Source organism: Panicum virgatum, chromosome 3N (assembly GCF_016808335.1).
Source record: "Panicum virgatum strain AP13 chromosome 3N, P.virgatum_v5, whole genome shotgun sequence".
NCBI lineage: Eukaryota > Viridiplantae > Streptophyta > Magnoliopsida > Poales > Poaceae > Panicum > Panicum virgatum.
The window spans coordinates 53586874-53729286 of NC_053147.1; the positions used below are offsets into that span (position 1 = coordinate 53586874).

Consider the following 142413-nt stretch of genomic DNA (forward strand, 5'->3'; position numbering starts at 1 on the left):
TATATTTTTCGTTTGTTTGTGGTAAATATTATCCTACCATAACCTAACTAGGCTTAAAAGATTCGTCTCGCAACGCATATCAAAACTATGCAATTAGTTTTTTTATTTATCTATATTTAATACTCAATTTATGAATTATTTGCTATATTTAATATTTCAATGTGATGAAAAATTTGGATGTTAGGGTTTTTGTGGGATCTAAACACATCGCAGCCAAGCACCGCACCCATCGCACGAGCACGGAGCGCCCTCTCTCTCTCTTGCTGCGTGGGCGACCCACTCAGCAGGAGAGAGAGAAGGGGGCGGAGGAGGAGAAGAGACACCGGAAACTGACGTCGCCTTCGGCGGCCTGCTAAATAAAATCCCACCCCGCCCTCGCCTCCTGCTCCCTCTCCTCTCTCCTTCCCTCCCTCCACCCGAATCGCACGGGGACTGCTCAGGGGGACGGCGGAATTCGGGCAGGCGGGGAGGTGTGGCCGGGGGAAGTGCATGTGAGATCCCGATGGCTGCAGCGGCTGCCGGCGGCGGCGGCGGAGGGGGAGGTGAGTGCGTGCGTGCCGCTGCTGGCGTGCGGGTGTCTTGGTCGGAGGGGGTCGGGCTGGTCCGTGACGACGTCCGCTTGTTGCGCGCGCAGGTCCGGAAGCAGCAGGCGGCGGCGGCGGCGGAGGGAAGGACGCGCTTTTCGTGGAGCTCTGGAAGGCCTGCGCGGGGCCGCTCTCCAGCGTCCCGCCGCTCGGGGAGAAGGTCTACTACTTCCCGCAGGGGCACATCGAGCAGGTGAGGGCCTGCCGAACTCTGAGGGTTCGGTCCATCTCTCGTTGGGGTGGTGCTGCTGCTGGCTGTCCGTCCCCTCGCGTTTCGCCGAGTGTTTCTGCTGCGCGCGCGCGGGCGCACGCGTCGGAGCCCTCGCCGAATTTCGCGGGGGGCTCTGGCGTGATCGCGGCGAATTGCGGGGTTTGGAGGGTTTTTGGGCGAGGGGGATTGCTTGATCTGCGAGTCGATGGGGGTCCCGGACCGGTGCCGCCCCTCGATTCGGGAAATTCCGGGCCTGTGTGCCCGCGCTGCGACGCCCCTGGATTTCGAATCCTCGTCGTCCGCAGGCTGGATTCCTGGTTCCGGGTCGCGGGAACCTCGCGCTTTTGCTCCGAATCGTCGATTCGTACGGGAATTCTCTGGCTTTTGGGGTTTTGCCTCCTGACGCGGACAGGTCGGGAATGCGGGATCCGTTTGCACTCCGATCGTGCAGGATTCTTGGGGGGATGAGGGGGTTTCTTCGGATTTGGGGATTTTTCTTTTTCTAGCTTTCGAGAGTCGTCGCTCAGTTTTACTGGTCACACTTCAGTGAGCTGCTCAGTTGAGTTCAGAGTTCTTTCGGCCCCGTTTAGTTCCCAAAACTTTTCGTACAGTCTCTGTCACATCGAATCTTTTGACACACGTATGAAGTATTAAATGTAGTTGGAAAAAATAACTAATTATACAGTCTAACTGATTAGCACGAGATGAATCTTTTAAATCTAATTAGTTTATAATTGAACATTATTTGTCAAGTAACAACGAAACGTGTCACCCGAACTAACTTTTTTCAAACTAAACGGGGCCTTCATTTCATTTGACCCTGGACGCTTGGTCTTTCTTTAGTGCCACCAATGGTATTAAGAATCAGTGCCTTTATGTTTTTAAATGTTCTTGTCCAAAGCTCCACAATTTTTTTACTGACCTGGGAGATATGCAATGATTCCTCTTTCCAAGCTCTGCTCCGTGTGATGTGGGGATGCTGATTCCGCGGATTCTGCTGTCGTCTCAGGTGGAGGCATCGACGAACCAGCTCGCCGAGCAGCAGGGCACGCCGCTCTACAACCTGCCATGGAAGATCCCCTGCAAGCTCATGAACATAGAGCTGAAGGTAGCAACAGCGCGGCTTCTTTGCTGTTCATTGTAGCATACTAGCATGTTGTGGATGCATATGCCTGATCCTCGTTTCCATTGCTAGGCTGAGCCGGATACTGATGAGGTGTATGCCCAGCTCACCCTGCTCCCTGATAAGGTGGGTAACTTCTGGTTGTGCTTCATGCATGCTCAGTCTTGAAATATTAACCAATACTACGGACTAACGTTTGTGTTGATTTACAGAAGCGAGATGAGAATACCACTACAACAGTGGAGAGTGATGACCCAGAGGAGGAGGAGGTGCCTAATGCGCCGCCAGCCACCAATGAGCAGCTTCGCATCCATTCCTTCTGCAAGACACTAACTGCCTCAGACACAAGCACACATGGTGGATTCTCGGTGTTGCGCCGGCATGCGGATGAGTGCCTCCCTCCCCTGGTTAGGACCTTGGAACCTTTGACTCATGTTTTTATTGTTGGTCTAATGATAGTGATCCCTTTGATGTTGCTCCTTGACCAGGATATGAGTCAGCATCCCCCAAATCAAGAGCTAGTAGCCAAGGACCTGCATGGGGTTGAGTGGCGCTTTCGTCACATCTTTCGAGGTGATGCCTCATCATATTACTCGTACCGGTGATTTATTCTTGTGTGATGTGTCATGTTCTGGCTTGTTCGTTCGCTCTGCATCGCTGGCTGGAGTGCATGCTTAATGGTACCTTTTAATTGTTTGCAAATGCAATCGAGGCCATTCGTGCTTTGGTAACCCAATTATTTCGAATTCAACTGTTGAGTCTGATATGAACAATTAATTCTATTCTCTGACTGGGACCATACTGTCAGCAGAAATTCGCGTGTATAATATTTTCTGGGGTGCCCTGCATTTGGTTGCGTGTCGATGATGGCAGTAGTTTTATCAATGATTCTTCTTTCACATGCTTAGTTTATTTGGATTAGGAATTCCTGCTCCATTATCAGTGGCCTAAATTGTAACCTGGATAGATTTAGTGTATTGAACACTTGTTAAAGTTTGCAGTTTGTGTTTGCTTTACATCAGGTCAGCCACGGAGGCACCTTCTTCAGAGTGGTTGGAGTGTTTTTGTTAGTGCCAAGCGTCTCGTTGCTGGGGATGCCTTCATATTTCTCAGGTCTGGTAGTATGCTATGCTGAACAGTTAATGTTGCTTGCTTTAACTCTCTTTATTAACGCTGTATCTTAACGATACCTGCTTCCTTATATTCTATGAGCTAGAGGTGAGAATGGGGAGCTACGTGTTGGAGTTAGGCGGGCATTGAGGCACCAAACCACTATCCCATCTTCAGTCATATCAAGCCACAGTATGCATCTTGGTGTTCTTGCAACAGCATGGCATGCAGTGAACACTGGGAGTATGTTCACTATCTACTACAAGCCAAGGTTTGTGGGAGTTATAAGCTTAGTCGCACTAGTCCCGCACTCCCGCATAAGTGCTGTTCCAATCTATTATTAAACTGCTGCATGAAGTTTCATGATTCGCTTACATGATCAAAGAAGATTTTAATATCAGCGATAACTATTTGCATGTTTGAGCTGAGTCATTTACACTCGTCCTGCAGGACTAGTCCAGCCGAATTCATGGTCTCGCGTGATAAGTACTATGAATCACTGAAACGAAATTATTCAATAGGGATGAGATTCAAGATGAGATTTGAAGGCGAAGAGGCAGCAGAGCAGAAGTAAGAGTGACTGTAATAATTATTTCGGTTCATGTACATACCACAGAATTTGTCTTGTGAGATAAATTTTCCACTCTCCTTTGTTAGATTCACTGGAACAATAGTTGGGATAGGTGCTTCTGATCCATCTGGCTGGGCTGACTCGAAATGGCGTTCCCTTAAGGTGTTGACTACGTGCTTGTTTCTTTGGATTATGAGTACAAGCTGATTAATATCAGTATTTACTAACATATTGTTCTGAAATTAGGTGAGATGGGATGAAGCTTCTTCCGTTCCTCGTCCGGAAAGAGTTTCTGCTTGGCAAATAGAACCTGCTGTTAGCCCATCTCCTGTGAACCCTCTTCCACCCAGATTCAAGAGGTCTCGTTCAAATGTTAATGCTTCGCCACCTATCATGCCAAATGTAACCAGAGAAGGTTTGCATTTGAACTTGTTACTTACCTGAAGCTTGTAGTTCTTTCTATCATTACTAATGCATGCATAATCTTTTCATCCAGTTGCTTCTAAAGTAATGCCGGACTCTCAACAAAATAGTCTCCCAAGGGCCATGCACAGTCAAGGAAGGACACAATTGACTAGTCAATACCGTGATAGCAGTGATCTGAAGTCTGCTCAGGATCTCACCATGTGGTCTAAAGGGATTGAGCAGGAGAGAAACAATATTAGTGCCCAGACAAAGCTAAGTCTGGAGGGTTGGACACAAACAAGAAGACCTGAAGGTTACAATCAGCCGTTATCAGCATTTCAACCACTGAAAGATGCGCAGAATCCACTTTGTTCTTTTCCTAGTCAATTATCTGGAAACCGCTCAAGGAACTGGGACACAATTGATTCTCATTATCCAGTCCAACAAGCCAACCACAACATGTCACCTGGAACCTTGTCTTTAATGCCTCATAACAATGGTTTTAGGATGGATCAACAAATGAATCTATCAATGCCAGGAGCTCCACATCCTCAAAGGGCTGAAATTGCAAAATTTAGTGGTAAATCGGCTTTCACCCCTCTTCAGGGCCATGGCATTGATCAGTGCTCCTCAGACTGGTTTGGGCATATCAAGCCCCAGCCTTTGGTTATTGAGAATGATGGACAGAAAACCAAAGGCACTTCATTCAAGCTATTTGGGTTTCCTCTTGGCAGCCTGGAAAAATCTGAACCTCTGGTATCTCCACCAAGTGTCGCATATGACGGGAAGCAAACATCTCCATCAGAAAGGAATCAGCTTGGCATAATTGAGGTGGATGATTGTTCTGATACTTCTAAGACTGTTAAGACAGTTTGATGGTGCTCATCAGATTCTGTTAGGGAGAATAATCAGTCTTGTCCATAATCTACCCAGAATATTCCGAGCATAGTGCAAAGTAGTTCCACCCAATGCTGCAAGACGATTCACCGCACCTTTTACCTTGCTTGCTAGCCATGCACCTTTTTCGTTGTTAAGTCATACCTGGATATGATACATAAAATGCATACTGGGCCCAAATCTTTTAGTGAATATTTTTCAAAGTATGCGCCAATGAAGTTATGTACTGCTGCTTGCTATGCTGGATGGAATTTCCTAATATGATTCCTTATACAACATGTTGCATGTATCTAGAAGCTAATTTCATTGCAGGTTCCACTGCTATAAAACCCTACTAGTTATGTATTCTAAGATGCTAATAAAAATTGTGAAGCTTTTTTTTGACGGCAAGTTTCATGTTTGGAGCTGTTGATATCATCCGACACACCTTTCTACATTACTAAGTGTAAAAAAACTGTGAAAAGCATGTGATGGAGGCTCTTTAGTCGTCAAGCATTATGTCTCTGAATAAGTAGATAATCAAAATGTTGATTATATACATCATGTAATATTTATGCCATAGCTTTTAAGGCTGCATGTAATATGTCATGACAAATAGAAACATTTGTCATAGTATGATAGCATGGGCCATGATAGTGTGAATGGTCTGCCTTATTGCTTTAATTTGGTTCCATCTCCTTTTGTTGTCTGGTTTTCAACGGATCTTTTATCGATTGTAGTTTTTGAATATGACAAGGTTTAACCATTTCAGGTGCATAAGCAAGGCAGTGCCCTCGGCAGGTCGATTGATCTGACAACGTTCACTTGCTACGATGAACTGATTGCTGAACTGGACCAGATGTTTGACTTTGATGGTGAGCTGAGCAGTCCTCAAAAGAACTGGTTGGTCGTCTACACTGACAATGAAGGTGACATGATGCTTGTTGGTGATGATCCCTGGAAGTGAGTCTTACCTCCATCTGGATGTTTTACTTGGCTTTCCTGTTGGTCCGTACATATTGTAATTACACATGACAAATCTTGACCTATGTCTGGACAGTGAGTTCTGCAACATGGTCCACAAGATCTCCATCTACACAAGGGAGGAGGTGGAAAAGATGAACCCGGGCGCCCTGAACTCAAGGCCTGAAGATAGTCTGTCCGACTCGCTGGGGAGAGGATTGGGTTCCAAGGAGGCTCCAGGTGGGCCATCCACTTCGTACCTCAACTCCGAGAACCACTAATCTGTCCGGTTAGCGAGGTAATACTCATCAGCAGCAGTAGGTGATCTTGTTTGTAGTAGCTGTGCAAACAATCGCTCACCGAATTAATCCCTTGCGGTTTGCTGTAGGTCTTGTGCGGTGGCAAGGGAGACATGACCAGAAGCTGGAGAAAGAGACGGCTTGTAGTGGTTTTGTAGGTGATTTGTGTGTATGGTTCCGGGTGAGTACCCAGTTTGTAGATGGTGCTTGCCCTGGTGTCGGTCTCTAGTACAAGTTTTCTGGTGTGCCCTGTGTTGGCACCAAGTAAGTTATTGTAGCAGAGCCGCAGAAAGCAGGCAAACAAACCAACCCCCAGCGCGCTTGCTAAGTGGAGCCTTGTAAATAGTCTTGCTCTGAAAAGCGTCGTCCTAGTGTGCTGTCGACTGCGTTAACTGACATGGCACCTGAAGAAGGCGAGTTGGCTCCTGGTTGTGTGTCTTTTGGCTGGGTGTGACTTGTCTTGCCGACCCCATGTGTGCGCTTTCATGTCGGTCCGTCCCATGCGCATTCGTGCGAGGTGCGATTGTTGGTTCGCAGGTGCGAGGATACGAAGAACCAACCCCATGGGGCTTGGATGGTCGAGGTAGCTATGTTGTTCGATTTGAATTCTGGATGATGCCTGTTGGTGGTTAGTCGGGGTTCTGAGAAATCTAATGTTGTGCTTCAACCTGAATCCTGGGTGCTTGCTTGGTAGCGTCCTGCGGACAACAGTTTTGACATGAACATTGAACATTTGCGGGAGAGAAAAATAGCAGATAGGCATGCCAGTAGCATTGAACTTCCAGCGGTGATGGCAGCACCAACTCCTGTTCCTGACCCATCCGGACCCGTCTTGAACGCTCACGCTCCCTCTCAGAGCAAGTATTACGGCCGGCGAAGAGGCCGGCGAAATCCAACGTGTATGAGAGAGAAAACATGAGAGAGAAGAGAACCGGCGTTTCGCGACACGCCGGCACTGTAGCGGTCGAAATGCACTGTAGCAGATGTTCTCCCAGTTGAAAACGTCCACGTTGCTGCTGGGCATTCAATATCGGTGGCGCGCTGGTCGAAGCCGGATGACATGGCGTCCTCCCCGCCCGCAGCAGGCGAAATCCATAAGACTCCTCTCAAGCCCTCACCCAGACCCAGATTTGGAGATGCAACCGTACAGGATCCTTATCGTACGTTCCGAGCGGGATTTATGGCCGTGCCCCCCCTGACCCCGACCGCTGTTCCTCCGCCTCCTGTCCGGGTCCGGGTCTGGTCAACTGATGAAATGGCCACCCGTGTTAGAAACGGATGAGAACCGGGGGAGAACTGCTCCCGCCACGGGTATAGTATATCGCTCGTGCTACAATCTACGTTTCCATCGCCTCGTGGGATTTGGGTATGGGCAAACAATTTAATCGGCCCAATGAGCGTTTGACAAGCAGGTCCACTTGGATACTGCATGTAATTCCCTCTGTCCCGTAAAAAGTGTAGTTTAAGAAAATTTCAGACACATTACTCGTCCAAATAAATCACTTTGGTGCCCCTAATTACTTCTACCAATTATAATTGAAAATCGAGCCAATTATTTGGATTTCTGGATCCTCAATGAATACATATATATTGAAACTAGAAAAGTATTATCTACTAAATATTTAATTGGCTCTATGCGTTTTTCTATACAATGCTTTCTTGGTATTTGGCATTACTTTAATTAAATGGATCTCTTTATAAGCTAAAATTAGACTCTTTGTGGGATAAAATTGGGTAATTTTGCTCTTGGACATCCTTCAATGTTGATTTTTGCCACAGGATATTACTCAATCTTGAATTTGCTGGTAGACACTTTTTATTTGTGTATCATTGCTATTGGACACTGCAGTCATTATAATATTTATTTTGAGAAGAATGGAAAGAGAAAAGTTTTAAAATGACCAAATTACCCCTGGTCATAACCCTAACCGGTTGAACCCAAGGAGCCCCACCGGCCCACCCCACCCGTACGCGTCCCCCACCCCCACTCGGGCTGCCGCCACAGCCTTTGACCCGAGCAGCGCCGCCCGACCCCAGCCCCATCGGCGCCACCTCCCAGGCACCGCCCCACCCGCCAGAACCCATCCCAGGCGCTGCCCCACCCGCCAGAACCCATCCCCGTCGCTCGATCCGCCCACCCGTATGCAGCCTCATCAGGACAGGGGGCGACGCACGCCGCCCCCTCCGCCACACGTCACGCCGCCTCGTCGGGGGCACAGGGGCCGCCGCCGCCGCCTGGGCCCCCGGCCGCCGCCGCCTCCAGCACGCAGAAGGTATTCCGCCCGCCCCTGCAGTCCGCCCGACCGTCCCCGATCTGCACCAACACGAATGAACTGAGCAAATCACCATGGATTTACCAAAAAATCCAATCTTTCATCGGTTCCTGCAGGGTACGTGTTCAATCGATCAGTCATTTGTATTCTATAATTTAGGTAATTTAGGTTTAGGGATGAATGCTTACTTATGGGTTACAATTTAATTGTTTGTTTATTTTGCATTCACATATGGGTAGGATGGATCGTAGCTCGGCTTTGTCGAGTTGTGATTCAGGTTCCTGCATATGTGGAGCAGCCTGGTGAAGAGTATCATGTCACTAGCAATAACAGAATTATTATAGACAAGGACATGACAAATTGGGTTGATTTCTTGGCTGAGCTAGATGCAATGGTCAAGCATGGTGAGCAGCAGGAGTTGCATGTATCATTCTTGGACAAAGCTTGCAATGAATATGTATCTAGATTGCATGATGGGGAGACATGGATGGTATGTCATTAGAATTCAATGTTGCACAAAGCCATTGGGTCACCCATAGGACTTGTCTTGTCTACAAATGCTGGGAAGGGGATAGACAAAGCAGTGACAAATGTGTTTGAAAATGGTGTTAAACATAGGGAGTGCATAAGGCATTTAGTTAAGAATTTTCAAAAGAGATATTTTGGAGAAGTGTTTCAAAGGCATTTGTGGCCTGCATCAAGGGTGTACAGAGCTGAGCTTTTTGAAGTAATGAAGGAAGCATGTCCAGAGTCAATGAAATGGATTGAGGAAAACCACAAGCACTTTTGGGCACGGAGTATGTTCTCTACCTATAGCAATGTCGATTATGTTACAAACAACATTGCCCCTGAAGTATCTAAAGATGCACTTGCTGCACCTACCAAGTCAAGGAAAAAAACTAAAAAAGTGCATGCTGCCCCAGAAACATCTAAAGCTGTCCCTGCTGCATCTAATGCTCCTGCTGCATCTATGTGAGTGTTGTTTTTAATGGATTATTGTTCTTTTGTTTCATAAAATTATTGGTACTGCTTTATGAAATTATAACATGTGGATTTTTTTTCAGAACACCCCAACACCAAATAGCTTCACTGGACCTCAATAGTAGCATCCTGAACAATAGCCCTGGAAGTCCTCTTACAAGGGCGAGGAAGGCACTTCTACTAGCCACAAACCATCAAGAAATGAGCTTGACAACTAGCCATGGATCTCCTCTAACTATGGCGAAGAAGGCACTGCAGTTGGGCATAAAAAATTGAAGTGCATGTGCTGTTTGATTTTGCTTTTTATTATGGCTGAACTTGTATGGCTTATCATGTATGGCTTTTGAATCTTATTATGGCTGCTACCACATATGGCTGAAGCTGAACTTGTATGGCTTCTTATATGGCTTTCGAACCTTGCAATGCCTCCTAAATATTGATCCCTGTAATGGTGATATTGACCCCTGTAATGGCTCTGAACATCTAAGGGTGGTTTGTTTTAGGCATGTTTAATCATTATTTAATGGGTACCCTTATTTAATTATATCTTGTAGCAAAGATGCATTCTGAGTGTTCAGTAACAAATAAAATATTGAGTAGTGTCCTGTGGCAAAAGCCACAATTGTGGAGTGTCTAGGAGCAAAATTAACACTCGCTTGTGAGCAGCCTACCATTGCAAGATTGCAAGGGTATTTTGGTCAGATTACTCACTTTCTCTATCCTCTCAACCAGAAAATGAATATTATAATGACTGAGGTGTCCAGTAGCAAAGATGCACACTTAAAGAGTGTCCAGCAGCAAAAACAACATTGAGTAGTGTCCTGTGTCAAAAGACAACATTGAGTAGTGTCCTGTGTCAAAAGACAACATTGAAGAATGTCTAGGAGCAAAATTACCCGACAAAATTTGAAGCCTGAAACTACACTCTTTGTGGGATGGAGGGAGCATGTAATTAGAAGTTGTGTCGTGCGGTGAGACTCACGTACATAATAGCCTTTTTAATTTTCTTTCATCACTTGACATCGGCTGTGACTAGATACTGGTGGGGGAGCTCTCTTGATAATCACAAACTCCATTGGCTTAGATGGGAGAAGCTCACCCGGCTAAAATGTGATGGAGGGCTGGGTTTTAGAGATTTTTCTCTTTTCAATAAGGCAATGTTGGGAAAGCAGGGCTGGAGGTTGATTTCGCGGCCGGACTCGTTGTGTGCTAAGGTCTTGAAAGGGAAATATTACCCAAACTGTGATTTCCTTTCTGCGACCAAGAAAAAACGGAGTTCGGCGACGTGGTGAGCCATCCTTCATGGCCGGGACGTGCTATCCAAAGGTCTGATTAGAAGGATTGGTCCTAGAGATGTGGCTGTGTGGGAAGACAATTGGATCCCGGGTTTGAGATCTCTCAAACCGCTAGTGCGAGCGCCGGGTTCGACTGTGGAACGAGTTAATGATTTGTTCATACCGGGCACTAGGGTGTGGGATGAGGAGGCTGTTAACAGATCCTTTATGGGAGTGGAGGCAGTAGAAGTCCTTAAGATCAAACCCAGCATGCGTCTAGAGGAAGATGTGCTGGCTTGGGCTTTTGAAAAACACGGCACCTATTCTGTTCGCTCGGCCTATAGGCTTCTGAAGCAGGAACAAACAGCCGCAGCTATGGCGTTGATGGGGGAATCGTCTAGATCGGAGAGTGCGCAGTGCTGGAGCACTCTCTGGAAGATGGAGGTCCCGCCCAAGATCAGAGTTTTCTGGTGGCGAGTGATTCATAATTCTTTGCCATCGAAAGCTGAACTGAAAAGAAGACATATAGAGAACGAAAGCTTCTGTGAGGTATGTGGTGATCCTGATGAGACGCTTTTTCATGTATTCTTCCCATGCCCAGTGGCGAAAAATTTCTGGAAGGCAGTGAAGGAGATGTTGGGGATTTCAATTCCAAACTTGCATCCATGTTCATGGGCAACAGATGTGTTCCGGCCTGATGTATGCACTTTTGATAAAGCGCAAGTGATGCTCTGCGGAGCGTGGGCGCTATGGACCGGCAGGAATGCTCGCCGGCATGGCCGGAAGGTGTGGGAGCCAAGTGCCATGGCCAGGTACATCTCAAAGCTGCTAGAGGATTTAGCGTCGCTGAAACTTCCAGTACAACCGAAAAGAATAATGGCCGAGGCAAAGTGGGGCAGTGGGCTCTTTGTTTTGATATTATAGAGCTAGGTAAAAGTTTTTCTGATTTCAGAATTGAGTGGGTTCGTAGAGGAGCGAATTCGGTAGCTCACGTTTGTGATCGCTCTTATTTCTGGATTGATTCTATCCCTGACTGGCTAGCTGAGCTGGCGGTCGCGGACTGTAACCATGATTTGAATGAATGAAAAGCTCTGTGATTGCTCAAAAAAAAAAAATCTTTCATCATGTTGTGTGCTAGCAAACTTTTAACTCTCTGCGCATGACTCCATGCATGTAGAACGGTCACACTTATGCTTCTCTTTATCTTATTTCTTCATTCGTTTCCTCTATTTCCTTTTTCTTTCTAAATGCACTTATAAATATTTTTTTAGTAATATATAATCTATTTTTCGTTATTTTCTTATTTATTCTTATTTCTTTGCATGTTTACTTTTCCAGCTGACTAAATGTGTGCGTGTTTTAAAAGTACTAATATTTGATTTATTTTCCCTTCCATTTTTTCCTTTTTTCTTATATGATGTTTTTCCTTTTTTAAATTATTTAATCCCGAGGTTTAATATTTTGTTTGTTATATAGAATCATTTGTTCTTGATAATAAATTATTTGTTCGATTTGTAAACTAAATTGTTCCATGATGTGCATTCATTTGTTCCTGATATTAAGTTTTTAAATGTTTGTGATGTGTAACCTTATTGTTCGTACAAAATAATTATTTGTTCCATTCGTAAATGTATTTGTTCATAATAGTAAAAAATAATTAGCTAATATTAAAACTATTTTTTTTTCTAAAAAATATATTTCAAATAGAGTAAATTGCACCCGTCATACAACAACTTGGAAGGTGGGTGCAAATTGGTCAAACAACTTGTAAAGTGCTCAATTCAGTACAATAACTTGATAGCTGGGTATAGATTGATCCAACAACTTAGAAAATACTTAATTTAGTACAATAACTTGGTAAATTGGTGCATTCACAGTCCAAACATTACACGACAATATATTTGCTAACGTCAAGTCACAATAAAGAGTATATTCACGTCGGAACGTATTATTTGACCGTAGATTTTTGTGTCACAATGGACACCAATAATTTTATTCTTAGAGTAAATTAATTATGATTTTATTAGAAATAATATATTATTTAACCACCATTACAACAGCAACATATTAAGCAAAGTAGATGAACGACAATAATTCTTAAAATTTATAAATGGAAATTATTGATGATGATCCGGTTGTTGCTTTTCAACTATGTACAATTTTTTATTAGTTCAAATGCAAACAAATTTTAGAATTACACCATTAGCATCACTCAAACACTGAAGTCGATAAGAGAGACCATGAAACCTTAGGTTTCTTCTGCTTTTAGCTGATGTATTCAACAATGCTCATGTTTGTTTCTGTTTATTTAGCTCATTTTTCCTTCTAATGAAAATATGAGGCTTTAAAAATATATGTACCAATCTCCTAAAAGGTATCAATAGTATGTATCAACATATTGGCTTTTTTAGTTTAACAGTGCATATAATCAAACATATCGGAAACACTGAGGGTGAATTTTTCAATATTGAATATCAAATTAAATAGTTTTAATTAAAATTAAATCACTATATAAAAATAATTAATGTAAAGACATAACATTAATTTCTAAACAGTGAGGGTTTTTATCCTAGCCAAATATATTGCCACGCAGGCGCAGCACAAAAATCCATGGTCAAATACTACTTAATAATTTGTCCTAACATGAATATACTCTTTATTGAGACTTTGTGTTAATTACATTGTCGTGTAATGTTTGGACTGTAAATGCACCTATTTGCCAAGTTATTGCATTAAGTTGGGCATTTTACAAGTTGTTGGACCGATCTGCACCCACTGTCAAGTTATAGCACTAAATTGAGCATTTTCCAAGTTGTTGGATCAATTTGAACCTTTTTGACAAGTTGTTGTATAATGGGTGCAATTTACTCTTTCAAATATAGTCAAGTGTGGTCTTGATTTGAAGATCTCGCCATAACAAATATTATATTGAAATCAAAATTTAATTTAAATACTCAATTTGGGATTTGACTTTTTTATATTGCATGTCTCTTGCACATGTAGTAACCAATTTATATCTTTTACTTTTATAACATGTTGTTTTCATTGAACTGGGCTGCATATACTGTCATGATTACGATACGGTGAATAGATTTCTTTTTACCATGGAGTGAGGTGCACACAAACAGTCATGCATGGACTGTTGGGCCGACGGCCCATTAAATATAGTTGGTGCGGGAGGAGTCGGCCCATTAAATATAGTTGGTGCGGGAGGAGTCTTCGTGACGTGGATCCTATATATCTTCCGATTTTTTTTTGAAATCCACCTTCCAGTGTTTGAGATTCGTGCAATCATCTACCACCGTTGGATCAACACACTGGAACCCTAATCCCCACACCCTCTCTCACCCCCGTGCGCCCCTCCCCTGGCACGCTCGCCGCGGCTGCCCCACCGCTGCGGCTGCCCCCGCGGCTCCGCCAACGCGGGCGCCGCCTCTGCTTCGCCGGCGTGTGCCGCCATGGCTCCCCATCGCGCCCGCACCCGCGGCCCTACGCGGCCGCCACTCCACCGCCGACCACCGCTCCGCGCTCCGCGCTCCGCGCTCCGCGCTCCGCGCTCCGCGCGTGTGACTGCCTTGGCCCGCCGGTGCCGCGCGGAGCCGCTCCACCGTGCTGCGGGGCGCTCCCCCGCCCCGGCGCCCTCCCGCTTCGCGCCGGCGCTCCCCCGCCCCGCCCTGCGATCCCCTGCGTCGTGCCGCCACCCCCGCGGCCTGCGCGTCGCCGCCTCTTCTGCAGCCAGCCGGCCGCCGGCGCCGGAGAAGATGGTCCAGGTTCAACATTTTCAAAACATTGTTCAACATTTTCATAGTACTGGTTCAACATTTGTAAATTATTGGTTCAACATTTTCGAAATGTTGGTTCAATATTTTTAAAATGTTAGTTCAACATTTTTTCTATAAACTGTTGAATTGACTATTAACTGAGTCTTAATGAACTTTATAGATGATTTGCTTAACCATCCTCCACAAGATGCATAGGGTCCTCCGTCTTCGTGATGGTTAATGGATTATCACCTCTAGCGACGTATAATAACCGCATCCAGCTGCTCCAACTTTGGAGTAGTCCAAGTTCGAATCCTGTCGGACGCGCATCCGCTAGAGTGGAGGGCAAAACGGCGGTACCATATCCTATTAGCATTAAAGGGTTGTTTGTGAGGGTTTCTATTAAAACGGATTTATGAGTACTCTACTTCTAGTTTGTTTTAGTCGGTCGGATGCACATCCGCTAGAGTGGAGTGGAGGGCAAAATGTTTTAACCGCGGTACCATGTCCTGCTAGCATTAAGAGCATCTCTAAGAGCTCTTGTATCTATGGATAGCTAAATTTCTGATATAGCTATTATGTAAAACAAAATAGCTGGCGAAAAAAGGATGAAATCCAACAGCTTCTCCAAAATCCAAAAGAGATGGCTATCGATCAGCGCTAGGCAAAGATGCCCAGCGGCACCCTCTGGATAGAAAACAAGGATAAAAGACGAGGTAGATAGAATTTCTGTTGGATAGGAGTTTTTTTTATCTCCCTTTTCTTTTTTTTATCTAACTCACCCAAGATACAAGAGTTCTTGGAGATGCTCTAAAGAGCCGTTTGTGAGGGTTTGTATTACAAAGGACTAGAACATTCGGCGCGCGATGCGCGCCCTACCGGAAACAATTGGCTTTATCTAAATCTAAAACAGGAAAATTAAGCCTTTGTGTATGCACGAGATGACATCATAAATAAACATCATATCCATCCTGTTCAGAATTGCACATATGCTAGCAGAGGTACTCTAACTCCATCGTTTCCCTTCACACCCATGCTTTTCAGGAATCAAAATCGAACATTCCACATCAAACATCAATATGAAATAATAGAGAGCTGAAAATCAAAATAATTTGTGAATTTCTTAAGAACCACCATGAGCATGGAATCACATTTGCTCAAAATATTTTAGTAATTGTTGGAACACTTCGTCCGACCTGATGTTACAAATAGTAGATGTACATGTAGCAACTTTGATTGGTTGGGGGCAAAGCATACAACTTCATCTAGCTAGCTGCATGCTAGGTTTTAGGGAAATGAGAAGAAGCCTGATCATCCGACAGCTCTTGCTCTTGATTTAGTAACCATATAAATCAGGAAATGAATAGAATATGTTGATGGCTATCATTCAAACAGACAGGAGGCTATATCTATTTCTTCCTCTTCTTTTAGTTTGTTCATTCATGCGGGACCAACATACTACATATATCTTTTAAAAGAGTATCCAGATTTTAAAAACAACTTTCAGTTAACCTGAAAGAGAACCATGTATCCATGTTAGCATGAGTGTGCATCATTCTCAAGTTGTTTTGCAATTACCTGAGGAGCTAAGGATACATGTCTGAACAAAATCTCATGTGCTCCTCAATGTCTGAAACAGTTCAGGTAACTAAAAGAAGCAGCAAAGACACCTGAAAGAGCAAGACATTTACAAAGAAAGTTGGTCATTTGTAACTGTGATTTTTTTTATTTCTGCACCAAACAATCCAATTTAATTTATCAACCAGAAGAGAACATGATACCAAAACAGTTAATTCATTTGGTTAGAATAAAATTGCAATGTCGCTCCAGTTTTTACATCTATTTTAACAAAAAATTTAGCATGCTTAAGAACAAAGGAGGCCAATAGAATCTCTGATGCTTGGTCCATCACGACCCACCAGAGTGGCTCCAGGAGACAATAATATCCTGCAAGGTGCAACACCTGAAATTTTCATCAATCCAACGAAGGGCACGTCGTCTGTTCGCAGGACCTAGAGTTCGAAATAGCAAGAATCAAAAAGACCTAGAGGGCCAACCAGTTGTACGAGCAAGACAGTGCCTTCAGTGAGGAGGGGGAGAGTGGGCACATACCTGCTCGTGTCCTGGTGGTGGTAGCGTTGTGTAGCCCATTCTTCCTAATGATGAACACTCATGAGGATGCGGCCACCGCTGGAACTTTCTCTTGACCGGTTATATCCATTTTATGATGGACACAATCAGGGTGTTAGTAAAAGAAGGTTTGAAGATATCTACAGTCAATCCCAAATTTATAGCATGCTACATGTCACAGGATACCAGCAATGATGACAGTGATAAATACCAGCACAAGAACCAAGAAAATTATGTAGTCAAGCCTCACACAAGTAAAATGTTGTAAACTCTACCTTACATATGTATTCACATTGTTCAAATATAATCTAAGATCCTAGAAATTTATTGTAACTGACACAAAAATATTTCTTATAGGACTATCAAGATATACTTTTGCTACCAAACTTTTGCCTACATTAGGACTTCGCAGTTGGCCAAACTATACTAACAAGCAGTTAGAACAGCAGTGGATCATGCTCACTAAATATGGACTTAGCATATAGTAGATTGAGCAAGTGCATAGGATCAACTTATTGCATAATAACTATTTTGCGGTATGTGTATCTTCTACCTATCACAAACTGAATATGCTGTAACTCCTGACCAAACTATGAATCCGCAACATATGCATCAGAATTATCAAATGCTCTTTCATTTCTTCTAATGCAGTCACTAATAACTTGCTATGTGTTATGAACTTTCTTGATTGTGCAGCAGTAAGGTAAATATCATAATCTAGCATTGTTCATTCAATATAGCCATCCACCCCTTGTTTTCATTTTTTACCATAGGATTTTTAGAGTACATTCAGTCGTGAACAACCAACAGGCATGCCTCCTAGGAGCTAGACCACGTTTCCTTCAAGTGGCTGCTGCTTGGACCACGACATGGGAGAGACTGCACAGAGGGGTAAATTGTACGAAATTGTGGAACATTTCTTTCTCGATATTTCCTATCAAGTCAAATTCTAATTTTATCCATATTATTGACAGATATGTATGTATTCGGGTTCATGGTATTCACGCTGACCTAGCAAGGCACAAGCGTGGATAACTTTGCCAGGTACAGACAACTCTGTCAAATACCCATGGGTAAATCAAATTAACAAGTAAATCAGATCAAGAAATGCAGTCCATGGATTTGAACAAATAGAAATGAAATGATGGAGATCCATTGTATCTCAGATCTGCCAACATTAGTGCTAAGTTATCACATTCCAAGACAGCCACAACTTCTCAAGCAGACCAGCAATAACTCAGTAGCAGCACGACTCAACAAAGAAGGCGTACCTGACTCAGGCCTAAAATATGGGGGTGGCCGGCCGGATGGAGCTGCAATTTGAAGCGGAGGTGTAGATCGGGTGGAGCTCGCTGACCACCACAGCGCCCCCACTGTCTAGCACGCCGCAGCTGCCTTCCTTTGCCTCGGCGCACCACCGTCGTCTTACTACATGGATTCATCGCCGTCCCTTGCTGTCTCGCTCACTTCAAGGCTCGGATCTGAGCCAGAAAGATAGAATAGTGGACAAGAAAGATGAGAATGGGATGGGAGAGAAAGGGTAAGGAAACGTATGAAATCTAACTCACCTAGATTGACAAGCGTGAGTCCGCGCACTCTAATGGCCTGCCGTCGTCGAGTACATCCAGCGTGCTGCACCAGGCTGCGCGCGTTCGTGCACCACCACAGGACGCGCGGGCAGCTTAGCCTCCGCGTGCTCCCGATCCAGCGGGCCCGCGCGGCCGGTGCCGGTGCCGACACCTCCTTCTACGACTCGATGGCCATGGCCGACGAGGTCATGCAACATGCTCCTCACCATCTTCGCCGCCCTCGACTTCCTTGTGATCCCATACCGGCAAGGTGGGCTCCATGGCCGGCTGGCCGGAAGGGGGCGAGGGAAGGGAAGGAGAGGAGGAGAGGAGGGAGAGGGGTGGGGAGGGGAGAGGAGATGGAGGCAGGCGGAGAGGGAGCAGGGATGGGAGGAGGGAGGCGGTGGCGGGGAGCAGGGTAGGGAGGGAGAGGGCAGCGGGGAGGAGGAAGTGCGGGACCTAGGGTTGGGGCTGCGGGAGGGGTTTTTTGAAAATTGCGCGGGGTGGGTTTTGTAAAGAAGCAGCAGTATCAAATTTTTTCTTCTTCGTGTTCAAATAAAATTTAACACAAGGACCGTTATGAAAAATATAGGAACGTGGTTTCTGTTCATTTTGGATGTGTCATACTGAGTTGTGATTCTTAGAAAAATTGAGGATGTTTTTGCAAAATAGCCAGCAATCGCGCGGGTCAACACGCGTCCTACTTTTTCGCGGCGGATGCGGGGAGAGGAGCAAACGCGAGTAGGTTTTAATCAAGCTGATTAAATTCTCTTTAGTCTGAGTTTACAAAACGGTGTAATGCTACGGTGTTTCGATTTGCGCAAAGGGTGAACCCAAGTCTGAATAACTCATCCTAAATATACCTTAAATCATCTGTTTTCCACCCGTGCCGCCACTAGCCTGTATCTTTGTGAATTGGATGTCACGGTGCGTGGATTATTCCACCTTACCTCGCATCTCTGTGCAAACATACATTAGAAAGGAAGTTAACAATCATTCTTGTACATGTGTATCTTTGCAATGTAATATGGTGGATCCATAATAGAATATTTTTTTGAAGGAACAGCCGAACAGGAGGGGTAAGCTCCTTCTGCTTAAATATATTGATTAAAAGGAAGCGAAAAAGGTCTAGAAAGGGGAAAACAAAAAAGGTTGAGGGCTCTTACAGAGCACCAGCAGAGGCAAGAACGCAAAAAAAAAAACAAAGAATCAAGCCATAATTCCATGGCTGCCAAAAGGTTAGGCATAGCTCTGTGAAGAATTAGACTGAATCTAGCTATGAATTTTCTTGGTCATGATTGCACCGAGGGATCAATGCCGTTGAAGCTCCAATTATTTCTAGTCGTCCAAATGCTCCAGATCATGAGCACAATGATTTCCATGTAGAATGGTACCCAATAAATAGAGGCATGGGTGGCCAAACGGGCCGCCCAGGCACGGCACGGCCCGAGCACAGCGAGGCCCGGCACGGCGAGGCACGGCACGCCGGGGCACGGCGGCGCTGCCATGCCGTGCTGCGTAGTGCCGCCGTGCCGGCATCCCGGCCCAGGCACGGCCCTACGTGGGCGCCAGCGTGCCGGCATCCCGGCCCAGGCACGGCCCTACGTGGGCGCCAGCATGCCGTGCCGTGCCCTGGGCCACGCCAGCCTGGGGGCGGCGGCAGGCGGCGCGGGAGCGACGACGGTGGCCGCTGGCCGGGGAGGCGGGGACAGGGGCGACGGAGGCCGCCAGGGGCGACGGCAGCGGCTAGGGTTGACGGCGGAGGGCCAGCGGCGCGAGAGTGAGAGGCGCGGCGCGAGAGGGAGGCGCGGCGGCGGGCCGGCGTCGCGTGAGACGGAGAGAGAGAAGGGAGTGGAGAGAGAGGAGAGCGGTGTCGGGAGGGAGGGACGGAACGGAGGGGGTGACGACAGGACCGCAGGAAGGAGATCGAGGGGGCGGATGGCGGTGTGTGGGCTGTGGGGGAAGTGATGTTGGCTTTTATATTTAGGTTTTGCAAATTGGGATGCAAGATGGGCCATTAAAAGGCCATATCTATTGGTGTTATTGGGCCGGCATCGTGCCAGTCCATTAGTCGTGCCGAGCCCGTGCTAGTGCCGCGGGCCGGACCTGCGGGCCAGACACTATATAGACCGTGCCTCGTGCCGGCACTGGCACTATGGTGTCGTGCCCGTGCCGTGCTAGTGTCGTGTTTTTTTCGGATCGTGCCCGTGCTAGCCCATCGGGCCTGGTCCATTTGGCCAACTATAAATAGAGGATTATTGATGTCATAGTGTTGCATGCATGATCATTCGTATTGTTTTCTCTTATATTAACAACCCTTTTACATTGGATTTGAAAAGTCCATCCCCGCCCAAGCGGCAGCACCAAATATATATGTATTTTGAAATGGTCTGTTTGAGTTCAAAAATAGTATAATACATACATACATGTGATGTGCACACAGCAGTCACGCATAGCTTGAACAGCGGACACTACGGACTAAATTCAACATGCGGGATATGAACTCAAGACCTCTTATCGGGCGTGTAGCTCTCTTGCCATCGCATCTACACAGAACAATGGACACTCTACATGTGATGTCTTCTTTTTGAACTAACCCGTCCGGAAGAGCAGGGCGGCGGAGAAACGTTGGTCGACTCGCCCAGCAGGGCGTTCTCGCAGCTGCTTGTGGCGGCGTTCTTCTCGCCGCCTTTCCTGGTCCTGAGCTGGACGTCCCTGAGCACGACGTCGCGGCACGGGAAGGCCTCGCTGCAGTGGAGCCTGATGGCGTCCCTGGCGACGGCGGTGCCCCAGATGTTGCCGAACACGACGTTGCTGACCTCGACGGCGGAGCTCCGGCTCTCCTGGTGGTCGCACGCCGTGGTGTCGGAGGGGTGTGGCCTGGTGCAGTAGTTCTGGTCGATCAAGATGGGGTACCTCACCCTGTCCATGGCCATGTTCAGGAACCTGACGCCCCTGACGAACCCGCTGCCCCCCTGCCACGTCTTGATCCGCGCCCCGAACATGGTGCCCGACACGGTGGCGCCGTCCACCGTGACGTTGGACACCTCGGCCCTGCTGTTCCACCTCCCCAGGCTACCGATGCTGATCCCGTGCCCGGGGCCGCACTCGATCCCGGCGGCGTACAGGTTCGCCGTGCCCGTCGCCACCGACAGGCAGTCGTCGCCGGCCCCGATCCTGGCCCCGAGGATGCGCACGCCGTCGCTGCGCGCGACGTGGATGCCGTCGTTCTCGGGGCTGTCGCCGGGCGACGCGATGGTGAGGCGGGACAGCGTCACGTCGCGGCAGAGCTCCACCCACAGGTGGATCTGCGGCGCGTTCAGCAGGGTGATGCCGTCCACGACGAGGTGGTCGCACGACGCGAAGGTGAGCGCCGACGGCGCGACGGTGCACGGCATCGCGTGGTTCGTCCGGCACGAGTTCTTCCACGAGGACGCGCCCCGGCCGTCCATGGCGCCCTCGCCGGTGACGATGAGGCCGTCGACGCCCCGGAAGATGATCCAGCGAGGGAGGCTGCCTGGCTTGCCCCAGCCCGACTTGTCCTCCGGAGCCACCAGCGTCCCCTCGAGCCGGAACGTGACCCTGGACTTGCACGGCCCGGATAGGCTGGTTTCCTTGAGGAGGTAGCTCCGTCCGGCAGGGACGAGCACCACGGCGGGCTGCGCCGAGGAGCTATGAATCACCGATAATGGGTGCCGTACCCGTATCCGATACGGCGATACGACCCGATACGCGTATCGGGAAGTATCGAAAAATTATGATTTAAAAATAAAAGATTTAATTCCCGATACTCTGTCCGATACTTCTCGATACTCCGTCCGATATTTTTGGGCCAATAACACCTCATTTGAAAGGGCATCGGGAGCCCATCAACATAAGCCCATCTAGGTTGAACTAATCATTTAACTATTTTTGGTTGAATTTGAACATTTGCTACGTATGTTGGCTTTTGAAAATGTAATATTTATTATCTATTTCGTTCTTACGAATTATTTGGCAATTTATGTTTTTAAAAATATATATACTTACCGTATCGACGTATCCTTATTTTTTAAAAATCGCCGTATCACCGTATCGCCGTACCCGTACCCGTATCGGCATATCGCGTATCGGTGATACTTAGCCGAGGAGCAGGCCTCTGCCCATGCCTTCTGGAACGCGGCCGTGCCGTCCGTCTTCCCGTCGCCGGCGGCTCCGAAGCCGCCGACGTCAATCGTCGTCGCGTAGGCGTAGCCATCGACACTACTGCTCTCCGGCGCGTTCGCCGTCGTCGAGAGCCCGTGACCTGGAGCGACCTCGCGGTAGTGCGGCCACCGTGGCCGTCGACGTGCCTCGACGGGAGCGCCGCCGAGCGTCAGGAGCAGCAGGACGACAAGGCAGGCCGTGGCGAGGAGCGTGCGCGAGGCCATGGCCGTGTCTCGACTCGGTCGAGGGATGCTGCGCGTTGCTGGAACTCGATCCAACAAGATGTGCATGCAGCCCTGTTACTCCTTGTTGTTTTATAGCGCTTGGTGTCCGACTCGCCGCCGCTGTCGCCATGAATCTCCGTATCGGAACCAGCTCAGCTTTGCAGGCGGGACAAGTTGCAACTAGTCCTGAATTACTCGCTAAGCTCGCCGCTAAACTAATCCGGTGGGTTCGTGGCTGCCCACTAACCAAACCTGGCAGCTGAACTTGGCTCCATGGACTTCTAGGTGGCAGACCTGCAGCAGGCTGCTGAAAATGTACTCAGAACCTTTGTTGATCATGCGAGCCGCTAAGGGCTACTAGGAGATAAGGTGGAAGATTCTCTCCCCTCCCGTTGACTACAAAAAACCCACGAGGCCCGCATGTGCACCCAAGGTGGGTATTCAAAGTTTTTTTGAACAGCACAAATTGCTGCTAATTTTTTGTAAATTCATAATTAATCACAAATTGCAATGACAATTTTCACGAAATATGGACAAACTCATTGATGCTCATCTTGGTTCACTTCAATGCATTGAATTTTAATGTGCGGGCGCCCCTACCTAGGTTTAGACTGCTCTATGCGCGGCGTGGCGGCGGCACCCCTACGCGGCGTTGGTGCATGGCACTACCGAACTCGAGCTATTTGCCGAGTGCCTAATACACTCGGCAAAAGGGTGCTTGACTTATGACACTCGGCAACCCCCACTTTATTACTGCTGAGTGCTTGATTTATGTCACTCGACAACCCTTGCTTTGCCAAGTGCCAAGAAATACCACCGGCAAAGTCATCCTTTGCCGAGTGCCTTATTTGCTGCACACGGCAAAAGCTAACGGCCGTCACATGGTCAGCGCGCATGGTGGGCACGTGCGCTGCCTTTGCCGTGTGCAGGCCCTAGGGCACTTGGCAAAGATAGGATATGCCGTATGCCCCTTTTTTGCCAAGTATCGGCACTCGGCAAATAAGAGAAACGTCGTGTGCGTGGAGTTTGCCGAGTGCTTTTTGACTAGCACTCGACAAACGGCATCTTTGCCGAGTGCCTGATTTTAGGCACTCGGCAAAGCCGCTTGCACACGGCATAGAGCGGGTTTCCGATAGTGCGGGCGTGGTAGGCCATACTGCCATAGGCAGCCGGAGCCTTACCCCGGCAAACATGAACCATGGAGGAGAATTCCAAGGCTCAAAACAAACAAACAAACAGCAAAGCTTAAAATTACATTAATAACAACCATGTAAACCTCAACTGGAACAATCAGGTACTCTTTATGGTAAAAATTATAAAAATATGAAGAAGGTACTATAATTCCACAAGAGCGAAACAATTCCATGAATTCTATAATACAGCGAAACAAATCGAAGATGACATAAAGGAAAAGTCGAGTGAGGGAAATCCTCAAGTGAACAAAGGAAACATCTCCACAAGACGTGAGCTAAATTTGTACACCTCGTTCAATCCAAAAGGATAATTCAAGTTTGGCAGAAGTAAGAAGCCACATCACTCGCAGTTATATCTCCGACCCCGGGAGATGACTCAAACTTCTAAGGCATGTGAGATAGTCTAGCTTAGGATCTTAAAATTTCTGTAGTTGACGGGCACATTGCCTACAAAAGAAATAATAAATCCACTAATTGTTATAATAAATATAAATAAATGAAACCCATGCTGAGTGGAGTCCTCAAACCCAGGTTCTCCTGCAAGGAACCTAAACAACCGACCGTTCAATTCATAGCAAATGAAGCATTTACAGGTACTTATAGTTAAATTGATGGGGTGAGATTAACAAAAAAAATGTGGATGAAGGTTTTTTTTTCTAAGTCCAGTCTCTCAGTGCTAGTGTCATAAGAGTGTCATAGGTATTAAAAACTATGACACATCAGCACAATTGCTGATTTGGCTACATAGTTAAGAGGAGACAGAGATGACTCGGGTCATCATCATGACCCTCTCATGGCACGGTTGCCAAGTCACGACACGGGGATGACACTCCCCACTGAGACCGGTCTTCGTTGAGTCATGGTATATTCGATCACACAACCATTGCACTATTTAATGTTGTAAGTTGTCTATGAAACTGTGCCATGACATTGTGCACTGAGAGTGACTATATCATTTCAGTGTCAAACTGATGTAGCACTTTTGGCAACTGTGCGATGATATTTCAAGATCACATAGATTACTTGGAGACAAGAATCAAGAATCTCCAACGTTACTGCTCCTGGTAATAGTTGCTGTAGTCAGACCACATAGACATGAGTAGATTGTGCTTATCAAAATTATTTATTGCTGCAGTACTATATGTGAGTGCTAATGCTTTGCCCTTCACTGTTTTCTATACGTACAGGTGAGGTCACGATTAATGGAGTGCTGACGACTGTAATAAGGAGTACCGAGGAAGATACATCTGCTATAGCTATAGTTAATAAGATAAGATCCATCAAAATATGATCCATGTTATGTAGTATCTTCTGCTAACAAAAAATGATGCTTGACAAATAATGCTTCAACTTGATGATGCATGCCTGATGCCTCATTGCATGTCCGATCCTACTTCATTACCTTCATGTTTGGGAGCAAACGCGAGCAGTTGTGCTCCGCCCGGGCACAGCTTGTTGGTGATATGCCTAAGAGTCCATCATCACAATACGGTTTAAAGGCCCAAGAGGACATTGATCTAAGAGGGATTAGGGTTACTAATGTGCCTATGAGATAGAAGCCCATTAGTACGCCCTATATATATATGAGGGAGGGGCTAGGGGGCGACACAACCCTGTGAGCCGCACCACCTCCCTAGCCGCCGCCCCCCCTCTCGGCCGCCGCCCTTGCCGTGCGTGCGGTGCTAGCACACCGACGCCCGGCGTTTCATCCCCATACGTGTGGACTCCGTGGAGGCGCTGCTACGACTGCTGCGCTGATCGGCTATTGGGATCAAGTACGAGGAGCTCGGTTCGTGGGACGTGATCGACTGCTTCCTCTACATCGACGCGCGACTTCTTCCGCTGCGCTGCGCGTCTAGTGGTAATGATCTATGATCTTCTACTCGCAAACATCTTGGGTATATGCGGTAGTGATGCTAGCGTAGCCTACCCGTTTACCTACACAGCTGACAGGCTAGTTTGGAACTGGATGCGCCCGTATCAAGAGCCTTTTCTTTTCTATTGGGCAGGAGTACTCAAGACGGCAGGTATCGATACCAGGAGCCGAAATTTTGCAGAAGATGTGGGCACCCAAATTCTTTGGCTGGTTGGCCCAGCCGGCACGATCGCTGTCGGACAGCTGAGAGGAAATCTTCAGGATGACGGTAGCTGTGCGCTTTGCAGCCAAGAATCAGAAACAATCTTCCACCTCCTCGTCGTCAGCTGTTCCTTTGCCAGGAAGGAAGTCTGCTGGTATGGTGTGCTCCTAATTGGTCATTACCCACGTTCATTTTGGGTACATACCAACAGTTCAACCTAGCTTGCGGATACTCTGGATCGAGCGTAACTAGAGAATTTCTCAACAGCATAGCAGCTACTAGGTTGGTAAATCAGATCCTTCCCTTCATTGCAGACGAAGCTATTTGTTGGGTCCAGGAAAACAACTGGATGCTCTCGCCAATCACTCTTGGTCATCCACCAGCTGGCCGCGACTTCTTCATGGACTATTCCTGTAATTGGGGTAGTTATTTCTCCTTCCCTCTTAATAAAATACTACACTTAGGCACGTGTTGTCAGTTAACTGGAAAGGAACATCACGATATATATTTTGGGTGAGTAGAGAGAAGGGATGTAGTGGGGGTATTTTGGATGATACAAAATTACGGTGGCTGCTTTTACCGTGGGTCCAAGTGCATGAAAGATGTATCGTGCCGCACGTGGACTCTACTAGTAGTGTAAAATGAGAGAATCGCTTCTCCTGTCGCTGGGAGATGGCTAAGAAAATATGGTTTCTAGTGTTCTTTGGATTCTTACGGTGAGTGAACAAGAGGGTAAGGGCCTGTTTGGGAGCACTCCACTCCACCAAAATTAGCTCCACTCCAAAAAAAATGTCCAAACATGACAACCAGCTCCACTCCACTCCTTAAAAAGGGAGCTCCACTCCACAAAAAACAGGGAGCACCTCTTGAGGTGCTCCACCAAAACCTGGAGCAGGTGGAGTTAAGAAAAATTACCCACCATGCCATCCATTACACAAAAAAAAACAATTCGTTTCTTTCTATCCCCAGCCTTGACCGATCCTGACCGCCCCTTCCCTGCGCCCCGACTCCAGACTCGCCTCCCCCAGCGCTAACCCTAGCACCGCCGCCAGTCAGCCACCGCGCCGCCGGGAGGGTGGATCCGCGCCACCGCCGTTGCTTTCTCGCTATAGCGGCTTACTAAGCGCTACTTTGGTAGAACACGTCGTACGCCTAACTTGTTTTTGCAGGGTGTGATGTGAATGGTATGGCCTCAATGTCATGTGATGATGTATGTGATGATTTGTGTGGCCTGCGTGTCGTAAGTTAACACAACCGGGTTGAGGTTGCACCATTATTGTATAACGACCTGCGTGTGGACTTGTGATGTTTGAATCCTCATGTAATTATTTCACTAGCTATTAGATGTAGTAGCTTAGTATCTTTTCATGGAGGCTTCAATCATGATGGCGATGATGATCACCACAAGACAGGACGGATGGCAATGGAGGTCACCTTGGAGCCATGGCGATGGAGCCCATTGTGATGCAAGAGGCTATACTATTCACAATATAATATGATCATATGCCTGTGATGTTTATTTTTCTGTCATACTATTCTTTCATGCTTTTACATATGGTGGATGCTTTAATCATGATAGAATAGCTTCCCTCAGAAAAGGTTGAGTTTTTGATGCCTTTTATCAATAGCTGCACCTATAAATTTTGATCGTTGTGTGGTAGGTTTACCAAAGTTGAGTACCCTCAGCTATCACTTTTGTATAGGGTGGATGTCAGACATTCACAAGCATAGTATTGGTTTACTCAGCAAAGTTATCAAAACAGTTTTGGGCTTTAAGGCATAGGGTTGGGGCCGGGGCTTTGGATGCCACCCAACAAGCAAGAGTCACATAGAGATGTGATTACCAATTTGTTGCTTACCTGTATCACTACTTTTCTAGCCGTGATGCTAAAGCTCACTAGGATTTTAGTGATTATGGATGTTGAACCACTATATGTCATTAAAGGGAAGATGACTTTGATATAGTAGGTTGTCTTTTGTTAAATCAGTTAATGAAAGTCTTTACATAAACTTAGTGCTGAAATCTTGCTTTACTTTAATGTTGTAGATCATGTCTGCCAGTAACAATTCCGCTTTCAATTTGCGTTCTGTTCTTGAGAAAGAAAAGTTGAATGGAACAAACTTTATTGATTGGTACCGCAACCTGAGAATTGTTCTCAGGCAAGAGAAAAAGGAGTATGTTCTTGAGCAGCCATATCCTGATGATCTCCCTGACAATGCAACTGCTGATCGCAGAGCTTATGAGAAGCACTGCAATGACTCACTTGATGTCAGCTGTCTGATGCTCGCCACCATGTCCCCTGATCTGCAGAAGCAGTATGAGCATGCGGATGCTCACACCATGATCGTGGGGTTGCGTGGGATGTTTCAGAACCAAGCCAGGACTGAGAGGTTCAATATCTCAAAATCCTTGTTTGCGTGCAAGCTGCCAGAAGGTAGCCCAGTCAGTCCTCATGTGATCAAAATGATTGGTTACATTGAGACTTTGGACAGACTTGGTTCTGAACTTCACCAAGACTTGGCTACTGATGTTATTCTCCAGTCGCTCCTGGCGAGTTATGAGCCTTTTATCATAAACTTTCAGATGAATGGCTTGGATAAAACATTGAGTGAGTTGCATGGGATGCTAAAGACAGCAGAGGAGAGCATTAAGAAGAATTCCAATCATGTGATGATTCAGAAGGGGAACAAAAAGAGGAAGCGTTGGACGCCTCCTAATCCCAAAGGTAAAGGCAAGGAAAAGAGTTCCAGTGGTGAGTCCTCGGGCTCTAAGCTAAAGTCAGCACCTAAGACCAAATCTGGCCCTACTTCTGAGGATGAATGCTTCCACTGTCATGAAAAGGGACATTGGTCTAGGAACTGCAAGAAGTACTTGGAAGAAAAGAAGAAGAAGGGAAGTGAGACTTCCACTTCAGGTATAAATGTTATAGAAATTAATATTGTATTATCTTCCAGTGAATCATGGGTATTTGATACTGGATCGATGATTCACACTTGCAAATCATTGCAGGGTCTAAGTGAGACTAGAAGATTTGCAAGAGGTGAGTTGGATGTTCGTGTCGGCAATGGTGCAAAGGTTGCGGTGTTGGCGGTCGGCACCTACCACTTGTCTCTACCCTCCGGATTAGTTTTGGAATTAAATAATTATTATTGCATTCCTGCTTTGAGCAAGAACATTATTTCTTCTTCATGTTTGGAAGAAGTTAATGATTTTAAGATTGTAATAGAGAACAAACGTTGTTCTATTTTTTGCAATGGTATTTTTTATGCTCATTGTCCATTGGTGAATAGATTATATGTTCTTGATCTTGAGGATAAATCTGTCTGTAACATTAATACTAAGAGGCTTAGACCAAATGATTTGAATCCCACTTTTATTTGGCATTGTCGCTTAGGTCATATAAATGAGAAGCGCATTGAACAACTCCATAAAGATGGATTATTAAGCTCATTTGATTTTGAATCATTTGACACATGTGAGTCTTGTTTGCTTGGAAAGATGACCAAAGCGCCTTTCACTGGTCATAGTGAGAGGGCGAGTGACTTGTTGGGACTTGTACATACCGATGTATGTGGACCAATGAGCTCAATAGCCAGAGGTGGTTTTCAGTACTTCATTACTTTCACTGATGACTTTAGTAGATATGGCTATATCTACTTAATGAGGCACAAGTCTGAATCATTTGAAAAGTTTAAAGAATTTCAGAATGAAGTACAAAATCAATTAGGCAAGACAATTAAATTTCTATGATCTGATCATGGAGGAGAATATTTGAGCCTTGAATTTGGTGATTATTTGAAGCAATGTGGAATTATTCCGCAGCTAACTCCGCCCGGAACGCCTCAATGGAATGGGGTATCCGAACGGAGGAACCGAACCTTGTTGGACATGGTTAGGTCCATGATGAGCCAAGCTGATCTTCCATTGTCATTTTGGGGTTATGCTCTTGAAACAGCTGCGTTCACACTGAATAGGGTTCCAAGTAAGTCTGTTGAGAAGACACCATATGAGATATGGACTGGGAAACGTCCCGGATTATCTTTTCTCAAAGTTTGGGGATGTGAGGCTTATGTCAAACGTTTGATGTCAGATAAGCTCACTCCAAAGTCAGACAAATGCTTCTTTGTGGGGTATCCTAGGGAAACCAAAGGATATTATTTTTACAATAAGGCGGAAGGCAAAGTGTTTGTCGCTCGCAATTGTGTTTTCTTAAAAAAGGAGTTTCTCTCAAAAGGATTTAGTGGGAGCAAGGTGCAACTTGAAGAAATTCAGGAAACACCCGAAACTATTTCAGCATCCACTGAAGATCCACGGGATGTGCAAGATGTTGCACAACCCGTAGTTGAGGCACCAGCCCCACGAAGGTCTATAAGGGCACGTCGCGCTACTGACAAGCTCAACCTCCTTATTACGGAGGAGCGCCACGTATTATTGATGGAAAATGATGAGCCCTTGACCTACAAAGAAGCAATGATGGGACCCGACTCCGACAAATGGCTTGAAGCCATGTCATCCGAGTTAAAATCCATGCATGATAATCAAGTTTGGAACTTGGTCGATAAAATTGACAGTGTAAGACCTGTCGACTGTAAGTGGATTTTTAAGAAAAAAATTAGACATGGATGGAAATGTTCACATCTATAAGGCACGATTGGTGGCGAGAGGTTTCCGACAAATTCAAGGTGTTGACTATGAGGAAACCTTTTCGCCCGTCGCAATGCTAAAGTCTGTTCGGATTCTCCTAGCAATTGCCGCATATTATGACTATGAGATATGGCAAATGGATGTCAAAACCGCTTTCCTTAATGGACATCTAAGTGAGGATGTGTATATGACACAGCCTGAAGGTTTTGTCGATCCTAAAAATGCTGGGAAAATATGTAAGCTTCAGAGGTCCATCTATGGATTGAAGCAAGCATCTCGGAGTTGGAATATTCGTTTTGATAAAGTAGTCAAAGGGTTTGGCTTCATCAAGAATGAAGATGAGTCTTGTGTTTACAAAAATGCTAGTGGGAGCGCACTTGTGTTTCTGGTCCTATATGTGGATGACATATTACTGATCGGAAATGATATTCCAATGCTTGAAGCCGTTAAAACCTCATTGAAAAAGAGTTTTTCGATGAAGGATTTAGGAGAGGCGGCTTACATTCTGGGTATTAGGATCTATAGAGATAGATCAAAAAGGCTAATTGGATTAAGCCAAGACACGTACATTGACAAGATATTGAATCGATTCAATATGCAAGATTCCAAGAAAGGTTTCTTGCCAATGTCACATGGCATTACTCTAAGCAAGAGTCAGTGTGCTACGACACCTGATGAGCAAAAGAAGATGAGTACGATTCCTTATGCTTCAGCCATAGGGTCGATCATGTATGCTATGCTTTGCACGCGCCCAGATGTTTCCTTTGCTCTAAGTGTTACGTGCAGGTATCAGTCAGATTTCGGGGAAGCTCACTGGACAATTGTAAAGAGTATCCTTAAGTACTTTAGAAGAACTAAGGATATGTTCCTAATATTTGGAGGCGAAGATGACCTCCTTGTAAAGGGTTACACCGATGCTAGTTTTCAAACAGACAAAGATGACTCCAAATCGCAATCTGGTTTTGTTTTCTGCCTCAATGGTGGGGCAGTGAGCTGGAATAGTTCCAAGCAAGATACGGTGGCTGATTCGACGACAGAGGCCGAGTATATTGCAGCTTCCAAAACTGCAAAAGAAGCTGTTTGGATCAGAAAGTTTGTTTCTGACTTGGGTGTTGTTCCTAGTGCGTCCAGTCCAGTGGACCTCTATTGTGATAATAGTGGTGCTGTTGCACTAGCAAAGGAGCCTAGAACAACTAAGAAGTCCAGACATATACTGCGGAAGTATCACCTCATCCGTAACTTTGTTGAGAGAGGTGATGTGAAGGTTTGCAAGGTGCACACGGATTCAAACGTTGCTGATCCGTTGACGAAGCCTCTCCCACAACCAAAGAATGAGGCGCACATGAGATCTATGGGTATTAGATACTGACATCAGTAATTCTAGTGTGCGTGGGAGATTTTTTGTGTCATGAGTATGTTTATGTAATGATGAATAATTGTTATTTGTTCCATGGATGATTATTTTACATTGATTATCAAGTATGTGACTTGTTCGTGAAACTCTTTGTTGACAATGATATGATTCTAAATTATCCCTAGTTTATGTCGTTATGTAGGACAACAACGACGTTGAGACTAGCACATGCATTAATTGATGATCATGTTTCACGGATCATGGATATGGAGATATCGGATTAATGATGTGGACACATGTTGGTGAACATGTTGTTGGATTGACCCACTCCAAGACAATGTTGGGATTGTTATTCTGTATGTGCCATCAGTTGTTCTTGAGTGTTATACCTACTGTATCCTTAGACCTGAGATCGCCATTGTTTCTCACTGTGTGTAGTGGTGCATCTTGGGGCTGCTAAACGCTACTCCGTGACTGGGTAGTTACAAAAGTAGCTTACAGGTGTGTCATGAAACATGGAATGGGATGTGAGCGGATCAAGATGGAATTTGCCCCTCCTAGATAACGGGAGAGATATCTCTGGGCCCCTCGAGATAGTTGGATTTGAAAGTGCATGTCCATGCCAAAGTGATTAAAGGGTTAATCATGATGACTAAAGGTTAGTTATGAATAGAATCCACTATTAGATCGAGAGAATGGTCGAGCTATCACAAAGGTGGCACGCATCTCGCCTTGAGCTTGACTGATATCGTGTGGCAAAGGGATCGGTGTATGAGTATATCTAAGGTTCGGCCGATATGATCTTTATGTGTATTTGTGAGTCACTATGCCTTGCTAGGTGCCGCTATTGACTTGTGATTCGGAAATGATTTCCGATCACGACCACCTACACATGAACCTAACGGGTCACACACTTAAGGGGTTTGGAATGTTGAAAGCTTGCCTGTATGATTGTCTCTAGTGCAAGTGGGAGATTGTTGGTGATATGCCCAAGAGCCCATCATCACAATACGGTTTAAAAGCCCAAGAGGATATTGATCCAAGATGGATTAGGGTTACTAATGGGCATATGAGATAGAAGTCCATTAGTACGCTCTATATATATGAGAGAGGGGCTAGGGGGCGACACAACCCTGTGAGCCGCACCACCTCCTTGGCCGCCCCCCTCTCTCGGCCGCCGCCCTTGCCGTGCGTGCGGTGCTAGCACACCGACGCCCGGCGTTTCATCCCCGTACGTGTGGACTCCATGGAGGCGTTGCTGCGACTGCTGCGCTGATCGGCTGTTGGGATCAAGTACGAGGAGCTCGGTTCGTGGGACGTGATCGACTACTTCCTCTACATCGACGCGCGACTTCTTCCGCTGCGCTGCGCGTCTAGTGGTAACGATCTATGATCTTCTACTCGCAAGCATCTTGGGTATATGCGGTAGTGATGCTAGCATAGCCTACCCGTTTACCTACACAGCTGACAGGCTAGTTTGGAACTGGATGCGCCCGTATCAAGAGCCTTTTCTTTTCTATTGGGCAGGAGTACTCAAGACGGCAGGTATCGATACCAGGAGCCGAAATTTTGCAGAAGATGTGGGCACCCAAATTCTTTGGCTGGTTGGCCCAGCCGGCACGATCGCTGTCGGACATCTGAGAGGAAATCTTCAGGATGACGGTAGCTGTGCGCTTTGCAGCCAAGAATCAGAAACAATCTTCCACCTCCTCGTCGTCAGCTGTTCCTTTGCCAGGAAGGAAGTCTGCTGGTATGGTGTGCTCCTTCTAATTGGTCATTACCCACATTCATTTTGGGTACATACCAACAGTTCAACCTAGCTTGCGGGTACTCTGGATCGAGCGTAACTAGAGAATTTCTCAACAGCATAGCAGCTACTAGGTTGGTAAATCAGATCCTTCCCTTCATTGCAGACGAAGCTATTTGTTGGGTCCAGGAAAACAACTGGATGCTCTCGCCAATCACTCTTGGTCATCCACCAGCTGGCCGCGACTTCTTCATGGACTATTCCTGTAATTGGGGTAGTTATTTCTCCTTCCCTCTTAATAAAATACTACACTTAAGCACGTGTTGTCAGTTAACTGGAAAGGAACATCACGATATATATTTTGGGTGAGTAGAGAGAAGGGATGTAGTGGGGGTATTTTGGATGATACAAAATTACGGTGGCTGCTTTTACCGTGGGTCCAAGTGCATGAAAGATGTATCGTGCCGCACGTGGAATCTACTAGTAGTGTAAAATGAGAGAATCGCTTCTCCTGTCGCTGGGAGATGGCTAAGAAAATATGGTTTCTAGTGTTCTTTGGGGAATCTACTAGTAGTGTAAAATGAGAGAATCGCTTCTCCTGTCGCTGGGAGATGGCTAAGAAAATATGGTTTCTAGTGTTCTTTGGATTCTTACGGTGAGTGAACAAGAGGGTAAGGGCCTGTTTGGGAGCACTCCACTCCACCAAAATCAGCTCCACTCCAAAAAAAATGTCCAAACATGACTAGCTCCACTCCACTCCTTAAAAAGGGAGCTCCACTCCACAAAAAACAGGGAGCACCTGTTGAGGTGCTCCACCAAAACCTGTTGCAGGTGGAGCTAAGAAAAATTACCCACCATGCCATCCATTACACAAAAAAAAACAATTCGTTTCTTTCTATCCCCAGCCTTGACCGAGCCTGACCGCCCCTTCCCTGCGCCCCGACTCCAGACTCGCCTCCCCCAGCGCTAACCCTAGCGCCGCCGCCAGCAGCCACCGCGCCGCCGGGAGGGTGGATCCGCGCCACCGCCGGCAAAATGTCTGGCCGAGGAGGTCCTCCGCGTCAGGCACGCACGGATTTGGTTGCTGAAGCCCACGCCGCACAAATCGCTTTGTCCTAACGTGGTGCCGGCCGGGGAGGATCGGAGTTCAGGGGCGGCGACGGCGGGGAAGACCTGGAGGGCGTCGGTGTGAGGCGCGGCGGCGTTCAGGCAAGTGGCTCCATCGACCCTCTTGCTGGCCATGTGGAGAGCGGTGTCACCGAGGAGGGCCAGGCGCTCGGCGGCGTGGGGCGTGGTTGCCATGCCGCCAGTACCCAGAACCGGGGTGGCGCAGGCCAACCTTATCGCCAGCCACGAGCTGCATCCGCCCAGAAACCAAAGAAGAAAGGTGCAGAGGTAAGGAATGGCTCTAATTTTGTATGAATTTCCTGATGTATGAACCGGCAACCTTGATGTATGAATAAAAGTTTACACTTGTCTATTTTGCAATGGATTTGGTGGATGAGACAGGATTCCATGGATTGCACAGATGAGCAAGTTACATTTGTTTGTAAGTTGTTTGCCCAGCAAGTGATCAAAGGGAATAGACCCAATAACCATTTGAATGCCGTAGGCTATGATGAGGTGATAGAAATGTTTAGGCAAATGAAAGGATTTGAGTTGACTAGGCTGCAACTCAAGAATAAGTGGGATAAGTTGAAGCCTGATTTTTTAGCATGGCAAAAATTGACGAGGCGGCAAACGGGAACAGGATGGGATCAATCTAAAGGTGTGGTTGTCATGGATGATGAGTGGTGGAAAAAAGGCAAAGCAGGTGATCATTGTGTCATTTCAGTAGTAATGTGAAATTGTTTACAATTTTTTGCTTCTAACATGTCTTATGTTTACGATTGAATAGGACATCCCTGGATGCGGCAAGTTTAGGAAGAAACCTTTGCAGAATGTAGAGGACATTAAGACTATGTTTTTTGACATAATCAATGATGCATCCGATCATTGGAATCCTATGAGTGAGAACCCTATCATCCCTGAGGAGTACGAAGCTGGACCTGAAGTTGGAGATGATGTTCAAGAGGACGAAGATGTTCAAGACGTCCAAGATGCTGCTGCTAATGATGATGTCGTGGAGGTTCCTCCTTCCATTGGTTTAGGAAAAAGAAGAGCTCGGGTGGTTGTTGAGAAAGGGAAGAAACAAAGGACATGAACTGCACTTGTTATTCAAGAACAAGTTACTAAGATTGCCGAATCAACCTCCTCTTATTCCTCAAAGAAGTCAAGCGAAGTGACTGTGCAAGAAGTCATGGATCTAGTTTTGGATTGCGGGGCTGGTTATGGAACGGATGAGCATTATATTGCAACAGAGTTGTTTGTGAAAAAAAGATCAAAGGGACATGTTCATGACCCTTCCAACTAAAGAGATTAGGTTCAACTAGCTTAGGAGGAAGTATGATGCCAAGTATGAAAATTGATCCATGATGGCTGTTATGTTAGGCTTTTTCAAGAACAATTTGTCTTACTCTTATTTTCCTAGTTGAGCTATGCTCATGAAGTTGCTGTAATAATATTGGACCAAGTACTATTGTATTTGGACGTACTATGATTAATGTTATCCCTCTACTTGATGACTTATTGGTGGTCCTACTGTTCTTTACTATTATACCTTGCTGTTTATAATCTTTTACTTGCTGTTTTTAATTTTTTACATGGTTTATTGTAGGAGACTGATAGTGAAACTTAATCTGAAGACTCTACTGAGAGTGTGAGCGAGGAGTCCTTCATAATTACATCCGTGAGCATGGAGGTGAGGATCCTGACTTTGCTCGGTTCGATCGTGACCCTAATTTTGTTCCTACAATACCAGAACAGTATAACAAATATGCAGTTCCACCAACGGCCTCAGATAGTTCAACTTTTGAAAGAAATGCTGCAACTATGGATCACTTCTGTGATGGGCTAGCCACGACGTTGGCGGCATCTTTGTCGGTGTTTACCGCCAAGCCTGCTAAGAGATACCCTTAGCAGTAGGGTTTGTAGGTAGGGATCGACGGCTCTGGAACTCGATGGTGCAAGAAACACAAAGATTTAGATAGGTTCGGGCCACGAGTTGTGTAATACCCTACGTCCTGTGTGGTGGTTTGTATTGCCTTAGGTGTAGATGTGTTTCGAGGGGGTCCCTGCCCGCCCTTATATATCCGGGGCGACAGGGTTACATGGAAAGTCCTAGCCGAGTACAGTTGGAGTCCTTCTACAACACGATCGGGTAGTTTCCTTGTACTGCAGCTAGTACTACGCCTATTCGGGTAGTTACAAAAGAGATAAGGTACATCCATGAGCTATCCCTTACTCTAGAACATTCTATGCCTGTGAGTAGTCCCGCTGTCCCGGGTCTGACAAGCCCCCGAGCTCTTCGTAGCTGAGTCCTGCAGTCGTCGAGTACTTGGCTGGGCGTCTTTGAGTATTTCGAGTAGTCAGAACATCCTTCTGGTTGCTTCTGGTCCTTCCTTCAGATACATCGAGTAGTGTTTCAAGTACTTCCGTTTGCTCCGAGGCTGTGAGGTGCTCAAACCCCAAAATCTTGATCATATATGGTGCGCGAAGTACTCGCGCTCCATATGGAGTAGCCCCCGAGCCTTAGGTTGAATCGTAGAATCAGGCTGAGGGTCACTTCAGTCTTTTTCTTCTTCTTTATTTTTCAAAAAATTTGAAAAATAAATCTCTGATACATATATTCCGCAGCCCCCGAGTATTGAATTTAAATCCCTCCATTTAGATTTAAGAATCAATGTAAACTCGTGGCAAAAACTGAAAACTTCCCTGAGAAGAAAAGAATCCGTTGGCATCCCAAATATTCACAAAATTGCCCCCGAAGATTGTATAAAGCCTGTTGAAAACTTTCAAGAGTTTTACCCCTTGAACTCCTGGCCGCCGTCAGACTCAGATTCACATTCGCCTCTTCTCAGTCAAAATCCAAAAGCCCCTCCGTAGCCCCCGAGCTAAAACTCGTGGCTATGAGATGGTTCCCAAGAAGAACAAGTCCAAGATTGAATAGGAAATGATCGCCAATATGTCCACGGGTTGGCATAAAAGAAAGATGTCTGAATCACTGGTCCGGGAGTTGGAGAGTATGGGTCTCCTCCAAGAGCAGGGCGTAAGCCAGTGGCGCGCTGGTGAATGAGAAGATTACCCCATGGAAGGTACCCTTGAGACCATTATGTTTCGCGATTTTGTAGAATGTGGTCTCACTCTTCCCGTGTCAGAATTTTTCTATAGACTTCTTCAGTTTTGGGGAATTCAATTACACCATCTTACTCCCCAATCCATCTTGCATCTTTCAATTTTCACTCACTTCTGTGAGGCTTTCCTTGGAATTCTTCCCCATTTCCACCTTTTTCAACATTTCTTCTTCCTTGTTCCTGTCCCAAATGCTACCAATCCCACCATCATCGGGAGATGTGAATTGGTACTCCGTTCGGAAACCCGAAGCGAGTACTTGGCTTATGATCCGATGAATAATGGAGCCGAATGGAAGAAGTTCTGGTTCCATGTCGGGAACTTTGAATCTCCACTTCCAGAAAGGATTGCTGGTGCCCCGCAAGTCCAAGAAAGCTGGTCAAGTAAAGGACCTAGTGGCAAGCAAGTTGAAGCCGTTCTTCGTGCGATTGCCATTGTTAAGGAGAAAGGAGTCACTGGAAATCATGTGGTCTTCTTATTTATCGGTCGCCGGACACAGCCTCTCCAGCTGCGAAAGCATCCTGCCTTTAGATATAAATGCACGCAGGATCCCACTAGGATGTCCCCAGAGCCAATGGCTCAGTCTGAAGTAATAAAGTGATGCTGCAAAGTACTCGATAACTTCGACAAGTCTTTGACGCTTCCAACACTCTTCTCGGCACAAAATCCTCCCGAGAATGCCTGGGTACGTGTTTTGGATACCATGTCGAGTACTTGTAGTTAACCATTTTTTATCTTCTGACTAAGTATTGGCTTCTTTCTGCAGAAAAATTATAAATCCTGGTATTGTATGCCTCCGACTTCTGTAAATGCTAATTTTGACGACAGCAAGAAACGGAAGGTGGCTCCCAGATCAATGTTGCAGAGGAAAGTTCCTCGTATCGATGCCAGCCAGTAAGTATATAATATTTTGTTGATTGTATTCCGTTTGCCTCAGCTTTCTTATTCAGAATCTTGCTTGGCTAGGATCCAACATCTTTCGGCGTATGAGAAAGATCATGTCCAAGACTTCCGCAACTGAGTGTCGAGTGGTTCGGAAGGAACTAGTCGATCAGCCCCTGAATCTCCTATAATTGGGTTGATCGAGACCCCGGCTGCCAGTTTGCCAAGTGCAGACACAGTTGAGAATCCAAGCGAACCAGGCCCTGAAACATCTGATACTCCTGCGGCTGCTGAAGGAACCTCCAATGCTGGTGGATCTGGGAGTAGTGGAGCAGAAGGGTCATAAGGTCCTTCCGTTCGACTGGTACCATTCCAGTCTATGCCTCAGTCAGCCCAGGAAGAATTGGGAAAGGAACTATTTGATGATCCACTGTTGTCTCTAGACAACATGAAGAAACTTGCAGATTGTATGCAGTGGAGCTTTAAATTTACCAAGGTGAATCTTTTACCGCTACTTGTCTTCGTCGAGTAGTTGTTGATATCTGACCAGATTCGCCTTGTATGTCTCAGAATGTTGCCAATCGATCTTTCTTGAAGTATCATGCTTTATATAACACTGTAGACAATCAGAAGATCTTAGAGGAGCAAAAGGCCATGATTGCCAAACGACTCGATGAAGCCCTTGCTGCTCGTAATAAACTTTATGAAGCAAATCGTCAGCACCATCTGGAGGCTTGTGATATGAAGCGTCAGATCAAGAATCTTGAAGAAGAAAGATCAAAGCTTCAGGAAGAGAATTCCAGGCTTCAGGAGCAATTGCAGACTGCTCGAGCCTGTAAGTATCCAATCTTTTGCCTTGGTTTTGCTTTGTCAATAACAATTACTGAAAAGTCTTTTCCATTAGGTTCTCCAGAAGACCATACTCGACTAGTTGTAGCGGCTCAAGCTCTTGTGGATGTGGTTGATTCTGAAGAAGGATCGTCAAATAGCAAGTCCTTGGTGGATCGTTTGGAAGAAGCTCCCCAGAAGATTTTTGATGTTATGACGGCTACTTCCAAGAATTATCTTCCTCAATTTAATTTAGCTCCGATGGCTAAAGGAATAGCTTCTAGTTGCTCTGATGAGAAATTCCGAGAGTATTGTAAGGAATCAGAAGTGATTGCGGAGGAAATTCTGAAGAACATGGCAGAGTAGACTGCTTGTAACAACTCTTATAATCTTCATTGGATTCTTGTCGTTGTCCATAATTCGTATCCTGCTGGTGTGTCTTCAGAAGCATGATCTGATACCGTAGGATAAATATCGAGTAGAATACTTGAATGGAGTAATCCTTAAAGTTAATCATTTAGGGTGAGTCCCGTCAGACTACCCGATTTGAGAAACTTGTAAAGGTATCCATAAACTACTCGAGCAAGCGAATAGTGTTTATTTACCAAGGACCAGAGTAATCCATAAGATAAAAACTATTAGGTACGAACTCCGTCGGGTTGCCCAAGATGTAAATGTCATAGGGATATCCAAGGCTTACTCGAGCAAGGCGAGTAAGGTGTCCTTTGACCAAGGACTGGAGTATTCCTTAAGGCAAAACTGTTAGGTATGAACCTCGTTGGGTTATCCAAGATGTAAATGCCAGAAAGATATTCGAAACTTACTCAAGCGAGGTGAGTAAGGTGTCTAACTTGTAGACTGGAGTAACTACTAAGATTGACCTGTTAGGGCGAACCCCGTCGGGTTGCCTAAGATGGACAAAATATAGTAGTATCCATAACGTACTCGAGCAAGCAAGTAGTTTTGTCTTTACAACAAGGCTGGAGTTCCTCATAGTTGACCTGTTAGGATGAACTCCGTCGAGTTACCCAAGGTGGACAACTAGTAAAGGTATCCAAACACCTTCCAGAGCTAGGTGAGTAAGTTGCGCCCTTAAATTAAGGGCAAGGATGCGGCTTGTGTAGTTATCCTGATGGAGAACTGTATAAGCTATCCTGAACTGGTGATGCTGTCAGACGGAGAGATTGCCTTTAATGTAGTCGATATACCGTTAAGGACCCTTGCTTCATTAAAGAAATCAACTGACAACACTAGATTGCTTGGATCAAGGATAAAACTTGTGCAAGTACTCGATGTTCTAGGAATTCGGTACCTCATTGCCATCTGCATCAATGATTCTGTATGATCCTGTTCTTGTAACCTTGGTTACGATGAATGGACCCTCCCATCTGGAATTTAACTTATGCAGTCCTGTCTCATCCTGAATCCTGCGTAGTACTAGATCTCCCACATTGAAGGATCTTTGCTGGACATTACAATCATGATAGCGTCTGACTCCTTGAAGATATCTAGCTGATTGAGTTAAGGCATTGATTCTGACCTCTTCGACTGAGTCTAACTCAAGTTGTCGAGCTTCATCTGCTTCTCCTTCTTAATAGACTTCTACTCTTGGAGATTTCCACATAATATCAGCGGGTAGTATAGCTTCTGACCCGTAAGTGAGGAAGAAAGAAGATTGTCCAGTTGCTTTGCTAGGCTGGGTTCGCAGCCCCCAGACTACGTGAGGTAGTTCTTGAATCCACTTGCCACCTTTCTTGGTATTGGCGTCATAGAGTCTTTTCTTCAAGCCATCGAGTACTAAACTATTAATGCGCTCAACTTGACTGTTTGTCCGAGGATGAGCTACTGAGGCATATTTGACCTCCATGCATGAGTTGTCACAGAAATCCCAAAAAAATTGTGACGTGAAGTTGGAGCCGAGATCTGTAATAATGGTGTGAGGAAAGCCAAATCGGTGGATAATATCAGATATGAAATCCACTGCTCTATCGGATGAGACCTTGACAATGGGCTTGTACTCGATCCACTTGGTGAACTTGTCGATTGCTACCAGCACATGATTGAATTCTCCTGGAGCTACGGTTAAAGGTCCGATCATGTCCAAACTCCAACAGGCAAACGGCCATGATGGAGGGATTGTTATCAGATTGTGTGCTGGGACGTGGGTCTTCTTGCCGAAGAATTGGCAGCCAGGACATCGTCTGACAAGGTCTTCTGCGTCTGAAATAGCTGTTGGCCAGAAGAAACCTGACCTGTAAGTTTTGCCGACCAGTGTCCTTGATGCCGCATGGTTTCCACAAACTCCTTCGTGTATTTCTCGGAGAATGTCCTTGCCTTCTTCAAGGGTAACATACTTCATGAGGATGCCTGAAGCGGAGCGCTTGTATAGGTTGTTGCCAGCCAGGACGAAACCCTTGCTACGCCTAGTGATACGGGCAGCTTCAGCACTTTTAGGATCGATATGCGGTGGAAGCTTGAACTCCTTGATGAAGTCGATAAACTGAGTCCGCCAATCTTCTTTGATCATCAGTACTTCTCTGACTGTGACAGGGGCCTCCGTGTCAGTGACTTGTTGGCTTTGTACCTTGACTGATGGGTGATGAAGTTCATGGACAAAGACTCCTGGAGGAATAGCTGCTCGAGTAGAGCCAAGTTTGGAAAGGACATCAGCTCCCGCATTGTTGTCACGATCGACGTGGTGGATTTCCAACCCTGAGAACTTGTTTTCGAGCTTTCTGATTTCATCAACGTATGCGTCCATGGTATCCTTGTTGATGTCCCACTCCTTATTGACTTGTTGGACGACGAGTAGAGAATCGCCGTAAACGAGTAGTCACTTTATGCCGAGGGAGACTGCTAGTCGAAGACCGTGTAGCAGTGCCTCGTATTCAGCTTCGTTGTTGGAAACTTTGAACAAGATTTGGAACACATATTTTAATTGCTCTCCCTTGGGGGAGATGAATAGAACTCTCACGCCGCCTCCGTCGAGCTTGAGTGAGCCGTCAAAGTACACTACCCAATGCTCTGGAAAGTTATGAGGTGCTGGGATCTGATTTTCCCGCCATTCAGCTAAGAAGTCGACTAGTGCCTGTGACTTGATTGCTGTTCTTGGCTTGAAGTTGATTTCCAAGGCTCCCAGTTCAACTGCCCACTTTGAAATTCGTCCGTTGGCATCCCGATTGTGGAGTATATCCCCCAATGGGAAGTCAGTTATCACTGAGATCTTGTATTCATCGAAGTAATGCCGGAGCTTCCTGGAGGTGATTAAAATTCCATACAGAAGTTTCTAAATTGATGGATATCTAATCTTTGATTCAGAGAGTACTTCGCTGATGAAGTATACTGGTCTATGGATGCCATAGGCATGGCCTTCCTCCGGTCATTCGACTACTATCGCCGTACTGACTACATGAGTAGTTGTGGCAATGTAGAGGAGTAGTTCCTCGCCGGATAGTGGAGCTGTCAGAATTGGCAGTGACTGGAGGTGATGCTTGAGATTCTCGAGTGCTTCCGCGGCTTCTGTAGTCCACTCAAATTTATCTTGTTGTTTCAAGAGCTTGAAGAAGGAAAAGCCCCGTTCTCCAAGTCTAGACAAGAATCTGTTCAAGGCTGCCATGCAGCCTGTAAGCTTCTGGACGTCCTTGATGGTAGCTGGAGCATCCATGGCCATGATGGCGTTGATCTTCTTTGGATTGGCTTCAATTTGTCGGTTACTGATGATGAATCCGAGTAGTTTTCCAGAGGGTACGCCAAAGACACTTAGTTGGGTTGAGCTTCTAGCGGAATTTACGGAGGCTGTTGAAGGTCTCTTCCAGGTCAGTAATAAATTGATCCTGGGTCTTGGTTTTGACGATGACGTCGTCAACGTAGGCTTCAACATTGCGATGTAGCTGATCGGCGAAGCACAGCTGTATCGCGCGCTGGTAGGTAGCTCCAGCATTCTTCAACCCGAAGGACATGGTCTTGTAGGCGTAAGCCCCGTAAGGGGTGATAAAGGCCGTCTTGATTTGGTCTTCTTCTTTCAGGGCGATCTGATGGTACCCTGAGTAGCAGTCGAGGAAGGATAACAGAACACATCCTGCTGTTGAGTCGATTACTTGATCAATGCGTGGTAGCCCGAAAGGATCCTTTGGGCAGTGCTTGTTTAGATCGGTGTAGTCGATGCACATCCTCCACTCATTGTTGTTCTTCTTCTGGACGAGCACAGGGTTAGCCAACCATTCGGGATGGTAAACTTCCTTGATGAACCCAGCTGTGAGTAGTTTTGCCAGCTCTTTTTTGATGGCTTCTTGCTTGTCCAGTGAGAAATGTCGTAACCGTTGCTTCTTTGGTATGGCCTTAGAGTCGACTTTCAAGGCATGCTCGATCAACTCCTTGGGCACCCCTGGCATATCCGCTGGTTTCCACGCGAATACGTCTTGGTTGGCCCTAAGGAAGTTGACGAGCTCGAGTTCCTATTTGTCACCCAGTCCTGCTCCGATGATGGCTGTTTTGGAGTCGTCTCCCTCTTGCAACTGGATAGTCTTGGTGCCCACATCACCGGTTGGTTTAACCAATGAATGTCTTGGCTTCTTGGAAGGCATCGACTCCTTGAGTGAGAGTTCCTTGGCAGCAGCAAGTATTTCACTAACAGAGCTAGGAACCCAGATAGTGGAGGCATGATCTATTGCTTCCTTGTCGCACTCGAAAGACTTGAGGAGGTCTCCACGTAGTGAAAGGACTCCTGTGTTGCCTGGCATCTTGAGGAGCAGATAAACATAGTGCGGTACTGCCATGAACTTGGCTAGTGCAGGTCTTCCCAAGATAGCGTGGTAGGAAGATTCGAAGTCGGCTACTTTGAATTTGATATATTCTGTCCGGAAGTTCTGTTCTGTACCAAACGTGACTGGGAGAGTAACCGAGCCAATTGGTGTAGAGGAATTCCCTGGGACGATGCCGTAGAACGGAGCCTTGCTTGGAGTAAGCAGACTCATATAGGTGAGGCCCATCTTTACCAAAGTGCTTGCAAAGATCAGGTTGAGCCCACTTCCGCCGTCGATGAGTACTCGAGTAAGCTTGGAGCCCTGAACGACTGGATCGAGTACTAGCGGGAACTTTCCAGGTTCAGAGAAGTTGGTCCACTGATCCTGTATGGAGAAGGTAATGGGGACCTCGCTATATTTGAGTAGGAGCTTCTGAGATCTTTTGGAGAAGCTAGGGTCTCCTCCAAATATGACGTTGATGATGTTTTGTTGCTGTTGGAAACCATCATGGTCTTTCTTGTCGTCTTCGTCATCTTTATCTTGTTTTTTCTTAGGAGCATCTGCAGGTGCCAATTGGAAGGATTTGCGCAGGATTGTGCACTCTCACATCGAGTGGTTGCTCTTGGGGTGGATTGGGCATCTCTTGTTGTGGAGAATCTTGTTGAAGTCATCCTACAGCTTGTCGCCCTTCTTACCACGCGGGGTGCGATCCATAGTGCCGACTGTATCGTCAGGCTTGCGCTTGCGCGCAGGATCCCGCTGGTTGCTAGGGCCTCCACGGTCGTTGTAGTGCTTCCCATTGTTGTCGTTGTTGCGGTGGGGGAAGAGACTGTGTTCTTGCTTCTCTTTGTCAGCCCAGCGCTGCATTATGTCCCGTAAATCTAAAACTGTTTTGGGGCGATTACGCCCGAAGTCGCGGTACAGGGATTGGACGGTGATGCTGCTCTGGAAGTAGTCGATGATGTCGTCGTCGGTGACGTTGGGGATGGTGGCTCTTGTGTCGAAGAAGCGCTTGATGTAGGATCTGATTGACTCGCCTTGCTCCTGTTTGCACATGGACAGGGCGTGTCAAGTAGCTACTCAGTGTAGCGACCCTTGGAAGTTGTCGATGAAGGCCTTCTTGAGGTCATCCCATGAGTGTATGGACTCGCTCGCCAATCTTTCGAGCCACGTGAGGGGTGCGGGCTCCAGAGTCATCGGAAAGTAGAGGACCTTGGTGTTGGTGTCTCCCCCTGCAACACTAACAGCGGTCGAATATAAATGTAACCATTGAGCAGGGTCTTGCTTACCATTGTACTTCTGGATGTTTGTCGGCTTGAAATCCTTTGGGTACTCGATGTTGTCGAAGACTCTGCTGAGGGCAGGGAAGCGATCGGAGTTGTCCGCAAACTGTGCTCTGCGTCTTGCGTTGATGATATCCCGTGCATCCATGATGGAGTCGGCTACCTCTTCCCTGTTATGCCCACAGTTGTTGTTGTGGTTTGGCTGAGGCCCAGGAGCTTGGTTTGCTCGCGGTTGGCCACCCCTGGGGCGATGACTGCTCGCAGCTTCCTGATCCTCTTGATTTCTTTGGTTTTGTTGCTTCTGCTGTTGTTGACGCTGGTGGCCTCCGGAGGTACGGCTTGCCTGAGGTATGACTGTTGCGGTAGCCCTTGATCGTGTGCCATGGAGTGAGGATAGCGGGTTTTTTCTCTCGAGTTGTTCAACAACGTTCTTGGTGAGATTTATGACTCGGTCTATCTCTGGATTCTGGGGCATCATCATGAGTCATAGGGTTGCTTCTGTCATCGCAGCAATTGGTGTTCTGAAAACCGGATCTGCGACATTGTTGAACTCGTTAATGAGGTTGCGTGGTGGAATTCGAGCACGTTCAGCTGCATGAACCCTCCGTGCTTCTTTTCGTTGATTCCTTGCCCTGCGGGCTGTGCGAGTGGCTTCGTCTTCATCAACTGGAGCGTTTTGGGTCAGATTGTCTGCTGAGATCTGATCTAAGGCTTCGTTTGGATCATGGTGGCTTGGAGCACCCCCGGGCTAGATGATTACCGGAACCAAATGCTCGTGAGAGAAGCTTTCCAAGTCTGATTCGTAATCAGCTACGACAGTTCCACCGGAGCCAGTTTCCCTCTCAGTTTCGAGGGGAGTGCCGTGTTGAAACGGGAGATCATCAATGCTGGCGACTTCTCGCAGGTTGTCGAGTAGTTCTGCGAGGAGTTGTCGAGTAGTTCTGTGAGGATATGGCCTCGGCAAGATTTGAGTTGCATCTTGGCCAGCACATTGGTGATGAAATCCATGCTGTCTTGAGGTGACTCGACTGGATCTGGGTAAACATCAAAAACGGGTGCCTCCCGGCTAACGGTGGCTGATTGGTATTCGACGTGAAGTAGGCGATCCAAGCTATTTTTATAGGAGGATCTAATCATCTGTTTGTAAACAGACGATGAATTGCGCAAACCAAAGACGGGTTGCGCAATAAGAGTCTCAATCCGAGTAGAATTCGGTCTGAGATTGATCTGAGTCCGAGTAGAACCCGACTTGTCTTCGAGTTTCGCCTCGACCTCCTTGGCGAGGTCGGGAAGCAACGTGACGCCGCGATTACAGGATCTGGCGATCTTGTTGGAATCTTCCGACGTAGAGATTTTCGGTATGGGAGAGTTGGTTAGGTGGCTGTCGAAACCGCCTAAACCATTGGCGACGCAGACCAACGAGCCGAAGATGAAGGTGGCGCCTCTGGGAGGCGTCATGGTGCTGAAAGCGAATGTGGCCATCGAACTCGCCGATGAACTCGCCGAGTCCCCTACCTAGCACGCCAGCTGTCGGTGTTTACCGCCAAGTCTGCTCAGTGACACCCTTAGCAGTAAGGTTTGTAGGTAGGGATCGACGGCTCTGGAACTCGATGGTGCAAGGAACACAAAGATTTAGACAGCAGTGATAAACTGGCTAAAGAAAAGAATAAAAGCTAGTGGTCCAAAATCGAAAAGAATAAAGTTTTGAATTGACAATCTGTCTGTGTGTGGGAACACGAAAAGATTAGCGGGGAGCAGGTCCTTTATAAAACTACAACAAGAAAGAAAAAAGAATATTCGAGGCTGTTGCCTCAAGCTTACGCTTGGTTTTCCTTGTTTTGGTGGCACCACGGATGCCCCTTATATTTCTGGACCATCTCCTACCTTGTCCATCTCCCATTCCACATCCATCGACGATCGAGAGAGAGAGAGAGAGAGAGAGAGAGAGAGAGAGAGAGAGAGAGAGAGAGAGAGAGAGAGAGAGAGAGAGATGGCTGACCTGACCCACGGCGCCGTGGACTCGCTGCTGGGCGTCCTGTCCGCGGCGATCAAGGACGAGGCGCAGCTCCTCGGCGGCGTCAAGGGCGACATCCAGTTCATCAAGGACGAGATGGACAGCATGAACGGCTTCCTCCTCCACCTCACCAAGTCCGGCGACGACCACGACGACCAGCAGCGCGCGTGGATGAAGCAGGTCCGCGATATCGCCTACATCGCGCAGGACTGCATCGAGCTCTACATGCGCGACCTCGCCCCGCCCGACGCGGGCTTCTGGCCTCAGCTGCGCCACGCCGTCGTCCTCCTCAGGACCCTGCCGGCGCGCCGCCGGCTCGCCACCAGGATCCGCGACCTCAAGGTCCGGGTGCGCGACGTCGGCGAGAGGCGGCAGCGCTACGGCGTCACCGTCCCCGTGGTGACGAGGGGGAGGCCCGCCGCCGTCCTTGGTGGCAAGACCGCCGGCGAGCTCAGCACGCCGCTTGTTGACATGGATGCTGGAGAAGCATCTTTCGAGAATGCCATCGCGTTGCTTCCGGAGGAAATCAAGTCCGTGACAAAAGCAATACAAACTGCTCTAGCCGAGGGACAACATGAGATGGATCAAGATAGTTCTACTTCTACCATCTGCATGGAGATGCTCCTCCGCACTCTCCATGTATCTCCTCAAGGTCAAGGCCGCGTGAGCAAGGAAGAACTCGACAACCTCCGTGCCGCATCCGGATCCGACAGCGGCGCGGATCTCCCCAAGCAAGTGATGGTCCTCTGCTACAGAAAGCTGTCCAGGGATCACAAGAGCTGCCTGCAGTATCTGACTGCATTCCTGGAAGAGAAAAGCATCAGCAGGACAAGCTTGGTCAGGCGGTGGGCGGCCGAGCGACTGGTGGCCAAGGACGATGACAAGCAGTCGTACGAGCAGGCAGCCGAGATGTGCTTCGGCGACCTCCTCTTCCGAGGCTTCATCTCTCCGGCCGACCGCGGCGCCGCCGGCAAAGTCAAGAGCTGCGAGATGAGAGATCTGGTCAAGAAATTCGTCAGTGAAATCTCCAAGAGCGAGAACTTTGAGGGAAGCCAGTTGCCGGCTCACCTTGACAACCAGCTTCGCATCCGTCACATGGTCGCCAAGCAGCAGAAAATAAAGCACAAGGAACCAGATCAACAAGCCCTCCAGGATCATGGCATCTGCGGGCTTCTTCCCATCCCAGGAAAGGAGGACGACAGGTCCGTGTCAGCGGCGGACAGGAAGAAGCTAGAGAAATCCATCGACAAGCAGCTAAATCATTTGAGATCACTCCCCAGAACCTATCGACTGAATGTCATGGATCTTGGAGGTTGCAGGGGCCTGAAGAAGCGCCACCTGAAGACCATCAGCAAGTTGGTGACGCTCAAGTATCTGAGCCTCCGGAACGCAGATGTTTCCGGTCTGCCCAGTCAAATCCAAGCGCTCCAGCTGCTGGAGACCCTGGACATTCGGCAAACCAAGATCCATGGCCCCGACACAAAGCGCATCGGTCTGCGCAAGCTGAAGCATCTTCTTGCCGGTGACAAGAATCCTTCTAGTGATGGGGAGCCGATCTGCACCGTGAGGATGCCAGCCAACATCAGTAAGATGACCGACATGGAGGTACGCGTACGTACCCATGAAACTCTAGTCAGCTCATCTTCCATTCAGTTATCAGTTTATATAGTTTTTGCTATGTATTGGTAGTAGTTAGCTCCAGAAGAAGTAAAAGAAAAACAATTAAAACCTTGACCAATGAAACCCTAACAGGTACTGTCCCATGTGGAAATTTCTCACGGCAACGAGCTTAGCGAAGTCGGGGGTCTGAAAAAGCTAAGGAAGCTCGGCGTGCTCCTCCCCGGACGCGAGCAAGACATCAAGGACCTGCGCCGAGAGATTTCCAAGATGGCCGGACGCCTGCGCTCCCTGTCCATCTGGATCAAAAAGGGTACGCTCTCCGACGCCGCTTCTCTCGACAATGGCGAGAGCGACGGCACGTTCGTGACGCCGGTGAAGCTCGAGAGCCTAAGCATCAACGGCATGGGAACATCTGGATTGCCAAGCTGGGTCGCAGCAGACCTGACGAGCTGCCTCTCCAAGATCACACTGTGCGACACAAATCTGACGGCCCAGAAGCTGGAGAACGTCGTCAGCAGGCTCCCCGGCCTGCTCTGCCTCAGGCTCCGCCGCGGGTCGTACAAGGAAGACGCGCTCGCCTTCAGGGCGGTGGGATTCAGGGCGCTCAGGTTCCTCCTGCTCGAGGGCGCCGGCATCACCAAGCTCACCTTCGAGGAGAACTCGGGTCCTCGGATCGAGAAGATCGTCTGGTCCATGATGATGAACGCCGACGGCGCCGCCAGAGCTTCGGCCACCGGACTCGAGCACCTCCCAGGGCTGAAACAGCTGGTGCTACCTGAAGGTGCCATTGCAAAACACCCAAAGAGTCATGTCATTGTCATCAGACGTCCTTAGAACTATCATCATCACTACTACTACGTTGCTAGTAGCCAGTATATGTGTGGTACATGTGTGCAGGGTCGTGTGTATCTTTTATTTAATTAGCATGTGTGACCGCATAATCCTGTATAGGGTGCAAACAGGTGATCCTTATGTGCACCTCCAACATTCTTTAGTTTAAAATTTTGTACTAATTTTAGAGAATTAGTACAAAATTTTGAACTAAGTAGAGTTGGAGGGGCACCTAAAACTTTTACCTATTTGCAACCCTAATCCTGTACATAGCGTATTGATAAACCCTCTAGGGCTTACCTATAGTGCACTGTTATGTGCCACTATGATCAACCTACATAGCTAGTTAACTACACCTACACAAAACTAATCATGTTTAGCTTGTCTACGTGTGACTGTATGTGTGCTCAGTGTGGGAATAAAATGTACCAATTGTATCATCGTGTGCTTTGTCATAACAATCGTGAGCAGTAACTACCATCATACACACACAAGGTTGATGCTGAAAACATTTTTGTCCCCTTTGATTGGGTTCAAGGGCGAAAACATAGGGGTGGGGGTGGGGGCAAATAAGGGCGAGTCATGCCATGGATTTCTCCTTCTTATGGTAGATCTGTAAGGGGTATATGCGGCTACCGGCATGATTGGTTGGTTGGGTGTGACGGAACCGCCAAATTAAAACTCTAATTAAGCGTAATGGCTGTCATTTGAACACATCGGGCGCATTAGCTTAACGGCTTAATTTGGCGATCCTTTCTCAACCCACAATCCGATCGAAACATCACCGGTAGTCTCACACGAAGGTGAGCGCAGATGGTACGAGCACCACACAATACTTAAAATTACAAACACCAAATGCTATGAAACATTTAAATTACAACCCGAGTTTGAAATACAAAATAATATACAAGTGTGTCTGCCATTTATAAAAAGTTTGATAAACATGGAATCTATCACTACAATATATAAGAATGAAAATAAATTACACACTCAGCCCACGAGTGTGCAATTCCATACACTCCAAAGCTACGCGCCTGGGTCCTCAACGTTCCACCCATCCGCGTCTAGTCGAACGAACTTGGCGCAACACGGACAGAAGTCTACGTGTGCGGGTCCTGAAATCATTTTTCCAACAAAACCCTGAGTATACTAATACTCAGCAAGACTTACCCGTCTAATGGGTATACTTAGCCCACATATCTAGACATGCAAGTCTTTCTGGCTGGTAGTTGGTTTTGCAGAAAAAGCACCTAAAAGTAGATCCTTGATTTCAAGATTTTAGCTCCAAATTAAAACAATAGATTTGCTAAATATCTATGTTTTGCATGTATATGACAACCAAAGTGAAAACACAATTAATTAAGAAAATATCAACATTTATCATATCATTCTGTTTCACTTCCTTACTACGATGTGACTCGAAGATTAAGGTGCTCATGTCCGAGAGCGACTGACGGCAAATCGATCTGATTTAACCTTGCAAGGTGGACCTAACCAACACGGCACGTATTTGCCCCGTCGGACTATACATGCCAACCATTCCCCTTCCCACCTCGAACTACAGGAACCAGCCCAACGACATATGATCAGCCGAGCTCAACGTGAGACCACTAAAAGAAAACAATGCATCCCCATTTCTCCGCGACTACTTGACTACCCCAGGAGTTGGGTGCGGGTTCCTGTACTTTCGAAGTAAGGCAGTACTCGGCTTACCGATTTCGACTACCTCCTACTCCCGGTATGAGGTTAGTACAATTCAAACATGATCAGCAGGGCCTATAACGCTACGGTCCTTAATCGACACAGACGGGACTAAGACACCCAGGAACCCTGTCCTGCTGCCATACCTATATATCATCACCACTTCCCGTCCGGTCTCAAGCTTCCATGTCAAGTTCAACAACTTAGGTACTGTAGATAAGTGTATAACCTATATCTCGCGAGTAACCGGAAATTACTCGACTTCTAAACATCCTATGTCTCGTGAGTGCAAGAAGTCACTCGACTTCTATCGAGAACTATTAAGCATAGCATTTCTATTGTCCTATACATGCTAGTATAACTCAGGGAAACCTAGGGATCATGCAACTAGGGTTCCAATCAACTCCTTAAATGTAATGCACAAGTAATAAATACTTATATAGGTGTCATAATTTCAAATAATAGGATGTGCACCGGGGCTTGCCTTCGGGCTGCTGCTCGACACTGGGCTCAGCTGGGCCTTGGGCTGGGTGCTCACAATTCTCCTGCTGAACTTGCCCCCGCTGCTCCTGTGGCCCGGCGATCACCTCGTACACGGCTCCTTCGGTGGCGGCATCTACACGTATGCATATGACACGAGAATGCATGCAGCATGATTTGTAACTTTGAAACACGCCTAAACCATATACATACACCACTACCCGAGCCAACCCGACGCCCACACTTCTGCAAAACCCGGAATATCCGGACTGTAATCCGGAATATCCGAAATTTCCGGAGTATCCGGACTCCCAAGTCCGGAATTTACGGGCCTATACCTGGAGTTTTCCCCGGAGTGTTCCAAATCCGGAGTATCCGGGCTTATATACCCGGAGTATCCGGATTTCCTACCATTTTCGCCCCCAAGAACTGAAATCTTGATTTTTGGCAAAACCATCCCATAAAATTTGAAACCCTTTCAGGCCCTAATAGAATGGTTCATAAGGAGATGATTGACCCAAACAAAATCGTTTTAAACACCCTAGATCGATCAATCCCTTTTTGCCCTAGCTCTTAGTACCTTGAGCAAGCTCTCCTTGCAAGAAAAACTCAAAAACGAAGCCACCCCATGGAGGAATACCTAGAGAAGATGATCCCCCGCGCCGATTTGAGCTTCTTTGGCCTTGGGAATGGATTTGTAAGGAAGGATTTGGAGTTTAGGGCTAAGGAGAGAGGGAGAGCTCGTGGGGATTGAGGAAGAGAGAAAAGCTGATGTTTAACCGTTTGGAAACAGTAAAAAGACCCTAACACGTGGTATAGGATTTCAAGTCCGGACTATCCGGAAGAATATCCGGAGTATCCGGGTAAATCCGGAATTTCCGGATTCAAACCCGGAGTATCCAGATTCCTCTGGCTCCAGAATTTGAAATCGAGTTTTGAATCGATTTGTGACTCGACTTGTAACCGAGAGAGTTGGATCACTAGTTAGCTAGTTAAACCCAAGTCTAACACTCGGGTGTTACAGTGGGAAACCCATAGCCAAGCTCTCTTAAAGCATCTAGGCCGATAGATGCACATGGTCAGTGCATTGACGTCAGCCTGTCACTTTGTCAGATCTTCAACAGCTACTATTCATGCTTAGAGTGACCGGTTTAACCGATGCCTCCCATCGGTTTAACTGATGCTCCCCTGCTTTTCTGCAGTTTGTAGGTAACGGCTATGGGAGCCTCTCCACCCTATATAAGGCGACCCCCCGAGTCATTTATGATGCCTTTGACACATTGAATACCTGAGGCCACCCCAGAGCTAAGGAGAGATAGTTTGTGCTTGAGATTTAATCCAAACAAGAAGAATTCATCCAAATTGAGAGTAGCAAGTGTGCTTGAGATTAGAACCAGCTTAGTGAGGGTCAAGTGAAGGCTTAATTAAGAGCTTGTTACTCTTGGTGTTTGATGGCACCTAGATGGTCTTAGCTATCGGAGGCTCTTGGTGAGCTCTTGGAGTTTGTGGGAGCCCAAAGATGAAGAAATTGTACACGGTTTAAAGCTCGCCGTTCCACTGATGGAGAAGGAGCATTCTTAGTGGATACTTGCTCTTTGTGAGGCAAGGGAGCTCAATGTACTCCAACGTGGATTAGGGAGGAGTATCAACTCCTCGGTACCATGGAAAAAAATCCGGTTGTCTCGTGTCTCTTGTCTTTACATTCTAGCATTTAATTTCGTTTTGCTCTTGCTCTTGTTGTTGTTAGCTTGTTTGTTGACTGAACACGTGTATGCTTGTGTGCTCTCTTGACTAGGCCTTATTCTTGATAGTGTGATCCTAACTAGGAAAGATGAGCATGTTAGTGTGGCTACCAACCTAGGATTGTTTTGTTAGTGTGCTATAGTTGATAGGTTTCAAATTTTAGATTGGGCAACACTATAGTGCTAGGCTAAGTACCAAATAGAAATTTGAAAAAGTCTCAATTCAACCTCCTTCTTGGGCCACGATCCTTACATTCTCATAAGACACCCAACCTATGTTGTTCCTGATTATGCCCTTTAGCCAGGCTCTAGTAATGTACAGTGTCTCCTTAGCCTTCCCCGGATAAACGCGAGCAGCCCATGCACTAGCGGAGCCGGGCTTGCACAACTATGGGGCCTACAAGCAAGAGTGAACTGAACTGAAATCCTCTCACCTCCCCCATTGTTTGCCCATTGTGCCGGCGACTTTTGCTGGCACCGACAGGGTGAGGCAGAGCATGATGAGTCGACTCGACCTTGCCTTGGGAGCGCTCACATGTGAGGTGGCTTAAAGCAATCACCTTTTGCATGAGCTAACCTAAAGAAGAACTAGTACAAGACAACTAAATATGAGCTTTTGTATAAAGCAATCCTGGTTAGAGCTAGCCTGGCGTAGTTTGCTAGCCAAGATTTGCTAGGTCAGGCATCCCAATACACCTAAAAGGACAATGACACTCTAAGAGTGGGGTGAACTAGGTGTTCTAAAAACTAAGGCTCCAATCACATAAATAAATTTATCACAATTTCTATCTAGATGTCCACTAGGTTTCTATATGTTGGTATCTTTACCGTAAAAGAGGTTCCAATCCTATAAACTATGCAAGGTAAACTAGGAAATCTAAGTGTGGAATGTAGGCGCAAATATAATATGGATGTAAATGAGGTAGATAATGCAAACTCCTGGGCGTGGCATGACGACGATTTTTACCGAGGTATCAGAAAGCAACACAAATCGAATGCCCGCGTAAGGGCATAAACTCCTAGGTCGAGTAACTCTGTGGATAGCCGACAGGCCTTCCCCACCCGCAAGTGGGTCTCCGCCTTACATCTCTAGGATGCTCCCCGCCATGTTCACTAGGTAGAGCTTTGGAAAATCACCGAGGACCTCTCCTTCCTCTCACAAGCACCGGCGGCCGCTCCACAAACTCAGTTGGAAGGTCTGCAAGACTTACAAGCCTCGGATTTACAACACTTGGTGCGCGCAAGCACCATAGCAATGAGGTGTGAAAATCTCGTCTAACTCTAGGCTAACACCTAAAACAATATGCTAAACAGCCTAAACTAGCACTAATCAATCTCTAAGACTTATGCTAATTTCCTTAATTTTCTCTTGAGCAATTTGATGGCTAGAGCACTTGAGTGTGTGGGAACCATGCCTATACCTTCTCCAAGCTCTAACACCCTTGAAATTGCTGGGTGTAGGGGTATTTAGCCCCAACCAAATAAACTAGTTGTTGCTCCAATGGGTAGAAAATCTGATTTAATAGACTAAATTGGTCAATTTACTGACCGAATTAATCGGTCAAGCTGTGAAGGTAGCCATTGGTCGGCTGACTCATGGGTCCCTCAAGCTTCACCAATTGATTCGGTGGCTTCTATGGACATGACCGAATTAATCGGTCATTCCAGAGCCGAAGGACCACAGACTAATTCGTTCTACCCTTGTTGGACTTGATTGAATGAATCGATCAATCCACCTTCAGCTCCTGCTACCCTTGATCACGGATTGATTCGGTCCTTCTTTTGTCCCTTACCAAATGAGTTGGTCCAATGCATCGGTGAGGCTTTTGCTTGTTTTTCTTTCGTTTCTTTACGATTTTTTTCATACTTGATTATTTGAATGGCTTCCATCACATCCTTGGAACCTAACAAACACCTTCAAAGGCATATCTTGACAAAATATTAGTCCCAGTGATTATATTTATTATTCAATCACGCATCTACGTTCCTCTGCATATCAAAATGTAGCAAGAGACTACCTCTTGCTATTTTCCTTACAATACCCCTAGACACGCATCTACGTGCCTTGCTGCATGACCCACCGCTATTTTCAACAACACTATCCTAGGGAAAATGGTTCATGTGCTCCGGCTCCTTGCAGTAGAATCATCCATCAAGAAATAAACAATAATATATATAGATAATGCATGTTCATCAAGGGGGGAAAAAGAGAAAACAACGTAAAAATGGTTACTAGTATGATATGCAACTAGTCATATATGCTGATCTTCTTCTTTACCTTACATAAAGTTTTGTTCAATCCCAAATTTTACAGTAGTATATATAGATGCTTATATTATCTATTCATATATATTATTTTTTGTTGAAATTTTCATGCACGTTTACCTGTTCTACCATGCGCGGGTAGCATGGTACCCCCCCCCCCCCCAAGAAAAAACCCTTTCTTGCGTAGCCTGAGAGCGGAGGTAAACAGGGGGGGGGGGGGCTTCCAGTCTTGATACTTCACCACTTGATTGAGTTGCAAAGCTTTTATGTTGCTCGACATCGAACCTTTTTTTGTGAAGACGCTGAACCGTTATTGCAACAACATGACACCGCACCATATATTATTGGAAGTTCAAATAAAATTTATGATATCAATTGAGCATCATCAGATCAGTTATGAAATATATTTTCATATTTTACTTCTTCGTTCCTCTGCATATCAAAATGTAGCAAGAGACTACCAAAACCTCCACTAGATCTGGGCCCAAACTACAGAACTCCTTGCAAGAATGAAGAGAAATGTGCAAGAAATCAAGCGTACCCTAGCCATTACGAAAGTGATAAGTCGTGTGTTGCTTTTTTTTTGTATTTTTCTCCGATGTCTGTCTAATGACACGTTCCCATATTCGTACCACTTAAATGAATGAACGAAGCTCTGCAATGCCTAACAAAATTCGTGACTGAAATATATGAAATGTATCTGAATTTGCATTCTTGTTATTGCTAATCTATGAAGAGATTATAAATAAATATCGATAAAGAAGAGACTATGCCTTTCCACAAGCAGTTCAACTACCTTTTAGAATCAACAAATTAAAAGCCTTGCTCCTGTGCTCGTGTACAAGGTCATGATGTGCTTTTTTCTCGGATTCATTGGAACCGTCCTCGTGAAAATGGTGCCTGTAAATGCAAACTAAGAGCAGAGAAGAAGGAATTAAGGCAGGAAGAATATATAAGCTCACCAATTAGGATATGCTTGATTGATTTCTTTAATAGATATGAAGAAGATGCCTTGAATGAACTCAAGCAAGCTCATGCCTAATACTCCGTCAAATGTGAGTTCTAAAAAAGTACGAAGTGGATATCCGTATCTCGGGCTACAATGCCAGATATTGGTTGATAAGGGGCCTCTACAAGTCTACAAGGAATTCTTCAAAAATTGATCGGCAGTGGCTCTCGGATTTGAGGGGATGGATCTAACGACACTACTACAAAAGTAATTTTTACCAGCGGGTGAAAAACCATTTGTATGGGTACAGTACCCGCTCCTGCATTTTATATCTACAAATAAAAAAGTGAAAACAAACAACAAAATAAAAGTATCCTAGCCCACCAACCACCACGACAAGCCCCTCTACTATATAGGTATGATTTTTTTTTTGACAAAATATGCACACTTGCATCAATCGGAGTTTGAACCACTTACCTCAATCATCGCGCGCAAACCCTTCTCTCCACTGAAGTAGTGAATTTATCGGTACCATATCAGTGGCATACAACTTCCAATCCGTTCTGACTTTATATGGTATCCTATTCTTTTGTATTAGCTCTGAAATCGATTCGTAGAAATAGGCGACGCGATCACCCTGCTCCTATAATCATGGAAGTACTCTGTTTATAATCGTGTAGTAATAATTTTGTTAGCAAAAGCAAGATGTATACTTTCACTGGTTCACTGTGTTTATCCCTAGCCCATTATGCGCTCTAACCAAATACGAGTTCCAAGAAAAACAAACAATGTAAAGCTAATGGCTATCTATGCCTCTACTACATCACATGATACAAATTCTAATCAAATTTTTAAGTAATTAGGTGTCGAGAGTGATAACATGGCGATGACTGCTCTCTTAATAATATCCACAGTAGATTATAAATACCGTGAGACATGTACGTGTAACTCCGCCCCGAAGCTAAGAACAAACTGAGTAGTATATTCCGCCATACAATTGTGTGTATATCATCGGTTCCTAAATAATCAAACAAGTGCATCAAACGAGAGTGACGTTTACCGGCTACTGTACGATGTTATATTGCATTGCATTTCCTGTAATGCAAGGACTTCGACGGTGACCGGCCAATCCGTGCTGCCAAGGTGTGCCTGGTAGGCTGCTATGTGCTATCAGAGCAAGTATTATAGTGCCACTTCAGCCGGCTGAGAGATGTACAGGTCAGCAGAAATCGTAGTTGGCGGAGAGAGAATAGAGGAGAGAGAAGAAAGCGACCGACTCGTGAAACGCCGGCTTCAAACCGGCGAAGAGAATTGTACCGCAGCTGCCCCCTCTGCATGCCGGCTGCTGCGTCCGCAGAGAGCATTAATTGGTAACGGAGTCCACTGCCACCGCTGCATGCCCCACTACCACCGCTGCATACCGTGGCATTTTCTCAGCCGGCAGTGGGCTGGGTTATAAGCCCTGCTCTCAGAGGAGTACACCATACCTTGGTAAGCACCCACCAATACCAGAGGAGGCCTCTCGCACCATGCATCCATTTGGTCGTGTCTTGCCGGTGACGAGTCTTCTGATCGAATCATCATCAACTCCTTAGTAGTACTTGGTTTCGAACCATCGCCCGCCACGACTTGACGATGAATGTGCAGTGCCCTTGGAAAAAAGAATTATTGGACGATGAATGCTGCCAATGGGATGGGTAGGATGTTCCATCACTTCACTTTCGGTCCATGATTTGATTTGAGAAGTCGCATCAGATGCATGCCCATCTTCTTGACTCCACTCTGTGCTGCGTCCGCCTCCCACGAGTCAGTCAACGCGGTATCTACTCCTCTCAATGGCAGGTGGGCCCCTCGAGTTTTGACGAAGTCAACGCAAGCCCGCTTGCTAAGTTGCTAGCTAGCTTAGCCGCCAACCCTCACAAGCTAGCAAGTAGTAACAAGCTTCGTCTCGTCGCCGATGGTGCATGCTCGCCTCGATCTCCATTCCAGGCTACGACGAGTACGGCAGGGATTCACAATGGTCGTCGTCGCGCCCAGCTCCGCCCGACATCTCCCCGCCGCGATGCTCCTCCTCCTCCTCGCGGTCTGCTGCTGCTGCTGCTTTTCCTCGGCCGCCAACGACGTCGACTTCATCTACCAAGGCTTCCAGCACGCGTCGCCGGGCGCGGACCTGGCCCTGGACGGCTCCGCGTCGGTGCTGCGCGGCGGCGCGCTCCGGCTCACCAATGACAGCAACCGCCTCGTCGGCCACGCGATCCGCAGCGCCCCTGTGCGCCTCCTTGGCGGCGGTGGCGGGAGGCAGCAGCTTTCACTACTACAAAAAGGGTCTTTGATCCTTTGCATTTGTCCTGGTTGTTGTTAGACCCGGGACTAATAAAGATTTTATCCCGGATCTAAAGACTGGCTAGGTTACTGTAGAGAGTAGAACATTTAATCCCGGTTGAAATCCATCAATTATCCCGGTTGGTGGCTCCAACCGGGACCGGTACTATTAGTCTCGGTTGCAGCCACCAACCGGGACCGATAGAGGTGCTTTTATCCCGGTTAGAGCCGAGCACCGGGATCAAAAGTAGCGATCCCCTTTTTTCTATCATCCGTGTGCGTGTCTCCATCTATGTATCTCTCTCCTCTCGATCTCTCTCATCCTCTCATCTCTATCTTATCCTCTTCCCTCTCCTTCTCTTGTCTTCCTCTAGCTGCAGCCGGCGAGCCCGAGCGGAGCACACGGGGGGAGCTCGGGACACAGCAGCAGCTCGCGTCGCGAGCGAGCAACGCTCGCGGTGAGCGGTGGCGCCGGAGCCGGATCGAGGGGCGAGGCCGACCGGAGCAGTGTGCAGCGGGAGGGAGGTGCGACCGGCCGGAGCAGCGTGGCGCGGGAGGATGGTGTGGCCTGCCGGAGCTGAAGGCCAGGTCGAGGGCTCGGACGGCGGGTTCGGGATGCGGCAGCGGCTGCAGCCATGAGCGAGAAGTTCGCGGTAAGCGGCAAGTGGCGAACGGCGGAGCCAAGCTGAAGGGGAAGGTTGCGGAGCTGAAGGGCGAGGCGCACGGCAAGGACGGCATCGCTTGCAGCGAGCGGCGGCCGCTCGGACCCTTGGCTGGTGTGATGCTTTTTTTCTTCTTCAAATGTTTTGGTTTTCTTGTTCTTCACATCGCTTGTGTGATGCCTTTGTCTGTGATTATTTTTTTCGTTTGTGACTGAGCTATTGAATTTTTATATGATTTGAATCAAATCAATCTCATGCGTTCTCATGTGTTATGAATTAGATTTGTACTTTCTTGTTGTATGATTGTCTTGTGAGATGAGCATGTTTCTAGCTTCAATCTTAAATTTCTTCTAAGTGTGATTGTATCTCTATGAGGAAGTTGAAACATATTTTGTGATGAAGTTGGAACTGGAAGATGAATGAGGTGGTGGTCTGGAGGCATGGAGCTGCGGCGGGACGAGCAAGCACCCTTTTTTTTGTTTTTTTCTTGCTCTTTTGTCCCGGTTAGGAATTCCATCCGGGATCTAAAATTGCTTTTGATCCCGGTTGAACCACACGGGATAAAAGCTAGTATCTTTTGTCCCGGAGTCGACCGGGACTAAAGCTAGTTTCCAACCGGGACTACGTGCTGTTTCTGTAGTAGTGTGGCCTCGTCGTTCAGCACGGCCTTCGTCCTCGACATCGTGACCGTCGGGAGCGGCGGCGGCCACGGCCTGGCCTTCGTGGTGGCCCCCTCCACCGCGCTCCCCGGGGCGTCCCCAGAGATCTACCTCGGCGTGCTCGGCCCGGCCACCAACGGCCGGGCCACCAACCACGTCCTCGCCGTCGAGTTCGACACCGTGCTGGACCTGGAGATGCGCGACATCAACGGCAACCACGTCGGCGTCGACGTCAACAGCCTCTTCTCCAACGTGTCGGAGCCGGTCGCCTACTACGCCGGCGACGGCGAGGCAGGGTGCCCGTCACGGTCGAGAGCGCGCGGCCGATCCAGGCGTGGATCGACTAAGACAGCGGCAGCGGCGTCCTCAACATCACCGTCGCGCCGGCGTCCGTGGCGGAACGGCCGCGCCGGCCGCTCATCTCCGCGAAGCTCGACCTGCGCCCGGTCTTCAAGGAGGACATGTACGTTGGCTTCTCGGCGTCCACCGGGAAGCTGGCGAGCTCGCACTACATCCTGGCGTGGAGCTTCCGGACCAACGGGCCCGCACAGGCCATCAACCTCCGGCGGCTGCCCAAGGTGCCGAGGCCGAGCACGGCGCCTTCCAAGCTCGTCGTCATCAAGTTCGCCGCCGTGGCTTGCGCGGGGACGCTCGCTCTGATCGCGGCGGCCATGGCCGTCGTGCGCTGGCACCGGAAGAAGGCGGCGCTCGCCGACAAACTGGAGGACTGGGAGCTGGAGCACCCTCACAGGTTCCCGTACAAGGAGCTCTACAGGGCGACCAAGGGGTTCAAGCAAAGCGAGCTTCTCGGCGCGGGCGGGTTCGGCCAGGTGTACAAGGGAGTGCTCCGGCAGCGGCGCTCCGGCGAGGAGGTGGCGATCAAGCGGATCTCCGCCGGCACGAAGCAAGGGATGAAGGAGTTCGTCGCCGAGGTCGCGAGCCTCGGGCGCATGCGCCACCGCAGCCTGGTCGAGCTGCGCGGGTGGTGCAAGCACGGCGAGGACCTGCTCCTCGTCTACGAGTTCATGCCCAACGGCAGCCTCGACGCGCGCCTGTTCGGCGCGGCGCCGCCGCTGGCGTGGGCGCAGCGGTTCGCCGTCCTCGGCGGCGTCGCCCGCGGCCTGCTCTACCTGCACGAGGAGTGGGAGCACGTGGTGGTGCACCGCAACGTCAAGGCCAACAACGTGCTCCTCGGCGCCGACATGGGCGCCAGGCTCGGCGACTTCGGCCTCGCGCGCCTCTACGAGCACGGCGCGAACCCGGCGACGACGCGCGTGGCGGGGACGCTCGGGTACATGGCGCCCGAGCTCAAGTTCACCAGCCGCGCCACGACGGCCGCCGACGTCTTCTCCTTCGGCGCGCTGCTGCTCGAGGTCGCGTGCGGGCGCCGGCCGGTGGAGCCGCCGCCGGCGGGCGGGGACGCGGACGTGGTCCTGGTGCGGTGGGTCCGCGACTGCGGGCTCGGCGGCGACCTGCTGGGAGCCGTGGACCCGCGGCTGGAGGGGAGCTATGACGAGGAGGAGGCGAAGCTGGTGCTGTTGCTGGGCCTGATGTGCAGCCAGGCTCGGCCGGAGGCGAGGCCCAGCATGAGGCAGGTGTGCCGGTACCTGAGCGGCGAGGAGGCGATCCGGGAGGACGCGGAGCTCGTCTTCTCCGGCGCCGACTCGGTCGAGTTTATCGGGTCGTCGGTCTCCATAACGTGGTCCTCCTCCGGCGGGACCATGTCGGCCGGCTCGCTGCACGGCGGCCGGTGAAAGCTGCGGAGGCGAGCACATGTCGACTGGCATTGTAGCTAGTGTTTCCTTTTGTGATCGATGTAGAGAATAGAGATAGCCACGTGTAAGTGTGTAACTAACTATTGTGTAACTAGAGTAGATTCTTTGTGTAAGTAAGCTGGTTTTACTTCCACGCTGCTGTGAAAAAGATCTTGGGAATTAAAGCATCTCCAAGAGTCTAGACAAATGAAACTAGCTAAATTCTCATTTAGCTATTCATTTAGCTAAGAATATCTCTCTAAATTGCAAAACGAGGTCTAAATTGCATCCAGAAGTCACATATTGTATTCCCAATTGTCGATTGCCTGACGCCCGGCCTTCCACTTGGCAGTTGCAGTGGTTCTCGACTCGATCACCGACACAGAAGGCAAGATCAACGCCGCTTCGTTGATTACGCGCACGGACACTCGTGCCTCGGGGAGGTGGAGCGGACTCACGCCTAGCGGTCGCCGTCGCGATGTGGACTTATCATCACCAGTCAAAAAGCATGAGTCGTAAGACGCCTATAGACCATGGCCACTGCTAGACGGCTATGGCAGCCTTGACACTGCTACCTCAGGCTGAGTCAGGATCTTGGCCCTCCGGCCTTCCCCCTTACCATGCACCTGCATAGTACATAGACACCGAGTCAAATAAAACTATTATTTAATTTTAATATGCTACTAGGGGCTATTTTAATATTTGGCACTCATCCACTGCCCTGTTGCCAGCAGGCCAGCCACAGGCAACAGTGGCTGCCTTGGATGATGGCGACCAAGACTGGGATGACTGAAGATGGAGATTTTTTTTATTTTACCTTTTTTTAATAATATTTTAAGTTTAACTCCGTTCCGGTTTTATTTGCGTGCTGTAGCCCGTTTGGTCGCGCCAGGCGTACTGGCGCGACAGTTAGCCTTTGTCGCGCCATTGCGGTTGGCGCGACAAAGCCGCCACGCTGGCGGGGCGAGCCGGCCCTGCGCCACGTGGGCGCTGACGTGGCCCACCTTGTCGCGTCACATGCATTGGCGCGACAATGCTTGTTGCGCCATGCGGGCTGGCACGACAAGGCTAATGACCAGGGCTCGCGGCGGTCCCCTTCCCCCCACCCTCCCTTTCTTTCCTCCTTGTGCCCGAGCAGAGCGGCTGGAAAAGCGCTGCCACCGGCCGCCGCCCACCCCGATCCCCCCAAATTCCGGCGTTTTGCGGGGGGGGGGGAGTGGGGGAAATCGTTCCCCATCCTTCCCCGAAGGTATGCTCCTATTTTTTCTTCCTTTGACCATGTACATTAGTAGTTATTAGTGGTTGAAGGTGATTAGAGTTTGGGTATTGATTTGAGAAATGGTGTTGTAGTTGATAGTGTACTCATGATTAGAGTTTTGGATGACACGTAGATGGTAATCTACTCGCGATTTGAACGTGAGGTAGTACGTGCATGCACCGATTAATATGTATTCTAGGATTGAGTAGCGGGAAGGATATTATGAGTTTCATTCATAGATAATAGGCACCATGGAATTGTTTGTGTAGTTTCTTTCTATGTAGATAGATGAATTAGCTCAGTTCTTTCACGGGGTATGTTTAAGAAAAATGGAGAGTTGGAGAAAATGATTGAGGATGTTGAACTTTTAGATACTTCTCCATCGTTCTAGGATGTATTGTAGTTGATAGTGTACTCATGATTAGAGCTTTATTTGATACGTAGATGGTTCTCTGCTCGCGTTTTGGATGTGAGGTAGTACGCGCATGCATCGATTAATATGAATTGTAGGATTGAGCAGTGGAGTTTAACTTATTTGGATGTCTAATAATGACATTGTCTTCAGGTTGATGGCGGAACGCAAGTGTAAGGTTGAGATATAGTATCCTACAGCATCATGCGAGGATGCCCCTATCCCTCTTGCGCTACCTGTCCCAAATTGTGAATGCGGTATTCCGGCAGAGGTGAAGCAATCTAGGTGGCTGACTACAGCCGGTAGAGCCTACTATATGTGTTCAGTAAGTGGGAAATGAACACCATGAGTGCCGGAAGGGATACATATTACTTCACAAAGCCGTGTATATTCTTTCAATGGATTGATGGACCAGACAAGTTTGAGGCTAGGATCCGGCTTTTCCCACATTATAAGGATGAGACAAAGCCACTCAATGAGTTCAAGAGGATGGTGCCTCCTCCACCTAATCCTCCTCCAATGACCAATGAACAAAAGCAGGCGGCAGCATGCATCCGCGTGGAGAACCCTCCCCTTTGCTACTGTGGACATCCTTGCAAGCTGCAGCATCCCAACCTTGAGTTCCCGAAAAAATTCACTCCACTCTTCCGTTGCAGGCTAACCACTCATGTAAGATTCGGTAGGTCTGGTTTTGAATTGGTTTAGCATCACCTATTATTTAACCAAGTAACTTTATGTTGCGTATTCCTTTTTTCATGCAGGATGGATGGCCTTTATGTGACTTCCAGGAGTACATCTACGACCCCAAGAGTCACTGGTACTACACTAAAGAGCAAATTAAAGAATTTGAGAGTGGTAAGGAAAAATGGCCGTGTGAGAGGGCTCCAAGACCACGTTGCAAATGTGGCATTTTGGCTCGAAGGGGTGTCGTTCCAACAGAGTTGGGCTACGGTTGGTATTGTGGCAACTCTTTCGGACTCTTTTGGGTAAATCACTATTTTCCCTTCCATGCTTGTTTATCTTTTTTGTTTGTCATCCAGTTGGCCAATACAGTTGATGTTGTGTAGGAGGGAAGAACCTGTGACTGGGAGATCTTTCATGGAAGGGAGGATCTTAGGTGTGACTTGGGTCGTTGAGCCGAACCCCTGAAGACGAGAAGGACCCTTGAAATAAAGGACAAGATAAGGCGTGAGCACAATGTTCCTCTTCCAGACGAAAGGATACTTTTTGGTCCAGTTGCCCTTGATTTAGTAGCCAAACATGAAAATTCGGGCAAGATTAGTCTTGAATGTCGAGAGGAACTCATCACTTTTTGGAGGAAGAACAGAAGCCAGTACTCTGAAGAAAGGATAAATGCGGCGGTACGTCGAGCATGTGATTTCATAAAGGTTTTCCCTAATGGAATGTGGGAACACCACTTTCAGTGGAAAGAGGCCCTAAAAAGGGGTGTTGACATTGATGCGGTAAGGTTGAAAGCAAAGGAAGCCAAAATTGCGAAAGAGGCACAATTGGAGGCAATGAAAGCACTTGTGGCTGACTTGGCCGGAGCAGAAGTACGTGTGAGGGCTTCTCAGACTCAGGCAATGAAGGCAGTGGTTCAAGACTTGCCCATCGACACACATGTAGTCGATAACCAAGGGAATAGTGCAGTGCAAAACAAAGGAAAGAGTGCTTCTGACCATGACTACGTTCCTGATGATGGAGATGATGATGAGTGGTGGGAAATAAATGCAGCGGAAGTTGATGTCATAGTTTCCCAAATTGAGGCAAGGAAGGGGAAAACTGTAGTCAAAGATGATGGAGATGATAATTATTGGGGAGATGATGAGCTTTTGATTGAAGGTGACTCAGATTAGGTTATTTTAGTTGTAGATGTGTGGACTCTATGTATGATTGGACTATGTGTGTGACAGACTATTTTTATTGCTAGACTATTTATGTGGTTAACTTATGTGTATGAGACTTTATTTCTAGATTCGAACATTCTATGGTTATGAAATTTGGAATTTACTTAGTTTGTATCGTGTGCTATGTAATGAAGGGTCGTACCCATTGTTTGCATTAAAATTTTAGGGTGCAACAACATGAGATGTTACATAGATCCGTACATATCAACTGACAGAACATACACATGTTACATGCACGGATAATTCCGCTTTGCAATAAAAAGTACTAGACACCTAAAATATGGATGTAGAAATACAAGATGGATAATTTGAGATTACATTCGTAAGTAGAGATGCACAAGTAGATAGAGTACAATATGTCATAAGGTTGTTGGCCAGTGATGTGGTCACAGAAGTCCATGTCCACTAACCATAATAGTTCCGCCGTCTGGAAACTGTCGGTGGCATGAAGCGTCTCGTCAAGTTCTTGGCACGCTCCTGGCGCGCTCGGTCATCGTCGACTTCTCCTGATTCTCAATCAGAAGTTGATTGATTTGATCATGCTTCATATTGATCTCTATATCCTTTTGCTGGTTCAGTACGTGCAGGTGACGTATGTATTCTTGAACATGAACTTCCATAGGACCATCAGTCCAGTAAGTGAACCCACAATCAGAAGTCTATGATCAATCAAAGTGAGTTAGATTCTTACCTGTTTACAGAAATTTGCTAACATGAAATAAAACATAGATGTGAAATATATCAAACCTCATAGTAAGGGCAACGGAAGAACCGTCGTCCCGCATCACCAAAAAGCTCGTAGACATGTACAACAGCGTCGTCTCCATGATGACAAGGTGGCCAGAATTGAACTGGAAGGGCATTGTGCGCACTATAGAATGATATGGTTCTTACTTCTAAGTTTGGGTGCGGAGGAGGCGGATCGATGGGTCCTTGCATCCACGACATGGATTCTCTCAGTTTATGTTTCGATGGCTCGCTATACTTCTCAGCAGCAACGAGATGGTCCCTTTATACTACTCTGGAATTGGTGCGCACTTGGTCCAGTGGAATCAATTTGGTTCACACGTCAATTCATATGAAAAGACTGTTGTAGCTGTGCATGAAAGGATTGGGCACTGAAAAGCCTAGCTCCTACACCCTATTTACTAAAAAGGGTACTGACTGAAAAGCCTAGTCTCTGAGTAGCCTACTCACTTAAAAAGTCAGTGCATGCTACGTATACCGGCGAAGGTACGGCACATACCGCTCATCCCACCGAAGTGGAGAGTGGGTACGTGCGCGGAGGGGCTGCAGCACCTGATATGGTAGCAAATGAGTTGTCAGAGGGCAAAAAAAATATAAATTGAAGTACTTGGTAAAACAAATACTAACCTCGCCATGGTCAACTAGGACGTGTACTCGCTGGTTGGAGTCGTAGAACGTCTCCAGTAGGGGGAACGTGGGGTGCGCCATCCTGCAGTGAAGAATCAAAACTTGATCAGTAAAAACCAACATAAAATGAACCGAAAGTAATTAAAATGATCATGGTAAGTAAAACAATAAATATAGACGATCAATCAATATTATTGCAACAACGAGTGTAGAGTAACAATGACCTCTATTGAAACTTGTATTGCTAATTATTATTTATACTAAGCACAAACTAATGTACCTCTCCCCGTGTGCTATGCCTTATCCTCTTTCTCGGGTTAGGTTGGGCTGTTCTTTTTCTTTTCGATTTCTGTTTCTTCTTACACTTGCACTGAGAACAAAATCTATGGCACTTGGAGCAACGGTTCTAGCTCCTGTCCTCATCGAAATCACCGGTGCCATAGTCCGCACTAGCCCGACCTTGCGACTCGTCCATGTCACCTTTGAGCCTTTTCTTCCACCTCCTTCCTTTTTTAGGTTTCAATAGTGACGCATCCGGCACGTACTCTAGTCCCTTGTACTCAGGCCATTGGGACGGATTGAGGTAAGGCTCAAAACTGGACTCCCATATGTTGATTGTGTACGACCTAGCATAGTACGGACTCAAATAAGTGGGGCTTTTGAAACAAAGACCTCGATCTCTACATGCCATTATTAGGTGCGAGCGTGGAAGGTGTAAGGCGTCCTCCATGACTCTCTCCTCCTATATTTGTACCACATGCACTTCTAACACCATAAATCATTCTTTCAGGGCCGTAAGGCGCTGCAAGTTGGTTCACCGATCTATCCTCAGCATCCTTAAGGTGTTCCTCCGCTATTAGTCCCCATTGTTCACCCTTATCCAACAAACTCTGGGCTTTACCCCATCTATCGACAAAGTACTCGTTCAACTTCTCGAATGAGTACTCTACAATGCCTGCAACAGGTCTTGACCCAATACCCCTAAATATATTGTTTAATGACTCAGCATTGTTTGTGGTCATGATATCGTACCGCTTTCCCCCTTCATCATAAGCAAGAGCTCATTTATCCTTGTCCACCATCTTGCCTTTCAGCCACTCTTTGGCCGTCTCATTCATTTCCTTCTCCAAATCTGCAAGTGTTTCTTCAAAAGTTTTCTCCGTGCGCCAACTTTAGTTTCCCAATTAGTTCCTTCTTTTTCTGATGCCTCCACATATTTGCTGCAAAGTGTCGCATGCACCACATGTGCACAAGAGGGGGAGATCCATCCATGTGCTCGTTAGCGCAGTTTAGGAGAACATGGTGCCGGTCAGATATCATACAAACTTGCCTGGAGGGACCCAATACATACCGCCGCACCAGCTTCATGTACCAGGACCAGCTGTCATTGTTTTCTCCTTCGGTCAAAGCAAATGCTAGCAGAACTAGTTGCCTCTCAGGATCCACGGCAATCGCCATCATTAGTGTCCCCTTGTATTTACTCGTCAAGAATGTGGCATCCATGAGGATCACAAGTCGGCAATGCTGGAATGATTCAGCACACTGGGGAAAGCACTAGAACACCCTTTGTAAAACGTGCTTGTACACTCCGTTGTGAGGAAGCATCATGTTTTCCGTGTGTATGAACCACCTAATCCCTGGATTGTAGAGGGACATGCCCGTCAAGACTCTGGGCACCCTTGCATATGACTCTAGTCAATCTCCCCACAACAGACATGTTGTTTTGCACGCCATGCTTTCAAGTACTTCACCCGGTAAGAACATATGCCGAAAATCGACTCCATAAGCGAAGGAACTGAGGTGTCGCTGTCCTTCCGAACAATACCAAGAATGCGATGTGCTAGGTAACATGCCATGCACTGTGCGTGAACTTGTTTCGGTCTCGAGAATGCACATGTGTGAGGCTGTCTTACTCTGGTGATTTTCCACTGACCAGTGCCTCTAACAATCCATGCCCATACACCCCATAGGCACCCCTTGTAGCAGCACCGTCCAAATTAAACCGGCTTAAATGCACTAACCATCATCTTAATACTTAATCAAGTTACTGTGCACTTAAAACGGTGTAACCTGACAGGCTGTCGGGTAAAATCCCGATTAAACTACTGTACTCCAGGATCACAATTGCACTTATACCCGTACCAAGACGAGCACAGGTGTTACCAGCACACAGAAATCTTCAAATTAATTTACAACACAGGTTTTACATAAAAGTCTTAATACAAGCGACAGAGTTTTAAACACAGCGGAAGTTTAAAACTGAGCTCGAAATACACTACGATAGCCACGACGATACAAGGTGAGCTCCACATCCTACCCACCGATGTGATGCCAACCTGCCCGGTCTTCACGAGGAAGACGGGGCCCACTCGACGGTCAAACCCGGAGGAAGCGGCTGTCCAATCCAGGACGCACAGATCTCCTCGAAGTCCGCAGGGACACAACCTGCTCAGAAGGGTTACAACAACAACCCTGAGTATACTAATACTCAGCAAGGCTTACCCGACTCTGGGTATACTTAGCCCATTACCTAGACATGCAAAGCTTTTTGGCTCTGGAGTTCTTTTCCTGAAAGGCTGCTAGAAGTGAATCCTTACTTTCAATATTTTAGCTCCATTTAGTATACCAAGTATTAACTACATTCGCCTAATCATCTAGAGCACACATGGTGGAACCGATTATCTTTCAGCAACTTCCAAACCAGTCTTTTTCATTCCGTTTTCATTCCACTTTCTTACTACGATGTGACAAAGTGACCAAGGTTCTCTTAACCGAGAGAGACGGCGAATCGATCCGATTTAACCTTGCAAGGTGGGCCTAACTCACACGACACGCGTAAACCCCGTCGGGCCACACACGTCAACTGTTCCCATCATCACCCCGACGTCTGAATCACGCCTGCCAAAACCCAGGTGAAGGGTCCCTCACAGCGAACTCCCAGAGAACTAGGAGGCGACATACACTCCAACACCCGCCATCATCCCACTCCCAGAGTAGCAGGTCGCGATTCAGAGTATCGTTGCAAATCAGGTAATTAGCTTACCGGTTTCGACTACCTCCTACTTCCGGCATGTGGTTAGTACTGTTCAAACTCAGTCAACACTGCCAACAACGGAACGGTCCTCAATCGACACAGGCGGAGCTTACTTTCCATCCATTCCATACCAAAACCAACTCATTTCCGCCCGGTCTCCATTTCTTTTTACTCAACAATTCATTTCTAAGCCAAAACTAAGGGATCAAGATCCTAAACTCGCGAGTGACAGTAATCACTCGACTTCTACCGAAATCCTATTTAGCAGAGCATTTCTAACGACACATGCATACTAGTATAGGCCCACGGTACCTAGGGAGAACATGCATACTAGGGTTTCATATAAATCCTAAAACTTAAATGCACAAATACTTAAATAAACATTGAATAATTTAAATTATGGTTATGCTCCGGGGCTTGCCTTGCAGGTCAGCGGGGTTAACAAAGTCTGCTGGAGCGTGCTCAACGGCGACCTCCTGCTGCTCTCCTGCTCGTGGCTCCTGGACCGGCTCAGCAACTAGCTCGTGGACAGCTTCGTTCGCGACGTCTACACGAATAAAATATGACATGCAATCGTTAGGACACAGAGCAATGCATAGGTGCTTACGATGCGAAACCAAGTTCAAACATTTAGCCTGAAGTGCTTCCTTCCAAAACAACTACTACTAACTTGCTTAGAGCAGCAAGGAGTGAGACAGAACTAGCTTTGCTAAAGTTTCAAGCAAGAAACAATTAACTAACTCATTAATAGGAAAAAGCATAGCTAAGGCAAAATAAAAGCAAAACCTAACTTGCATACAAGATCTAGCAACACAACTAACCAGATCAAGCGGAAACAGTACAGCATGCCTCACAAAATTTTCCAACGAAAGCTGCTGCTAACAAAGCAATTAACTAACCCTAGCAAGGTAAAAGGAACATAATTAGATCTACACAAAAGTGCATAGAAACAGGACATGAAACTTTTACAGTGGTACATGAAATGAGTAAGCCACTGCGAATTTTCCAAAAAATTTAGAGCCCTAGAACAACCAGTAATAAATAAACTAGGTTTAACGCAAACTGAATTTTCAGCAGAGTAAAAGTAACAAAAGACCTGCACAGCTATTTTTCCTCTGAAGATCATGATTTTAGAAACCTAACAAAATTGGGTTTGCAATTTTTGGATTTTTCTACAAATTTCTACACTTTTTGGAAGGTTTCAGCCATTTAAATGAAAGGAAAACAATAAAAAGGGGGGCTGACAGCCGGGCCCCACTTGCCAGGGACCCAGGCCCGCCCCCCACCTCCTCTGTTTCACGAGCGCCGTGCGCCACGGCCGTGGCCGGCGGGGCGGCCAGCACCGCGGCGGCGGCGGCGTCCCGGCCCGCCCGCTGCTCGCCGGCGGCGCGGCCCGGCCCGCCCGCGGCCCAGGCAGCTCGGCGGAGCCGGCGCCCGCGGCGGCGCAGGGGGGGGGCGCGCGCAGCGCGCTAGCGGCGGGGCAAGGGCAGACGGCGGCGGCGCATGGCCGTTCCCGGCCCGGCCGGCGGTGGAGGCAGGGCTAGGCGGCGGGGTAGCGATCCACGGCGGCGGGTGGCTGAGAGGCGCGCGGAGGCGGCGCACGGGGAGGCGCAGGGAGGGCTGGCAGCGTGCGCAGTGAGGGTGGCGGCGCGAGGCAAAACGGCGGCGGCGGCTGCGGATTTGGGCGGGGAGGGGGTCGGAGAGTAGGAGGGGGTTGCGAGGAGCTCACCACGGCTCGATTTGGGGCGGAGGGTGGCCGGGAGGAAGGTCGTCGGCGGAGAGGCGAAGCTCCGGTGAACTGCAATGGCGGTCGGGGTGATCTGCGGCTCAATTCATCGGAGTAGGGGCTCGGCCGCGCTCGTGGGTGGTCGGAGTGGGTGGACGGCGAGGCTGCGCAGCTCGGGGTGCGACGAATCGAGGCGGGGCGGCGAGCCGTGGCCGGCGCGACGAACGGCGGCGACTCTGCTCGACTCGGGTCGCACGAGCTCGAGGATGGGGATGGAAGGGGAGGACGGGACGGGGCAGGAAGGTTCGAGGGCGTCCGCGAGGATACGAGCAGCGCTCAGACGTCGAGGATCGCCGGGATTGCCGACGCGTGGCGCCGCTCGCCGGCGACCAGCGGCGGTATGGGCGTCGGGGCACAGTGTCGAGCACTGGAGGGGCACTGTTTGCTTGTTTAATTATTTTAGCCCGAGTTTGACCAGTTGAAACTCAAATTTTCATATAGGAACTTGAAATTTGGCCAAAATAAAAGTTGTAGAGGATTAAAAGATCTACAACTTTCGTTTTGGGCGGAAGTTGATTCGGAGCTCAGATCAAGGACAAAAACGAGATCGAACACGGCTAAAACAAGGATTACTATGCGAACCCGATTAACGCTAACGACGAACTCGAGTCCGCGATTAGCGAATTAACTCGGGATTAGCAGGACGATTAACACAGGGGTGTTACAGCCTTCCCCCCTTAAAGGAATCTCATCCCGAGATTCACACACGACAGAAAGTACAAGGCGACAAGGTTCGAAGATGTAGTACCTGGATGAGCGTTTAAAAACTCCGGATACTTGGATCTCAGGAATTCCTCCTTCTCCCAAGTAGCTTCATCTTCGGAGTGATTACTCCATTGAACTTTGTAGAATCGGTTGGTGGTGCGACGAGTAACTCGATCCTTGCGATCAATAATCTTGATAGGATGCTCAGGATAGGTGAGATCAGACTCTAATTGAATCGAGTCACTTTCAACAGCTTCCGTCGGAACTCTAAGGCACAATCTGAGTTGTGACACATGGAAAATGTTATGAACTACAGAAAGATTCACTGGAAGATTCAACCGATAAGCCACCGGACCGCATCGTTCCACAATTGGGTATGGACCGATGTAGCGGGGAGCTAGCTTTCCTTTTATTCCGAACCTTTGCACGCCTTTCCAAGGTGAGACTTTCAGATAGACGTGGTCACCGACTTTAAAGACGAGTGGATCCCTTCTTTTATCCGCATAGCTCTTCTGTCGAGACTGTGCAATCTTTAAGTTGGCTTGGATAAGACGGACTTGTTCTTCGGCCTCTTGAACCATGTCGGGCCCAAAGATTGTTCTTTCTCCGGTTTCAAACCAATTGAGAGGTGTACGGCATCGACGACCGTATAATGCTTCAAATGGTGCCATTTTGATGCTCTCTTGATAACTATTGTTATAGGAGAATTCAGCTAATGGCAAACATTGATCCCATTTCTGTGGATAGGTCAAGACACAAGCACGGAGCATATCCTCCAAAATTTGATTTATCCTCTCGGTCTGGCCGTCTGTTTGAGGGTGATATGCAGAGCTGCGAATAAGATGCGTTCCCAAGCAAGCATGTAATTGCTCCAAAAAACGAGCAACGAACTGAGTTCCTCGATCGGAAATGATAGTCTTTGGCACACCATGTAAACATAGTATGCGATCCATGTACAATTCCGCATATTGCTTGGTCAAGTACGTCGTCTTAACTGGGAGAAAATGTGCCGATTTAGTTAGCCTGTCGACCACAACCCAAATAGAGTCATAACCCTTTTGAGTTCGAGGTAAGCCGACGATGAAATCCATACTTATATCTTCCCATTTCCATTCTGGAATATTCAAGGGCTGGAGAGTTCCAGCTGGTCTGAGATGACTGGCTTTAACCCTTCGACAGATATCACACTCTGACACATACTTGGCAATTTCTCTTTTCATCCGAGTCCACCAGAATCGTTGCTTCAGGTCTTGGTACATCTTGTTGCTACCCGGATGAATTGATAGTCGTGAAGTATAGGCTTCGTCAAGAATTTGTTTTCTGAGCTCAAAATTCTTAGGCACCACTAATCGGTGCTTGAACCATAACACATTCTCAGTATTCTGGTGGAAGCAATTCACTTTAGGATCTCCCTCTGATAGTCTTCTTTGAATTTCCTTCACCCCTTTATCTTGCTTTTGTGCTGCTATGATGAGATCGCGAAGAGTAGGAGTAAGCTCTAGATGGGCCAATGTGCCATGTGGTACAATACTCAAATTCAGCTTTTCCATTTCATAGCAAAGAGACTCGCTTAATGGTATAGCTGAAATGCAATGACAGTGAGCTTTGCGACTTAGCGCATCGGCAACCACATTTGCCTTGCCTGGATGATAATGCACTTCGAGCTCGTAATCTTTAATCAACTCAAGCCATCTTCTTTGACGCATGTTCAAATCAGCTTGAGTGAAAAGATATTTGAGACTCTTGTGATCGGTATAGATATTGCACAATGAACCTAAAAGATAGTGTCGCCAGATCTTCAGAGCATGGACGACAGCTGCTAATTCAAGATCATGAGTGGGATAGTTTTCTTCGTGATGCTTGAGCGATCGAGATGCATAAGCAATCACCCGGTTCTCTTGCATCAGAACACAGCCAAGTCCTGTGCCCGAGGCATCACAGTAGACATCGAATGGTTTTGTAGTATCAGGCTGGGCCAAGATTGGAGCCAAAGTGAGAAGTGTTTTCAATTTCTGGAAAGCTTCCTCACATTGAGCACTCCAATAGAATTTGACACCCTTCTTAAGAAGTTCAGTCATTGGCTTTGCAATTCTGGAGAATTCTGGGATGAATCTTCGATAATACCCAGCTAAGCCCAAGAAACTGCGAATTTCAGGAACTGAAGTCGGGGCTTCCCAATCGAGTACATCCTGCACTTTACTAGATCCACAGAGATGCCTTCAGCAGATATGACATGACCGAGAAATGGTACTTCCTTCAGCCAGAAGTCACACTTGCTGAGTTCGGCATAAAGCTGGTGCTCTCTCAGACGCTGAAGTACTATGCGAAGATGATGAGCATGTTCTTCCTCATTCTTGGAGTAGATCAAGATATCATTAATGAAGACCACGACGAACTTGTCTAACTCCGGCATGAATACCGAATTCATGAGGTACATGAAATAAGCTGGAGCATTGGTTAATCCAAAGGACATCACCAAATACTCGTATAACCCATAATGAGTAGAGAAGGCTGTTTTTGGTATATCCACCGGTCTGATTTTTATCTGACGATAGCCAGATCGAAGATCTATTTTTGAGAATACCTTAGCTCCGGCTAGTTGATCAAAAAGAATATCAATACGAGGGAGTGGATATTTGTTTTTGATGGTGACTGCATTCAGCGGTCGATAATCCACACATAGCCTTAGTTCGTGATCTTTCTTCTTTACGAACAGAGCCGGGCAACCCCAAGGTGAGGTGCTCGGTCGAATATAGCCTTTATCCAGCAACTCTTGTAATTGGATTTTTAATTCAGCTAACTCACTCGGAGTCATTCGATATGGCCTTCGAGATACGGGTGCTGTACCGGGCTGTAACTCAATGACAAACTCAATATCCCGATCGGAAGGCATGCCTGGCAAGTCTTCCGGGAACACATCAAGGTATTCACAAACCACCAGAATTATTTCTAGAATTTTCCCTTCAAGGTGGTATATGACAGTGGCTGGAATTGCATGCTGGGAAAGATGAATATCCATAGAACCATATGTGGAAGAGTTTAACTGAATAACACGAGAGGAGGTATTGATGGTAGCACCATGTTCCTTCATCCAATTCATTCCAAGTATGACATCTATCCCCTGGCTTGGAAGGACAATGGTTGTAGTCGGAAAAATCGTCCCGTTCAAGTCAAGGGCCACACCTCGAACGAATTGGTTGGTACTTAAGTGTGTGCCCGGTGTATGAATAATATAAGCTCTTATCATGTGGTTTACTTGCAAATCAAGCCGTGCTACACATGCTTGACTGATGAAGGTATGAGATGCTCCCGAATCGAATAACACAGTAACAGGGCAGTGATTAACGGAGAACATACCCGCCATCACTTGGGTGCCCTCCGGAACTTCCTCCAGAGTAGTGTAGTTCACACGACCAGTCTTGGCAGGTACAATCTTCTTCTTCTGATCCTTCTGGCTGGAACCTTGACTCAGCGCTGGAGTCTTGTAGTTATTCTGCCGAGGTAGCAGACGGTAGTCACGTGCAAAGTGCCCCAGGTTACCACAATTGTAACATGGGTAGTTGTTGGGGCGTGGAGCTTGTGGCATTAAAGGCCTCTGCCGCTGTATCGGAAAACGGGGTGCCCACTGCTGCTGTTGCTGTGGTGGTCTAGCGACCCAACGGTCCTGCTGTGGAGGATGGTTTGAAGTCTGCTGATTCCCTGTCTGAACCAGCTTGTATCTCTGGGGTGCATTGCTGGAGGATCCCGCAGGTGCCTTTCTCTTCTTGTCAGCTTTGTGCGCCAACGTGGCATCTTCCTGCGTTATGGCCTTATTAACCAGATCGGTAAAGTTGTTGCATGTGGTGAGGGCTAGCTTGTCCTGAAGCTTTGTGCTAAGTCCCCTTCTGAAGCAATCTTGTTTCTTCTCATCAGTATCCACATGAAAACCGCCATACTGGGATAACTGATTGAAAGTCTGAGCATACTGGAGCACAGTATTGTTCCCTTGCTTCAGGGCTAGGAACTCTGCCATCTTTCTCCTCATCAAGCTGGTCGGGATGTGGTGGGCTTTAAAAGCTGCCACAAACTCATCCCAGGTGAGACGTGTACCAGCGGGAAGTAGAGCCTTGTGATTTACCCACCATATTTTCGCAGGTCCTCGTAGCTGTTGCGCTGCAAAGGCGGCTTTGTCCATCTCTGTGCAATTGAGGATGCTGAACTTATCCTCAATGGTGCGAATCCAGGCATCAGCCTCAAGGGGATCATCGGCCTTATGGAACAGAGGTGGCTGGGTGGCCAGAAAACCGACATAGTCAGTTTCTGCTGGTGCTAACGGGGGAGCATGTCGACCTCTGCCGGCATTGACTTGGGATTGCACCAGTTGCCTTATCAATTCCGTCTGTTCGTTGCGGTCAGCGATAAGAGCTGCAACAGCTTGAGCCAACGAGGGAGGTTGTTGGGGCAGTGCCTCGTGATTCTCATTGTCATGATTATCACCCATCTGCAAAAATAATCATTCCCCTGGTTAGCCATTTCGCTATCAGGACTAATTCATGCAATTTAAAGAATGTGCATATATAATATGAACACACGGTATGAATCCTTCCCCTCGCGATATGGTTCACCAAGGGAAGATAAACTAACTTGCTTTGGTTGATAGCGCATCAACTCAACACGTTTCGTCCAGAGTAGCTCTAACGTATGCAATACTAAACATCGCTCAACAAAATTTCAGATTTGAAGACGGTCAAAGTGCAACTCAAAGCTGAAATTCCACGCACTGACAGAAAAGATCATTACGGGAGTAAAATTTACATTAAGCAGCCACGCTGCTTAAGCTGGAACAAGGGCTATTACATTACCAAAGCCCTGCTGCAAACCAACTAACATTAGAGAAGGGTTCACAAACGACCCGAGAACACACCACTACTAAAAGAAGGGTCTTGCACGACCCGGCTACACACCATACTAGCAAGGGGTTATCCTACATGACTCGAACTACCGAGCCACAAAAGAATTCTCAACCCAAGGTTAGCCTAGAGCACTATGTTGGTCATCCTACCCAACTATCCTACAGTTAGGCTACACTGCAAGGGGAGAATCAACACTATCCCGCTGCGTCCTCACGGAGTCCCAGGTCCCGACTCGACTCCAGACACTCCCTCGATCTCCTCAGGGTCCTCTACCTCTTCTTCTTCTTCTGGCTCCTCCTCTGCTGCCTTGGCCTCCATCTCTGCTGCTGCTGCCTGCACCTGAGCCTGAGCGTCCTCAATCCACTCCTGGGCCTGCTGAAGCTGCCCCTCAAGGTGCTGCACCATCTGAGTCCTGTTCTCCAGCTCCTCCTGCAACTCCTGAATCCTGATCTTCCTCGCTCTGGACTTGGCCTTCAGGGTCTTGATCTTGTCCTGGGTACCAATCATGTGCTGCTCATGGAGGTGAGCCTCTCGAGCCTTGCTCCTGCATATCGCATTTTCCTCGCGAAGCTGCTCATACATTTTGTTCAAAGCTGAGTAGCTAAACGAGAGTGCTGTCCTGACATTGTAGTCGGGCATCATGTAGTTCAGGTTGCGGTTCACCCGATCTGCATAGGCCTGAGTAGTCTCATCCTTCAGAGGAAACACACTGTAAGGAGTATCTATCACCTCTGCATTATGCTTCTCTGAGAACTCCTCAATGGCTTTCCTAGCTGCAATCTCCCAGGAGTCTGCCAGCTTCCTACCATACACTGTGAGCTACCACGAGTCCCATTCCAAGCGAGCAGGGCAAGCAGGAATCTTCACTATCATCTGACAGCGCTCGGTGCCCAGCAAGCTAGACTCGTGTCCGGAGTACTGTGGGGGCTCAGTGTAGTCAAACGCCCTGAGCATCTGCCACAACAGACGAGGAAAGTGGCCGGTGTGGAGGGCATTGGAGTGCGCCCAACCCTCAGCGTCCACGATCACGTGCGTGAAGCTAGCCATCTGTAAGAACACATAGCACTAACGTAAGTCACAGTTTTCAAAAGAACAAATTTAATTTGGCAACGCAACACAAATAAAATTTTTAAAGAACTCACAGTAAAAACATGGTGATCCAAATAAATTTTTGTGAAGCGCAACCGAAGTAACAAGACAAACAACAACTCAGGAATGCAAGATGCAAGATGCATGCCACGTTCTAGCGTTTCTCACCCAAACAAGTACCAAAATATGGTAAACGCGGACAATCGGTGGCACATTTACGTACTCTCCCTATATATAGACTAGTCGTTCCTACGATCAAGGATTTTATAACGCGCTTACGTGGTTAGTTTCCTGTAGAAGAACACAGAGACAGATATAATTATCCATTTCTGGACCCTTCGTGCCAGCACACACGAACGGCCCCCATGTGTCTTACGCCACACGGGTAACGCATATGCAGTTTCCCACATATTCACACATACATTACCATCCACTATAGAGATGGCACCCAGACGTTCGACGCTGAATGGGCAGCGCTGCATACGTCATAACAACGTATTCACTTCCCGTACACTCGCCTTACGGAACTTCCAAGGGTAGACGTGTCCCAAGGGTCACGGTCATGGCCAACCGCATGACAGGTTTACATCTCGTAACATTGCCTTACGAAATGGCCGTGATCACAATCACACGGCATGAAATCCGAACTCCATATCAGGCGGCAGATAGCGACAGGCTCGTTTGAATTGAGCCTTATCACCTCCTCGTATGCTCATCATACGGGACCCGCGCACGTATGAAACACGTGGGCTATTCTAAAGGACTACCAAGAATGCTTACCTTGCTTACCTTAACGGAGGTGCGTCGTTACCGAAATAAGGTTTAACAGAAAGTAAAAGCTGGAAGTGCTGGAATAAAATAGATACTTAGTTGCCACCTACTTAATTACATAATTAGGGCATACGAACTATCTATTCTATTCCTTAGCGCATCTAGCGTCAACTTTTCGAAAACCCGAAATCGTTGCAAGGTAATCACCCCAGTGCAATTTAGAGCTCTGATGCCAGCTGTAGCAGCACCGTCCAAATTAAACCGGCTTAAATGCACTAACCATCATCTTAATACTTAATCAAGTTATGTGCATTTAAAACGGTGTAACCTGACAGGCTGTCGGGTAAAATCCCGATTAAACTACTGTACTCCAGGATCACAATTGCACTTAGACCCGTACGAAGACGAGCACAGGTGTTACCAGCACACAGAAATCTTCAAATTAATTTACAACACAGGTTTTACATAAAAGTCTTAATACAAACGACAGAGTTTTAAACACAGCGGAAGTTTAAAACTGAGCTCGAAATACACTACGATAGCCACGACGATACAAGGTGAGCTCCACATCCTGCCCACTGATGTGATGCCAACCTGCCCGGTCTTCACGGGGAAGACAGGGCCCACTCGACAGCCCAACCCGGAGGAAGCGGCTGTCCAATCTAGGACGCACAGATCTCCTCGAAGTCCGCAGGGACACAACCTGCTCAGAAGGGTTACAACAACAACCCTGAGTATACTAATACTCAGCAAGGCTTACCCGACTCTGGGTATACTTAGCCCATTACCTAGACATGCAAAGCTTTTTGGCTCTGGAGTTCTTTTGCTGAAAGGCTGCTAGAAGTGAATCCTTACTTTCAATATTTTAGCTCCATTTAGTATACCAAGTATTAACTACATTCGCCTAATCATCTAGAGCACACATGGTGGAACCGATTATCTTTCAGCAACTTCCAAACCAGTCTTTTTCATTCCATTTTCATTCCACTTTCTTACTACGATGTGACAAAGTGACCAAGGTTCTCTTAACCGAGAGAGACGGCGAATCGATCCGATTTAACCTTGCAAGGTGGACCTAACTCACACGACACGCGTAAACCCCGTCGGGCCACACACGTCAACTGTTCCCATCATCACCCCACGTCTGAATCACGCCTGCCAAAACCCGGGTGAAGGGTCCCTCACAGCGAACTCCCAGAGAAATAGGAGGCGACATACACTCCAACACCCGCCATCATCCCACTCCCAGAGTAGCAGGTCGCGATTCAGAGTATCATTGCAAATCAGGTAATTAGCTTACCGGTTTCAACTACCTCCTACTTCCGGCATGTGGTTAGTACTGTTCAAACTCAGTCAACACTGCCAACAACGGAACGGTCCTCAATTGACACAGGCGGAGCTTACTTTCCATCCATTCCATACCAAAACCAACTCATTTCCGCCCAGTCTCCATTTCTTTTTACTCAACAATTCATTTCTAAGCCAAAACTAAGAGATCAAGATCCTAAACTCGCGAGTGACAGTAATCACTCGACTTCTACCGAAATCCTATTTAGCAGAGCATTTCTATCGACACCTGCATACTAGTATAGGCCCACGGTACCTAGGGAGAACATGCATACTAGGGTTTCATATAAATCCTAAAACTTAAATGCACAAATACTTAAATAAACATTGAATAATTTAAATTATGGTTATGCTCCGGGGCTTGCCTTGCAGGTCAGCAGGGTTAACAAAGTCTGCTGGAGCGTGCTCAACGGCGACCTCCTGCTGCTCTCCTGCTCGTGGCTCCTGGACCGGCTCAGCAACTAGCTCGTGGACAGCTTCGTTCGCGACGTCTACACGAATAAAATATGACATGCAATCATTAGGACACAGAGCAATGCATAGGTGCTTACGATGCGAAACCAAGTTCAAACATTTAGCCTGAAGTGCTTTCTTCCAAAACAACTACTACTAACTTGCTTAGAGCAGCAAGGAGTGAGACAGAACTAGCTTTGCTAAAGTTTCAAGCAAGAAACAATTAACTAACTCATTAATAGGAAAAAGCATAGCTAAGGCAAAATAAAAGCAAAACCTAACTTGCATACAAGATCTAGCAACACAACTAACTAGCTCAAGCGGAAACAGTACAGCATGCCTCACAAAATTTTCCAACGAAAGCTGCTGCTAACAAAGCAATTAACTAACCCTAGCAAGGTAAAAGGAACATAATTAGATCTACACAAAAGTGCATAGAAACAGGTCATGAAACTTTTACAGTGGACTATACATGAAATGAGTAAGCCACTGCGAATTTTCCAAAAATTTTAGAGCCCTAGAACAACCGGTAATAAAAAAACTAGGTTTAACGCAAACCGAATTTTCAGCAGAGCAAAAGTAACAAAAGACCTGCACAGCTATTTTTCCTCTGAAGATCATGATTTTAGAAACCTAACAAAATTGGGTTTGCAATTTTTGGATTTTTCTACAAATTTCTACACTTTTTGGAAGGTTTCAGCCATTTAAATGAAAGGAAAACAATAAAAAGGGGGGCTGACAGCTGGGCCCCACTTGCCAGGGACCCAGGCCCGCCCCCCACCTCCTCTGTTTCACACGCGCCGTGCGCCACGGCCGTGGCCGGCGGGGCGGCCGGCACCGCGGCGGCGGCGGCGTCCCGGCCCGTCCGCTGCTCGCCGGCGGCGCGGCCCGGCCCGCCCGCGGCCCAGGCAGCTCGGCGGAGCCGGCGCCCGCGGCGGCGCAGGGGAGGCGCGCGCACAGCGCGCTAGCTGCGGGGCAGGGGCAGACGGCGGCGGCGCACGGCCGTTCCCGGCCCGGCCGGCGGTGGAGGCAGGGCTAGGCGGCGGGGTAGCGATCCATGGCGGCGGGTGGCTGAGAGGCACACGGAGGCGGCGCACGGGGAGGCGCAGGGAGGGCTGGCGGCGTGCGCAGTGAGGGTGGCGGCGCGTTCCGCGGCGGCGCGAGGCAAAACGGCGGCGGCGGCTGCGGATTCGGCCGGGGAGGGGGTTGGAGAGTAGGAGGGGGTTGCGAGGAGCTCACCACGGCTCGATTTGGGGCGGAGGGTGGCCGGGAGGAAGGTCGTCGGCGGAGAGGCGAAGCTCCGGTGAACTGCAATGGCGGTCGGGGCGATCTGCGGCTCGATTCGTCGGAGTAGGGGCTCGGCCGTGCTCGTGGGTGGTCGGAGTGGGTGGACGGCGAAGCTGCGCAGCTCGGGGTGCGACGAATCGAGGCGGGCCGGCGAGCCGTGGCCGGCGCGACGAACGGCGGCGACTCTGCTCGACTCGGGTCGCACGAGCTCGAGGATGGGGATGGAAGGGGAGGACGGGACGGGGCAGGAAGGTTCGAGGGCGTCCGCGAGGATACGAGCAGCGCTCAGACGTCGTGGATCGCCGGGATTGCCGACGCGTGGCGCCGCTCGCCGGCGACCAGCGGCGGTATGGGCGTCGGGGCACAGTGTCGAGCACTGGAGGGGCACTGTTTGCTCGTTTAATGATTTTAGCCCGAGTTTGACCAGTTGAAACTCAAATTTTCATATAGGAACTTGAAATTTGGCCAAAATAAAAGTTGTAGAGGATTAAAAGATCTACAACTTTCGTTTTGGGCGGAAGTTGATTCGGAGCTCAGATCAAGGACAAAAACGAGATCGAACACGGCTAAAATAAGGATTACTATGCGAACCCGATTAACGCTAACGACGAACTCGAGTCCGCGATTAGCGAATTAACTCGGGATTAGCAGGACGATTAACACAGGGGTGTTACACCCCTGCTTGCATAGCACATCGTACCGTACTCTCCTGTCCGAATGAACCACATTGGACGATGATGACGCACTGCATAATCAGCCAAAAAAAACTGCAACTCTGGAAGTGAATTGAACTTCATGCCCTTGCGAATCTCTGGACTGTCACTATCAATTATAGACTCGCTTTCAAAAATATATGAGTCACAAATGGCTCTATGGATCCTGCTAAGATCCTTAGCATTTGAAACCGCTGGGACTTCAACGTGGGATAGCTTCAACATCCGCAACTCTTCAGCGGTATAACTAAATCATGCATCACCGTTATTAATAGCCCAACCCATTGACCCATCCCTATACTCCTCATCACCACTTATTTCCTCATCACTAGCGCTGGATCCATCGCCGTCATCATTTTCCTACTCTACTTGGGGTACACTAGCATTACCATCCAGTTCTTCTTCCCTAGTGTCTTCATCATCATCGTCGTCATCACTACTATCGTATTCATTGTCCTCTGAACCTAAAGAAACATCATCATCCTCTCCAGCACCCTTGTCATCCTCCTCCTTGAAGGTACCGTTCTCGAAATGATCGGAAGCGACAGCCATATCATAATCTGTAACAAATTCACTAGCACAAGTGAGATTTGGGACATCTTCTACAACGGTTGACTCATGAGTTATATTCTCAATACGAAATGGAACTTCATCTACTCTCCCAACTGGTTCTTGTGATCTAGATCTACGGGTTATTTCAACAACCACCTCCCAACAAACCACATTTGCACATGCTACTATATCCTGGTACTTCCTCCAATGCATCTCTGATTCCAATGTCAACATAACATAATGTGCTCTAGCTTTACCACAATCAAATCTGCCCCTCAGAGATATTTCATCTATGCCACAAGAATGCTTTGCAACAACTCGGTCTACCAAATCCTTGAACGATGGAGAACTATCGAAAAGTTTGACATCCTCTATCATATTCTCAAACTCTCCATTTTCCTTAACCATACCCCCTGAAAAAACTGAACTAATTCGTCCATCTACAACAAAAACAAACTGTTTTACCTTCGTCAACTATGCAAAGAAACCAACTATAAAACAAATACAACAACGAAACCCATTTTATGCCTACTGCCCTTTGCTAGACAATCATTCACACAAGAGACATTAACTAAGTGAGTCTGTATCACCCATGCCAGGTATATAGAAATTTGAGAAGCCAAAACATAAAGCCTGAAGAGCATTAGTATAAGTCGTCCAAGCTTTACATTGAAGCAACCTCTACATATATTCAGAGATATAAAAATAAGAGACAGATCCACTATTAATTAAGGCACAAAGAAGTATTATATCCTGCTATGTTCCCTAAAAAAACAACCTAAATACCTACTGAAAAATGCTCATATATATATTATGAGAATGATTGCTCAACACTAAACCATAACTCAATGTAATTTAAATTTCATAATCTCCCATTTTACTAGAACTGACCAGTCATTAGTAATGACCTTAAAGAGTTGAGGAATATAAAGTTAAGATGCCACTAAAAGATGTTGTCTTTCACGACACAAAATATCTAGACTTTGCTGTATGCACATGAAAACTTTGCTATCTACACTTAAATAACACTAGTCTAAATTGAACTTGACATCTAAGTTGGTAAAGAATAATCTGATCTCAACAAATTTCATTTGTACAAGCACCACAAAATTTTCAAGCTGCTGCTTAGTGCTTACTACAAGGTTTAGGAGCACGCACATGATTAAAGAGGTTTCAGTGTGCCACTACAACTAATTTAGACTAATACTCTCATTCCCACTAACTAACCCTAACAAATGAACTATTTGAGACATGCAAGTCATTCCTCTCGTTAAATTCGGGAGCAGAGAAGCATTTGAGTAACACCTAAACATCCATTCATGAACATACTACCATATGCAACTTATATCTACAAATCAATTAACAAACCCTAACTAACAAAAAAACTAAAATCCACCAATGCACACGGTAAATCAAAGGGAAAACTAGGGCAATACCTTCGGGGGAGGGGCTGGAGCGTTTCCCCCCACTCCCCCCCCCCCCCTAAAACGACGGATTTGGGGGGGGATGGGGGGAGGGGGGCGGATGGCCGTCGGCGGCTTGAGCACGACGCTCGGCCTCGGGCAGGAGGGGGAAGAAAGGGAGGGTGGGGGAGGAGGGGGCCTGCATGGGCCCAGGACATAGCGCTTGTCGCGCCACCCCGCCTGGCGCAACAAGGCTTGTCGCGCCAGTGCATGTGGCGCGACAGGTGTGTCCACGTCAACAGCCTACGTGGCGTGCCACTGCCCGCGCTGCTAGCACGGCTCTGTCGCGCCACCCGCAGTGGCGCGACAGAGACTAATTGTCGCGCCAATAAGGCTGGCGCGACCAAACGGGCTATGGGGCGAAAATAAAATGCCAACCGGGTTAAATTTAAAATATTATTTAAAAAAGGTTAAAAATAAAAAAAATCGAAGATGTATCGAGCGGGGAGAAAATAAAAATGAGCTGTGCATGTACTGAAGATGTGGAGCAGGCCAATGCTTGCTGCAGTTGGAGAGCAAGCGAAGTGATGCAGTGCAATGTAGCTCAGGGGCACTTTTGCCATTTCACACGCCAGTAAATAGGAAAAAGGAAAATAAAACTAGTAAAAGCGGCAAAATGACACATTAATCAATGTGTCAACAATGTGGATGTCAAATTTGCGAAGCTCAGCTTCTTTCTTCGCGACCGTACCTAAGCACGTTTTATCCAAGAGGACCCGGCCCATCTTCATAGTGCCAAATTTGTGAAGCCATAAGTTTAGGGTGTCAAAAATCCAAATTTCTCTCTAACATGCTCATATCAAGCACATTTCCGTCGGGGAAAAAGTTTGGTGTTCGGCATACAAACAAACGTGGGCTTCACCGAATGCAAGTCTTATAAATGGGATTGGCCCCAACACCTTACGAAACGGACATTTCAGTACATTCAGATTGGCTGTTTCTTGGCTCTTGCTATCATCCACCAGCAGAGAAAGAAAAGATTCACTATTTACTTGACACATTTCTAATCCCTGAACTCTGAAAGTATTACATCTTCATTTTTTTTTTTGAGGGGGGGAAAGTATTACATCTACCACTGCTCTGCTGGATCTCCACAGGACTTGGGTAGACTACTCCATTGGATTGATGCTGGGAAGTGATGTGGGCCGGGCCAAATTGATGGGCCTCGTGTTGCCACTCTGGTTGGCCCACCGGTCGGGTGGTGTCAAGAGACATTTTCAATTTGGTCCCGCGGAAGAAGCATTTTCAATTTGAACGCCTCGCTCTTCCCCGATCCCCAAATTCCCCACCCAAACCCTCGCCGCCATGGCGTCGCCGCGCCCGCCGCCGGAGCTGATGGCCGACCCCGTCATCGAGATCCTCCTCCGCCTCCCGCCGGGAGATCCCGCGTGCCTCATCCGCGCCTCCCTCGTCTGCAAGGCCTGGCTCCGCCTCATCTCCGACGGGACCTTCCTCCGCCGCTACCGCGCCTTCCACCGAGCGCCTCCGCTGCTCGCCTTCCTCGCCAACACCTACGGCAGCGAAGACCGTCTCATCCCCTTCACTTCACCCACTCCCTTCAAGCCGCCGGCGTTCGTCTACTCCGGCCGCCCGGAGGTCATGGACTGGCGCCACGGCCGCGCCCTCCTCTTCGACATGTGGGCCGACAGCGAGGGTGTCCTCTCCGTCTGGGACCCCATGACGCGCCACCGGCAGGTCCTTCCCAAGCCCGACTTCAGCTACATCAACGGCGCCGTGGTCCTCTGCGCCAGTGCCTCAGCCGGATGCGACCACCTCGACTGCCACGGGGGCCCCTTCCTGGTGGTGTGTTTGTCCAGAAGCTCTATGGGTGGCGGCGCGACCGCGACGGCCGCGCGTGTCTACTCATCGGACGCTGGCTCGTGGGGCGCACAGACCTCCGTTCAGTTAGGCCCTGATTCCATCAGCGAGATGAACTCTCCAGTCGTCATTGGGGATGAAGTATATTTCGCGCTAAACCTCACTTCCAGAATTCTCAAGTACAGCTTGGGTAAGGATGACTTATCTCTGATTGGCCCTCCGGACCAGGATGGTCATAGCAAATTTGTTCTCATGCGGACGGAGGATGGTTCGTTGGGCCTGGCTGCTGTTAGAGATCCACACCTTTACCTTTGGTCAAGGAAGGTGAATCCAGAGGGGGTTGCAGGATGGGTAAATTGCAGGGTTATCAATCTTCGGACACTGTTTTCCATCTACAACCATAAGACAACTACCGTGATTGGTTTCGCTGAGGGTGTTGAAATCATTTTCGTGAGCACATTCATGGGCCTGTTCGCGGTTGAGCTCAAGTCAGGGAAAGTGAAAAAGGTAGCCGGGCCTGATTACTATCTTTCTGTCTTACCAATCATGAGCTTCTACACTCCAGGTTTGGCGCTATCCTTTACTATGCTCTCTTAGTTGGTTGGTTTTGGTTTGTGAACAATCAGTTATTCAGTTGCATTGTGAATACTATTTACTACTCCTATATTTCAACTACATCAACATAGTGAGAACACTAGAACACTTTCATTCCAGAGCAAACTTAACACACCTTATATGGCTTATGTTTTACTTGTTAAGGATCATGCTTTGGTGCAATTGCAAAAATATGCTTACAAACTTGTTGATCTGGTTTTATCCTGATATTTTTTCGATTCTTTTTAAAATGCTCTGTTAGTTTCTGGCACATCTCTAGCTCAGTCTCGTAAACCTTTGGACTACCTATCTCAGAGCTCAACATTTAAATGCTGATTTTTTCTCTTGTTTCTCCACTGCAGTTTAAATGCTGAGTTGGTTAAGTGCGTTCTATCTTTTTCAGATTGGGGTAGATGCAATCACCGGCGTGGACTTGCTGATTTATGATATGTCACTCCATAATAAGACCAATGAAATGGACAAACCATCATCTTCAGTCTCCTGCCGTTGGCTTCTTGAAAGCCATTACCTTCAAGTGGTTTCTGTTCCGCTGAGCGTGGTTGTAGTATGAACGGTACAAGTTCATTAGCATCATTTCATCTAATTCGTCCAGGACTTCTTAGTCGCAAACTGTATGTGGGTAATTAAATGCTGTTGTTGTACCAGAAAATTGTTCATCGGAAGTGATTCTGGCATGCTAGTCATACTGTGTATTTTGGTAAATTCAGTTTAGCTGTTTCCTTGTGCCATCTGTTTCTGTTTGCTACCTCTACCCTCATAATGCTACTACTATCATCCACCATCGATGAACATGAAGATCCAGTGGCTCCTTCCAGAGAGTGTCATCCTTTCGCTCACTACTACAGTGCTATTCATACGAGTAAACTGTCACTGTTACCCAGCAAGGTCACCATTTACCTGGCAGTTGACACGGTCTGAACCCTGAGCTTCAAAGTAGACATCAGAACTGATGCTTTGCTTGTAGTGATCATATATGCTTGTAGGGATCATATAATCTAGCATATAGAGAATGCTAGACAACGTTTGTGCTACAGCAAATTGAACGCATCGGGTTTTGGTTAGATTTGGCTTATCTAGGGATCATACATTGGTGGAATCCCTATATACAAATGAACTGGTTGATCTGGTGGAGTGGTGGTATAATCTTGCTACAACTTTTCATATTCTTATAAAAAATAATTTGTTGTCTTCTGGCGTGGCTTAACCAGAATTCCAGGCTCGGTCTTGTAAACCTTTAGAATTCATTTTGTTGGAGCAGGGCACGCATTGAATCTCATATTGTAAGCCTTCCGAATTATTAATAGTACAGAGCTGGACTTTTTTAAAAAAAAGATGAGCTGGACTTCTAGATACTGAGTTTTTCCCCTTGTTAGTTGTTTATTTTTTAGCAAAAAAAATGTTGTTTAAATTTTGAGTTGGTTTAGTGCATTCTATCATTTTCAGATTGTGGTAGATTGTCATCACTAAGGACTCGCTGATTTCTGATGTTCCACTCAGCAGCAAGACCTGGTAAAACTTATGAATGCATCATCTTGAGTCTGCTTCTGTTGGCTTCTTGCAAAAAAAAACTAGACCTGCGGGGGGAGACCGCTCCCACGGCATTACACTAGGAAGAAGACCTCACGCAAGTCTAAAAAAATCCCCGAACCCCTGCCCCACCCGTACATAGTGGCCCGTAACCCGTAAGAAGGGCTGGACCCCAACTATGCTTTGGACATGAGACAAGCGAGGGAGTTTTTTTCCTCTGTGCGAGCCGGGGATCGTGTTGGCTTCTTGCAGAGCCACTATCTCGGTTATGGTGTGATGAGCAGTTCGACAGTTCGAGCATGAATAGTAATTATGGTTTATTTTGTCGATTGCGTCCAGGTCTTTTAGTCGCAAAATTTATGCACATCATTAAACACCATTGTAATACCAGAAAACACACAGCAAAAATCAATTCAGACGAGCCAGTCATACTGCAAAATTCAGTAAATTCTATTTGGCTGTTTCTTACTGTCATCCACCTGATCCGATAGTTCATTCTTGTGGAGATCCTTCTTCCAGTGAGGAAAGAGCTCGCTCTTTACTTGGCAGGTTGTAACGAACATGGCACCATTTATGCCATTTCGAGTGATTTTGGTGATCGAATGACAACACAATACTTGGACTAATATGATTGTTAAGATGATCATTCTCAGGCTTTTAGGTTCAAGTGATGACAAAGAGAAAGAGAAAATAGGCGTAGCAAGGCCCGAAGGGCAGCCCCTACGGGGGTTCCGCTACCCGGTTAGCGGACGGGGGTCGAGGGGGAGCCGCCCCTCGCGGGTCTCAGGGCAGCGCCCTGAAAACTCTTCGGTCAGTAGCACCGGAAGAACCGACGCCATGGGCATCGGAGCATCCGATGGTAGTCGGAAGAACCGACGCTATGGTACTTTGGTGCAGAAGGAAGTTGAAGCCAAGTCAGCCTATAGGCACCGGTTGAACCGACGGTCCAAAATAGGGCATCGGTGCAATGGCCGTCCTTTGTACCAGAGACGATGTCAAGTGCCCAGAAGAAGTTTCTTCAGCACCGGTTCAACCGACGGTGCATCGGTGCATACCACCGGTGTAATGACGACAGCGTCCAGGAGAAGATTCCTTCAGCACCGGTTGAACCGGTGAGGCATCGGTGCAAAGCATCGGTTCAACCGGTGGTCTCTGCGTCAGCCATCAGGAGTCCAACGGCTACTTCATGTTATGAGTGACCGGATGAACCGACGCTACCCTGCCAAGAGGCATCGGTTCTTCCGGTGGTACGCAGATTTTCAGCTAACCGTTGGAGCAACGGCTACAAGACTTGGTGGCCTATATATATGCCTCACCCCGGCCATTTGAAGATTGCTGGAGTTGCTGGACATCCCACACACACCCAAGAACATCTCCAAGCCATACAAAAGCATCAAGATCATATCCTTAGCCCTTAGCACACTTTGAGAGTGTTGTGTAAAGGATTAGCTCTTAGTGAGTGAGATTGCAAGGCCTTAAGCCTTTGTGCTGTGGTTCTTTAGCGAACCAAAACAAGAGCTTGGTGCGCCGGCACCTTGGAGCGTGAAGCTCGCCGGCAACGTCATCGACCCTCCGACTTGGTGTGGAGCGGCGACGACACCTTTGTGCGGGGGACGTGGAGACCCCCATTCTTTGTGGAGAAGCTCCTTAGTGGAACCCGGGGCCAAGGTGACCGTGATTGTGTTCACGGAAGAGACTTGGTGGCCGAGTAGCAATACTCTTAGTGAGTGCTACAACAACGTGGATGTAGGTGTGCCTTTGTGGCTAACCGAACCACGGGATAAACACCCGCGTCAAGAGTTTGCTATCTCCTATCCCGCTCTTTAAGCTTCCGCATTTCATTCTAGTAATTTGTATGCCTTTACTTTCATAGAATAGTTTCTTGATAGGAAAGGCTATAGGTTGCTAAACTCTTTTGGGATAGGGGTTTTACACTAGAACAACCTAGTTGCACATTTTGATAGCATGTTTTAGTTTAAGTTTTGTGCAAACTAGTTGGAGCCATAGGTCTAAGTTTTTATTAGTGCCTAATTCACCCCCTCCCCCTCTTAGGCTAGAGCACCCGATCACTTTCACAGGTTTCTAAACTCTGAACTCTCGCTCTAATCATTGCAAGAACATGGATGACGATGGATCTCCACAAGACTTACTTGAAAACCAAGGTCTCCAAGCATCTTCAAAAGTGGAGTGGATGTTTTTGCGTGCCTGCTTAGGGTAGACATTCCATCAGATGCTACGAAGTGACGCGCATCTGCACTGTGGTAAGGAATGTGAATGAACCTTCTGAAAGCTGCGATGGCCATCACTTTCTTATAAACAAACTCCACGCCATGGGCAAAAAGGCAAGGTGACTGCTCAGCTTTCAGATCTGCCTGCAAGTTGTTTAATTTTGCTCCTGTAAATGTGCAAGGATGCTTTCATAACATGCCACCATCACGAACGTTTAAACTGTTTTTTTTTCATAAACATGTTGAATTTAAAATTAATGCAATATGAAAAGTATGAATAGGAAAAGAATCTAGCCGCCAAGAAACACAAACCTAGTCAGTAACTACTGTCGGCTGCAAACTTACTACATATCATTGGTGCTGGTAACACAGCACGGGAAAAAAGATCATTTTGTCAGAATACATGGCACCAGCAATATCCTTATCCAACGCGTTGTGGGCTTGTGGCCATTTCGGTTACTGTAATGGTTAGGTGTTTGCCCTAATCATAGCGGTGTCGGTCATCAGTGTCATGGATCATGAATGGTATAGCTTCTAACAGACACAAGCAAGGTCCTTGTCATACCACTGGGGCTCATCCGACAATCTGAGCCGGTTAGTTGCAGAATTGCAATCAGGCCATCTGTAAGATGAAATTGAATTGAGTTCAGAATTTCATTTTTGCTGGCTTTGCTGAAATGCACATGCTACGAGTGACTTCTTTTTTAATTGAAAGTTGCTGCTACGAATGATGTTGTAGACATGTGCTTGACAAGTGATGTTGTAGACATGTGCTGCACTGGAAGAAGCATGTGATGCTTCCATATGATGTTGATGCCTTCTGCAGCAGAATCCTATGGAGGAATCAGACAAAGGTGTACTATAGATAATGCGGAGTCGTAGCAGTTCGATTACTTTGTGACTTTTCTTGGGATTCTTCAGTGCTTTGAAACTAGTGAAATTTTTGGGATACAAAAATTGGCAATTTTTTATTGAGTAAATTGCACCCACCATACAACAACTTGTGATGTGGGTACAAATTGATCCAACAACTTGTAAAATGCTCAATTCAGTGCAATAACTTGACAGGTGGGTGCAGCTCGGTCCAACAATTTGTAAAATGCCCAACTTAATGCAATAACTTAGCAAATAGGTGCATTCACAGTCCAAATATTACACAGCAATGTAACTAACGCAAAGTCTCAATAAATAGTATATTCATGTTAGGACAAATTATTAAGTAATATTTGACCATTGATTTTTGTGTTGCGCCTGCGTGGCAATATATTTGGCCAGGATAAAAACCCCCACTGTTTAAAAATTAATGTTATGCCTTTACATTAATTATTTTTGTGTAGTGATTTAATTTTAATTAATACTATTTAATTTGATATTCAATATTGAAAAATTCACCCTCACTATTTCTGATATGTTTGATCATATGCACTGTTAAACTAAAAAAGCTTGGTACATATATTTTTAAAGCCTCATATATTTGTTAAAAAGGAAAAATAAATTAAATAAACAGAAACAAACATGATCATTCTTGAATACATGAGGCGTAGAAGAAATTAATAAAAAACTCTCAACATATTAGCAATGTATTTGTTTTCATTTGAACTAATAAAAAATTGTACATAGTTGAAAAGCAACAACTGGATCACCATCAATAATTTCCATTTATAAAATTTAAGAATTATTGATGTTCATCTACTTTGCTTAATATGTTGCTGTTGTAATGATAGTTAAATAATATATTATTTTTAATAAAATCATAATTAATTTAGTCTGAGAATAAAATTATTGGTGTCCATTGCGACATAAAAATCTACGGTCAAATAATACGTACCGATGTGAATATACTGTTTATTGTGACTTGACTTAGCAAATGTCGCGTAATGTTTGGACTGTGAATGCACTAGTTTACCAAGTTATTGCACTAAATTTAGCATTTTCTAAGTTGTTGGATTAATCTACATCCAGCTATCAAGTTATTGTACTAAATTGAGCACTTTTACAAGTTGTTGGACCAGTTTGCACCCACCTATCAAGTTATTGTATGATGGATACAATTTACTCTTTTTTTATTTATTATAAATGGATATCGTTTGATCTGAAATTGGTTTCATGAAATTGTAAATTTGAGCTCGAGTTAAATTATACATGAAATTACATGTGGAGAAATTACAATATAAAGGAGACAAAAATATTATATTACCCTACTGTACGCCTGCTAATGGGGTTGACCCCGCCCCAAATCCGCCCCTACCCATATTTCAAGAGCCCTAACTACCACCCGCCCCGACCCACCCCGTCGGCCCAATGCCCCAACCCGAAGTCACGACAAAAGATGATATGCGACTTACGCGCCGATCTACTACCATAGCGCCCCAACCCGTCTGTGTCGTCAACCCAACCCGCCCCAACCCGTTTTATAGTGTCACCCGTTTCCACCCATCCAATAGTACCCGTATTAAAACCCACCCAAAAAATCCGTCAAACCCCGCCCCATTAGCAGGAGTACCCTACTGGTAATAACTCATCATGCAATGAAATGCAATTGCCAGGAATCCATCAGTTTCAGTAGCTAGCCAAAAACAAGGAGCAGAGCAAGTTCATGCAAAATACGAGTAAAATCCACTGGAGCATCCAATAGGAACCAATTCATATGCAGCAGCAATGATAATAGCATAAGCTCTGCTTATTCTTTTTAATTTAGTGATGCTATTGACAGGGTTAATAGTTACTGAAATACAAGAATCTACATGTACACCCCCAGCCTTTGGCTACTTCAAAGAAAAAAAAAATGTAGACTCTATCGGACGAAATAGTGCTAAACTGTACCAGGGCCTCATTAAAAAACTTCAAATTCCAGGTCCTCAGAGTTACTTCTAAACTCGAGGCACTTGCCTTCTTTCTTCTTCCGCTCTTTCGCAAGAGTCACAACATTGCAAGGTTGTGTCTCTGGCGGAGCAGCAGACCGTATCAGGGCCCAATTCAAGCCTTCAAAGAAAGGATGCTGCTTGATCTCAGCAGCTCCTCTCAACGATCCAAGTCTGTTCTCAGGCTCCTTCACCAGCAAACCTCTGATGAGGTCTTTGGCGTTGCTACTCACAACTGGACTGTCCGGGAACCGGAGATTCTGCGAGACCACATTTGCCAATGTTTCATCATTCCCAGGTCCTCTGAAGGGTGTCTTGCCATATAAAAGTTCATAAAGGAAGACACCAAAGGTCCACCAGTCAACGGCGCTTCCATGCCCATCCCCTTTGATGATTTCTGGTGCAAGGTACTCATGCGTTCCAACAAAGGAATTTGAGCGTGCATCAATAGGCTCTACAACAAGCTGAGGGAGCCTTTTCTGGGAAGATTTAGGCTTCCGAGGCTTTGGAATTGATGGTAGACGTGCTGTGAAGCAAGATGTTTGGGCACAAGAGGGCTGCTGGAGGCATGATGAATTGATGCAGTAGTTCTCTGCACAAGGTCCTGCAAGTTTCCTTGGTTGGTGGTTTGCTGCTACAGAGGATGACCGAAGCAGCACAGGATTCACTGAGCACCTCAGTGAGAGGTCAAAATCTGATAGCATTATATGTCCATCTTCACGGACTAGAATGTTTTCAGGCTTTAGATCACGATATATGACCCCTAGCATGTGAAGATATTCCAAAGCAAGGAGAACTTCTGCGACATAAAACCTGCAAAGCAATCATTTCATCACTACCATCACTGTAAACTAAAACACAAATGTTTAAGAACAAAGAAAACAGGACCTGCATAATTCACAAGTACAACATAGTAGAAAATACCCAAAAAAAAGCCTTATGTTTACAGCTAACTGTTAACAGTAATTTTTACTGTTGGTCCATTGCCGCCCTATAGAAGAATATTTCTTTTCAGATAGTTCAAGACAAGCAAAAAAAAGGGCCTATAACAATGTTTTTCTGTGACAAGCTGATGGGCATTAGATTGGATCCCTGACAAACCAACTAAGAATCAGGTACCTACAACTAGATTCCCATGTAACAGTTAAAATAGAGGTACAAATGCATGCTAGCAGAATGATCAACCAGAAAACATAACTATTTGTGCAGAAGAACATAGCAGATCTGTATACTCGAAATTCAAAGAAAATCAAAATGCCAGATAGCAATACGACTTCAAAGTTCTAAACAAATGTTCATTTGGAATAGCTAGAAAGTTGGCTAAAATCTTCATCCGGCTGTATATGCTGCTTCTGGTTGGTTGAAATGGCGGCAAGCTTCTGGCATTCTTTGTGACAAGAGGGTGCCACAAAAGCTAAAAGTCAAATTCTATAGGACAGCAATTCGTCCGGCGATGTTATACGGTGCTGAATGTTGGCCTACAAAAAGGCGACATGTCCAGCAACTGAGTGTAGCAGAGATGCGGATGTTGCGGTGGTTTTGCGGGCACACAAGGAGGGATAGAGTCCGGAATGAAGTTATTCGGGATAGGGTCGGGGTGACACCAATTGAGGAGAAACTTACCCAGCATCGGCTGAAATGGTTTGGACATGTCCAACGAAGGCCTCCTGAGGCGCCGGTGCGTAATGGGGTTCTTGAGCGGGTCGATAATGTAAAGAGGGGTAGAGGTAAACCTAAACTGACGTGGGATGAGTCGGTTAAGAGAGACCTTAAGGATTGGAATATCTCTAAAGAGATAGCTTTGGATAGGAGCGCTTGGAAACTAGCTATCAATGTGCCTGAACCTTGAACTTATTTCTTTCGGGTTTCATCTCTAGCCTACCCCAACTTGCTTGGTGTCGGGTGCCACAATTAGGGACACCCTAATTGGGGTACTAAGATCGCTTTAAAAAACACAAACACCTGTTAAAGCAACTAGGCCCACGAAGGCCCACGGCCTGCTTCCTATTCGAAAGAAAGAAAAGGACTCAAAGAAGCCCAGCATGCGGCCCATTCCCATCCCCCTCGAACCAGAAGAACGATCTCCGCTTCGCTCGAGGGTCCCTCTCGGGCCCGCTGGGCAATCTCCGCCTCGCTCGAGGGTAGCGGATCTGCCCTCGAGCAGGTGACGCATCTCCGCCTCGCCCGAGGACAGCGGACCTGCCCTCGAGCGGGTGGCCAGTCTCCGCCTCGCCCGAGGCCGTCTCTCGGCACAAGGGACAAACAGCCCCGCCGCCCAACCAACCGCCGTACAATGGCATTAAAGGCCAGCCACTCCGCCACGGCTCAAATGACGGGCGGCGCCAGACCGCCGCTCCCGCGGTGGATGTGACCGACGCCCATCCGCTGACCCCGGTCACCGCTCCGCCACCCCGGTCGCTGTAGCAACACTGTGGACATTCAATGCGGGGCAAAACAAGTTGGCGCCGCCCCCGTTACTGTTCCGCCGACATCAACCATCCGAACTCACCTCCCGCTGGGGGAGGGGTCTGGCGATGGCACGTGCCCTTCCGAGAGGGGCACTCTGCATGCGCGGGCGGACCCCGGACCTCCCTCTTGTGGGGTCCGGGACTTCCACGCGCCCCCGGACCTTCTAGTGTGCACGCTCGCACCCCGACCAGGGGGTCCGGGACCATCCCACGCCATTACTACCGCTGGGACACTGCGGGACGACCGGCACAATCTTCGCAGGGCCAAGGACGGAGCCCAGGACGACAACGACGCGCGCCGCCTTCCCACAGTACACTTTCTACAGTGTTCGACCACAGTACCCCGCGATTTAAGGGGAAACGATGACTTCCATATCCCCACTCATGTGCACCGCCCTTCCTTGTGACTATAAAAGGAGGAGGTGGGCTTCCTTAGGCGTGGAGGGCAGCAGGTTCTCCGGTCTTTCTCCCTCAGAAAGGCCTCTGCACTACTGAGCACTCACCTCAACCGACTCCACTCCTAGCAGAGACTTGGGAGCTTCCCTCCCTCTCTCGCTTTGCTTGTATCCCCTACTACAAGCACTCCGGGTGCAAGATAATACAGTGCCCTCGCACACCCCCTTTGCTGGACGTACGGCCCCGTGGCCGGAACCAGGATAAAATCGTGCGTTACTGTGTTGCCTCTTGCATCATCATCTGGGACGAGGAAACACGCAGCATTTATTAGTTGGGATTCAGGCCCCTCGGGTCGGAACACCGACACTTGGTAAAAAAGGGTATGTTGTTGTTGTTGGTGGTGGTGGCTGTATATGCCGCTTTAAGGATGCAAATCTATCTTGGTGCCAAACAAGAAAATTGCAAATTAGATTATCACGGAACAACTTTGTAAAGTAGACAAATGCACAGTAGTATATTCGTCATCTCATTCCTTGATCACCAGGCAAATTTTGTTTTAGAAGAATTAGCACAAGTCAGAAAAGGAAGAGATAAAACCATGGAGACTTACAATGCACCGAATATAAAATAATGTCCAAGTACTGAATGAAATTTACCTTGCTGCTGGCTCTGGAAAGCTCCTTCCAGGTTGTTTTTGACGAAGAACGTGCAAATCACCACCTGGACAGTACTCCATGACCAAGCATGAGAGATTGTCTGTGGTAAAATGTGCATAAAGAGTTGGGAGGAAAGGATGATCGAGTATTTCTAGTATCTCCCTCTCAGCCTGTGCTCGTAGCATCTTCTTTCTGTTAATAAGGTACTCGATATCCATAACCTTCAAAGCAAATAAGCAATCTGAATCAACCAACTCAGCAAGATACACTGTCCCAATGTCCCCACAACCAAGCCTCTTCAGAAGCTTGAAATTGTCTAGACCTAACGATCCCTGCTGCAATGCCAACTGACGAATGGTTAGCCAGCGCAGATCCTTTGCCATGTGTGGCCTGTTATTATAGCCACACAATCCAAATTGGCTCTCATCGCTGATACTCGTGCTACAACCATACTCACTGATGCTGCTCTTCGAATTCTGGGAGCACTCACCTTTTTCCTCTGCTCCCAACCACTCGGAGGATGTTTCATCAGACTTTTCTGGCCCTGGAGTTGATTTCTCTTCTTCTGCATAGCTGGTGGGATTTGTAATGCTAGATGTTGAAGAGCAGCTGTTTGATGCAAGGGAGATTGACTCCTTTGATGAGCAGAACTTTGTGCTATTGGAAGAATCACCCAATGAAGATGGTTCTTCTTTCACTTTCTTTTTACCAGCCGTCTTGCATCGGAAGACTGGCTTGACAAGCCTGGACGTAGTGATGGGCTTGCTCAAGATTGGGACTCTGGGAGAACCATCAGCAGTAGCTGCAGAAGCTTTACTTCCTAATTTACCACTTTCCACCAAGGAACTCTCACTATCAATAGGGTCACCACTAATGACATCTTGGATTCTGATCTTCCGAATCTCAGCTGAGGTTGAAGACACAGAACGGATAGAGGTGACCGCACTTCCATCAGCTGTCTCGAATTCACAGTCTTCAGTGAACTCGCTCGTACCTCTAGATGAACTCTTATCCATCTTCTCCGGAGTGATTGATATTTCAATCAGGTTCATCTTTTCATCATCATGCAGAAGACCCTCAGCACTACTTTGGACCATCAAAGAGGCATAGAGCCTGTGGATAGTCCCAGCTTCAGATGAACTTGAAGATCCAGGTGACATCGACAGCCTCTTCATTGCAGCCATTTCTGATGCCTGGGAAATGCATAGCCTTCTCAGCGCCTGCTTCATATTAACAGTCTTGGAGGATATCCCGATGCCTGCATTTTGAGACAACCCTGACCTAGCTGGTTTCTTGAGAACACTCTTTCCCAGCACATCTCCACCTGTGCTGGCAGGACTAAGCGCCCGACGGAAGGTTCTGCTATCAATCGCTTTAAGAAGCTGGCCAAGGTCATCTTCCACAGGATAATCATGGCATTTGCTGTGTTTCTCCTCATCCCTGAGTCTAATATGCAGCAAGCTGGATCCACCAATGGGCGCACTGTCAAATTCTTCCTCTATGGATTCCACTATCTCGGAGCTACAGCCGGATGACCCCATGGGTCCAGAAGACTGATTCAACACGGACAGACAAGGAGTACGTCAATTCAGCCCGTCGCCGGCAGGGACATCCGTAGCAGGCAAGTCATACTACAATATTTGCACGCACCTTTCACTGAGACGTCATGCGAGATGAGAGCTCCAGGGAACTCTCAGAAAAGCAGACCTTTTTTATAACTAATACAGCAACCAGTGGCCACCCTGAAAAGATCATGAGATCCAGAGTTAGTGATTGAGATATGGCAACAGCTACATCTTCCAAACTACAAGGAACTATACAAACGAAATTGAGAGGCGAGCGCTGGGCAAAGCTATATATTCAGGCAAGCTCATGATTAAATATTTTTTATGCACATATAAATTTACTAAGAATTTTAGAAATCAGAAATCTAACCTTAAATTTGATGGCTCACACAGTTCAAACAAAACTTTTTGAAATCTCGGTCTTCTGCACAAATTAACACTCCAGAAAGATCTGGGATGTTACACGCCTCTCCCAAACTAGGCCAATTAAATCTACTAAAACCCGCCAAAGCAAGTGGAAAAATTAGAACTTTTTTGCTCAAGAAATACACCAAGCATGACTCCTGATCCAGACGGCGGCGGCGGCGGCGGCGGCGGCGCCTCGCCACCGGCGAGGCCGCATTTCGCGGAAGCCGCTAGCACCTCCGTCGGAGTAGCGAATTCGCGTGTAATCTGAGCACGGACGCGCCAGAGGACCAGATTTGGGATGGGGAGAACGGCCGAAGAGCGGAGCCGAAGCTTACCAAGAAATGCCGGCCCGGATCTCCAAGCTGGAAGTAGAGGCGGCGGCGGCCCGGTGGAGCCGGGGGCGTCGGGTACTTCTGGGGAGACGAGCTCGGCTGCTGCTGCTGTTGGGAATGGCGGCTTTGGAGAAGGCGTGGAGAGAGAGGGAAGGGAGCGAGAGAGAGAGAGGAGACGGGGGTGCGCCCCACGAGAAGACGAATCGGCCTAAAAGGGAATCCAGGATCCGCTGTGCAGAGGCCACGAGTGGCACCGCCCGCGTCCGTTTCGGCGCGTCATCAGCCGTCCGATCGTCGATCTGAACGGCTAGGATCATTTGTTAGGGTACTAGAACTTCAACGGTGCCACCCACAGGGCAGTTACCTTTCATTTTTGCCTGCTCTCATTTATGGGTCGGTAAATGAATGCCGAAACTGGAAGTCTGAACTGAACTATTTTTTCCTAATTTAATTGTGTCAAAAATGCACGTTATTTTTGCATTGTTATTTTTGCATCCAGCTATGACTATCATCATTCAGAATCAAGGAATCCTAATAACAAAGCTGTCAATAAGGTATTTGCAAAAAAAGAAAGGAAAAAAAAACTGGCAATAAGGTGAGAGGAAAACAACATCAAGAAAAGGGATATGTAAGATGCAACCATGTTCCATCTTCAGCTAAATATTTAGGCATTTTTACCCGTAAATTCCGTAAACGCAAAAAAAATGTCACATCGAATGTTTTGACATATGTATGGAGTACTAAATGAAGTTTATTTACAAAACTTTTTGCATGGATGGGCTGTAAATCGCGAGACGAATCTAATGAGACTACTTAATCCATGATTTGCAACAGTGATGCTACAGTAACCATCCGCTAATTATGAATTAATTAGCATCATTAGATTCGTCCCGCGATTTACAACCCATCTGTGCAAAAAAAATTTGTAAATAGACTTCATTTAGTACTTTAAATTAGCAAAATTTCGTCGCAAAAAATTTTTGCGCTCTATCTAAACACGGCCTTAGAAAGATTTCCAACGAATGAGGAGTAACTTAGCTATCAGCGCCTGCGATTGCTAGGCATTACAAGTTACTTGCAAGTGTCTCTTTCAAAAAAGAAGTTGCTTGCATATGGTGCAAAAGATCTTGACCAAATTGCTGGATTCTAGTAGACCTTTTTTTTTTCTTCTTTTGTTGGGGTTTGCTACTCGAGAATTTGCTCAGTTCAGGAAGCAAAGAGGTGCGTTCGTGTGTCACATGTGCCGAAAAGTGGTAGAACTGAACTCTGGTTAGGTTAGCATACAAATGGAAGAACAAAACATATGTAATCCAAACCCCAAGGTGCACTGAATGCTGGTATTCCTGCAGGAACTAATCAAAAGGAGCAAAAGCCGAATTATGGCTCTTTTATTTTTGAAAATCTAACGTCGTTGGACATTTGCTACACAAAGGATAACCATGACAAGTACAGGCGCCATTGAATGCCTTTGTACACGTAGTAGGTTACCACAGCATATGGTCATATGCTACTGCCGGCTTTGTACACCCTTTCCGCATAAATGGTTGTCCTTTCAGACATTGACAGAGCTTTAATTTGACCAAAGATTTAGCGGTAATCCATTTTTGAGACATTATGAAATTATCATACCATGATAATATGTTAAGATCACTAGGTATTTCATAACTCGTCAATTGAACCATAGAGGATCTGCTCATTCCTGATCCAACGGTTCGGAGTCCATAGTTATTGATCAAGGCATATATAAAAATTTATTTTTTAAAACATCATGCCATACTTTTCAAAAATCTTCAGAAGTGTACCTTGTGGCAATAGTAACTGGCACAACCTCCAAACATGACAAACAAAATAAATCAACTCAACATTGTCAAAAGAAATTTCAATAAAAAAGTGCACACCGGATAAGACACTGATGGAAAAAACTATAGCGTTTCTGATAGAAATGTTTAACTATGAAATTCCATTGACTTATCCAAGACTATGTATGCAACCCCAAACATCCTGTGATGAAGTTAATAAGAAAATATAACCTTGTACCATGAGTTCATGTCAGACCCAGGATTTAGGGCTAGGGTTCAGAGTTTATAATTAAGGAGTATATAAGGACGGGCAGAGACCCTCTTAAATCATGTAACACCTCAGACTATACAAACCATCAAATAGGATGTAGGATATTACACAACTTACGACTCGAACCTATCTAAACCTCGCGTTGCTTGCACCTTCGAGGCTCGATCTTAGGGACACCCACCCTACACTCAACCATTTTGGGGTATCCCTCAGTGGCCTTGGCAGAAAAATACCAGTATTTTTTTAGTAAGTATTTGTATCTGTTGCATGTAAAGGTGTTGCTAAAAGAGGAGAGAATTTGCTGACCTCACGGGACGGTTATATTACGTGTGTGAGTGAGAGTGACTGATAGAAAAGAAAAAAAAAGGTGACGCGTACGTCGAAGAATAATATAATGTGAGAATGGTGCGGCGACGATGACAATCCATGCTGCGTGAAAAAAAAATAAAGCGAATCTTAGTCGGTAACGGCAACGACCGGTGGTGATTGATGGATCGATGGATGGACGCCGGCTGGTTTGGTGGATTGGTTGAAGAATGGTTTACTTGCTTTCATTAGCCATTTAGCAGGGGATACTTTGTGGCAACGAATTAAGAATGGCAGCTTGGTGGCGTCGGTTGTTGCTAATAACCATGCAACCAATCCACTAATTACCATCTATTCGTTTCTCTTGTGTCACGGATAAGATTAATTTCTGTTGATTAGGGCTTTAACTGTTTGATTAGCCAGCTTCGTAGGAATCCAATCATGAGCTGCGAACATTCAACATCTATCAGCAAGCAATTCAGTAGTACTGTACTGCATTACCTCTTGAACATCCCCATTTGGCCATCACAAACCTTTCTAATCCCGAGATCAGCATGTGGTGCAAGCTACTAAGTCAAGTGGTGGAGCTTGAGCCAAAATTTAGAGCATTAGAGGATATGTGAAATTTTACCATGCTAGGTCAGTAAAATAGTGTCCACCTTAAAAAAAACATGCACAACACTATGCTAAAACATTTCCTGCTCTAAGCAGAAGTGCTGATCCGGATGCAAGATTCTGATAATGCTTGGGTTGATAATACCTTCGAGTTGTTCGAATTAATTATAGGAAACTCTTGGAATGTCAAATAATTTTAGAAATGATATAGCTCAACAGGTACCGGTGAAATTCTGATGATATATTAGCATAGGCAAAAGTCACATCACTACTCGTACGCCATTTTGTATCACCTCTAATGGACTTGAGTATATGTCATTCACCATTTTGAAAACATGTATGTTATGAAGACCCGTGTTCAATCTTACCCTTTTATCTATGCGAAGTTAGAATGAAGAAGTGTACGTGAGCCCCTAAGGGAGTTGAACTTTAAGTGTGTTTTGGACACTTATCTATTTGAAACATAAGAATCTCTTAGGTTGCATGAGTGAAAATGATTACATCTGGCATAAAGAAATTTTAAATATATATGCAGAGTGTATATATATGTATTAAATCATTCAATTAGAGTTTGAAAACCTCGGTATTTTTAGGCCCAATGCTGAAAATATATTTTTTAAAGTCTTTGCTTGGGTAGGCAGTGGTTACCTGAAAAGGAAAATTAGGTTTGTTCCTTTAGTTATAAATTATTGAGTCGATATGTAAAAACTGCTGAGTAAACAAGAAAATATTTTACAACATGAAACCACGAGGGTTCCACAGAGTCAACAAGAGAATGTTGAATAATATTTTTTGTAAAAGAATTTTTGAGTCAAACAACCCTGCTATTAAAACATTGAACCATTACATGTTGAGTTAGCAAATTTGTAACATTGTTTTGTCAACGAGAAAATGTTGAATCCACAAACTCCATAAGTAAAACAATATGTGGGAAGAAGTAAACTACAAATGAAAATAAGAGTACATTTCTAACTAACCCACAAGTTTAACAAGGCTGAAACTAGATATATATTTCGTGTGAACCTAACACTACTGCAAAAAAGATTTGTAGCAACGCCCGATTTTTTTTAGAGGCGGACCTAAATTTGACCCGTTGCTACAAATAGCCGCAGACACTGTAGCAATTCACCCGCCCATAGAAACACCATTTGTAGGGGCGGCTCAACCCGCCGGCCGCCCCTGCAAATGGACGCCATTTATAGGGGCGGACAGGGCGGTGAGTGTTGACGGTGATTAACGACCAATTTTGACCGTCAACTCCTGCACAAAAAGGAACCACAAAGTGGAATAAATGCTAGCATAGGGTTTATTTATTAACAAATTCCACATATGGTGCTTGAGAATGTGTGCAGGTGGTTTTGAACTAATTTTGCAGGTTTCAAGTACACTTTGGCCCGACATAAATTGCATAAATTATCAGAGCACCGATTCAGTCTCAAATGGACCAAGTGTAGCCCAAGAACCCAGTTCAGACCACTCAAGATAGGCCAAGCCCAACTGGGTTAAGACAAGAAGGCCCAGGACAGCCTGCTGGACGAAGCTGGGGGCGGTTGGCCCACCTGGCAGGACGACCGACCTACTGGTCGGCCGACCAGGCCCATGGGCCCCACCGCCTCAGCTTCGACACGTGGAGCCTCCCTGCTGGTTGCTTAAGTCGGTTACAGGTGCTTCAGTCCGTGGCTCCCTCCTATAAATACAAGGGGAGAGGGTAGAGGAATGGACACACACACATCACACCCTCTCAACTCACCTTTCTCCCTTGGAGCTTGAGGCCTTCATCCTAGATGCTTAGGTAGACTAGGAGGTGTAGAAGAAGAGGAGGAGAGTGAGGAGGAGTCGGGAGAAGTGCCGGGTCTGTCGACACTCTTCTTCGCTTGTACCTCGACGGATTCTTATTCGGTTGTAAGTGTTCGAGACTTTCTTTCTTTGTTTATTTGGAATTAGAGTTTAGATCGCAAGTTATCATCTCTGCCTTATATTAGTTGATGTGTATGCTAGCGAGTAGCATTTGATTTTAGCTTAAGATCCCGGATAGAAAAGAGTAGTCTTGGCCAGGGCTAAGGTTAGTAGGGAAAGGCGTAGACGTGGTGTCTAGGCTGGACTATACCACTCAGTTGTCTGATAGCCCCACGTTTATAGAGGTAGCCGCAGGTGGTGACAGCCCTGTTCGAGCCTTTTAGTAATCCTCCACGTTTGGATATCAGATAGAGCACATATTAGAACTACCGATTTGCATAAGTCGGTCGATACCTTTAGCTCGAAGTATAACGGCGATGTGATCTCTTCTTCTAGGCATAGATTCTAGATATAGAAAGTCCTCTCTTCTGTCTTCTCCACACCAGCGCGTGTGTCCTTGGATGAGCCTGAACATGTAGATAGCGTACTCACGTTCCTCAGTGGATACGATACCCTGGAATACTCTTGGGTGAAAGCTACAGCGGTATCCGTGCGCTTGCGGATTTTATTCGTGATGTTGCAAAATACCAACAATCTTTCTGGCACCGTTGCCGGGGAACGGAAGCTACATTATCTACGGACTCAGTCGTCCTCGTATTTTTTTCTTTTTCCTTGATTCTACCTCAACCCCCGCTACCCATGGAGCAGCTATCCCTTTTACAGCTCTCTTCACTCAAGAGAGAGTTCTACGAGCCAGCACCCTCTGCTGACCCAATTCTTTCTACTAGCTATGAACTCGACTCAGACTACATAGTCTTTGTTCAAGAAAATTCCTTTTCAGGAAGGGATTGTAAAAATCCCTACCATCATCTGCGCGAGTTCGAGCAAGTATGTTCATGCAAAAAAAAATTTGGGCATGACACACGAAACTCTTAAATGGAAATTGTTTCCTTTTTCCTTTTCGGGAGAAGCGAAGCAATGGTACATTCGTGTCGTAGGCGGTGTGAATGGAAGTTGGATTGAACTTCGGGACAGATTCGGTTCTGCATTCTTTCCGCTTTCATGAATATACGCCTTACAAACGGAAATTTTAACTTTCTGTCAGAATGATAAGGAATCAATCGGTGTAGCTTGGGCTAGATTTACCTTATTAGTAAAATCAGGCCCAGACTTGTCATTACCCGAGCATTTATTGCTCCAGCATTTTTATGCTGGTCTTGACAAGGAGTCTGCACACCATCTCGATCTTACCTCTGGACGATCTTTCGCTCATCTTACCCCAACTGAAAGTAGGGAAGTCCTCGACAAAATCTTGGACGGAACCTCTTTCATTTGTTTCCACGAGCCAGTCCCCACAGAGCCCGAGATGCGTCAAGCGGAGCCTTCAGAAATCGAATCAGAATTCCCTGAAAGCCAATCAGTAGATTCGATCTATGAGACCGCCCCTGAACATAAATCCGAAAAATCGGAGGAAGAAGACACTCTACCTCCGGAATTTCTCCGAAGTATCGAGCCAGATGTCTTTGAAGATTTCGGCAACACCTCAAGATACTTCTGCCAGAAGCGACCACCAAGCCTTGTCACTCCTACGGATCCCTTAGAGGAGAATTTTCTTCGGGAGACAGTTCAAGAGTTGACAACATTGATCAGCAACGAATGGCTGCAGGAAGGAGAGTCATCCGTATCTCCAATTTATCTAAACTCTCCCTCCACATCATTCCATTGCCGTCTCCAAAATCAAAATGTGGACACTCTCTATAGTCCCGCCGTCAGAGCTAATCTCATGGCAGATGAGTTTGCCTTAGCTTTTCTAGGCAATTACAAACTCACTCCGACAGACAGACAGCTCAAGAGACCTTCAGGTTCTCTTACAAGCAGCTACGGGATAATCACCGATGTGCCATTATGGCACAATGATGTTAAAATCCGTCTGAATTTCCATATCTTTGAAGATCTCAACTTTGACTTCTTGATAGGACATCCCCTTAAAGCTCTCTTTTCGGATGTTCCTAAGGACGGATATTTAAACATCAAGTTAGGGAAAGACACGTTCCACATCCCCGTGGATCGAGCATTGACATGCTCAGTGGAGGACCTCCCTATTCCAGAGCCGATCGAGGAAATAATGGCCACTTCCACCTTCGAGTTTATTGACTTGGGCCTCGAGGAGGATATCGAGGAAATGCCGAAAAAAGTCAGTGATGCAGAAGAAGAATCTGGTGAAACTTCTGAACTGCTCGCGACTGAGAAGCCATCACGACCTCCGATTGAGCTAAAGCCTTTACCTTCAGGGTTTAGATATGTCTTTCTGAATAGCGATGTAGAGTCTCCCGTGATCATCAGCGACAAACTCTCAGAAGAGGAGACGAATAAGCTCATCGCTATTTTAGGGAAGCATCGATCGGTCTTAGGCTATACCATACAAGACCTCAAGGGCATCAGTCCTGCCCTCTGCACCCACCGAATCCCATTGGATCCCGCAATAGCACCTTCTAGGGAACCCCAAAGAAGGTTGAACAATGCTATGAGGGAGGTGGTAAAGAAAGAGGTTCTTAAACTCCTAGATGCCGGAATTATCTATCCTGTTCCGCATAGCCACTATTGCCACTATTGCTGGTGATTCCTTCCCACTAGCCACTATTGCCATCATGGTACCTGGATCTTGTCTTAATGGTATCTCGAAAGAGATTGTCATTTTCTTGAATTATAGGCGTTCTGTGGTTTCCACCTGTAGAGGTGTACCACCTAGGCATTGTAGTACTTCAGTAAGCCATTTAAAATAATTGATCCGCTGCATTAGAGGCAACAAAATATTAATAAGTATCAACCATTCTTATTAATCAAGCCAAGAAAAGGCTCATACTCAAAAGTTGGGTCTTACTATGCTTGGAGCTGTAATGTTCTGTTGAGAACATGGCCTTGGTCTAGCCCTGTTGACTCTGCTGAAAATAATGCCAGGAGGGCGAGTCAGCGGCAAAGGGTAATCCTGATGCGGCACACCACCACCAAAGCCACCACTTGCCATATGCCTTCATAGAAAAATTACAATAACTACATTTCCTATTCTCAAACTAAATATCTAATTTCACTAACTAAATTTCTTATTGACAAACTAATTGGTTAATTTAATTGCACTAACTACATTCCTTATTCTCAAATTAAATATCTAATTTCACTTACTAGCCAATGTTATAAATAAAAAATATTAAAAGTAAAACAAGAATCTCACCTTAGCTCAGATCCGGAGCTCAAGATCCGGATCGCGGGCACCAGATGAGCGCGATGCTGGGCGGCGGAGGAGGCGCGGGTTCGGCAGGGCGGGGGGAGGAGCCGCGCAAGCGGCGGTCGTGGAGGGCAAAGGAACGACGCGACGGGTCGGGCGCGGGAGGGGGCGCGCGGGCGGAAGTGGTCGCGGGCGTGGAGGGCGACGGCACTGGAGGCGGGGGGGCGAGTCGGGCGGCGGCGTCAGCGGCAGGTTACCCTCGAGCTCTCTGGAAACGAAGAAAAAAAAGACAAGTCCAATAATATATATATATATATTATATATGGAAACTAGTTTGTAGGGGCGGGCGGGCGGCTTCACCCACCCCTACAAATTGATTTGTAGGGGCGGGCAAAGCCGCGGTCCATCCCTAGAAATAGATTTCTAGGGGCGGGTGATGCCCACGCTCGCCCCTACAAATGTTTTTTCAATTGTTTCTGAAAATTCATTTAATCCTAAAAAATAGCAAACGACGTATAAAAAATGTGAAATTTTCACCATTAGCGTATAACAACCTGTGCCTCCGGTGAAAAATACCGAAAGTACAATTTAGGCTTTTTATTATTTCAATGTATGGAAAGGACAAAGTTGCTCTTAAATTGTATGAGAGAGTAGTGACTTAGAGCACCTCCATTGTTGCCGGGAAAGCGAACCGTGGGAGTGTGAACCGCACCATGAACACTAGAGACATCGAACCATGGTTGTCAGAAGAGAAAGCGCATCTCGGGGAAGCGTCGAACCAAGATGAATTAAATAATACTATTGCCGGCCCATGCATGCGAGAGAGAAACGGAGGCACGGAGCTCTATACGTGGGTCGTACCAGCGATGTCCACACTAGAGGAACCGAATGCTGCTAGTGTTCGACTTTTGTGTCTGACATGGTTCGACTACTACACTAGAGCTGCCCTTAGTAGAGGCTCACGTTTGAACATATTTTCTTATTACATACAGTGTAATGTAGGTTTATTAATTTTGCTGTGTTTTACACATCAAAATACGCGTATGGTAAAAATTTCAGCATGTTTTGATAATGTTTACTATATTTCTGTTGTCGGTCAAAACCCACCGGCGAGCAGCGACAGGCAACACGAAGAGCCGGGAGGTCGCGGGGCGCTGGCAGGCACTGCTCCCTCATCAACGGCCCGCACTCCCAGCACACGCCGCGGCTTCTGAAGACGCAGGGCGTGCCACCTGACCTATACCCGATTAGGAAGGTGCGAACGTGTTTGCAACGGTTTGCCTGCATACACAAACACGTGGAAACGTAAGTCCGAGCCATGGTCGGCTCCCTAGGACGACTCTTGCATCTGCTTTAAAGAGCCGATCGAGTCCCGGTGTCAGACTGGATCTGCATGTATCCGGATATTGATGGATAAAGTAAATATCTGTAAAGCTGCTTCAATTAAATCTAGCTAATCTAATCCACGACGGTAAAAGCTTCACTACTAGATCGGAACATCCTACACGTAATTGGGCCTAATGAGCGTAACAAATAACTAAACCTTAACCAAAATAGAGGCCTAAGAACAAGCTAAAGGCGATTCCCGGATCAATTCCCTGTTAAGACTAAGGCATAGCATCTAATACGTCACCGAATCATCCAACCTGTTTGCAAGGCCTAACCTAGCAGATATTATGCCAATTCTTAAGGATAAGAACAAACCATAATAGATTAGATCTACTAGATGGAAAAGAAGCAGGGTGTTGTCTCTGTGCAACTAATTCTATGCAACAAGAATTAGCATAAGATTGAAACGTGACTTGCACAGAGATAACATGATATTCGTAGATGATAAGCAACAAAAGCACGATAGATCTACTAAAAGTCATGCTACGAACATCAGGATAACTAGCATTACTCGCCATCAAAAATGCTTCAGTACGAGTAATACCAAGGTAAAAGCAAGAACAACGCTGCCCTAATCGCAAGAAGCGATCAGGGCAGCATGACGCTTACTTGGATGAAACCCTAAAATTAGGGGTGGCGGTGCGCCGAGAGTTGTTGTTGGTGAAACGTGATGACGTCCTTCTTTACGAATAACATAAGGTACATATTTATAGTCCGGAGACTTGGGAAACAATCTAAACCTAATCGCGTCCAAAACGGACTCTAATCTAAACTGAATCTAAAGATACATGGCCCACATGGCCCAAATACTCGCGCGGGATCCGATTTACAAGCCTTCTTAAACCTCTGCTTTAAGCCCAACTTGCTTACGGCCCATTAATTAACCCTGTTAATTTATGGCGATAACAATTTCTTGATTTAAAAGAATTTCTAGAATAAATTTCGAAAACTATTTGTAGGGGTGGGCGATGCCGGGGACCGCCCGTAGAAATCTCTTTGTAGGGGCGGGTGACGCCCACGCCCGCCCCTACAAATAGATTTGCAGGGGCGGTCGTCTTCCCGGATGCCCCTAGAAATATATTTGTAGGGGCGGGTGATGCGCCCACCCGCCCCTACAAATCGGGTTGGGTAATTTTGCTGCTGGACACCCTTTAATGTTGATTTTTGCAACAGGACATTACTCAATCTTGTCTTTGCTGGTAGACACCTTTTATTTGTGCATCTTTGCTATTGGACACTGCAGTCATTATAATATTCATTTTGAGAAGAATGGAAAGAGAAAAGTTTTAAAATGACCAAAGTACCCCTGGTCATAACCCTAACCACTCGGGCCGCCGGCACAGCCTTGCGACCTGAGCGGCGCCGCCCTACCCCAGCCCCGTCGACGCCACCTCCCAGGCGCCACCCCACCTGCTAGAACCTAGCCCCGTCGCTCAATCTGCCGCGTCAGCAACAGCCGGCCGCATCCGTTCTGCCGCGACAGGGGTAGGGGCCGATGCGCTGCTCCACTCCGTCTAGCGGTGGCCCCCCACCCCACCCTTCTGCGGCCTCGTCAGGGCAGGGAGCGACACGGGCCGTCCACCCGTCCGGCGGCCGGCCCCCACCGCCACCCGTCACACCGCCTCGTTGGGGGCACAGGGGCCGCCGCCGCCGCCTCCAGCACACAGAAGGGATCCCGCCCGCCCCTGCAGTCCACCCGACTGGCCCCGATCTGCACCAACACGAATGAACTGAGCAAATCACCATGGATTTGCCCAAAAAATCCAACCTTTCATGGGTTCCTGCAGGGTACGTGTTCAATCGATCAGTCATTTGCATTCTATGATTTAGATAATTTAGGTTTAGGGATGAATGCTTGCTTATGGGTTACAATTTAATTGTTTGTTTATTTTGCATTCACATATGTGTAGGATGGATCGTAGCTCGGCTTGTTGAGTTGTGATTCAGGTTCCTACATATGTGGAGCAGCCTGGTGAAGAGTATCATGTCACTAGCAATAATAGAATTGTTATAGACAAGGACATGACAAATTGTGTTGATTTCTTGGCTGAGCTAGATGCAATGGTCAAGCATGGTGAGCAGCAGGAGGTGCATGTATCATTCTTAGACAAAGCTTGCAATGAATATGTGCGGATTACTTCTAATGCTGCATTGATTGAGGCATTTTCGCAGTACTGGGATATAAGGAGACTACCATTACAAGTGATTGTTCATGATCTTGAACCTCTTGAAGAGGTTCTTACTTCTACTAACCTAGAGACTGCTCTAGTTGTTGCTTGTGTTGAGCCACCTTCCGCTCCTAGTGATAAAGAACTAGATTGCATGATGGGAAGACATGGATGGTATGTCATTAGAAATCACTTGTCCAAGCACACTTGTACAGATTAAGAAGATGCCACACAAGCACACTTGTCCACGCACTAGCAAACTGGAGCAAAATTGCATGGCAACCAGTGCATGGGTAAGGGACAGGGTGACTGGAAAATTGACGAAGAAGGCACTGCAATTGGGCATAAAAAATTGAAGTTCATGTGCTGTTTAATTTTGCTTTTGATTATGGCTGAACTTGTATTGCTTATCATGTATGGTTTTTGAACCTTATTATGGCTGCTAGCATGTATGGCTGAAGCTGAACTTGTATGGCTTCTGTTGTATGGCTTTCGAACCTTGCAATGCCTCCTAAATATCGACCCCTGTAATGGTGATATTGACCCCTGTAATGGCTCTGAACATTTAAGGGTGGTTTGTTTTGTGAAATATGAATGTGAACATTTTAGGCATGTTTAATTATTATTTAATTATATCTTGCAGCAAAGATGAATTCTGTGTGTTCAGCAGCAAATAAAATATTGAGTAGTGTCCTGTGGCAAAAGCCAAAATTGTGGAGTGTCTAGGAGCAAAATTATCACTCGCTTGTGAGCAGCCTACCATTGCAAGGGTATTTTGGTCAGATTACTCATTTTCTCTATCCTCTCAACCAAAAAATGAATATTATAATGACTGAGGTGTCCAGTAGCAAAGATGCACATTTCAAGAGTATCCAGCAGCAAAAGCAATATTGAGTAGTGTCCTATGGCAAAAGCCAATATTGAAGGGTGTCCAGGAGCAAAATTAACCAATCGGGCTCCTACAAATACCTAAGGACTTAGAAAAATTTTCAGACTCCCCTGGCACACGCGAGAAGACGCCGGAAGGCTGCCAAAATTTTCTGTGCCCCCCCCCCGCCACTGCTCCGTCCGCCGCCACTCCCCCGCCGCCGCCCCCTTCGTCGCCGCCGCCAACCCCGCGCCGCCCTCTCCGCCGCCCCCGCCAACCCCGCGCCGTCCCCTACGCCGCTTCCTAGTTTAGATCCGGCGCGCGCTCACTCCGCCGTGCCCGCCTCCTCCTCACCGCCGCCTCCACCCCCACTGGCCTGCCTCCTCCTCGCCGCCCCCACGCCGCTGCCTCCGCTGCCACCCCCTCGTAGATCCGGCGCCTCCTCGCCACCTCTCCTAGCCGCCGCATCCACCTCCTCCCCGTGCCTCCCCGCCACCTCCTCCGCCTCCGCCTCCCCGCCGCCTCCCCGCCACCTCCTCCGCCCCCGCCTCACCGCCACCACCTCGGCCGCCGCCTCCCCGCCACCTCCTCCGCCGCTGCCTCCCTGCCCCTCCTCCCCGCCACCTCCTCCGCCCCCGCCGCCTCCCCCCCCCCGTGCCGCCTCCCCGCCACCACCCGGCCACCGCTTCCCCGTGCCACCTCACCGCCACCTCCTCCCCGTGCCGCCTCCCCGCCACCTCCTCGCCACCCCATCCTCAGGGGACCAACCGATGGCACATGTCAACTATGAACACTTGACAATCTTTGAGGAACATGAGTTCAACTTGCACGCCCAGGTTTTTTCCGGCCTCTTAATAGATACTAAGTTTCCTCCATGTCCGCATATTCAAGTAGAAGTCCCCCGTTCTGTCAGTCGCCGCGAGCTACTGCGAGTGTTAAGGGAAAACACTGGGATAGAGCTTCCGCTCTATCCCGATCATTCGAAGAAGCCACTCGCATCTTGACCTGTCCATACCTGCACGTTGATAACCATGACCTTGTGATCCTAGGATGGACGCTCGATTATGGTTCCACTACTTTATTCTTGGATGAGTCTATTCCAGTAGAGCACCAGATAGAAGGTAGACAACAACGTCCATAAGGAAATAACGTACCACTCAGTCTTCTCATATCTGGATTGCCACCACAAATATTTCTGCAGTGTCCCACGATATTACATAGAATCTTCGCGAACATATGTAACCTTCGCGACATCAATACGAGGCAAGTGGATTTCTCAATCAGGGCGCACACATTCGCCCCAAGGAATACTATACCTAGTGTTGTACATGTAGTCGTCCGCAGAGTTCAGACAGGAGGGGGTTCCTACTTGAGCATATGGCCAATTTGGATTCGTGCTGATGTTCTTCCACCGGACGACCCAACAGCAATCCAGTTAGCCGCGAGCACGAACAGTAACTCCAGTTACAAAAGACCTTTGCTCCATTAATGTGAAACTGTTCCATCTAACAATTGTCACTTTTCCTGCACCATCAAGCAACTTTCCACTCCGATGCACACTGTACCCGCAACCCCAAGGTAACCATGGTGTGGGGACTTCTAGACAAGGAGGTGGACATGAAGCACGTCGTCTGCAATACCTCATGCGCATTCTCATGTAGATCTAATTGAAGAAGAAGATTCGTCTCCTCAAGAGAAACGGGGATCTGGTTCCACCGAAGTAATGGAGACACAACCGAGCACACCATCGGATCACACACAACCAATGGACGTTGCGGAGGACGACCAGGAAGAATCCAACCACGACGAAGACGAAGAATTACTATGGTACAGTTATTACTCCAATCCTTATATATACAACTATCCAACTAAAACAAAATAACTTGTCCAGCTGTCATTTTGCTAACACAACTCTTTTACAGCTCCGGAGAATAATAATTACAAAGATGAGGAGACACTAGAAGTGGCAAGCACTCAAAAAAGTTGTGCCTGATGCCACGACTACGTGCCCATCCTCTGTCGTACCCATGGAGCAACACCGCAGTCACCGCCGTGAGACTCTCGTTGCACAATGTGTACTTGTATCATTTTGCTTTGTATGTGGTAGTAAGAACTAGTAGCTAGTTGTATGGATTGAATGTTATATTTGTTGTAATGTATGGACTTCTATCATTTACCGTGCGGATGTAATGTATGGACACGTAATTTTCGCCCGTAGTATGTACTTCTATCTTAGCAATACGCGTATGGTATAAATTTCAGCTTTTTTATATTGTTTACTATATTTTTTAATTTAAATGACTTTTTGAATTTGTATGGAAAACGATTTTTAGGGACAGGTTGGGGGTCACCCGCCCCTGCAAATGGTTTTCTAGGGGCGGGTGACCGCCCCAGGTGGGTGTGTCACCCGCCCCTAGAAAACCATTTGTAGAGGCGGGTGGCCCCCACCCGCCCTTGAAAATGAATTAATAAGGGCGGCTCTTATACCCGACCCTGCAAACCGCCATTTTTAGTTACGAAAAGCAGGAGCGGTTACGCGGTCCGCCCCTTAAAATATATTTTAGTATGCCCCTACAAATCGTTTTTGCAGTAGTGTAATGATATTATTTGGTGTCATAAATATTGAAACTTCAAAGCAAGATAATAGCCTGCTTATTTTGTAGAGGGAGACTGGGAGTATGAGCTGAATTTGAGTCTGTGTGAGCTTTTATAGATCTCATCGGCCGCGCATGACATTTATTGTCCCCACGCGAGCAAGCAATCACGGTGTGACTCTGTTCCTCTGGGCAGGGCGGGCCCCGTCGTCTTGTCGCGGTTCGGTGCATGGCATCATTGGCGTAGCTGCCTCGAAGGGATCAGATTCGGGGGGCCAAACCAACTTCAAGCTAACGAGAAAATTATACCACAAATAATGTCGATTCCGTTGCCAATTAGTTTAATCATACGAATAAGTAGTATCTGCTCTATTGCGACCGGGCAGGGTGATGTGAACTCTCTGTTTTTTTATGGTAGCCAAGTAATTACTGTTCCGATGTTGTGCCTTGCAAGTAACGATTCTTATCTACCTCTATCCCCCGCCCCCCTCCCATCCACACCCATGTATGAGTTGTGTTAAAAATGTCTATGTAACTTGATGTATCTATGGTCAGCTGCGTAACCCCCTCAACTACAAAACCAAATATTTAACCTCTCATCTTTGCAAAACCGATTAAATAACCCCATAGGTGGTTTTACATAGTGGTTTTACACATATGAGTTGGTGACCCGAGGCGGCCGGTGGCACAATCCGTTGACGAGGGCCAAGAACGACTATGGAAAGTCGGTGAATGCGATAAAACGAAAGAAGCATGAGATTTAGGTGATCATCGAGGTTCTATTTGAGCTTTCGTTCGGGGAAAACAATGGCCAGAGTTGTAGTTTGATGTTGAGGTCCATGGCGATGCCTATGGCGGCTTGGGCAGATCGGAAATCCGCAATTCCCAAGCCAGACAAAGATGGGGTTGGCGTTGGAGTGGCTGAGGAGGAAGCTTGGAGGGTTCAGGAGCTGTTACCACGAGGGATTTTTGCCGGTGGTGCAAGCAGTCCGAGTGGCCGAGCTTCTCGTCTGGAGGAAGAAGAAACAGGAGAAGGGAAAAAGGGAGGAAGAGAGGGGACTTATAAGTGGGGTCCGCACATTAGTTGATCCATGTCAGCATCTCTGTCCACCTGAGCGCATTAGTATGGCAAAACCACTATGTAAAACCACATAGGGGTTATTTAATCGGTTTTGCAAAGGTGAGGGAGTTAAATATCTGGTTTTATAGTTGAGGGGGTTATGTAGCTGACTGTAGATATGTCAAGGGCTATATAGACTTTTTCCTTAGATCTTTGAATGAACTAATGATTTAAAAGAAGTGTTTGAAATTTACATATTTTAAAATGTAATAGCTTATGATTAGCTTATGAAAGTACCTTTCAAGGTAAATACGTGCATATTTATGAGTTTTGTACTTTTGTTCAAATTATATAGTTGTTGAAATTATATATCGACTTCAAAGTTTCAAGTGTTGGACTAGATCTTGTTCGAAACATCAAAACATTTATGACGGGAGGAACTAAAATCTCAGCCAACTGATATATACTTTGACTTTCTATCCGTTTTCCCCTATTTTAAATACGAAGAACTCATGCAGGCATACTAGTGTGCTTATTTTCCATTTTATTACCTCTCAATATTCCACAGTACTTGACACTTATCTCCATGCTAGCTCTCTCAGGCAACGATTTATTGGATAACTAAAATCTAAAATGGCCTGCATAATTAAAAATGGTGCATTTTGATTGGTGTAGCTAGTGCCAAATTAAATACACCGGGAGAAAATAGGTAAAAGCGTTGTACAGTAAGTTTTGAGTGGCTTGCCTAAATATGTACATAAACATACCTTTTTTTCCTATAAAAATGATGCGACGCCATTGCTCGTGATGTCAACAACATCTTCATTTCCTTCAACAAATAGAAATGATGAAACGAATTCTAAAGTAAAGAAAATGTGGATACAAAAAGCAAGTACGAAAATCTAAGGATTATAAGAAGTTCCAGGCTCTGAGTAATTTAATCATCAGTAAAGGATAACATCGTTGTCCCTGCCCCCCACGAAGCTGCTACTAGTTGTAGTACTTGTCATCCTCTTGACAAGGATGGCTTTAGCTCTTTTCATTAGGCCCCTAGCTACTAATAATAGCAACCTATTATATTTCAGAGAGTAAATCTTCAGCTATTGGCACCTGCAGATTCTTGCAGTTGCAGCTTCTCAAATCTTATTAGGATATATTAATCACTGAGCGAAGGGTTTGGATTGGGACTACGGAATAGGGACGCATCATCTTGAAGGCAACATGGCAACCACATTTCCATCAATAAGCTAAGCAAGCTCATGAACAAGCTACCCTTGAATATCTAAACAATGGTAAGTCCAACATCAAGGTCCGTAATTTATGCATGGTGGCATGGTGCTGATCTCCACACGCCTTCGAATTCTTCGGTGGCACGGACTTTGCATTTTAATTTGTTGATGACTGATTTTTCCAGACATTCACTTTTGGTTCATCGCCATACCACAAGTTATACAGGTTACGTTCTTTAACTTGGAAATTGTAAGTTTCACAGTTCACACCTCCTACTTAATTATTGTGGCATACAACACTTCCTTTTTCCAAAAAAGAACTTTGTGTGTGTGACAAACTTGTTTTTATATAACCATAATAAGGGACATAGCCAGAAATATGGAACATATTCCTAGAGGTAGCCTAAGCTTTGCCACTAGAAATTTGAGTGCAGGAACATGTATAGAACTTCAACAGCTAAATCACAGAAAAAAAGGAGGACCTATAAATAATGAAATACTAACAGAAGATCACTTCACACACAAGTTGATCTCCCATCTTCTGTTGGTCCCTGATCATCATCATCATGAAAGGAGAGCAATCCATGCAGGTGATGGATATACTTATATCCCCACATGACTTGCACTTAAACCACACGCCAAAATTAAAGTGTGGCTTGTATCACCTCCGATCCTTTTCCTAGCTGCCGCTGGCCGTTTCTTCGGATACCGTCTCACATTGTGTGGTCCGCCATGGCACCACCGGCACTGCTTTGCCATGTGCAAGAACATTCCAAAGGTGTTGTACCATGCACATCAACTAACTTTCATGAATAGGGGCACTGAATGTGTGATGACAGGTCAAGACACGTTTTGCAAATTTTTCTAGATTCAGACGAGGACCGGACCATTTTATTGTACTATGGTGTGACGATCCAAATGAGGCCAAGTAGAAATGTTGTCAAAACTGCAACATGGATCATTCCTCAAATCAACATGCATGGCACATAATCAGAATGCTGATCTATCAGAACTTTATAGGTTTGTGATTATTGCTGTATAGCATGGTAAATAGCTTAAGAATTTATATATATATGTAGACCATAGATAAGAGTATACTCACATAGGACTTTATTCTGGATCAGGTTTGGATCATACCCTAACAAAAATCTTAAAAATAATTTTGTATTACCAATCAATAATTAAGGCATTGCCAATTTAGTTTACAATCTTGCTATTACTAATTGGAGGCGTCTTTCAAAGCTTCATGTGAAGCCACCTAGAATCATAGGTGGACACATAAAAAAATAGAGATATCCTACAAATTCTCATAAAAATCTAAAACATTCGGCCATCGATCCGACAACCCTAATCATAATAGTCATTGGATCCGTTATCTTTTCTAATAAATTATCCACATCTATCATTATGAAAATAAATTAAAGTAACCCCCTAAACATGTATCTAAATTACTCACCTCTGCCATTATAAAAAAATCTAAAGTAACCCTCTAATCTTCATGTAAATTACCCACCTATGCTATTATAAAAATAATACAAATAACCCACTTAATTTGCATATAAATTATCCAATTATTTGTTATGAAATATTAAAATAACCTCTAAATCTGAATCTAAATTATATAATTATAACAAAATATTAAAGTGCATCAATATAAAATTCTAAAATACTATTTTATAATTATTAATATATTATTGATTATATAATAATACTACTCATCGCATGTGTCACTATGTATTCATGTATGATGAAAGAGGTAAGAATAACAATTCATAAATAAATGATTCAATTAAATATATATTGAACACACATGGAGGTGTGATGTAAAATAAAATCTATTACAATAGATAATGATAAATATGTATTTTAGAGTATGTGTTAGAATATTTAATGGATGAAAGAGAACGTGAGATAGATAATTGTAATTATTAACTATAAGCTTTATTTTTATATTAAGCACGGGTTGATAGGCTAGTTTTCTTAATTGTTGCTCTACATTGAATGATATTATTACCATTGTTATATAGGGCTTTTAGAATATTTATGGTACCAGGACTGGGTAATTGATTTCAAAAATATAAGATAATGAAAACTAGAAACATACATATCAGACAAAGCATTTCATATGTTGTATGATTGAACTGTCCTAAAAGGAAATTATAGTTAACTCTATCTAGGATCACCATCCAAACAAGTTAGCATACTTTAAATTTCCGCAGAGCTGTTGGTTGCTTGATCAGAAAATCACGCAAAAAAGCAAGCAGAAAAAGTGAGAGCGAGAGAAACAGGAGATCCCAAGGCGGATGCAGTTTCCAATATTCACTGCACGATGATGAGTGTGGTCTAATCATGACTACCGTGTCGGCCGTGGCTCATGATGACCTCCATAAGCAACCGTCCTTTTCGTGCCAGCCACCAAGTCACCAACGCATTGCATTGCATAACAATGAACAGTTCCATGTGGTGGTCCTCAGAGAAGCAGCAGCAGCAGCTTGCAAGGGATTAGTACTGATTTGTGATAAGTATGTGCCTAAACCCTAAAGGTACCTTCATTCTTTAAATATGTCCACTTTCACCTACAAAGTACTTGGGAGGCCAAGGCTTTAGAATCCCAAAAGCTTGAAATGGACCCGGAAAGAGTACGATTTGCGGTCCGGGAAATTTTGTTTTACAATCCTATAGAACAGATCCTGCTCAAGTAAGGTCGCAACTCATAGCGAAATCGATAACCTCATCAAAGAATTCGGACGCACAGAATGAATAGCATCAATTCAAGTTGTGTTCCAAGAAACTGTATGCAGAATCTTGGATTGGTCATGAAAGCTCAAGTATCTGAAATCCTGCCGGTTCATATAATTCTGCACAGTCCTTGTACAGGATGGACCATGGCCCATGGGTGGCGCCACAAACAAGTCCACACACCTACCGCCTGATTGCGCTGCTATGCTCCAAGTGCAGCACCTGCAGACTTGCCGAGTTGCAACAGCAACAGCCAACAGCATCGGCATCTCCATGCCATGCGGCTGTTCTGCTTGCTTATTAATTGGGCTGGACGACCATCTATCTGTTCCTCTACTGTGATCCTGCCTGATGAACGGAATCCTGGCCACAGGCACTTGGAGGGACCGGGCATCCTGTGATGTCCAGTGCTACTGCGTAGTCCTGTTTTGCTCCAGCTGTATGGCTAGAACTAGAGTTTCATGTTATTATTCCTTTTTGGAAAATTCATACTTCAAATTTATTAGATGATGTGTACTGTAATCCCCCCGTCTATTAATCTATTTTGGCTTGAAAAAAAATCGAACTGCATAAATCTTGGGCACTAACTAGTCCAATAATATGTATGTTTAGTGTATAAAAGTTGCATTAGTATTCGAGTGAAGAAAAAAAAAATCCCCTCCACAGGTGATCTGGCCGCTATCATAAGACCTGGGCTGAAATTGTAGGCCCAGCCCATATAAGTAGGCCTAAAAGCGGAAGCCCATTTAACAAGTGGGCATCAGTGAACGGTTAGGTTCCGAATTCATAAAAGATTTGTAATACTTTTCTCGCGAGTTCCTTTCCCCTTGCTACAGTTTCGGAAAGGCGACTCACCGGCGATTCCAGTCTCCTCCGTCGATTCGTCCGCCTCTTCGCCTCTGACGCCCTCGCCGGCGTTGAGGTGGAAGGGGATCGGACAGATCGACGGCGGATCCGATTAATCCTACTATATAGCTTAGTTTCTTAGCTATTAGGTCTTCCCGGTGGCGACCATGTGTTGCGCACTGGTTCTTTTGGCCCTCTGTGGCGGCGTCGGAGTGTGCATCAGCAGAGCTGCTGGCGGCTACGTCGGCAACTCCGTCGGCATGTTCATTGGCGTCTATCCTTGGAGTCAGGAGTTCGTGAGGTTGGTTTGCCTCCTCTTTGGGCCGGCCGGGATTTTACTGTTGGTTCCTTGGTTGGATTTTGCTTGGAAGGGAGCCATGGCGATTCTTGGACGGCTCTTCTTTTGTACCTGGGAGGCCGTGCGTTGTCACCCAGGGTGCTCGTCCCTCCAAGGTGGTCTTGCGGAAGACGGCGGCGATGGAGTCGACGGTGGGCTTTCCTCTTTTCCATCTCGGAGGTTCGATGTCCTCTCCCTGTTCTTCTCCGGCGATACCGGTGAGGATATTGTGGGGTACAGTTCCCGACTCAATGAGAAATCGGGTCGGTTTTCATCTACCACTTCTGGTGGTTTCTTTTCCCTTCTGGGAATCTCGTCGTCCGGCGAGCCGGGGCTCGCTTTCACTTTCTTGCTTGGCCAAAGCAAATTAAATAAAGCACAAAATAAAGAACCATTTGACTGCGCTTTAAAAGAGTACGGCGATGATCTTCAGCCAAATCAAAAGTTTCATCACATCAGTGCCAAATAATTTAAACAATTCCATCGTGCAAATAATTAAATCCAGCTCGAAATCCGCACGTAGAACTTGAACTTGAAGCACACGTACCCCGTCCTTGCCTGTCTCGACGGCAAGGAGGCGGTCGAGGACGAGCAGCGGCAGCTGGTTCTCGATCAGGAGCATGTCGCGGCGGATGTAGGGCACGGTGTAGAGCAGCCCGTGGGGGCTGAAGACGGGGTCGTCGGCGGCGTAGTCGTTCACCTCCCAGCCGGACGCCGCGCGGATCACCTCCAGGAGGAAGCACCCGTCGGTGACCATGAGCTCAACGAACCGCTCCTCGCCAGCGGCGGCGCGCCACTCGCCGCCGAGCCCCTCGTACGCGCCCTCCAGCCGCTCGTACTCCTCCGCCGCCGCCCCGCCGGCGACCACGGCCGCGAACTCCGCCAGCGGCCGGCGCGCGCGGCGGAGGAAGTGGACCAGGGCGCGGCGCTTGTGCGCGTCCATGGGGCGCAGCTGGGCCTCGCCGTGGTGGAACGGGCCCAGGGACACCACCTGCGGCCGGTACGCCTTCGGGTTCAGGTCCTTGATGCACGCCGGCACGTGGTAGATGCAGTGCCGCCGCCACCGTGCCACCTCCTCCTCCGACGCGCCGCCATCCGCCACCACGGCCTCCACCTCCGCCACCCACGCGCTCTCCTCGATCCTGCGGTCACGCCGGCAGGCCGCCATTCCCTCCGGCCTTGCTCTCCGCTGCTGATGAGTCTGCTTCCCCAGGACCTCCACAGCTGACAACCGGTTTATGAAGAAGGACGAGGTCCCATAGTCAGGCCGCTGCAGATTGCCAAGATGCAGCGGAGCGAAGAATAAAGTGAAAGAGGGAGGGAGGAATGCACACTTCGATGAAAGCTGGGATGGCGAAGACTGGAGAGAGCAACAGGAAGAAGGCTTGCCATGTAGGGAAGGAACTTCCAGATGCAGCAAAAAGTTTGGAATGGAATAGTGACAGCAAACTTGAAATAGTAAGCGAAGGAGCAGGAACATACCGAGCAAGGGATACTGTTACAAGTGATGTGGTAAATAAGGCGCACAACAGCAGAGGTCGGCGCTTCGGCACAAGAATTACAAGACTGGTGGTAATACAATGATGTGGAAAGCGGGAATAGGTTTACAGGGAGCATTAGATATGGGGAAAAGTATGTGGATCACTACATGCTACGACGAAGTAGTTTTACAAATTACAACCAACAAAAGCACAAGGTAAAAGGAGCATGATCTGGATCCTGATGTTTATTCAGGACCAGTCAGTCAAAAATGATTCTACAAGGGGGTGTAATACACTCTCCAGTGCAAGATGTCAGTAAAAAATGATACTACAAGGATGTAATACACTGCAAGTGCCAAGATGGCGAGGGTTCTACTTTCGGCGCTTGTACCTGTCAAAACAAAACAAAAAGACATCAGTTAGAAATGTTGTGGCGCCTGGCATTTTGCATCAGTGGTCAAATATAATTAGGCTGATTCATACGGTCACAATCCATATAGAGAGACATTTTATACCCTTTAATTTTTCTACCAAAAAAGCATGGTTGCATACCTTGCTTTGCTCTTAAAAGCATTCTTCGATTTCTTGCGGGCGAAATTGTTGTTTTTCTTCAAGGCACGTCCCTGTTTCCATTCACTCATATCATTCTGGAACAGATCATGCATCTCCTCCTGCCTAGTAGGGCCCTTCTCAGAGTGTTGTCTTGCATTCTTGTCATTCTTCCCTTTGCCCACACCAGGACCCCGTCTGCTGGCCCCCTTCATTGATTTTGCCTTACGATAAGCCACATCCACAAGAGATTGGCCTTTCTTTGCCTTCTTCCCTCCTTTATTATTTTCCTGTAGGAGACTCTTCAATGTTTAGAACCGAACGTATCCCAGTTATCAATATGCTATAGGTAGGAAGTCAACCAAATGTGCCAGACAAAAGTATATAATTTAAGCCCCACTGGAGAACACTTATGTTGCATAAGGTAATCATGAGGTGCTTCCTGGAAATTAAGCTACCAATAGAAGAAGGCATGAAAAGTGAAGTTTTTGAAAAGAATTCCATTTTGTCACAGCTACCACTAGAAGGGGGCATGAAAAGTAAACTCAGGCTCCAGATTACGACCAGGGTAGCATGGCATTCATGCAAAAGCACAAACATATTCAAAAGGCTTGCTATAAGAAAGCCTTTAGATTTCAATTCCATAGGCTATTAGATTTAAATATTCTTACTTAGAAATGAAGTTCAGGGCCAATTTTCTTTATGCAAGTGTTTGGTAATTTTTATACGAAGTAACAAGTTTTAGTGTACATTTCAAAAGGCACTTTTTTACCATTTATACAAAAGCAAGTTCAAAGCATCTTCTCGGATGTGACAATAAGAAAGTCTTACTGAAACTAGTGATTATTTAAACAACTTGACTCCACATCCCAAACTGAATCTAATTAGCAACCTTTTATTTAAGGTATATAACAAAAAGTTGTAACATGAGCTATATTGGAGTGTTAGTTCAATTAGCTTAAATTCAGTAGACACTGCAGCAAATTCTTTGTAGTCTGTACTATATCAGCACAGGTAGAGAACAAAAATAACCGAAAAAATTGAACAAAAAGTTGTAACATGATCTATATTGGAGTGTTGGTTCAATTAGTTTAAATTCAGTAACCACTGCAGCAAATTCAAAGTCTGTACTATATCAGCACAGGTAGAGCACAAATTAACCTTTGCTTCTTCGTCATCTTCTTCATCTTCTAACATCTCCCGCTGTGCCTCTAATCTTCGGCGCTTTTTCCTAGGTAGATTCTTCTGTAAAATAGAGAAGAAAAAAGGTTCGTAAAACAAATCTCATGCATGTTATCAACAAAACACTAAAACATCACTTAAAAAGCACACTGTAAACCTCATTCTCCCTTCTCCTTTTCTCCTTCAGACGGAGGTCTTCAGCTTGTTTTGCACTAATAACTCCAGATGTAGTCTTACCTTGGTCCAAAGAGTCCTTGATGAAAAAACAAAGCCAAATATTACTGATACTGTATAGTGTAGAATATCAATGTAAACAGGATTTTTTTTGGAAAAAACCATTTTCTTCTAAGAAAGGAAATTTAAACAAAGGCAAGAGAACATCAGGAACATCTCAAGATAAATGTTTCTGTAGAAACTTGCAAGGCCTGGTCCATGGTGCATCATGAGGATGGGAACACTGTCAGTGATGAGTACTGTAACAGCCCAGGGCTTGTTGGGCTGGGCCAATTTGGTCTGTTACGGTAGCAGCAAGGGGTTTCGGGTACTGTAGCAGCCCGGGGTACTGTAGCTGCGCGGGATTGATCCCATACTGGTTACGGAAGGGAGTGCTGCCCAACTTAAATACCAGCCCAGGGAGAGTTAGTTAATTCTGGATCAATCCTTTTGCGCGAAGCGAGGACGAAAGCGCAAGAGAATTAATTAGCAGGTGTGGTTTACTCAACGTGTAGAGTAAATCTTAGCCGTTCTCCCGGGCCGGGTCGTTACAGTGGTATCAGAGCCGACTCTCGCGGTTTCACGCCACATACGGGCAGAAGTGCGCGGGCATGAGCACGGGCGCGTGGTCGCAAATGCCACTGGCATGTGGACGGGCGCGTGTGGGCACAGATGCGCGGGCATCGAGGATGCGCCGGCACTGGACGCACGGACGTGGCACATGGACCGTTGGCACTGGACGCACGGACGTGGTACATGGGACCGTTAGCACTAGACGTATGGGACGTGGCCAAGAGAGGAGATCCTGGTATTTAGGTTGGTCTAGTACTCGACGGGGACGTCGAGTCCTAAGGGGGGTGATTGTAACAGCCCAGGGCTTGTTGGGCTGGGCCAATTTGGTCTGTTACGGTAGCAGCAAGGGGTTTCGGTACTGTAGCAGCCCGGGGCACTGTAGCTGCGCGGGATTGATCCCATACTGGTTACGGAAGGGAGTGCTGCCCAACTTAAATACCAGCCCAGGGAGAGTTAGTTAATTCCGTATCGATCCTTTTGCGCGAAGCGAGGACAAAAGCGCAAGAGAATTAATTAGCAGGTGTGGTTTACACAACGTGTAGAGTAAATCTTAGCCGTTCTCCCAAGCCGGGTCATTACAAGTACAAATGAAAGGCTAAAGAATATCATATACACTTCAAAATGGATTGGTCCGAAAAACACTTAATTTTTTAACCTTCTCTACTTGTCTTCTTTCTTCGAACAAAAAACCTTCTCTACTTGTCTTCTTTCTTCGAACAAAAATGTCGGTACCCTGCAGCTGGGGTACCCACTCCTACTGTGCCAAGACTCGCATAGTTATCCGTAACTACGCCCTAAGGAGCTGAGCAACCGGACCCCTGGGGTCCGACTCCATCTCATCGGACCAACGGTCCCGGACCCGCTTCCCGCTCGGGGATGGGTCCGGTGTCACCACGTGTCCCAGAGGTGGAAATGCTCAGCACATGTGACCGCGGACCCGGACCCCCGCAGGTGGGTCCGGGACCTCCACGTGCCATCCGGACTCCCGCGGATGGGTCCAGGACCTCCACGTGCCTATCCGGACCCCCGTGAGCTCTCGGCTCAGCTAGCTGCTCAGGAGGGGTCCGGAGCCGCCACGTGTCACGCAGACGCGGGCGCGGGCGCAAGCCTTCCGCTGGAAACTCCCTCACCCACCCGCATTAAGTGCGAGTGGTTGAGGCGGGCTCTGCTGCCTCTGGGCACGGGGCAGTTTTTGTCAGTCCACACTGTGGATCGCCAGTTACCGAGGCGGCTCGTCAATTACCAAGGCAAGCATTGAAGACTCAGCGCCGTGCGCATGGGCGACGAGTCATGATGACCAGTTACTGGCTGGAGCAACAGTGCACGCTGCTACAGTGGACTGAGCTAGTAGTTCGGCGCTTCATCATGACCTCGACGCGCGGCTGCAGAGGCTAGACTCTACTCTGACAGGACAGCTCAAGACCATCGCTGGTCAGAAGCTACGCACGGAAGCCGACGACAAGATCTCCGGATCTGAGGCATTGAAGGCCAAAATGTAGTTTATAATACATCGCCGGGTCCACATGTCGGGGCCCCGCTCAGTGTACGTGCTCCCCTTGGACATATAAAAGGGAGAGCACGCCCGCTAGAACACATATACACACAGACTCACTCTGGACTCAGCACTAGACACGCCAAGACTCTCAACCTCTTGAGGGGCAAGCAATACAACACACAGTGGACGTAGAGTATTACGCTCCAGCGGCCCGAACCACTCTAAACCTATTGTGTTCATCGCGATCTTCCACCGAGATTGGGCTAATCCTAGCTAACACCCGAGTACTCACCCTCTGGGTTTAGGCGGGTGCACTACGCCACCCGGCTGTGGGTTTGCACTCCACGACATTTGGCGCGCCAGGTAGAGGCACTCTAGCTAGTTTTAGTTTATCTCTTGCTCATCTCCAGGGTTCGGATGGTTGAGCACTCCCACCACGACGACGACGTGGAGATGACGGAGGGTGTGGCGTCATCCGCGCCACGCGCCTCTCGCCTTCCTGCGCCAGGGGCAACCGTGCCCGTGGAGCAGCCACCGTCGGCAGCGGCGCGCGCTGCACGTCGGCGAGAGTCAGGGCACCCGTCAAGGGCCCCCTCACAAGCTGCGAGCGGCGGAGCGACAAATCCCAGCTCGCAGCATACCTCACTCATGTGAGGAAGCCCGCTCCGGTGGAAAGCCGACTCCGGTCGCACCAAGCCCGCTCCGGCGGAAAGGCCACTCCGGTCGCGCTAAGCCGAGTTTGGTGGCTCTCTCCGACGTTAAGCCGACTCCGGTCGCACCCCCGACTCTACATCTCTGTAAGTTGTCATACCCTTAGAGGCCCAGCAGGGAATAAAACATTTTCCTTTGTAACTAGGTAGTACTTCCGTATGGTCCAGTCCGGTGAGCCTCCCCCGTGGAGGGGTCCGGACCTCTGCAAACCAGGTTCAGGGAAGCGTACTCACCCTCCGGGGAGGTCCGAAGCCGTGTAGCCGCTTAGCCTGGTTCCGTACCCTAAGTCTGCATGCTCTACCTCCCTAGGGCGAGTACCGTAGTACCTAAGACTAGGCCCGGAGGTCCGGACAGCTCCGGCCTCATAAACCCGTGTTCTGGCTTACATCGCACATCTCATGTAATCTAGTTATAAAGGAAAAGTTTATTCTCAGTTCGCCTCTAAGGATGTTATATTCCAATTTCAACCTACGCATTCTGTTTGCGCTAACCCCCACGTGGCTTCTTACTCTTGTGTGGTGATTGTGGTCCGAATTGAGTTGGCTAGTTAGTGACTTAGCTCAAGACCCCTCATGGAAGAAAGGGGTTCGGACCCCTGGGAACCTGCAGGTTCAGGGAAGCGCACTCATTCTCCGGGGAGGTCCGGAGCCGTGTAGCCGCTTAGCCTGGTTCCGTACCCTAAGCCTGCACGCACCACCTCCTGTGAATGAGTGCCGTAGTACCTAGGACTGGAAACCTGGAGTTCCGGACTTTCTCTTAACCTAAAGGCCGACCCCTTGAGCTCCGTTCACTGAACCTAGCTGTCTATCTCAAAGGATTACAGCCAACAGGATTTTGGACCCGTGGGCACGCTACTAAGCATCTACCTTAAGTCATGTGCAGGTCCAAACGTGATGATGCAGTAGATGACCCAAAGGATGGACGACGCGGGACAAGACCCTTGCGGCGCGCACCGCTAGGCACCAGAAGCAGCCAAGTTGCTCACAGTAATGGCCCCACCTGCGGGTTCGTTGCCTCTCCCGAGGCGGGCCCGGGGGCCTCTGTCGGTACCCTGCAACTGGGGTACCCACTCCTACTGTGCCAAGACTCGCGTAGTTATCCGTAACTACGCCTTAAGGAGCTGAGCAGCCGGACCCTTGGGGTCCGACTCCATCTCACCGGACCAACGGTCCCGGACCCGCTTCCCGCTCGGGGATGGGTCTGGTGTCACCACGTGTCCCAGATGTGGAAATGCTCAGCACCTGTGGCCGCAGACCCAGACCCCCGCAGGTGGGTCCGGGACCTCCACGTGCCATCCGGACTCCCACAGATGGGTCCGGGACCTCCACGTGCCTATCCGGACCCCCGTGAGCTCTCGGCTCAGCTAGCTGCTCGGGAGAGGTCCGGAGCCGCCACGTGTCACGCAGACGCGGGCGCGGGCGCAAGCCTTCCGCTAGAAGCTCCCTCACCCACCCGCATTAAGTGCGAGTGGTTGAGGCAGGCTCTGCTGCCTCTGGGCACGGGACAGCTTTTGTCAGTCCACACTGTGGATCGCCAGTTACCGAGGCGGCTCGTCAGTTACCAAGGCAAACATTAAAGACTCAGCGCCGCGCGCATGGGCGACGAGTCATGATGACCAGCTACTGACTGGAGCAACAGTGCACGCTGCTACAGTGGACTGAGCCAGTAGTTCGGCGCTTCATCATGACCTCGACGCGCGGCTGCAGAGGCTAGACTCTACTCTGACAGGACAGCTCAAGACCATCCCTGGTCAGAAGCTACGCACGGAAGACGACGACAAGATCTCCGGATCTGAGGCATTGAAGGCCAAAGTGTAGTTTATAATACATCGCCGGGTCCACATGTCGGGGCCCCGCTCAGTGTACGTGCTCCCCTTGGACATATAAAAGGGAGAGCACGCCCGCTAGAACACATATACACACAGACTAACTCTGGACTCAGCACTAGACATGCCAAGACTCTCAACCTCTTGAGGGGCAAGCAATACAACACACAGTGTACGTAGGGTTACTAGGATATTACGCTCCGGCGGCCCGAACCACTCTAAACCTACCGTGTTCATCGCGTTCTTCCACCGAGATTGGGCTAATCCTAGCTAACACCCGAGTAGTCACCCTCTGGGTTTAGACGGGTGCACTACGCCACCCGGCTGTGGGTTTGCACACCACGACAAAAAAGAACATGATTATTTTTGCTAAGATCCAAATGCTCTAGGTACCAGCCAACCGCCATGATTTCCCCTCCAAATCAGCAGGCTGGCGGGATGCCACATAAGTAGGCCAAGCTGGACACCTTAGTGGAGCTAGGTGGGACCTTGGCAATGCTGGGCCATTGAGGATTCTCCTCTTGCCACTGAATCCGACTCCTCCACCCTCACTTTGTTTGACACTTTGACCAAACCGCAATATACTACCTGGATTCTGACATCTGCTCCAAGCTAAGGGGCTGGGGATGTGAGGAATAGGCAGAAGTGGGGAAAGAGAATTAGGAATGGATCAACAGGTCAAGCAAATTACTCGTGAGTGAGCCAAGTGAGCAGATACATATATGGAACTAGGGGGACCATTCCCATTGATGTAGAGCCTTTTACAATGAAATTTTCTCCTAGGACAATGGACACTTAGCATTGGATACAATTATGAAACTCATAACTATGTTCTCTGGTTCTCAGTAATTTGATGGTTTTATATCAGAATTACTACATGTATTGTGGACATAAAATCCCATATAATGAAGAACAAGAGTGCTAATGTTGCAATTAAAGATGAAAAAAGTTAGCAAATAAATAACAGTCAAAGAAAAATCAATACAAATAAATGAGAAATAAAAAAAATAATAGCAAGAGGCAAGAGAAATATATGAAATCTGCACAAGATAAATACAAAACACCTCACCCGAATAAAGTGCATAACCCTTGATAGAATTAGGGATTAACTTACTTTAGCAGCCTTTGCCAAAAGCTTCTTTTCTTTTTCAGTAGCAAACCAGGTTCTCTTTGGCCGTGAGTATATATCGTCCTTATGAGCCATCATATTTTCTACCTGGTATATTCAAAGATGTAATGGCAAAGGTATAAATGCATACAGTCAGACTTCTTAAACTGAGTTATGGTCAACTTAGTGACATTCACAGGAAAGAAGAACTATTTATTAAGGGAAAAGTGGAACTTCCAAAAGATTACCTTTGCTAATTCCATTTCAGCTTTCCTCACTTCCATTTCTTCCCTAAAACAAAAAAGGCATAAATACTCACGCAGTGGATGAAAGTTACAGAAGTCTAGCACAGTAGTGTCAAACTAACCTTTCTTCTCGAATGATAGTAGAAATTTGGTCTTCTAGTTGCTCAATCAATTTTGCACAATCAGCCACAGGTTTCTCTGCAACGATGCGGCTTTTCAGCTGTGAACCGGCTTTCTTTGCCTGAAATTTGATTCAGATAAACCAATCAGCACCAACCAAATCAAGGCAAATTACCATCATTAACAAATGTTGCGTACATCAATTAAGGGCAGAAACTTAAAAGCCCTATGAGTCACATACTACAACTATCTAACACTTACATCCTCATGAAACTGATCACAGCTCAAATGTTCTCGTTAGTTATTCTTTGGTTATAAAATAATAGAATGAAGGAAATTCAAAACAAACTGCCACTCTCAAGCTAAGGCAGGTAAAGGTTGGATTATACATTTATACACTAACACAATATGATTATTACTTTATTAGAATATCAACAGTTCTATGCGTACATCTATGATCTATGCCAAAGAATTGTAGCATTTGTTTTATCCTTAGCATATCACAAGAATTCTTACAATTGCTTTCAAGAGGGATCTATCATCATCCGTTACAAATGTCACAGCATATCCTTCCCTCCCTGCCCGCGCTGTGCGGCCAACACGATGAAGATATCTGCAATAACATAAACAATATAGAAGAGCATGGCTAAAATCAGAAAAGTTTGCGGGAATTAGGATGTCACAAATGAGTGGCAAATGAAACCCCGGGTCAAAGTTCATTTAATAAAAATGGAAGGCTATGGAATGATTTAGTAGTAAGTCTGGAAGGGGAGAACATAGAAAAAAAAGAGAATTCATGGTGCAAACACAACACTGAATACTGACAGAAAATGTGAAAGATGTAAACTCATCAATCAGTATCTCACAATGTTCCCATCAAGAACTATGCTCAAGGACATGAAGCTTTTCCGTATGTATTTAAAACTTCTCAATCATACATAACTTATATAGAACTTACGTTTTGACATCTCGTGGGCAAGCAAAATTTATTACAGTTCGAACACCAACGATATCAATCCCCTACAAGTTAAACCAACAATTCGTCAATAAAACCATTAAAATATCAACCCATGTATCTTCTAACGTTTAATTTCATAGGATACACTGGTTTTTTCGTCAATAGAATCATTAAATATCAACCCATGTATCTTCTAATGTTTAATTTCATAGGATACACTGCTTTTTTTGGAAGTAATAGCCTCTTTTGTAGTAAAAAGCACATATATCTCAACAAAGTAAAAGAGAATCACAATGTGAGATGAGTTCGTTTCTTACACGAGCAGCAATATCAGTGGCAATCAGAAAGTCTGTTTCTTGTTTCTTGAAAAGTTCCAAAGCCTATAGATCAATAAAATTATCCATCAGATTGGAGGAAGATATATCACAATATGACTCAATGAACTGAAATGTTCAGAATTGCATGTATACTATTAGATTACCAAAACAAATTGAGCATAAGTGTCTTATTGCAAATAATATCTCATCTAAATTTTCTGATTTCATCATTAACCAGACAGAAATATATATTTATGATCCGATGAAGTTGATTGGCGTAGTGTGATCTCAAAGTGCTCAGTTAGGCCCAGGCTGGCAATAATCAATCTACGCAGTTCCTTTGTTGGAAAAACAGTGTGACGAATTATTATGGTCAGCATCTTAAACCTACAATATGGTGCGAGTCAAGTCAGTGTGCAGCTTTTCTGCAGTAAGTATATGCATCATGTTTTGATCCTACTAGCTATCTGCACGGCAAATTATTCTAGCTCAACCAGCTCCCACCACACAGCAAGCTTATCATAGGGACTATTTGATATGTTGAGAAGCAGAGCATATTAAGTGTGAATACAGAGAAAAAAAGGCTAGTAGATGGCATGTAAACTGATTTAACCATGAGACAGTTCGTACACAATTTGGTAAGCTATAGCATTATAATAGTGCTCCAACATCTTCCATTGAACACATTAGAATAACAGAAATTTTGTAAAATAACAGCTTACATCATTTACCCAAAATTGAAAGGGACTCTGCAAGGTTGGCCTCGTATACCCAGGAATTTTTTTGAAACATAACAATTAACATCATGTGACAAATAAATTACCTCAAGTCGCTGGGCCTGAGTAAGGTTGCCATGAAGTTCGGCAGCTTTCAGGCCAGAGAGACCAAATATTATTTTTAACCTGTGAGCAGATTGCTTTGTCCCACTGCAAGGGAACAAGGCATGAAATGTCAATATGATGATAAAAAATAGTAAAATACACTATTAAATATGATCAAATTGGTGAGGTGGCTTCAGTGCAAAAACATAATTGTTATATACGCACACATACACACACCAAATCTCATGGAGTCTGAATCAGCAAATTGAGTTTTTGTGTAAGGAGTAACAATCCAGTACAACCTGATTCTTGGGCACTTTCCAGGCTAACATAACAAGAAGGAATATAGACAGCTAGTGTCCATTATAGTACCAGTAAAGGAGTCCTCATTCCTCAAACTCAAGAAACTAAAAGTTTCCAAGCTACCAAGAACACAAACCTAAAGATGATGACGTTTTGCTTGAAAGTCTTCAAACAAAGTGCAAGTAGAACAGCTTCTTGGTTTGATTCACGCGCTCGTCGTATTCTAACAAACCTGTATAAAAATGGGAGCATACAAATAAAACTAGCATTCACATAGATTCATGAATACATAGGCATTAAGCAGATGAAGATGTCTACTCTCAAAACATAACGGCATAAATCATACTCCCTCCGTCCCAGAATATAGCTAGGCTTAGATTTGTTCTAAGTCAAATATCTTCAAATTTAACCATAAATAATGAACAATTAAAAAAGATTAACAATGTAAACATGATGCTAACAAATTCAATGCGAAACTATCATAATATGTATTTGTACTTGAAATTAATTATATTTAGAGATATTGCATTGTTGGCAAAGATAAAAAAGTTTGATTTAGGACAAACATAAACATAGCTATATTTTGGGATGGAGGCATACTCTTCAGTCAATGTTGCAGGCCGTTTCAGAGAAGGATCAGCTTCAAGACGGACTGGCTTATTTAGTGAAAGCTTTACAAGTTCATCAATTTCTTCTGTCATCGTAGCAGAGAAAAGCATAGTCTGCCTCCTTTTCGGACACATGCGAATCTGTAAGATTATTAGGAAAATGTGAGGTGAAAATATGGAGTTCAAACAATACAACAAAAAACTAGGACTCAATTGTGTCAACTCCAGTATTTGTTTCATGAATATTACCATAGAAGTGTAAGACAACAGGAAACTAGCAACACAGGAGTTCGACAGTTACCAGTTCTTGAATTTCAGCACTGAAACCCAGTTCTAGCAGACGGTCAGCCTCATCAAGGATCACGACAGCTAAATCTTCAAGCCCAACCGAGAGAGAATTGCGTACATGATCTATTATGCGCCCAGGAGTGGCTACAACGATGTCAGGCATTGACCTTAGAGCTACCTCTTGAACCTGAGTAGCATTTCATTAGAAAGATTGTAACAGATAAGTGTTAGGCAGCATTTGACCAGGGAAAAGAAAAAAAACAGCAGAGGGCAATAACAGAAGAAACCAGAACATAAAATATTACCACGAATTCCAAGATTATAGTGTACAAGTCAAATGATCAAAAGCTTATATAAATAGCAAGACAACAAGTTGTAATACATTGGACAAGAGTACTAAAAAATAGTAGGCCAGATATCAAATATCAAAACCTGGCTAGCTCAATATACAACCACGACTAAAATGGAATTAAAGCATTTATATCCTAATGCAGCACAAAGCTATAGAAAAAGGAGAAAAGGGTTGGGAAAACATGAACCTAATAGAACAAAATGCATGCAAGAATACCTTAGTTGAAAGTCCTCCAACAATGAGACAACATCTGATATCAGTAAACTGGGCCAACTTCTCAATCATACTATGGATCCTGCTCATTGTAGAGGTATGGATGTTAAGCAGTTCACTAGTAAGTAGTAACTGGTAGTGCACGTAGAAGTAAGAATATTGATGAGTACAAAAATTAACTATGTGTTACTCCCTCCATTCTCTTTTGATAGCTATATTTCAAAAACTCAAATGTTCATAAATGATAGCTATATTTGCTATTGGCAGTTGGCATGGGCTATGGCAAGAAATAGCACTAGCTACGAGGAGTTTCCGGTTAAAATATTGGAGGACCAACAAAAAAAGTGTGTTGCATTTATTATATGATAATAAGTAAGGTTATTTTCCTTGGTCATTGTGTCAAGGTGAAATATAGCTATCAAAAGAGAATGGAGGGAGTATTATAGTGAATTAAGGTAACTTTCCATAGCAGTTCAGCAAAGTGAACAATAAAGAAAAATAGACTGGCCCTATTTTATTAACATGTTTGCAAGTAATGTTCTATAGAAGAGCAAGAGCAAGTGGACATCTGCCATTATTTTTCCTTATTACAATTCAAAAAATTATTGAGAAAAAATGCCTTCAAAATATCACATCAACGCACTATGCCCTTAATGATAAGCAACAGATTCCTGATCCAAAGTTACAGATCATGCCAACAGCCCAAAAGTCCCAAAGTTGACATCAAACGAAAGGCCAATCAAGAATATTTAGGGAACATGAAAACAAAAAATCTATGAACCTAATGAACATTGTTTCAACAGGGCATAGAAAAGGCCCAAATTTTAAGGGATATCCAATAATACAACAAAATATAAAAGGGACCCAGCATTCATATCCCTGGCGTACAGCTCCTACAAAAGTACAGACTAAAACAAACCAATACAATTGCAACAGCATGCACAATTAAAGGAGGGAAATGGAGTTCACTTAGACAGTACCATTGTAGTTTCAATTATGTTTGATGAAATAACACCACAAAAATGAGGCAGGATGAAATATGGTCACATAAGAAAATGAATATTATGAACACAAAGAACTTACTGAGCAGCCAATTCTCTGGTAGGAGTAAGAATAAGCACCCTAATTGCAGGTACACGTTTTGGTCGGAAAAGTAGACGTTCCAGCACAGGTAAAGAGAAAGCAGCTGTCTAACTTAAAGAGATTAGTCACACTATGTATATACTACCGCAAAATACCCTAAAGAATATGTGTCATTAGAGATACCTTTCCAGATCCCGTTATAGCACTACCACATATGTCTCTTCCAGTTAATGCCAAAGGTATGCAAGCAGCCTGGAATATTCATGGTTGAGTAAAAAATTGATATTCGAAACAAAATTAAGTTGCCAGCACAACCACTAAATTTTACTTTTATGAAAGTGTTCCATAACAGAAACAATAAATTATTTCTTTATCAATTAAGGAGATAATGTGCATTTATATATAGGTAATGTTTGGCCCTAAGCCCCTAACTGCCAACTCTTATAAACGTGTTAGTAGTAACAGAAATCTGCCTTTAGCGGTTTAGCCTGTCAACAGGCATAGTTTATCATATTAATATTTCCTTTTACAGAATTCCACTCAGCAAGTGGCAAGTGGATGTGCAGCTAATACTCATCATAACTGGATATTTGACATTAAAAAGCAGGGCTATCAGCATAATGACCCAAAGGTCAACTAATGTAACAGCCTAGAGATATTTCAATGCATGTTCCTTGTAAATGCCACATGAACAAAATGAAAGGTTGATGTAACCTAAACAAACTCTGACCATTATATGCACCCTAGACTAGAATACTCATATCACATTTATCTAAAAAAACATAGTTATATCGCTCCTGCAGTGAGATATGTTCATAATATACAGATACACTCTGAAGATTTTTGAAACCGTAGACTATGTCCTGCGTTCACTTATGCTTTGAAAATCCTTTCTATTTCATTATACAATGTTCGAAAGGGTGTTGTGCCTGTAATTTGATCTAAATTCAGAAGGCATAATAAAAAGAGTTCCCTTTAGAAAACATTTCCATATCAATTATGATCACTCCATGGACAAAAATGAGCTTCAATTGACCCAAAAATTTTCTGTCACTTGTCCCACCTAAATTCTCATTCCTACTGAGCCAATAACAAAACAAGATATATAGGTGAAGCATAAAAGATATTAGTGACATTTTCTCAAGATACCAACAAGTTCTTTAAATGTGAAATTAGCAAATGAGGTAACATCAAACAGTGAATATCAAGTGCTCTGAGAATCTGAAATATCTTAAGGACTGCAAGAGGGCGGAATTGGGCATTTGGCACCAACTCTTAAGTCTTAATCATGGCCTAGTAATGAGTTGCAAGTGCAAACCTGGATTGGGGTTGGTTTCTGGTAACCAAGTGCTTCACAAGCTCGAACTAGTGGGCGGGACAAGTTGAGCTCAAGGAACGAATTTGCATGGAACGAAGCTCCCTCTGAAGATGCGAAAAATTTAGAAGTATCCACTGTGCCGCTTGTGCCATTCTGCTCGGCCGTTTCTTCGTCCTGTCATTGCCGATTAACAAGCATTTCACAACATAGAAAACAGCAAATACCCATCATGCTGATTGCTGAGCAACCCAGTTTGTTTGCCAACACAGCACAAGTAACTAAACCTTTACAGAACAGAACGAGGTTGAGAATAGAACTCACCTCATCGCCACCCTCCTCTTCCTCTTCTCCCTGCTCGCCTTCTTCCTCCTCCCCCTCCCCCTCGCTGCCCACCTCCTCATCGCCGCTCCCCTCAACTTCCTCCTCTTCATTGCCACTCCCCTCTGCCTCCTCCGCCTCTTCCTCCTCGTTCTCGCTCTCCTCCAGCTCGTCCTCCTCGTCCCCGCTCTCCCCCTCCACCTCCTCCTCATCGCTATCGTCCTCCCCGCTCCCGCTCCCGCCCTCGGAGTCGTCGGAGAGGACCGGCTTGCCGCGTCCCTTGCGCAGCTGCGAGATCTTCTCGTCGATGGAGGTGGTCCGGCGGCGCGCGTGCTCCGCCGCCACGGACTCCGCGTAGGACGAGAACTCCCACGGTGACTGCGCCTGCTTGCGCCGCGCCGAGGGGGCCGCCGCGGCCTCCTCGTCGGAGCCGTCCGGGTCGAACCGGAAGCTGGGGTCCATGGCGAAGGGCGGGGAGAGGGGCGCAGAGGAGGGCTGTGAGCTGGCTTTTCCGGCGCGCTGGGTGGGAGGGGGAAGCGAGCGAGGGTTTCGTGGAGGAGAGCGGAGGCCATGGGCTGGGCCTTTTAATGGGCCGTCCAATGAGACCAGGGGACGTTCAGAATTAGGCTCTGTTTTAGCTTCCTGCAGCTTTTGCTACTCAAACTAGCTAGAAAAGCTACAATCTCTCCCAAACAGCTCTGCTTTTCCCACCAGCGACGGGATCCAAAAGCTACTTTTTGCCTAGGGTCGAAAAGCTCCGCGAGAGGAGCTTCCCGAGCTTTTGCGCTCGAGGGTTACAAACCTCCACACGAAATTTTCATATAATTACCCGCTTCTGCCACTGGTATATATAGCGAAAATCTTCTGTTCGGCCTCCTCCCCCAACCTCCCGACCGCTCCTCGCGCCGCCCTCTCGCGAGTCGCGAGAACTCCTCTCTTGCGCCGCCCCCTCCCGAGCACCCGTCGGACCCCACTCATCGGTCCCCTCCGTCGCCGGTCGGACTACCCAGCCCCCATCTGTCGCCCGTTGGTCCCGGCTGCAGATCCCGTCGGCGCCCCTGCCCTGGCCCCCCCGCAGTAGCAGATCTGGACGACGCCCTGCCCCTGCTCGCCCATCCGCGGCCGGAGGACGTGCCCCCTAGAAGCGGTGGCGGCCAGCGGCCCTGCACTCGCGCCCACGGTAAGCACCTGCATTTTTCCCACAGTAATAAGTAGTTCTAGAGATTCGAAACATGCAGGAGCTTGTTTCGGTAATCGAGGACGAGTCAGTCAATTGGTTGTGTGCTGGTTTGAAGCAGCTGCAAGGCCTTGCTGCAAGGCCAAAAGCTACAATGTTGGGCACAAGTATTTTTCTGGCCCTGTCTTGCCTCTTCGAGACATCCGTGGGCACAAGTAGTTCTAGAGACTTATGCATAGGGTTTATAAGCTTGGATTTGATTAATTCATGGGTGAAATTTGGATGAGCCTAAATAGATGTATGGGTCTGAGTACTTTATATTGCTTATTGTTGGAGTAATTTTGATAGTATAGATGGAGAAAGAGAAGGTGAAGACACCAAAAGCAGTATGGGATGCATATGCAACCAAAATATTTTGCCAGATATGTAAGGAAGAAACTCTAGCTGGGAATAGGCCAGAGACTACCTTGAGTTCCATTGGGTACAAGAACCTTGAGGAAAAAAATTTTTGCTATCACCAAGCGACACTACCAACATGGAAAATTGAAGAACAAATGTGATGCTTTGAAGCCACAATACAACTTGTGGTTGGAATTGAAGAGGGCTGCAACCGGTCTTGGTTTCGATGTTGTAAAGGGAACAATTACTGCAAATGGTGAATGGTGGGAGGAAAATATAGCGGTAAGCAAAACTGAAAGTTATTTTTTTAATCTTTCAAAACCAAGTTGTGATAGCTAATACATATGACTTATTTTTTTAGGAAAACAAGAAATATGCAGTCTTTCGTGAAGCACCTATGGACAGCTTTGATGAGCTTGAAGTTATGTTTCAACACATCAATGTCACAGGTTTATCTTCGGTCATTCCGGGAGTTCAAAAAACAACAGCTCCCATTGATGTTGATGATGATAGTAATGACAACGAAGACAATGGACATACTGGACAGGATGCAAAAAAGAAAGTAAAACGTAAAGCTAATGCTGTTGATAATCCTTTTAGCCCTAAGAAGAAGGGTAGGAACCCTATGGTTAAGCAAGTGTCACGACTCTTTGTTAAGCGCGAAAATCGTGCAGTGCTTCGTTCCATCAAAAGTATTGAAGGAAAGGTGGCTTGGCTGAAGAGGATGTATGAAGAGAGGAAAAGGAAATAGACTAGTCTCACTCATGTGCTGTATCCTTTTATGTAATGCTACCCTTTTATTTCAGCTGTGTCTATGTAATGCTACCTTTTTATTTCAGCAGTCATTCTATGTAATGCTACCTTTTTATTTCAGCAGTCATTCTATGTAATGCTACCTTTTTATTTCAGCCTTGTAATGCTCTCTTTTTATTTCCTATTGTATGTGCTAGCTGATTATTGTCAACCTATTTTTTAGATGAGCACATCAAGTAAAAGTGACACTGATTCATCTAGTGAGAATGAAAGTGACACTGATTCAACAGAAGTACTGGTAGCATCAATAGTCACTCTCATTGCTATGGATCACAGTGAAAAATATCTTGGTAAAAGAAAGAGACCTCCTCCTCGTCAATCTGGGTATCAATGGGTCATGGATCAGCTGCAAGTCAACAAAGATTGCTACAACATGTTTCGTATGAATTGTCATGTTTTTGCCAGGTTGCATGAAACATTGGTTGAGAATTATGGGCTTAAGTGCACAAGATGTATGAGTTCTGTTGAAGCCCGGGAATGTTCTTGTGGATGTGTGGCGGTCCTCAATCATTTATCACTGCTGAGAATATATTCAAGAGATCCACTGAAACAATTAGTCGAAAATTTAATGAAGTGCTAGAGTCTGTCAATCTACTAGCTAGGAGACATCATCAAACCAAAAGATCCACAATTCAGAACAGTGCATCCAAGGCTTCAAGATGATCGGTTTTCACCCCACTTCAACAATTGCATAGGTGTCATTGATGGCACACATGTACGTGTTGTCGTGCCAGCAAATGAGATGATTTCTCACATTGGCCGTCATGGATACCCAACACAGAATGTCATGGCTGTGTGTGATTTTGATATGAGATTCACATTTGTTGTAGCCGGATGGCCTGGATCTGCGCATGACTCTCGAATATTCAATGATACTTTGTGCTGCTACTCAGATGCATTCCCACATCCTCCTGAAGGTAATGGCCGAAAATCATGTCAATCTTTATTTGTCATGTTGTTCCATATATGTGATCTCATATTATTTTGATATATAGGAAAATATTATCTTGTTGATTCTGGATATCCCAACAAGAAAGATTTCCTAGCTCCCTACAAAGGGCAAAGGTATCATTTACCTGAATTTCGAGGTGGCCAAAGGCCAAGTAGTCTTAAAGAGGTTTTTAACCATGCTCACTCCTCTCTTCGCAATGTGATTGAACGTTCTTTTGGGGTGCTGAAAATGAAATGGCGAGTTCTATTACATATGCCAAGTTTCCCGGTTGAGAAGCAAAAGAAGATCATCATTGCATGCATGGCACTTCATAACTTTATTCGTGACAGCGCTTTGAGTGATGAGCTATTTCAAATGTGCGATGAGGATGAAGAATACATGCCAGAGGTTGATTCATCAGAAGAAGAAGAAGTGCATAACAGTGGTCCATCATCAGATGATGTTGATATGTGTGCATTTCGTGATTTCATTGCGAACTCCTTGATGGCAGATAGATGGTAGATAAGTTGTGATGGTGCACAACTCATTTTGTTTGTAAATAGTAGCCCTTTGGTATTTTGTATGACTTCAAAAATGTTAGTCATGCTTCGGATGTGCTTTTGTGTAAGCTCAATGAAATAATTGAAATAGTATGATTTAATAGGCCATCTTAAATATTAAGCTATCAAAAAATAATACAAAATATTTATTAACCAAGCTGTTCAGACGAATCATTACAGTTCACAAATAATCAGGTATTCGTTATACTAGAGGGTATTTCAGACTTTCCACTCCTCAGCTCAGCAGCCAGCCATCCAAAAGCTAGGTTGCCAAACAAGCCAGCTTATCATACCAGCAGATTCTCAGACCAGCAGCTTTTCGGACCAGCAGGTGAGCTTCTCAGACCAGCAGTTTTTGGAAAAGCTCCAGCTACCCAAACAGGGCCTTAGTTGGGCTCCGTTTAGAGCAGGCTTAAGCCCACGGCCCATCCCATTTCCATCTCGTCTCTCCCCCGCCGCCGCCGGCCGCCGCAGCGAGACGCCGGTAGTGTCTTCCCTTCCGCGAGCGCACCCGTCGTTGCTGCCCCCAGCCGTATCGTCCGACTGCCGCCGGAGGGACACCGCAGCCGCAGCGATGGAGCGAGTCGGCGGCGGCGAGAAGCAGCTGGAGGACTGCACCGTGTCCAAGTCAGTGACCCCCTTCGCTCTCCCTCTGTGTGTGATTGACTCTAGGGCT

The 142413-nt window shown here is 46.5% G+C and overlaps 9 protein-coding genes, 2 long non-coding RNA genes and 1 pseudogene across 14 annotated transcripts in view; 6 read left to right on the forward strand and 6 right to left on the reverse strand.

Moving 5' to 3' along the window:
• The first annotated feature begins 272 nt into the window (after window positions 1-272).
• On the forward strand, window positions 273-6572 carry LOC120666178 (auxin response factor 24-like). Of its 2 annotated transcripts, XM_039945966.1 has the most exons (16): window positions 276-545; window positions 587-593; window positions 633-777; window positions 1805-1903; window positions 1991-2044; window positions 2131-2325; window positions 2407-2491; window positions 2941-3031; window positions 3135-3299; window positions 3479-3598; window positions 3686-3761; window positions 3846-4014; window positions 4096-4835; window positions 5653-5843; window positions 5941-6141; window positions 6232-6572. In XM_039945966.1, exons 1-15 carry the CDS (start codon window positions 503-505, stop codon window positions 6122-6124), a joined length of 2364 nt encoding a protein of 787 aa, XP_039801900.1. In that variant the 5' UTR covers window positions 276-502; the 3' UTR covers window positions 6125-6141; window positions 6232-6572. The 2 variants fall into 2 exon arrangements, with proteins under 2 accessions (XP_039801899.1, XP_039801900.1); XM_039945965.1 differs by lacking the exon at window positions 587-593 and having other exon boundaries at window positions 273-542; window positions 635-777; window positions 2131-2491.
• Window positions 6573-16150: 9578 nt separating this feature from the next.
• Window positions 16151-18337, reverse strand: LOC120666179. Of its 2 annotated transcripts, none has more exons than XR_005671610.1 (3): window positions 18130-18336; window positions 16544-18042; window positions 16151-16378 (listed from the first exon to the last, which is right to left on the reverse strand). It is a non-coding gene; the product is annotated as an uncharacterized LOC120666179 (long non-coding RNA). The 2 variants fall into 2 exon arrangements; XR_005671611.1 differs by lacking the exon at window positions 16151-16378 and adding an exon at window positions 16387-16443 and having other exon boundaries at window positions 18130-18337.
• Window positions 18338-20696: 2359 nt separating this feature from the next.
• LOC120667891 (polygalacturonase ADPG2-like) lies at window positions 20697-22538 on the reverse strand. Its single transcript, XM_039947880.1, has 2 exons — window positions 22249-22538; window positions 20697-21801 (listed from the first exon to the last, which is right to left on the reverse strand). Exons 1-2 carry the CDS (start codon window positions 22536-22538, stop codon window positions 20697-20699), a joined length of 1395 nt encoding a protein of 464 aa, XP_039803814.1.
• An 11815-nt stretch (window positions 22539-34353) lies between these two features.
• Window positions 34354-36183, forward strand: LOC120666180. The gene is made up of 3 exons (XR_005671612.1): window positions 34354-34950; window positions 35065-35368; window positions 35453-36183. It is a non-coding gene; the product is annotated as an uncharacterized LOC120666180 (long non-coding RNA).
• Window positions 36184-47465: 11282 nt separating this feature from the next.
• Window positions 47466-50425, forward strand: LOC120666181 (disease resistance protein PIK6-NP-like). 2 transcript variants are annotated; one of them, XM_039945968.1, is made up of 2 exons: window positions 47466-49145; window positions 49287-50425. In XM_039945968.1, the coding sequence occupies exons 1-2, from the start codon at window positions 47511-47513 to the stop codon at window positions 49986-49988; spliced, it is 2337 nt and encodes a 778-aa protein (XP_039801902.1). In that variant the 5' UTR covers window positions 47466-47510; the 3' UTR covers window positions 49989-50425. The 2 variants fall into 2 exon arrangements, with proteins under 2 accessions (XP_039801902.1, XP_039801903.1); XM_039945969.1 differs by having other exon boundaries at window positions 47468-49139.
• An 8644-nt stretch (window positions 50426-59069) lies between these two features.
• On the forward strand, window positions 59070-62732 carry LOC120666182 (annotated as a pseudogene).
• Window positions 62733-73150: 10418 nt separating this feature from the next.
• LOC120667892 lies at window positions 73151-75939 on the reverse strand (the record flags this gene model as incomplete). Its single annotated transcript, XM_039947881.1, has 5 exons — window positions 73151-74110; window positions 74603-74737; window positions 74810-75076; window positions 75316-75647; window positions 75843-75939. Coding segments are annotated over 5 exons (1791 nt in total), but the record flags the coding sequence as incomplete, so codon positions are not given.
• A 10860-nt stretch (window positions 75940-86799) lies between these two features.
• On the forward strand, window positions 86800-88723 carry LOC120666184. The gene is made up of 2 exons (XM_039945971.1): window positions 86800-87945; window positions 88378-88723. Exons 1-2 carry the CDS (start codon window positions 86868-86870, stop codon window positions 88419-88421), a joined length of 1122 nt encoding a protein of 373 aa, XP_039801905.1. The 5' UTR covers window positions 86800-86867; the 3' UTR covers window positions 88422-88723.
• A 5692-nt stretch (window positions 88724-94415) lies between these two features.
• LOC120666183 (serine/threonine-protein kinase D6PKL1-like) lies at window positions 94416-100616 on the reverse strand. Its single transcript, XM_039945970.1, has 4 exons — window positions 100440-100616; window positions 99782-99873; window positions 98132-99684; window positions 94416-95424 (listed from the first exon to the last, which is right to left on the reverse strand). Exons 3-4 carry the CDS (start codon window positions 99670-99672, stop codon window positions 94584-94586), a joined length of 2382 nt encoding a protein of 793 aa, XP_039801904.1. The 5' UTR covers window positions 99673-99684; window positions 99782-99873; window positions 100440-100616; the 3' UTR covers window positions 94416-94583.
• A 21560-nt stretch (window positions 100617-122176) lies between these two features.
• LOC120666187 lies at window positions 122177-123289 on the reverse strand. Its single transcript, XM_039945973.1, has one exon. It carries the CDS (start codon window positions 123254-123256, stop codon window positions 122183-122185), a length of 1074 nt encoding a protein of 357 aa, XP_039801907.1. The 5' UTR covers window positions 123257-123289; the 3' UTR covers window positions 122177-122182.
• On the reverse strand, window positions 123270-138405 carry LOC120666186 (DEAD-box ATP-dependent RNA helicase 28-like). The gene is made up of 19 exons (XM_039945972.1): window positions 137861-138405; window positions 137540-137713; window positions 136405-136473; window positions 136222-136328; window positions 135142-135220; window positions 134587-134760; window positions 134278-134426; window positions 133814-133909; window positions 133377-133479; window positions 132554-132616; window positions 132237-132298; window positions 131795-131891; window positions 131281-131399; window positions 131162-131204; window positions 130920-131021; window positions 125146-125241; window positions 124968-125051; window positions 123810-124096; window positions 123270-123648 (listed from the first exon to the last, which is right to left on the reverse strand). Exons 1-19 carry the CDS (start codon window positions 138317-138319, stop codon window positions 123630-123632), a joined length of 2382 nt encoding a protein of 793 aa, XP_039801906.1. The 5' UTR covers window positions 138320-138405; the 3' UTR covers window positions 123270-123629.
• Window positions 138406-142150: 3745 nt separating this feature from the next.
• The window catches only part of LOC120666188, a 3277-nt gene continuing 3014 nt past the window's right edge, over window positions 142151-142413 (forward strand). The window contains exon 1 of the mRNA XM_039945974.1: window positions 142151-142364. Within this exon, the coding sequence (XP_039801908.1) occupies window positions 142312-142364 (53 nt within the window). The 5' untranslated portion in view covers window positions 142151-142311. The remainder of the gene's footprint in view (window positions 142365-142413) is intronic.

Excerpts from the sequence above, each read along its gene's own strand:
- LOC120666183 (XM_039945970.1), bottom strand. The coding sequence starts at position 99,672 with ATGGGGTCATCCGGCTGTAGCTCCGAGATAGTGGAATCCATAGAGGAA. Across the intron at positions 95,425-98,131 it reads TTTCCAGAGCCAGCAGCAAG|GTTTTATGTCGCAGAAGTTC; the intron begins GTAAATTTCATT and ends ATTGCTTTGCAG.
- LOC120666178 (XM_039945965.1), top strand. The coding sequence starts at position 503 with ATGGCTGCAGCGGCTGCCGGCGGCGGCGGCGGAGGGGGAG. Across the intron at positions 2,045-2,130 it reads TCACCCTGCTCCCTGATAAG|AAGCGAGATGAGAATACCAC; the intron begins GTGGGTAACTTC and ends GTTGATTTACAG. Across the intron at positions 3,032-3,134 it reads GATGCCTTCATATTTCTCAG|AGGTGAGAATGGGGAGCTAC; the intron begins GTCTGGTAGTAT and ends TCTATGAGCTAG.
- LOC120666187 (XM_039945973.1), bottom strand. The coding sequence starts at position 123,256 with ATGTTCCTGCTCCTTCGCTTACTATTTCAAGTTTGCTGTCACTATTCC.
- LOC120666181 (XM_039945968.1), top strand. The coding sequence starts at position 47,511 with ATGGCTGACCTGACCCACGGCGCCGTGGACTCGCTGCTGGGCGTCCTG. Across the intron at positions 49,146-49,286 it reads TGACCGACATGGAGGTACGC|GTACTGTCCCATGTGGAAAT; the intron begins GTACGTACCCAT and ends AAACCCTAACAG.
- LOC120666186 (XM_039945972.1), bottom strand. The coding sequence starts at position 138,319 with ATGGACCCCAGCTTCCGGTTCGACCCGGACGGCTCCGACGAGGAGGCC. Across the intron at positions 132,617-133,376 it reads CTCAGGCCCAGCGACTTGAG|GCTTTGGAACTTTTCAAGAA; the intron begins GTAATTTATTTG and ends ATTGATCTATAG. Across the intron at positions 125,242-130,919 it reads TTTTGGCAAAGGCTGCTAAA|GACTCTTTGGACCAAGGTAA; the intron begins GTAAGTTAATCC and ends TTTTTCATCAAG.
- LOC120667891 (XM_039947880.1), bottom strand. The coding sequence starts at position 22,538 with ATGGCCTCGCGCACGCTCCTCGCCACGGCCTGCCTTGTCGTCCTGCTG. Across the intron at positions 21,802-22,248 it reads GAGGCCTGCTCCTCGGCTAA|CTCCTCGGCGCAGCCCGCCG; the intron begins GTATCACCGATA and ends GGTGATTCATAG.
- LOC120666184 (XM_039945971.1), top strand. The coding sequence starts at position 86,868 with ATGGCGTCGCCGCGCCCGCCGCCGGAGCTGATGGCCGACCCCGTCATC. Across the intron at positions 87,946-88,377 it reads CATGAGCTTCTACACTCCAG|ATTGGGGTAGATGCAATCAC; the intron begins GTTTGGCGCTAT and ends TATCTTTTTCAG.